At 43.5% G+C, this 142,580-nt stretch overlaps 5 protein-coding genes and 1 long non-coding RNA gene across 10 annotated transcripts; 3 read left to right on the top strand and 3 right to left on the bottom strand.

Annotated features, from left to right (window-relative positions):
* Window positions 1–24,994: 24,994 nt before the first annotated feature.
* On the bottom strand, window positions 24,995–30,450 carry SOST (sclerostin). The gene is made up of 2 exons (XM_082495119.1): window positions 29,820–30,450; window positions 24,995–26,915 (listed from the first exon to the last, which is right to left on the bottom strand). Exons 1-2 carry the CDS (start codon window positions 30,034–30,036, stop codon window positions 26,494–26,496), a joined length of 639 nt encoding a protein of 212 aa, XP_082351245.1. The 5' UTR covers window positions 30,037–30,450; the 3' UTR covers window positions 24,995–26,493.
* Window positions 30,451–36,872: 6,422 nt separating this feature from the next.
* Window positions 36,873–47,119, bottom strand: DUSP3 (dual specificity phosphatase 3). Of its 2 annotated transcripts, none has more exons than XM_082494898.1 (3): window positions 46,972–47,119; window positions 41,357–41,583; window positions 36,873–38,169 (listed from the first exon to the last, which is right to left on the bottom strand). In XM_082494898.1, exons 1-3 carry the CDS (start codon window positions 47,013–47,015, stop codon window positions 37,964–37,966), a joined length of 477 nt encoding a protein of 158 aa, XP_082351024.1. In that variant the 5' UTR covers window positions 47,016–47,119; the 3' UTR covers window positions 36,873–37,963. The 2 variants fall into 2 exon arrangements, with proteins under 2 accessions (XP_082351024.1, XP_082351023.1); XM_082494897.1 differs by having other exon boundaries at window positions 46,943–47,117.
* A 105-nt stretch (window positions 47,120–47,224) lies between these two features.
* On the top strand, window positions 47,225–54,406 carry LOC309681098 (ras-related protein Rab-18-B-like). Of its 2 annotated transcripts, XM_082494912.1 has the most exons (7): window positions 47,225–47,368; window positions 47,446–47,501; window positions 47,643–47,704; window positions 49,677–49,749; window positions 50,914–51,032; window positions 51,909–51,975; window positions 52,825–54,406. In XM_082494912.1, exons 1-7 carry the CDS (start codon window positions 47,304–47,306, stop codon window positions 52,998–53,000), a joined length of 618 nt encoding a protein of 205 aa, XP_082351038.1. In that variant the 5' UTR covers window positions 47,225–47,303; the 3' UTR covers window positions 53,001–54,406. The 2 variants fall into 2 exon arrangements, with proteins under 2 accessions (XP_082351038.1, XP_082351037.1); XM_082494911.1 differs by having other exon boundaries at window positions 47,446–47,704.
* A 2,279-nt stretch (window positions 54,407–56,685) lies between these two features.
* MPP3 (MAGUK p55 scaffold protein 3) lies at window positions 56,686–82,373 on the bottom strand. Of its 2 annotated transcripts, XM_082494909.1 has the most exons (18): window positions 82,286–82,373; window positions 79,139–79,249; window positions 77,339–77,457; window positions 76,764–76,841; window positions 74,757–74,837; window positions 74,438–74,575; window positions 73,407–73,488; window positions 71,781–71,866; window positions 70,687–70,761; window positions 69,490–69,686; window positions 67,656–67,720; window positions 64,780–64,818; window positions 64,175–64,339; window positions 63,390–63,470; window positions 61,892–61,985; window positions 60,967–61,075; window positions 59,970–60,092; window positions 56,686–59,052 (listed from the first exon to the last, which is right to left on the bottom strand). In XM_082494909.1, exons 2-18 carry the CDS (start codon window positions 79,161–79,163, stop codon window positions 58,873–58,875), a joined length of 1,737 nt encoding a protein of 578 aa, XP_082351035.1. In that variant the 5' UTR covers window positions 79,164–79,249; window positions 82,286–82,373; the 3' UTR covers window positions 56,686–58,872. The 2 variants fall into 2 exon arrangements, with proteins under 2 accessions (XP_082351035.1, XP_082351036.1); XM_082494910.1 differs by lacking the exon at window positions 82,286–82,373 and having other exon boundaries at window positions 79,139–79,379.
* A 2,485-nt stretch (window positions 82,374–84,858) lies between these two features.
* On the top strand, window positions 84,859–94,660 carry LOC309681066 (G protein-activated inward rectifier potassium channel 1-like; the record flags this gene model as incomplete). Its single annotated transcript, XM_082494868.1, has 3 exons — window positions 84,859–85,697; window positions 91,163–91,379; window positions 94,059–94,660. Exons 1-3 carry the CDS (start codon window positions 85,047–85,049, stop codon window positions 94,658–94,660), a joined length of 1,470 nt encoding a protein of 489 aa, XP_082350994.1. The 5' UTR covers window positions 84,859–85,046.
* Window positions 94,661–103,034: 8,374 nt separating this feature from the next.
* Window positions 103,035–108,238, top strand: LOC309681265. 2 transcript variants are annotated; one of them, XR_014270023.1, is made up of 3 exons: window positions 103,035–103,127; window positions 106,533–106,628; window positions 108,139–108,238. It is a non-coding gene; the product is annotated as an uncharacterized lncRNA (long non-coding RNA). The 2 variants fall into 2 exon arrangements; XR_014270024.1 differs by lacking the exon at window positions 103,035–103,127 and adding an exon at window positions 104,766–105,003.
* The last annotated feature ends 34,342 nt before the right edge of the window (window positions 108,239–142,580 follow it).

Here is a 142,580-nt window from a genome sequence, read left to right as displayed (position 1 = left end):
GCAGAAATGTTAAAAGGAAAAAACACCAGCTGGAAACTGCTTAATCACATTACACAGTGCATAATCTGTCAGTTTTAACACTCTTTGTTCGAAAGATCGCTTTTTTGGTTTTGGTTTTTAGCTGGTTTTATTACTATGCTTACTACAACAAGGGGTCTGGGTTTTAAAAATGAGGTGTCATAGGAGTTACAGGCAAATGGTGTCAAACTTGCGTTAACTGGATGCAATGGGTTCGCTCACAGGAAAAACTTAGTTGCATCTGCAATAATTGTATTGAATAAATGAGCTCTATCTTTTGTCTTACCATTTCTCAGTTTGTTTTTCCCTGGTACTTTTCTTGTGCCAGGGTAAAAAGAATATTGCAGCTCTTCTCACTGAAGTAGTTGTTACCTTATCCAACTGTGTCAGTAGATAAGAAAGTGATGATCAAAAATTGAAGTCTGCAGAAGATGAGCGAGCAACCAGCAATATTATTTGAGCTCTGGAGAAAGAACCTGCAGAGAGACATTGACAATGTCTTGTTGTTAAAAATGTGACATGAAACCCTCAAAAAAATTGGTGGTGCTGCTGTCATTGAAATGAAATTTGACGCAGTAAATTTTATGCAGTAAATTCTAGGATGGGTAGATGTGTATATGCTTTTCTTGTACCTCGGATCTGTTCTCACCTAATTGGGATTTTCTTGTGCAATTTGTGTAAAACATTGTCTTTCGGTTTCTCTCTACTATTAATTAAGAAATTAATATGAATGAAAATAGGTAAATATATATCCATGTCTTGAGACTTAGCCATTACAGGAGGCAAAGTATGTTCAATTGTTTCGGCAGCTTTGTGCTAAGCTGTGCTAAGGGAGCAAAGATCTCTGCTTGCAAGCCTCAACATCAGCTTCTGTATTCCTTGCTTGTATCTCCTCTTTCAGGTTTTTTGCTGGATTTGAGGCCCAGTGCCATGTAAAGATGAGGAATATCCTTTCCTTGAAAGGTCATAAAAGCAACCAGTGTCTCAGCTACAACATTAATCCTTAAGACAGGAAAGACCATTTGCCAAAAACTTTGATAAATCATCTTTTTTAACATAATGAGTCCTGTCTTTACATTGTGCATGCTGCTGTGGCTATTTCGTGAAGCGCTGAATGTCCCGAACAAGGTCCAAAGCAACAGAAGCTTTCTATTAAAACAAGAATATTTTTTAGCATCAGCAAAGGAACAGTTAAATAGTTTGACAGGAAAAATATTTTGAAAAATACAGAATTAGCTCAGCTTTTGGCAGGTTGCAAAACTCATCTGTTGTTTTCATCAGACCACACAAAAGAAACAGGAACCATGGCATCCCCAAGGAACAGATCGGAACAGAACATTCAACCTTTTAAACCGTTTTTGTGGGTATAGATTAACAAATCAACACTTATACTTTAGTGCATGGTTCATGCATTTTAAGGTGGGACAGAGTGCAATATTTAAATTTTGAGGGGTTTTTGTAATAAGAATCCCACTTTTCTGGAGCTCCTAATAAATACATTCTAGGATTATCTGCCAAGTTATAAGCTTTTAAATTTCTTTAGTGCCAAGACTTCTGTACTACTTTTCTTGAGACCATCCTTTGCTGCTGCTTTTGTCATTGTGCTGTGTGATCTTTCTCACTGGAGCTAGCTGAACTAAATGCAATTAAATAAAAAAGTCTGGAAAAGATTTTCAGAAAGGCCAGAATTCACTCCTATGCTGAATGATTGTTATGGACACCAAAATTATTTATTATTTTAAATTTGCCTAAATTAAAAAAGTATTCTTTAAATTCTTATTATTTGAAACATAGTCACCGGACATTCACAGTTTTGAAGACGTCAGCATAAATTCTGGTACTAAAGATGTCCTATGGGATCCTTTATAGTAATTAAAGTTCAGTCAGTTACCATTTGTCATTTCGTTAGGGAATTCGGCTGAAATTACAGCTATTGTATTGTACTGTATCACACCTACAGCTAGAGCAACGAGGACCTATTTCTGTTCATTTAACTTCTCCTCCCTGTAATTTGTGCTGCGAAGGAATTAATCGTTAGTGGTGGAGTATCTCCCTCTTCTGGTAGCCTTTGTACATGCAATGTAACCGTGTCTTCCATTTAATTGCGCAAACATCCTATGCTATGTAGGCAGTGTAAAGCAAATTTATACTAATCAGCGCTTCAGCGCACGCACTGAAACTAAAGTCCCTGACAGATGCAGATTGTGTCTGCTTGTGAGAGCAGGGGTTATATGTTGGCCTTCCTCTTGGTTACAAAAATCAGGTAACAATTTATAGATCAGCCAAATGAATTTACCAAACAAGAATTTCTATTATAAATTGAGACCTTACCAGCTGGAAACAGTAAGTGTGATGGAGCAGGGGAACAGGACCTGGATATATAAGCTAATTCTAAGATGATGGTGAGCTGTCCAGAGTACGGTTACAAAAAATCATATACATTACAGAATTGCACAGAGTTAATCAGGCTATACCTAGAAGTATTTTTTAAAAGCCTAAATACTTAAGTTACAGTGACTTGAGGAAAAGTTATCATAGAATCATAGAATCATAGAATTAGTGAGGTTGGAAGGGACCTTTAAGATCATCAAGTCCAACCGTTAACCTACCCTGATAAAAACACCACCACTTCTAAACCATGTCCCTAAGCACCTCATCTACCCTTTTCTTAAACACTTCCAGAGATGGTGAATCCACCACCTCTCTGGGCAGCCTATTCCAATGTTTAATAAACCTTTCAGTGAAAAAATGCTTCATAATATCCAATCTAAACCTGCCCTGACATAACTTGAACCCGTTTCCTCTTGTCCTATCACTTGTCACCAGGGAGAAGAGGTCAGCTCCCATCTCTCTAAAACCTCCTTTCAGGTAGTTGTAGAGGGTGATAAGGTCTCCCCTCAGCCTCCTCTTCTCCAGGCTAAACAACCCCAGATCCCTCAGTCATTCCTCATAAGGTTTGTCCTCCAAGTTGAGGGTTTAGGCCTTGTTTTCTGTATTAAATTACACAGAACTGTCCCAAACACTTTTTTTTTTTTTAAACAAAGACAAGAATGCTTTAAACCTGGCATCAGAAAGCTATTCATGCTGTGCAGGGTATGGATTATTGTGTACAGAAAGGATAACTGGGTGCAGCATGCTTATGTTATATGATGCACCATCATACACGAATATACGTGGTCGATTTTCCATAAACCCTTTTTTCTCCCTGCTTGTTTTGCATAAGCACACTGCTGACAGGCACAGTTTGCCTTGGATAATAATTTACAAAGGTGAATTTAACATGTTGCCTTTTCATAAAATAGCGTTTCAGATTTTTTCTAAAGATATTTCAATTTCACACCATGAGGTGGAGACATCTGCCTCCAATTCTTGGTGAAATGACGCTAATTTTTAACTGCAAAGTTGTAGCTAAGGTTTAAATAAAATGCTGCCTCCCCCCTTCCCTCCTTCCACTTAAAAATAAATAAATAAAATAAAATAGAATAAAAGTATTCTGATGTTTTATCAAGAAGCTCCATTATTCTTTTGTTTTGCACTTAAAAAAAAAAAAGATCACTGAACTGTAGCAACTGTCCACTTCTGGGTGGATGTGAGAATTTCCACGTAATTTTGCAGTGTCTGTTCCATAGACCCACCGGCAAGATTTGCTTGCAGAACCTCCAAGCTGCAGTTCAGAGCCAGGGACTGTGCTTTCAAATTGAGTGGCAAGGAGAAAATGGTGAGGAACTCCTTTGCATGAAAGACATCCACACCTGAGCATAGGAAGTAGTTAATAAATTCCCAGCTGGACCAATTCTTTTGGGAAAGGTCAATGCCTTAGTGTTCAGTTGGCAAAAGCAAACAGGTTCAGACTCCTTACCCTGCAGCTAATGGCACTGGGTGAGGGAAATCATGGCTTCAGGTAGAACAATTATTCTGGGTTACTCAAAAGAGAAACGTGAAGGCTTGTTTTTGCAACAGGAAAACAAGAGCAAGCTCAGGAGCTGGTGCCCTCTCAGACTCTTTGAGCCCTGTGTGGCCATCGGGTCCAGGGGTAAGGCTCTCCACAGATTTGCTGAATTCGTGCTACCCTCTCCCTAGCTACAACCTTTGCTTCATGGCTGTATCCTCATTTGGTTATATTTTATGTTTATAACTTATACACTCCAGGCCCCTTCAGCAAATTATAAGTGTGTTTGCCAGATTGTTGTCTGGGAGTAAGGGAAGAAGCTATTTTTTTTCTTGCCATTGGACTGTTGCTATTGTGGGAGGAATGTTTCCAAGCAACAAAATCCTTTGCTAGAAGGTGACCGCAACAGTCACTCCTGTGGTTCATTGCTCGAAGACAGTGAGGCACCATGGTTTCTACTGTGACTCAGGATGTAACAGTTATGGTTTATGGAGAAAAAAATTGATTTTCACATTTTCTTGAATACTGCATGTCTTGCTCTTTTTAGTTCCATGTATGAAAGAAAATATAAAACATTTCCAGTGGATGCTTTATTTTTTAAAGTGTCAAGCAACTGACTCCCGAAAAAAAATGTAAATTTTAAGATCAGGGAAACTGAGGTGAAATTTGTTAGCACACACACTAGCCACTCACATGCTGAGCCTGACACGCCAAAGAAGCAGAAGTGCAAAGGACAATGATGCTATAGGACAGTTTAGAACAAGGAACCTATGTTACACCAGAGTAGGGCTACTAAGCAATTGCGCGAGATGGGCCAGAACAAGAAATGACCAAAGGAGAGTGCATCACAATCAACCACTAAGGTAATGAATCAGTATTAAATTTGACAGAGAGGAGGATCCACCTCAGGCTGAATAAACATTTAGTTCAAGATAAATTATCATTTTCCAGAACTGTAAGCTTTGGCCTTCATTAGGTACCATGAAACCAACCACACTCTGGGGTTTAAAGTTTCACCTCTGCCCTTGGCTGCTACTTCAAATGTTTCCTCTTCTGTCAAGGCAGGAGACAGAGTGCATGTGCGGAACTGTGCTGTGACCAACCAACCCCTTTTGTACCAATCATCCAATAGCCATTGTGGAGTGTCAGCCAGTGCCAGCTCAGGCTTGACACCTATATATTAATCCCATGAGTTAGCCAGGGTTCACATCAAAAAAAGGGCTATGGGCATTTGTGGCAGAATTCTTAATGGCAGAAGTGTCTGTAAACTAGAAATCAAGCCTGAGGTGCTGAGGCGCATGAACACACAGAACCCTTTTCCTCCATCCAAGAGAGAGAGACAGCAATGTTAAGAATCATACACCTAAGGAAGTAAACTTGGGACTTCTACCCTACCGTGTTTACCGTTCTGTAAGTAAAAATATTTAAATAAGCAATGAAAGCAAAAACTTTGAAAAGCTTAGAGTGGAACTGGGTTGATTTTTATTCCTTCAGAACTGACCACAGATAAATTGCATCAGATGTTGCCAAAATGCTCAAAGTTTAGTATCGTATATAAAAGACCATCTAATAGACGTATCTATATCAGAACCTATAAAGCTCTTGGGTGACTTTGATGAGCCCCAATGCTGCAAAACATCAAAATGAGACATTGTGGACACTCTCCTCCTGTTGGCAGTGATTTCTGTAAGCAAACAACAAGAAAATGCTGTTAATATGTCCCAAAAGATGAAATGAGCTTTTTCTGTAGGGGATTGGGCTGCTCAATCAGTTACTTTACAGTAACTATCAGTCCTCTTTGGGCAAAAGGACAGAAGTATTCAAGGCTGCCTGTAAAAATTAAGATAAATTAGGCAACATTATCTATAGAGACTGCTGTGAAGAGTTTACTCAAACAGGAAATTCTCTCTTTTCCTGATGACATCTTCACAAGAAAGTCACCAGACATTAGAGAATGTGTATTTTCTATGATTTAAAGCTATCTTTGATTCCTAGGAGCTTCATAAGAGGAAGACAAGTAAACACGTTTGGGTAATGAAAAGAAGATGCAAGAAATCGAAGTGCAGTTGTTTTCTATAGTATCAGAAAGAGACTGATAAAAGACTAATCTAAATCAGAACTTTGAAGAAACTCCCAGTAATGTATGTGAGCTTTCGAGGATGATAATGTTTGTTTTCCCAGAACTGTTATGCACCTTCATAGGCAGTTGGAGGAGTGTGGTGAAGGGCACAAATGTCTTTCAGGATTCTCCAAAGTACGGGTGGGGAACATCAGCAGTAGGTACAAAAGGAGACTTGTGTGACGAGAAGGGTAGCATTTCCAGAAGGGTTGGGACTGGGTCTCTGTGCAGTCTTTCCCATTAGTTGCAGCCAGAAGGGCTCTCTGCACCCACATTCATCTTTGAGTAAACCACTATGCTTTCCAGGTTGGGTTGGGTTTTTTTTTTTTAACTTACAGAAAATTTACTGGCAGTTATCACGCAAAGTTCCCACTGTACTGACTCCTTCCTCACCCTTGCCCTGATATCCCTCCCCTCCACAGGACCGTAACTCTGGAGCAGGGATTCCCAGTCTGCAGACTCCCTTCTTATTGCCAAGGCAGTTTTCTCTGCTGGAATGGCCTCTGCGGTTGCCATGACAGTGACTAGCAGGAGCATAATACAAAGGTGAGGAGCCTGTAAGTTGAAGGAGGCCTCATGTAGGGTTTGATTGATAGAAAAAGTGATTTTTAGCCTGGTAAGAGAGAGCGTGAGCAGCTCCTCCACTTGCCCCTCGCTGGGTTCCCAGGGCCCTAAGCCCTCTTGCAAATAAGGCAGTATTTGCCCAGAAGCTATTAGAACAGAAGCTTATCTAAAACACCCAAGGCATTCTTCCATTTCTCTCTGAAGGATTCCAAATTACAAAAAAAGAGCTAAAAATGGGGCAAAGAGGTGCTACTTACTGCTCTACCCACTCCAAAGTATGTATTATACTGTGACTAGCTGCAACTGGATGACGTGCTGCTACTGGCAGGTTTAAACACCCTGACACTTGTTTTTTCCTGTATCTACCATATATTCGGATATGCTTAGAAGTCAGAGAACTCCCTTACTTTTGTAAAGAGTAGCATGTTAACATAGTAAAGATTCTAGACTATACTAAGGACAAAGTTTTTGGATAGGATTTAGAAAGGATATTTGTCCTTTGGCCAGTCAGTCTTGGAGTGAACATTACTCTTATTCATTAAAAAGAGCTACAAGACTTCAGGTTGATGTCACAAAGTGCTGTTTATTCTAATTCCCACAGATGCTTCTTACACATATGTTTTTCAGGTGATTCGTAAGATATAAAGCTACTGCTACGATACTTGCTGTAATTAACAAACCTTCTAGTCCCTGTTGGTAGTCAACAGACAGCAATAGAACGGTAAGGTTCATTGGAAATGAAAAACCTTTGACTGAATTTTCATTACTATAAGGTCTAATTCTCAAATCAGCTGAACATGTGTATCAATCATAAGACAGAATGACTTCTAAGATAATATTCCCGTTACTAACTAGTGGAGTTCCTAGAGAGAAAAAAGAAGGGAAAAATGTCAGAAGAAATACTTTTATAATGCTTTCTTTATGCTTGCTAGTGTTGTTTCAGGCCTGCAAAAATATCTCCGGTATTTAGGTCAGTAAGCTGTGAGGAAGAAGCGTGGAAAATATACTTGTGTTATGCTTGTGATTAAATACATATTGGATATATAGCTGGACTCATGTTATCAGTATTATTGTAATGACGGTTCCTCTTTTTACTTGATGTCAATCACAAGTCATGGTTTCTAGCCATGAATCACCCAAATAATGAAATATGAAATTTTTAGCTTGGGAAGGAGTGTGGTTTCATTAGAAAAGGTGAAGAACAGGGATCTGAAAGTCAAAAGTATATTTCCACATAGTGAGCGAGTTACCATGGCAAGTCATTTAGGACCAAATTTTTTATGCGTTGCACCTATAACTGGAACTACATTTTTCAAAAGAGCTCAACACTCAACATGCAGCTATAGGTTGCTTTATCAAGTCCTCCATTTTGTCAGGGGTCTATGCCACTAGAAGCTAACAGCAGTAGAAGACTTGGAAGACTTAGATGTCTACTCTGGTCAGTTCTGTGCCAGATTGTTAGCCTAATGCAAGTAGGAAATGGCCAAAATTAAACACAAACTGGCATTAAATTCACACTTTGAAATAGTTCCTATTTGAAAATAATGTAGGCTACATCCAATTAGCAATTACCATTTATTTATTATGAACAAGTAGAATTCTAATTAGGCTTATATGAGCCTCAGCTCCCCCCTCAGATTGGATTGGCAATTAAGGTACCAGTGGTACTAGTAATTATGGTTTACCATGAAATTATCCTCCCTTCTCCCCTCTCCCCCCCAAAAAACATTGAATTAGCCATGAGTGGAATTATATTTATCACAGGACCCTGTGCAGAGAGAATTGCAAATAAATACAAACAATTAGAAAACCACTCAGAGTCCTGTGCCAGTAATTAGGGTTTGAAGAGATGAATTTTTGCTGAAGCCAAATTGTCTGGTTTGTCATGCAAGAGGAGCTGCAGGTGTCTTCAGCAAGTACCCTTGAGGGTGCAGATCCAGACAGTGGCTCTCCTGGACCCCTTGCGGAGCAGATGCAGCAGAAGGAGCAAAGCAGAGTATAGAGTGTTCTCCCAATATAGTCTTGTAGTAAGGAGCAGACTTTGTGGATTCACCAGTTTAGTGTTTTCTGAGATGTTACAGTGACCACAGTGGACAACAGACAGATGACTAACAGTCAGACCAACACAAGGCTGTTGCAGTGTATTTCAGCAGACAAAAGTGTAAACAAAAGGATAACAAGCATAAACTAAACATGATTTTTTTTTTCCTTGCCCAGAGAATTAAAAACAAATTTCTTGTCCTAATATTTGAATTCTAGTCCCTCTGGTTGCAGTCTGTTATTTCAGTGACAATTTCCAAGTGTCATGCTGTTGTACCTGCTAATGAATAAATCAGCTTCTGACCTTTTCTCTCCCCCCTCCTCTCAGAGTTGCATAAATGCAATTGTCTCTGGTCTAATAGCAAAAGTGTAGAATGCTGTACCACAGAGCTTTTGACTTTAGTAAGTTGGAATAACTATCCCACTTCATTATCACTTTTACATTTACTACCTTGGAGGCTGGCTGGTACAGGTTTTTTGTGTATCATCAGTAGGGGATCATGGACTAAATATTGTTGTGTATACACTTTAACGATCACTTTCCATTTATTTTTTTTACTTTTGAGGAAGTAGCTTTGCCTCACCCAATGTGCAGAAATGCTGAACCTTTCTTTTTTTCAACTCGTTTAGCCATCCAAATACGTGTAAACCTTTTGAATTTCATTTAGAACATTAAGAATTTTTCCTAGCTTAGAGTCAAAGTGTTACGTTGCTTTTAAGCAAAAAAACTTTGATTTCTAAATTCTCACATCTTGGTCACTTTTAGATCAGTGTTTGTAAGACTAAGGATTACCTCCCCTCAAAGACCCATCTTCTCACCAAAGGAGTCAGTCCTAGGCCTTCAGATACCCAGGATGTTTGGAGTTTCCATAAATTATGATAGATAATGGTATATTTTCCAATCTCCTAGGTTTCCGACAGTTAGTGGTGCACAGGGTCTTTCTCTTACAGATTTTACTCAAGCTCTGTGATATTATTTCTGCTTAGGCAGTTAGCACATTTATGAACTTCGGCTCAGTTTGGAAGCCAGGAAATTCTGGATTTGGGCAAAGCAGACCTATACAAGATATTATGGTTTATACAACTGAAGTTAGATATTGAGGAATTTTTGAAAAAGTATCCTTCCAGAAACTGTCTCTCCTACAATACAACCCACCAGCACAAGAAAACCCCTCTTTTCCTCCATGTCATCTGCCATAGACTGGTACCTGGGAACCTCCTCCCATGGACTTATGCCAGCAAGGCATTCTTATCTGGAAGAGAATTGTTCCAATGGTTTTGTAGAGTGAGAATGTAAAGCAAAATACAAAAGATAGAAGAAACAACAAAAATAGAGTCTTACAATAGATCTATTCACGTGTTCTCACCTGTATAAGCAGCTGATAGTCCCATCTTTGCATGCCTTAGATTTCATCCAAAGGGTATAATTTCCCTTTTCTAGAAAGTAGAGACAAACTGAAAATTAGTGTTTGGTATATCTATCGTGTAACCACCATTAGGGAATGACTTGTTAAACATGTTGTTAGCTACTGTTTGCAGAACAAAGAAACAGAGCTGGCAAAATTAATTATATTACCAATATTCTTCTCTGGTTACTGTCATGCCTTTTGTATCATCTGCCAATGATTAGAAATTCATCAGAAAGGACTCTGATATTGCAGTAAAATGGTTAATTCTCACAGTAATATGTGGTCTCTTCATGTCTTGAGCACATATTCATAAATTTATCTAAAATGTCTAAAGACTCTGCACATAAACTTGGTCTTCATGTTCCTAAAAATGGTTGGTTTTGCGAACAAATAATAGGTTTGGGAAAAAAATACACAAAATCTTCTATTTGCTAACTCTAAAATGAACACCAGAAAGACAGAATGCAGGCAACTAAAAGTTTCCCTGCCTTCCTTATGTCTGCAATAGAGCCACTGTGTGTGTCAGGGGAAAAAAGGGAGACTGTTGTCAAGATTTTCTTCTTTCTGCTGCAAAACATTCATATGATAGCAACATGTACTGACATATTTTTGGAAAAAGAAATGTGCTTCTTTAAAATGGAGGGTGGGGTTGTTCCCTATTAATTGATGTGCTATTTTTTTTCCTTTTTTTTTTTTTTTTAATAGCATGCCACCTCCTAAATTCCAATCCTGAGCCTAAGGCAACGCTTTTTTTCCATTTCACTTAGATGTGATTTCTGATCTCGCAAGGACTTAATAATATGGTGAGGAATGCAATTAAAGTATAGACTGTAGAACCTAGTGCATTCTGAATGGCACCATAAATAATTAATTTACAATTATTAATAAAGAGGCTTGCCATTAAAGAAGAAAAGACTAAGGAAAACAATAAATTCACTTCATCAGATTTACAGAATGTATAATTAAAATATATTGACAAAAGCAAGCTGTCAGCATAATAATTTGTCTCCCTGTCTGTAAAATATGACATGATACTTCTTCCCATTTCAGTAAGAACAATCTAGGATGCAGACAGCACAGAATAGAACATTTTTATCATAGTAATTCAAACTACCTGTTTAAGTTAGACAAATGAAAAAAATAGACTCCAGCCCACACATTGTGGCCTGGCACAGAGTAGCATCCAAAGATGAATGCAGCTGATGAGATTAATTTGTTGGGCCCTTACTTATCACCTACAGACTGAGGCTTTGTATATTATGAGATCATTTCCTGATGCATGCACAACTTGCTATTTCAGCTTGGCTTCATCCAAACAGGGCAATTTACTGTGGCCAGAAGGGGCCAGAATTACCACCATATAACTTTATTAAAATGCTCTCATAGTTAGTTCAGCTGTTTGACCCCCAAGTATTAGTTCTACCATGGGCTTCTGCTAAGGATGGCATGTGAAAAGTCTCTTTCTTTCTGGTCTATCTTATGCCTGTAACTTTTTGTCCCTTTGACATTTTAAATATGGGAAATTCATAAGCTCTGGTGCAGGATTTTCTTGTTTACACTTAACTGTATGCCAGGGTCTGTTTGATCATGTTCTTCACTTCATGCAATCGTAGTGTAATGTATAGTTTGTCTGTAAGAAACAGATATTACCCAGTGCTATACAAACTCTCCTGCATGAAAGCCACCCACGTGAAAGCTGTACGAGGAACAGAGGTAGGACACTCTGTGGCCAAACTGCCATCCCACAATTTGCTTAACTCTTTTCCTGATGCAAGTGAATGTGTGACCTGAATCACGTTAGTGGTTTTAACAAATACTTTAGTGAGTAGCAGCTTAATATGATTCTTTAAAAGTAGCAAGCGCCCTCCTTCTGGAAGGAAGGTTCTGGCAGTCCTTCCAGGACTCCAGCACTTCCTACTGGCCTTCAACAGCCAAGAATGCTGCAGCTCCTCCAGAGTCAGTCAAACATACCTGCAAAACCAAAACAGAGATGCTCCGTCTTTTGTCTTCCAGGCACAGGAAGCTCTGTCTGCATCCAGAAATTAACATGGAAATTTCTCGCAATTCAGTTTATTGTACGGAGTAAACAGAGTTTGGTTTATTGTATTTTAACTTAAATAATCAGATCTGGGGTGCTCTTGTTTCTCTGTGTACAGCCCCTGGCATACTGTGCCCCTGAAAATAGAGCAGCACCTCTAATGAACAGTTTACTTTTATTTACCAAAAATGGATTGTGTTTGGAAGTGTGTTACTCACACTACTACTCTGGCTATGTCCACCTTCTCATTTCAGTTGGAATTGATGTTTTCTGTAAAATGCTACCAAGAATCAAAGCATTCACAAAGAGGAAGTTTTTCTGCTTGACTGTTAGAAACAAAGTCCTGTCTAGTATCCAGAACCGTTCTGAGTATTTTTAAGGCAAGTGCAGAATGGTAATCTGATTTCAAAAAAAGATGAACAGTTTACATATACTGAACTACTTAGTATTTAGCTATGTGGCATGAAAATAAGATCTTACTCTAATGACATTTGAAGCCAGTGAAAAAGCTTATATGGACGACATTATCAGACTGTAGCATTCTCCCACTATCTCAAGGACCCATTTCATTGCATGTCTTTGCTCCTGAAACATTCCTCCTTGATGTACATTTCAAATCTAGTAGTAAATGTCTTATCATGGACTCAGTAATTGAACTCTCTACAACAATATTAACTGAGGTTGATTATCAACCAGGCTTGCATGTGCATGTGGTTTTGGTTTACATTATATAAATAGCTGCCCAGCCCTGAGAGCAAGATAAGATGCAAGTCTTCGAACCGCAGGAAGGACAACATGTGTGACTGACAGCAGCAAACCCGTGAGACTGGTTGAGACAACTTTAATTTATTTGTACAGCACGCATATGAAAGGGTCCTCACCTCCCATTTTGGTAATGATAAACGACAAGATGTCGACAGTTATTAATTAAACTGCCTGGCATAGCAATGTACATGATGATAAGACCTAAGAAATGTGTAGCATTCCTTCTACCCCATCATGAGAATGAGGCCCCTCCACTGTTCTCTGGCACAGCAGAGATTAGACTAAAGCATCAATATTCCAGTACAAACTGGCTACCTAGTAACTGCCTGAATACAGGGCCCTAAAAATTGAAATCCCCTCTCATGCAATGTGTAGTAATTAAACTTCAGCATTCTTTCTGCAGGAAATGTTCCTCCTGTGTTGTTCCCACAGATTGTGCTACAACAACAATTTTAGCCCCATGAACTATTAAACAATTATAAAGGGATTTTCTCAGTCTTCTTTAACTGAGGATCAAAGGCAAAAAATGTTTTTTTCTTGCCAGATATTGTAATTTAGGATACAGAACACCAAGCATACACAGGACTCAAGGCTTTGGTCAGTCAAACTGAATGGACTCAGGGGAGTAATTCACACCCCATTTCAGCTTTTCTGATTTGACTCATCAATATTCCAGCTTCTTCCTTAAAAAAATCCATTGCCCCACAATTGCAATGCATTTATCTTGTTCTACTTTCATTTTTATATTTCATATCTATATGCTTTATGTGTGTACTAATTGGAGCTAATTATGTCTATATACTGCTCAATTACTCAGAATTTAATATATACCAAATTTCTCACTAGCTTACTTGTCTAATGAAGCCTTGGTTTTCTTTTTAGAGTCCCTTTTGAATTTTATGTTGTATAAGAATAACCTGCTGAGCTAATTCAGTTAGCTAATAGAGTGTGATGATTTTTGTCTGCATCTGCTGCATAAAGCAGTAAAAAAACTCTCACTGCTTTAAATAATTGCTATTAATCATTATTATTTAAAATGGACCAGGGGATTCTCTTCAAGCTTTATGTTTCAGTGGGTTTAGAACACCACAGAAAGCACTGGCAAAGAACTGAAGTGGTCTTAAGATAACATTGGTGTTAACTGTGTGAGTTGAAGTTCTTTGAATCAGCCTAGCATCGGAAGTCCTGCAGGTCAGAGTTTCACAGTTTTGTTCCAAAGAGGAGAAAACCAGCCATGACACAGACAAACTATCTGCTCATTACACAGCCACAGTATCACTGAATTGTTGGTGTCAGAAGGCATCTCTTGAAACCATCTCATCCAACCGCCTTTCTCAAGGGTCAGCTAGAGAAGGTTGCCCAGTCCTGTGTCCAGTCAGGTTTTGAATATCTCTATGGATGGAGATTCTACAATCTCTCTGAAAAATCTGTTCCAGTGTTTGACCACTCTCACAGTATTACCAACTGTGGACCCAAAATGAAGGACAAGGAAAGCTTATAGTTACGCTATATCTCATAATTGAGCCTGTTGTTCAAGACTGAATTATTTAAAATGTAAAGTAATGCGGCTTAGATATCGAATCAGCATCCATGCTAACTAGAGACAGCCAAGAGACATGCGGGTTTGGACCCCTGCCCAGCACAGTGAAGAGGGCTGGAGTGTCTGCCTATAAAATTGTCTTTATCCTCAAGAGCCAAAACTGAAGCACTGGGATTCTCAGTGTCTGGGCTTACTGGTTCAGGGTAGGGGTGAAAAGGTGCCTAATAGCAGTTGGCTTTAGCCTGTTCCTTTGTCAGGTCTTGGTGGCTAGTGCTGAGGACACAGATGCCCAGCTTCTACCGTGCCAAGGCTGCACACAGGAGTAATAAGCCACAAGGCAACTGCAGCAGAGCAACTTTTTGCAATCCCTGGAAAATATTGTTCCTCAGATTATTTGACCTGACTTGCTCAACTTGGCTTCCATAGTCAAAAAGAAATATTCTGAACTGGAAGTTTATACATTTTAAATTATTACATGATCCACATTAGGTCTTCTTCTAGCTATATGTTGGGTTCAAAATTAACATATATGTGTCCTTTTCTTTTCTTTTGAAGACCAGATATATAGCTTCAGACCTCTCACTAGTTCATTATTTTCATGGAGTCTAAAATTTCCATCTTCTGAGGATATTATTTAAACTAATTTTTTATATCTGAAAGTCTGTTGTCAGCCATTTACTTGTTTGTAAGGCCTGAAGTTCCCATGAATAGTAAGTTATGTGAGGAAAGCTAATTTTAAAATCTTGTGATTAGTCAATTTGATTATGCAAAGATAAAGAGTCAGAGTAACGTATGTCAGAGATGATGAAAAATTAAAAGCACCGAGAAGCCTGTTTTGAAAGTTTGGGAGAGGAGCTTTCTTTCCTGCATTTAGCCTCAAAGGCTCTGAGAGTAGCTGAGGCCATGAACATCACTATCACTCCCTGTCACACTCCTGCAGCTCCTGGCCGGGCAGCTCCACCTCTCAGGAATCCAGGTATGAGACCCACCTTAGTCTCTGCAAATCCTGACCTGCTTTTGAAAGGAAATACCTAAAACAGCTTCTTCTCTACTCTTCATGTGCATTTCCATACAATAGAATTATGATATAGCACACCATTTTCTGGAGGCCTATTTCTAGCATTTGCAAACAATGTAAAAAGGTCATGTGCACATGCCTTTATGTGTACATATGCATACAAATGAAAAAGAGTCTGATTATCATGAAGTCAGTTTTTGCCTTAAGGACAGGAACCGTATTTTGATGACATTTTACCTTGGCAAAATATAAAAGGGAATCTGGTCCATGATGTTTAACAATACATTTTAAGCAATGATGCAGGTGCAGCCCTCACATGCCGGGAGGGCAGGAGTTATGATGCCCTGTACATCCTATTCCTGCAGCAATGCCACTGCAGTACTGGGGTTTGGTAATTCCCCTGGTTTGTCTTCCCTAGTTATGCAGCTTGTGTGTTTTGAAATCAGGGAGTGTTTTTCCAAATTAACTTTAGCAGATGTATGGACTTTACTTTTCCATAAACATAGAGCAGATATGAAATAAACCACATGTATCTGTGTGGTCTGAGGCAGCTGCCAGGAAACACAGGAGGAGCCACTTGTGTGGAAGCATTGTCAGCTGCTGTGAGGTTTGTGTCTGAGCATTTTCAAAAAGCAGCAATGGGATAGCACCTCAAGGCAGGCATGTCCGATAGGAAAAATACAATGGCCAACTAAGGAGGCTTGGAGTCAGTCACTGCATGAAAAATAAGATGAGATCTACAGTAGACAGTGCAAAAAACCAGTATTGTGATATACAGAAAAGAGTGAGAAGAAAGTGGCAGCTAAATAATTACTTCCCCTAGAGCAGCAGCCCTTCCAAAGTCACCGTGGCACTCACACAAAGAAAGAGGGTCTTTTAGAAATACGTACATAGCTTAATCATTTTCACAGTTGTTAAAAACACTTTCCAGTATTCTTAAATGAAAAAAAAAAGGCAAACAGTCTCCTTGCTCGATTCACTCTGCAATTAAATCTTACAGAGCCCTCAAGCTGGTGGCAGCACTCACTAAGTGCCTTTCACAATGTGAGGCTTTGGTTTTTCTTGGAAGTACTAGAATGTTTAACCTGCTTTTCTTTTGCTATTTTATTCTGTTATTATTTTATATTTATATTGTACCGTCCTAACTGCCTTCAATGGGCTGGGATTTTTTAGTCCTATACATGAAGAGCTTGCAGCCTTGAAGTTTTTACAATGTACCTGCTGACTATATTTTGACATGTTTTGCATTTAGTATAATTTATCTACAGAGAAGGGACTGCTTTAAATATCTGCTATTTGTAACAGACGAGTGCTATGACCTCCATGACTAGAACTACTTTAAATATTCCAGCTGGTTTTAGACCTTTCAAATTTGTCTGAGTATAATTAAATTTAAATTTTAACAGTGGCAACATACTGATGTGTGCGACGGTATGAAAAAGAATACATAGCAACACTGTAACTATGGAACTTTTTTTTTAGTCTAAGGGTAAATGCCACTGATGTATTATTTAGTATTTAACATACATTTATTAAATGCACTCCTATAAGGTAATAACAGATTGTTCAGCTTCTCAACCAAAGCATGAACAGTTTTTTTTCTTCTGTTCTTCAGAAACTGTCAAATTAATCAGGCCAGCAAGTTCAAATTTTTAATTTTTTTTTCTTTTTCTTTGTTTCCCCAGTTAGAAAGCATAGATCCATATTATGGTTGTTGATACACCTTTTAATATCCTTACATTCTCTGTGACTCTTAACTGTGAGCAAGAGAACATGCTATAATTTTCTTCCTGCAGTTACAGTTAAAAAAATGTCAGACAATGTCTACACTTTTTTCCTGCTGAAATGAAAATGTAAAACACTGAATATGTTAAGGAAGAGGACTATATTTGTTAATATAATAAAAAAAGAAGACTAAAGAAACATCATATCTGGTACCTGTGTAGAGTTTAATATCACATCTGAGTAAAAATATTTTGAAATAACACTGCTATATGTGCTGATTTCCTACAAAGTATGTCTAAAAGGATGTGTGTGGGTTTTTTAAGGTAAACTGTGTACTTGGCCTTGTCCTCAGCTGCTTGCAAAAAATGTAATTGAAATTAAGTCAAAGGAGACAGCTCATCTTAAACCTACAAGTTAATCCTTGTTTACTTATAATCTGAGAGGTTATTAAACTTAAGCATTAGATCCAAATATTCTTACCTGTTATGTATGTCAAATTTTTTTTTTAGATATTAAGTGTTAGTGAGAATTCTCAATTTTGGCTCTCGAGAGATGTAACTCATACCTATGTATGTAACCAGACTAAAATGGTTGATGCTTGATTCTGCAAACCATCGCTGATTCTGCATTTGCTGGTACTGATAAAGCTATCTCTCTGGGAGGGCAGCTTGCAGACATACAGCTGAGTCTAACAGACAGCTTTTGTCTTCTTAAGAACATAGGTCTTGTTTAATCTGTACATTCTGTGAACTGCACAGAAGTCCATTCTGTAAACTAGAAAGAACAGAGTGTGAGTAGAAGGGGTTCTGAGAGTACAACAGAAGATTTTTAAGAACACTGAATTTAAAATGTGATTCTCCACCCTATTTCTCGTATGAAAGGGATGACAATGTAAGCAAGCATGGAGAAGGTTAGACATAGCTATCATAGGAAAGGCTTTTCTTTGGCAATTATGGAATAAAGGCCCAAAGATTTCCTCACTGATGAAGCATTTTGCAAGACTTTTTAATTTTACTTGGGAATGTGGCATAACTATATTTGAGAATTTTGTTTGGATACCTAAGTATTCAGAAGAAAGGTTTTTCAAGCTTTTTAAATTTGCAGAAACCTGGAAATTTCCAGTGGAGGTATACTCTCCTGTGTAGTGAATATATTCAATATAGGGTCATTTTTCTCAGTCAGTTTCCAGACCATCTCCCCTAAGAAGTAGTCCCCAGAGTCAAGGTGTTCATAGCCCCCATGACTCAAGAAATTCTCTGAATTATTTTTCTGTTAAGTGAATTTCTTGAATGTTAACTCATTTTAAATTGCAGATGTGAAGAATTCTTCCATTCTTACTGCTAAATGTGTTTCTTTTTGCTGATTAGTATGGTTTTTTGGGTCTTTCATAAGTAGAAGGATTTTTTGTTAAACTTCATAAATTTAATCCGGGTGATTGTCCTTTAAATATTGTTTTAGGATCCAGCTGTCAGTACAGCGCCCCTGAAACCCATATTGCTTGGACATGATTTTCTTCTAAGTTATGTTCTGTTTTTAAAAGAAAAAAAAGTTTCTTGGACTAGCTTCTCATCAGACTTGTGAGTGAGGTCTCACCAAACAGCCAGTTCCAAGTATGTTTTTAGTATACCTGCCATTGCCCCAAAGACCACCCATAAACTTTTTATAATAACTTAGGGGTGTTTACATGCATGCCCTTAGGCACGTGTCATTTCCACTGCTCTTGGGCCTTCTATTTGCCTTCTAAATAGCAGAGCATTCTATATATATTAAAAGTTATATTTTCACTGTTTGCAGAGAAATACAAGTAAATTCAAAGTCATTGGGTATAACATCTGTATTTAACAAGTCCTTCAAAATAATAGTGGTGTATTTCAGTAAATATAGGGTGAAGGTACTGCTGACCGAGACAGAATTATGTATTTATGAGCTGTGTAGCTTAAAAGTAAATTGGATGTGGACTGAGTTTATTGCTCATCCAAACTGTCTGTTCAGACTATGCTGCACATCAGTTGCATACATATCCAATGGCCACTTTGAGGTTCCGAGCATCCCAAAATAATGAAAAACTAGTTAAAATCCTTACAGCCAGAATTTTTAACTAGAAGAAAGGGACATGCTTGAGAATACGATGCTTAAATTCTGAAATTACATCAGTTTTCCCAGTAAGGATATTCTGTTCACTAATTCCCGTCACTGAACTATGCTCCATTGAAAGTTTGCATTTATTAACACTTTTCACTCCACAAAGTACTATTGTTCTGTTCTTGTTGCAAGTCCAAAGAATAATCCTTATGGCCGATCGTTAGCTCTTGACGCCGTATTAGAGATGTTAATGACAAAACTAATTTTAGAAAAATGTATCTTTTAAAATGACTGGGCCTATTTTTGGCTCCCAGGAGGACCCTGGACACCTCTAATTTGAAGACTGCTTTATTCAGAGGCCTATATTAATTGATTGATTAGGCTGAAATTTCACATGCATTGTCTCAGTTCATTGGAAGTCTAGCCAATTGTTTGCCTGTCTCTCTCTCTCCCCCCTCAATAATGATTTCCTGATAGCGCTACTTTTGTTTCTAGACATGCAGAAATTCATCATGAGTGAAAAGTTTCTGGTTCTGAGCACCACCCTTAATCTGAAGAACAATTTTAGAAGAAAACTGTCACTTTTAAAACTAACTTCTCCTGCTAATTTGACAAGAAAAAAATAAGTCCCTGAAAATAGCAAACCCCTCCAAATGGGAGAGTAATTACCTTAAATTAAGCCTTATTTCTGGTTATAAAAAACCCCAGAACAACAACCACTTGATTCTAAAAGCATGTGGTGCAGACTGGAAGCATTAGAGTTAAATACTGTCCATTTTATAGTGAAAGGGAAGGAAATAGACAGGAGGAAGGAAGGAAGAAGAGATTAGAGAATCTGACAGATGTAAATAGTCTCAGAGGAGCCACTATGTCCCAAGGCCTCTCCTAAGGGAAGTTTGTACACCAAAGAATCTGGTAGCCTGAATGAAGAATGACATCACTTATTTATTTAGCCAGAGCTGAGTTGTTTTCTTAAGACATTGAAATAACTTCATGCCACAAGCATTAAATTGTTGGCGAAGTGATAAAGATCTCTGTTTAATTTAGGGGCTTGATAACCACAAAATAAATACACTTTTATTCCTTGGTTTACGAGTATATTTAAATTGCCTGGAAAGCCATGATCAAGAAAGCTTGAGCCTGAAGGTTAATACTACAAACAGCCTGATGTGGGAGTGTTCAGTACGGAGATGCATCACTTTGGACTTGTAACTCAGTCAGAGCTGGGGCTGCTTCCCGTTGAGATGAAAATGATGGCATTACTCTTATGGACACCAAGCACAGACCAATGTTTCCACATCCTGGGTGCTGAACAAATTAATAAGAAAGGGATGATTTCAATCTAAAGTGCCAGTGCCGAAGTGTCATGACAGCCCTGCCGAGATCAGTTAGAATCTGCGTAGCCAATATGTGGCAAAAAAGTGATTCACATCACACACTGACTCACTTGGGATGGCTAAAGTGGATGTTCTGGTACCAGTGTGAGCCAGTCAGCCCCTGGTAGCACCAGGGAGAAGCAGGTTTGGGCTGGATTACAAGCTTAAATACCAAAGTGTTCAAAATGACCATACCAAGCTGTGTGGAGTGGTCAACACGCTGGAGGTCCAGAGGGACCTTGACAGGCTGGAGAGGTGGGACCATGTGAACTTCATGAAGTTCAACAAGGCCAAGTGCAAGGTCCTGCAAGTGGGTCAGGGCAATCCCAAACATGGGTACAGGCCAGGCAATGTCTGGATTGCAAACAGCCCTGCAGAGCAGGACTTGGGGGTATTAGTGGATGAAAAACTGAATGTGACCCAGCAATGTGCACTCACAGTTCAGAAAGCCAACCACACCCTGGCCTGCACCAAAGAAAGCGTGGACACCAGGTTGAGGGAGGCGATTCTGCCCCTCTACTCCACTCTCATGAGACCCCACCTAGCGTACTGCATCCCGCTCTGGGGCCCCCAACATAAGAAGGACACGGACCTGTTGGAGCAGGTCCGGAGGAGGCCACAAACATGATCAGAGGGCTGGAGCACCTCTCCTATGGGGAGAGGCTGAAAGAGTTGGGCCTCTTCAGCCTGGAGAAGAGAAGGCTCCGGGGACACCTTATAGCCCCTTCCAGTCCCTAAAGGGGGCCTACAGGAAAGATGGGGATGGACTCTTTATCAGGGTGTGTAGCAATAGCATGAGGGGTAACAGTTTTAAACTGGAAGAGGGGAGATTTAGATTAGATAACCGGAGAAAATTCTTTACTCTGAGGGTGGTGAGACACTGGCCCAAGTTTCCCAGAGAAGTTGTGGATGCCCCATCCCTGGAGGTGTTCAATTTAGCCATACATTGTGATGCGGTAGAGCTGAGATAACGTTTTGAAGATTGTCTTTGTGCTCCTTATATTTTTATTTCAGAATTAGCAGAGCTTGTGCTGATGAGTTTTACCTTTACTCGGGTTTTACTGATTAGTTGTATTATCCTCTTTTCACAGTAATAACTTGTCCTCATAAAAGGGCAGTGAGAGCTTTTAGGATTGAAAGAAATAGCTAGTTCACGATACAGTGTCAGGAACGGTTAATGGAGACAGAAGAATCAGCATTACTTCCTTCCCTTTGGACTTTAGGCACAGTACATTTATTATACTCTAGTGAGAATAAAACTAATTGCGGCATCAAAAAATACAGAAAAGCACCATATTCCTAATTCAATGAAAAGACAACAAGGCATCATGAGCCTTGTCCATGAAACACTGCATCTTGATGTTACAACTCTCCAACATTCAGTGTAAAAACTGTTCTCACAATTCTAGGAACAGGAATGTCCATCACTTTGTATATAACTAGAAAAAAAATGTGCAGAATTGTCCTTTGATGGCTTTAAGACTGAAAGGGGAGGAGTGGCACTGTTTTGTATAACTGAATAACATCAGCTGTGTTTGCTGCAACTTCTGTAACTTGTACTGGCTTTATTTTAAACTGTGAGTTATTTTAAAGGTGGACTTCCATTACTTGACTATCAAGGGGAGTTTCAGTTTATTCAAATTTCAGGTTACAGCTGTACAGTATGTTCAATCCAAACTCAAGCTACATATAAATATATTCTATGTTAATTTAAGACTTTTGAGCCTGTTTACTATAGAAGAGTTGTTCTCTGCACCCGTGTACTGCACTAATTTGAGTGAAACAAGCTAATTATAAGTTGATGTCATATGGCTAAAAAAATACTTGTTTATTCCTTCCATATTTCATGATGCTGACTTCCTCGACCACGTTTGCAGAACATAATGTGTTTTCTGGGCCTAGGGCCTCACTAGATAAAATTATGTTCTTTATTGTGCAGTTTGTAATTAAAAAGTTGAACCTCATGCAAAATCTTAGCAACCTTGTGGATACCAGCAGGCTTTTTGTGCTGCCTGTAAATTTATCTTTCACTGCATAATAGCACAATTGTATTTTTGCCAGAAAAAGAAATAAAGTAGGCACACTGACTATTGTAAGTCAGTGAGTATATTGTAGAGAATGTGCCATGGTTTGTTGTCTACACAAGCTGGAAATAAAAATGGGGGACAAATAAATGTTCAAAGCTGATTAGGAGAAATCATTAATCCTGTCTGAAAAAAGCAACTTGATTTTTCTTCTGTGGACTACCCATTATGACAGTTGTTCAGTTGCTGACAGGCAGCTGTCTCCAACCAAGTGAAGGTAAATTCAGTGACCTGTTACTACTTATAGTTCAGTAGCACCTAAATTACGTACCATTGTGCTATTTTATTGCAAAAATTACAATGAAGAAATTCAGTCTTGCCTCAAGAGTTTATAGTTCTGAAGAAAAACTATTTACTGCTTCTGCAAAAGGAGCACACAGCAGGTCTCTGCCCATTACAAAGCCCCTTTGGAGTACTCCTTACTCTGAAAGAGCCTATCCCATATATGCCTTGTGTCCAGTAATGTTTCACTGATGCAAGGACAATCTATAAAGTAACTCTGTTTTTTGTTATTACCTCTGAAAGTCTATAGCTTTGGTGTGAAAGACAAACTGAAATTTCCTGCAGACATTCATTTTCAAACCCTCAGTTAGAGATGGTGTCTCCTCTGTACAGCATGTCCCTTGAGTCATAAATAATGCTTTCAGGAAACACTGACATAGTTTATCAGACCACTAAATCACTCTCTAAATTTCTGTCTTGTTTTAGAGCCCTACTAACAGCTGTAAGTAATATGTACTAATGTGAGGCAGAAATCATGTACACCTTTATCAGAGATTTAAAAAAAAAAGTGTGTGAGAGAGAAAATAAATAAATAATAAATAAGCAAACCCAAATGCTCTGTTAGAAAAGAACCCACACATGGAGGCAGAACATAGCAGTCTACCTCTGTGAAACATCCCATGTTTTGATTTTTCCAGCTGTTTGTAGAATGGTACTGTTTCCTGTTCCTCTCCTGATAACATAAATTGCAAAAGAGGTGGTTGGAGGGGACTGTTTCAGGAGCAAGATTACAGAAGACTAAGCATATCTGCAGACTGCTCACCTAATCCACTTTTAACCTGTAATAGGAAACCAGTGAAAAGCAACTTCAAACAGGATGGGCATTGAGAGGAAATAACAGTAGTATAAGGGCCTCGGGACTCCCTGTCCTTTAGTATTCTTGTAAAAGCTTTTATAGCATGCAAAGAACCAATCATTACATTGTGAGAAAACTGCAACATTCTGAATGGCAGCTTAACAGCAGGAAATTTTTGCACTTTTGGTAGAAGAGAATTGTGTGGGAGGATTGGGTTGTTTTTTGGAAGAGGACGTCTTTAAGGGGAAACCCTATTACTGGTTCACCTGAACTGCCTGGAATCCAGCATAAAGTTTCAGATAAAGTGGAGTAAGTCTCTTTCACTGGCTTATCACAGTCAACATCTTACAAACAAAATTCTGGTAACTTTAGATGCCAGTGAGACTGTGGAATAGCTTTTCTGAGGAACTGGACTACTTTTCTTACTTAAGAAGCACTTGCAGGTATTCATGCTGATTTCCAAAAATTAAGCCCCAAGTACCAAATTCATAAAGTCAAAGATAAGTCTGGAAAATGTTGTCACAGGTATGACACTGTTTGTATTAGGCTTTTATATGAGGTATCAAATAATAGTAGTGAAAGGACACCTTATCTACCGGCTGTCTTGAAAAAGCTGTTCATCTTTACGGCTGTATTGAAAGACCTGCACACCATGCACAGTCCAAGCTCCATTTTCCCTGACTTCATTGGAAAATGCCTTTGTTTCTTAAAGAACATGGCCTTATAAAAGAAAATGGGCACAGGTCTACAGTATCAAATTGTTAATAAGTTTAACTGTTGCTTGGCAGCACTTGCAAGGGGATTTCACACTTTTTTAAATGAGAGAAGTCTGAAGCAATCAGATTTCAACGAAGAAATCTTGATTGACAGTTCACAGACCTCTTGTTTTCTTTGGTGGCTTTATCATGGCTGTGAACATATGAATCAGGAAATGTCACTGGGAGTAGGAGGGAAACTGAAATTGGCTGTTTTTTTCTTCCCCTGGGGAAACAGAATATTGAAATAGTTCTGAGCTCCACATCTGCCCAGGAAGACTTTTTTTCATGATAAATGTCGTGCATTGGAGCAAGAAGTTCCAGGATGGCATTTCTTTAGAGAAGTGTAGGTCATTGATTGAGAATCAAGGACCCTGACACTCTCCATCACAGAAATTGGAGTCAATACCCTTACTGTTCTGTAATTCACTGGCTTTGCAGCAAATCATCTTTATACTGTAGCTGAAAATCAATGAGTCTTCCTATAATTAATCATTGTTTCTACTTTATTAACAATGTATTTAAAATTAAAAATAACAGACTAGTATTTTTAAAGCAGTATTACTTCTTGTTCTCTACAAGGAAAAACATTGCATAAATAATTTCTGAGAAAAAAATAAATATGTAATTCACTCTCTGAAACAATACCTTTTCTCTCTAGGTTCTGGTCCCACATAAAATAATTGCAAAATCTATCACCATGACAAATTTCCATAGTTTATATGATTTCAGCATAAACTCTACATAGAAAATAAGAACAGTGAGGAACTGTCTTCATCCCAAACTGTGTTCATCTGATACTAGGGTTAGCACTTCTACAGGATATATACAGCATGTGACAATTCATTTTCTAATAATATTCTTTAATGTAAAAACACAAACATTAGTCTGAATGTTGAGAAGCTAAGTAAAAGAAAGTTGCTGTCAAACTAAAGACTTAGCGAAGTTGCACATACCAAAGACTTTTCTAGAGGAATTCATGACACTAAAATTAGCAGAGGCTCACTTTTAATGCAGAAGCAGCACCTTACTCCCAGAACTTGGCTTAGCATTACAAAGTGTGTGGCAGATAACCCAAACTCTACAGAATAGAAAATGTAAATTGAGACATCTAAGCTGAAACTAATGTCAATTGTGTTCTAGGAAATAAGGAATAATCAGTATGTTTTATGTTAAATTATGCACATCATTAGCTGTTTACAGGACAAACATCAGTGAGGTTATCTGGTTTGAGAGGAGCATCCATTTAATGAATCTGCTCCGCTTAGTAGAATTTGTTTAATTATTCCTAAAACAAATCATTGTCCCTAAAACAAATATGGTTTCAGTTGTCAAATCTCAGTTTTGAATCTGTTGATCCTACAGTCTTTTAATTAAAAGTATGAAATAGATTTGTCACACTTTTGAGAACATGAGTGTCATAATTTGATTTTTGTGTTTTAGAGGAAACAAGTGGGGCATGAGGATGTTAATTTCCCAACAATTTGAATTCAGTCACTGTAACTGTTGAAATCCCTGCTATCACTAACTTAATACAACTCCTTCAGAGAGTGGTAACTCTCCCGGTGCTTCCCTAATCACATGCTTTACCTGCATCATGGCACTTATAAAACTGGGAAAGAGATCGCAGTGTTCTTTTCACATAAAGTGAGTAGAATGACTTCTAACAAAGTGTGATTGTCACCATAACAGCTTCACTTTCCTCTGCCTTCCTACTGTACAAGCCACATGACCTCACGTGAATCTCCAAGGTGTACCTCTCCTCTCAGACTGAATTTAGGTGTTGCTACCTCCAGCTTGGTTTATCTCATTCTCTTATCAGATCATAACTGCTATAATCTGACAGATTTTTGACTATGTGAGCCTTTGACCCAGCTTAGCAGAAGGAATTGGAACCTACTGCAGTCAGAACGTCATGCTGTGGCCTGTGAGTGCCATTTGATGTTTTGTAAAATATCCAGAGCTGCTAGGCTGTATCACTCAGAGACACCTTCTAATAAGCGTTTTCTAACTCATGCTGGTTAGATTTGCTGCTCCTGGCTCTGGAGAGACGGGGCTTCTTGTTCTTCTGCGGCCTGACAGTTTCCTTTCCAAAGTCCTTCAGCTCTGACTGGTTGTGGTAGCGAGTGTAGCGCTTGCATTTGCAGGACGTGACAGCTCGGAATTTGTAAGTCCGAGTCTCTTCCTCAGGACAAGCCATCTGGATGCGCTGTGTGCGAGTGTGAGCAGGAATGCAGCGATAATCCGGGGTGTTCTGACGCCACCACTTCCCTCTACCAATAGAGTTGGGAAGGAGGTGTGAGGGGACACACTGACCAGAGCAGACCAGTTCCTTGACAGGCTTGATGCTGCGGCAAGGTCCCTCTGTGACATAGCGGGTGGTTCGCATTTCTCTGCAGCTGAAGTCAGAAGCATCTGCAAACAAGAAACACTTTAATTACTGCCTACTTTCTTCCCTATCCTTGACAAAGCACTTTTCTGTTTCTGTAGCAGGTATCTAGCTCCAAGCTACATACAAGCTGGACAACCTGAATGGCAGATTTTAAGAGTATCTCCAAAGACTCACTTCTGCAGCTTCTGAATATTTGGCTACTCTAGTTATGAGACCCTCGAATAACAATGTACAAATTGATGAAAAAATCCTTCTCTTGCCACTAGGTAAACTCCATGTCAGGGTTGTGCAGGTGGAGTTTCTGAAGTGTAACTACAGCAGCAGCAGTTACTTCATGGGGAATTTTGGTGGGATTCTCCTGGCTTCATTTACTTGTGGGCAAAACCTTCCCCCATTGCTCTAGTTTAACTCTACTGACTTCAGAGGTTGACTCCAGATTTAAATTCTTTTTCAACAAAAAAAGTGTTCCTTAAGTGATTTTTAACTAGCATAATGTGCTCCAGGTTAGGAAAATTAGCAGGTAACAACAGTGCTAAGGAATTCCCACTCTTCAGGCATTAGGTTTTCCAAGTTTACTGCTCCCTGTGATCATAGAGATAATCCCACATGTCCCATATAATTTCCTTCAACCAGCTAAAAGCATCTTCTGGCTGATTAGGAACCTTACAGTGGGGTTTCTTCCCCCTTTTTCTCAATGGACAGTTACAGGCAAATGAAACATGAGGAAATACAAGACTTTTTTAGCATTAAGGATTCAGAAAAATTTTCCAATTGTAGGAACAGACTTTTTCTGAAGGCATCTCTTTTGCCAAGTGACATGCTTAGCTAACTGACTTGTTTGAAAGACACAAAATTTCATTTTTGAAGTTATTTATCAAGGAACTTCATCTAGCTAAACACGTTAATGTTATTCTCTTAGTCAAAAAGATAGTTTTAACTCTGGAAAGCTACTTGGGGTGGAAATCCTCAAAGGTCAGTTTACAAATAGAAGGCTGTGTCTGGTATGCCCGTTCTCCTTACTGTGCACAAGGTGGTTCCCTCCTTAGTACATCAAAAGAGAATTCTGACCTGAGTCATTAGTGATAGAACAATATTTGTACAGACATTTTAATTTTTGTTTTTCCTGTGAAGTACAGAAACATGATTTTTAGTGCTCACATTTATATTTATCAAAGTACAGCTAGCAAGATTTCATTTTTTAAAAGTTTTAAGGACTGCATTACTGAAATCAAACGATCCTTGCCATAAAGCTGTGACAAAAATGCTGACAACTGAACTCCATGTGCACTTAGTCTAATCTTTCCAAGCTTCCTAAGCATTTAAGAAAATTATGTTTGTCTATGTAAAAAACAATGCTCTAAATCAGGTGTATTGTACCACCGTAGCACATAGGCAGATACAGTTAAAGGCATTTGCCTCAGCTATATAGGTTTATTTTCTGTGCATATATGTCCTGTCCTGTATGTGTACAGGTTCCACATACTGCAAAATTATTCATAGTCTTGTGCAATGTCATGTGTCCCAGGAAGGTCTGGCCACTTTGGACCATCATTTTGATTCCGTGTGTTAGAAGATGTTAAAATAACTATGCAAGGCCATTGCATGTCTTGAATAACTCTCCAGTCTCCTTCACTCTCTTACTTAAGTAAATCTCCTTTCCACTTCAAAAAATATGCACACATCACTGGGACAGATTCCCCCCCAGGTGATGTCAGAGTAGTAAGAGGATAAAAAATGAAAGTTATCAGATGTAACAACAAAACCAACCTGCCTTGACCTGGTGGTTGGTGGGGCTGCCTGTGAGAAGCAGAGTGCTGCCTCTTTTAGGAATTTAGGACCCTTACAAAGTCGCACTCTCAAAAACATTACTTTTTATTTTATTATTATAAAATATTGTTAACGCTGTGGTTTTAAACATCTTAACTGACAGCTGCAGCAGAAAAATGCAATTCCCTTCCAGTAGTCCCCAGAAAAAGAAGGCTACTTCTGATCTGCAATGCACAGTAGGAGAAACTGTAAGTTTGACTTGTGTTGCTATTTGCATTTGGTAGCCAAATATGTCAGTTTGGAGGTCCAAGTTCACCCTATTTGCCAGTAGAACACTTCTTTAAAACTACCTTTCTCTGTTTGGTGCTAAGTCCCCATCTTCCATCTTTCCTCAAAAAGCTTCTGTTTTGCATCATTGCTAATATTAGACATTTGGCCAAATGCAGTGACAGTATGAAGTACGTCAGTGCTGTTAAAGTAGCCAAACTGATCCCAAAATTGCACACCTCTGCAAAATAGAGTCCCCTCCAATTAATTTGCGCATAAATTCCCCTTGGGAGTGCTTTAACTGTTCGTAACAGCTTTTTTGGCTGCTGGAATCTGGCTGAAAAATCTGGCTGTTGGCAAAAGACAGTGAGCAGCACGCTACTTTCATCTAGCTGAATGCAACCTTATGTGCCATTTTTGCTGTATGAGCTTAGACATCACTAGTGTGACTCTTTCTAAATATTAAGAATCTATATTATTACCCCCACCGTTAACCCATTGCCCCATCCTAACATCACAGGGAGAAAGATGACTCGTGATGTTTCCTCACAGTGCTTGCAAGCACAAAACACAGAGAAATTTAAGCAGTGTCTTCTACAGGTTTTATGTGTTGGAGTTGTGTCTGCAGATAGCAGCTGGGCAGAATAGGAATGCACACTGTAGTACCTAAGGATTGTTCAATAGATATACCACATTTTTCATCAGTAAACTCCGGTATATCCCATCTAAAGTTTACATTGATACTTCTTCAACAGTAGATGTAACTCCTTGTCACTTACAGCATTATGTCCCCACCTAAAGGTTTTAATAAATAAACATATTTGATAACAAGTATGCTTTTACAAATTGTCTGTTAGGGTCCAAAACAGTAATAATGATGTTATTTTTCTTACCGTTAGGGTCTGGAGCTTGTTGTATGTGTCTTCCTCCATGCTTTGCCTGGTTCATTGTGTTGTTGCTGAAAGTCTGCTCCATCGGAGTTTCTGTATTTTCAGTGATCTCAGGAATGATTTCGGTAGCATCATTTTTAAACATCTGCCACCCTTCCACAGATTGAAATGCAATTTGTATTAAGACACAGACAGAGCACACAGCCCAAGAGATCTGCATGGTGGCAGCTCACAGATTAGCTTTTCAGTACCCTGACAGTCTCAGATCCCAGGCAGAGGCACATTATTCCCCTTTTTTAAATCCTTTTTAGAACCAAGCCAGCCAATGACTAGACAAAGTGGGAAGGGCCAGACAACAACTCATTCATCTCAGCTTTTGTCACTGTGAAATAAAATGGGTGTGTGGGAGTGGGTTAGTGACAATATTCTACAACTTCTATGTAAAAACTTCTCATATGCGTTTCATTTTTGTGCCTGGCAACAATGGTTATTGACAAGACTAGGATGAATTGCAACCTGACAAATCTTTCTGCAGTTTTTTCTAACAATGTTATAATTAAAAGCTGCTTCTACCTCCATATTTGAATTTTTGGCTATTGTCTTTTCCAAAGGTTTTTCAGACTTCTTATTTTTACTGTTGTTCTTCCTCTCCCCCCCCCCCCCCCCCATCCCCAGCATTAAGTAAGCAAATCTAGAAACTGTAGCTCAGTAGTTATGCTTTTCAGTCTCTGCAGCCAAATGACTGGGGGGAAAGGCAGTTTTTTTTCCCTTTACAAAACAAGGAGCTCTACATTTTGTTTCACAAATGTACTGAAAGAAACAGGAAGGAGCTTCTTTTCAAAATGAGAAGTTTTGTTTAGTTTGCTTTAAAAACTAGGCTACTTGGACTATGTTAGTTAGGGTAAACAGCCAGGATGTTGTACATCATGCTTTTGATGTGCTCTTTCTCACATTTTTATCACTTAAAAAAAAACCCAAAACATTTGTATTTGCTTTAAATTCATTGCATACGACTACTACTACTTCTGCTGATATTCTGCACAAGTGTTGAATATAGGACGTTTGCTTATTTTAAACACAAGAACATGACCAGACTGATGTCCACTCATGATGCAACCAACATAAAGAGAGAATTGATAACCTTATGTCTAGGGCACATAAGCCCAAGATGTATTCGTGTGTCACGTTTTAAAATCTCATCTGTGGTATTCTTCTTCCTTGCAAAAATAAGATGATAGCGGTGATAGTTGCATCATTTCTTTGTCTCAAGACCATAAACACTTTCAAGTTATTTGCAAATGATGCCAGGATAAATACATTAATTAGAAAGCATCTCAGCTTTTTGTAAGGTTAAATACTACATTGAGCTCATTGTAGCTACTGAAAGCAAAATGTTTGCTTAAAGCAGTAGAGGGACACCCGTATGTGCTACTGCAATGTTTGTCACATACATCCTCATGAAAATATTTTGTGTAGAAGATTCAAAAGTGATTCACTATCTGACTTTTCCCTACTACTGTAAGACTCATTACCTAAAGTTTGCACTCCATTCTGACAATTCGCCTGACCTGGCACAGAAAACAGGTGTCACCAAATTTAAAATGGAGGTATATTCTCCACTGGTGTGACCTTGATGATAAATAATAGACTTAAACAACAGCAATGACCTGAGGACATTTCACCTCTTCAGCCTTACACATACACAGAGATGCACACAGCAGATGCACTAGCAGTACTGAGTTTGATGAGCTTTAGCCTACCTGTACAATGGTCCTTTCCTGAAATAATAGCATCTGAAATATATTGTGACATTGTCTCCTACCCTTTCTCTCTGCCCAAAATTATAGAGATTAGTATTCTTAGAAGAGCCCTCCTTTCCAAATATTCCAAGTCATCTCTGAAAGCAACCGTGCATTGTGTTCCATATAACTGTGTGCTCTTACTGTCTGGTCCCCTCCCTCCTTTCCTCCAGCCCACATCTTATGCATCCTCCCATCCCAGAAATTATGCTGTTTTCATGGAGGAGTACAACATACTATTTTCTTTTTACAAGATTTTTTTTTTTTTCTCCACAGCCAGTCAGGATATGATTCTTTAATACAGACTGTTGTCACATAATTTGCCTCAGATGTGCTGATTCCTTTGTCCCTGTAATCATCATCATCAGCAGCAGCACTGATTATCTTTCATTAATAACTGCCTCCTTTACTCAAAGCAGTTAATGTCTCACAAATACAGGAAACCCAAGAACTCAGCCATTGCAAACACTTTACCAAGCATAATTTTTCTCACTTATGAATAAGTCTATTTTTGGCTTAGAGCTACAGGTGAAATCTATTAAACAGCAAGGGATACACAGTTTCACAGGGGCATCACATGATTGCCCACCAAATAAAACAGATTCCGAAGAAAAGACAGTTACCAGCTTGGAAAGCTGTGGAACTACCTTCCTTGCAGATTTTTGTTGGTTGGTTTGTGGTTGTTTGTTTGTTTTTTTTTTTCCCTTCAAAGAACAGGCAAGATTAGCATGATTAAATTGTACTTGAAATTGTGTACACTGATCTCTAACTCTGCTTTCAGGTTTACAATACAGCTATTTTTTCTTTTCTTTGGAAATACTAACGTGATCTTTTAACGGCCCCCAAAGGAATAAAATGGTGGGGGGGTTTGGTTTGCTTTTTTAAGGTTTGTTGTTTGCCTTTTTTTTTTTTAATTGAACAAGTCAGGAAGGATGATCAGAAACCAAACAAAGATTTTTAACCTAGTATTATTTCTGTCAGAAATACCACCTTGTAGTGGTATTCACCAATGGTAACCTTGCCCAAAGTGAGATCGCAGCTGTGGCACAAAGGAGTACAGCTGAAAAGCAGAACAGGAGACCAAAATTAAATTGAATGCTGGTAATCACTGAACCATTGCTACCTATTCACTCCCCTGTTTAAATGCCTTCAGGATTGTATGTATCTACCAAAGTTCAGCTCCTGTTAATTTCTTTTCGTGTAATGTCTGCCTAGAGAATATTTCCAAAAGCTATCGGTAAGTGTAGGCCTGCTACAGAGAACCACATTTACAGTAATCATCACATAAAACATAAAAATTTTCTTGATGTAGCTTCTCTAAGTACTGAAACAATCCCCTCTGTTAACTGCCTTAATGTTTATCTGTATTACCCACTGGGAGAAATAATACCAATAAATCTATGAAAGTAAAAATCAGAAGCTATATTTAGCTTCCAGCTTAAAACTTCTTGCCCACGAGCTAGGAGGGCAGCCTAATAGAGGCAAGAAAAGAATCCCATAGACATTCAGACTCCTAACTACAAAAACGTTCTTCCACGTCCTGTAGCTGCTTGCCTGCTCACAGCACTTTCTGCAACAAAGCAGACATGGTATGGGCTGCAGCCCCTCACAAACAATTTTTGCACTGTTAATGAAGCATGGGACCGGGGGGGGAAACATATCAAGGACGCTTTTAGAATGAACCCTCTCCCACCAAGGTGGAACTGAGTTTGGATCTTGTATATTCAGGACTGGGATGCTACTTTCTGAGCCATGCTAAGAAGGGGAGTAGGTACAAGGAGCAGCTTGGCATCATACACTCAGCCTGAACCCATGGCTGCTGCTTTCTGGATTCTGACTTCTGTGCTGATGTGCTTGCACTCCCAACACCGTGCTACAAAGGCTCGCACATATAAACCAGCTTCTGAAGTCAGTGCCATCACTGGCAACGGTGCTCACCATGCAGCCCCTCTGCCCACACCTGGGACGGGGGGAGTCTGTTCGGTATCCAGGCCCTAAGATACACATGTGCAATTTAAGCTTATCGGTGGACAATGGCTCATAAGTTGCACACTGCCCAGGAGTTCAGAGACTGACATCTTCAAGAAGAGCTCAAACAGCCCTTTTTCTAAGATGGTGCTCAGCCACCCTTGCCCAAGCAACTTTTATCTGTCTCACAAGAATTTTGCTGAGTTCCGTATCTACCGTGTGAATATATCAGTCTCGGTGCTACAATGTGATTCTCCCCCCCGAGACCAGAAAATGCACTGATAAATCATTCTGGTGGCTTGCCTTTTTCAGTGATAGGACAAGAAGACACTAGCTTCACACAACAGCATGGCTCAGGGATGGAACGGTGACTATCTAGTGAAGATCAACAAGCCTACAGCTCCATCTGGTGAGTCAGCTAGCCAGCAACCTCGGCATACTGGAATTAAAATGAACACAAAACAACACTTAATTGAATTACTCACACAATCTGCATTTCCTGGGTTTATTTTCAGAATATAAGAAATTAATAGGACACCAATTCTCATGAACAAACCCTTAGAAGACACCTCTCAGGCCTATTCTATTTTCAGTTTTACTCATTGGCAAAGCCCAGAAAGTAATTTTAGAAGAAACCTCTGGGCTATATTAAGTGAGGTTCTATTAGATAATCCCTCTGTGCTGAAAACATTATAGTAAACTAGCAGAACTAATTTTAAAAAAGAAGGGAAAAAATCCTGCTGCTGGTTCTAGCATCAGAGATTTCATTAGTTCTGGACAATAGAAGACAGCTCAATGAAATTATTTAAATGATGAAAACAAACATTGCAAATACCCTTTCTGCTGTTCTCCTTTACTCAGCAGGAGGAAGATATATTTGACACAAGTTTGTTTTTCAACTCAGAGAGCATATAGCGTTCCTATACAGGGCTTTTCATCTTCAAAGCCTTTTATGAAGATTAATTAATTCTCACATCACCGAGAGAGGTAAGGCAGGCACATTCATCTTGTAGGAGAAAAACGTATCCAACACTAACACGGGCTCAACATCCAAAAATGGAATTACAATACAACATATTGTGGCTGCTAGTCCTGCATTTGGATGCTATTAATTCTAAGTTTGAAATAACTTAATGAAATGTTCACTTTTCAGCAGTGACATATTGCAACGTTCTCTCATAAAATATTTTCTGGCAGTACCTACAGTTCAGAATAGCATGCTAGATATACTTGTCAACATCGTAGTCTCATCCTCAGACCAAAGGATGAAGTAAGCAGTCAGAAAATGTTATTTTTCCTTTGAATTTTAATTTTTAGTTAGAAACTTTTCTCCTGTGCTTATGCAATGGCTGAGAAAGATTGAGTTCAGCATGAGTAGAAGGTGAATTTAGTTTTACATATATCATGATTTTATCTATCTGGACTTTCTTCTCTATACTTTGCTATAAAATGCTAATAGCTTCTCACCTCCACACTTCCCCCCTCTCCAACTTCACTAACTCTTAAATACAAAAACCCCAAGCTGTTGCCTTTTCTTTCATTGTGCTGAATTTGACATGGTAGATATATTTGTTCTATGATAGATGTATATTTCACAGAGACCCCATCCTTTCTCCAGAGTGCTATCTACACAAAAAGTACCACACTGGTATTCAGGATAAACATATTAATGTAAACCCAGGTCACATTACTTTAGCTACAACCAAGAGGTTTCAGCTCCAAAAAAGAGAAATTTAGAAGTATACAGCATATCATTATTAGAGGCATACAAGCTCTTATTGGCCAGCTAAAATAGGCAGAGGAATTTGCAACATTACTGTACTTAAAGAGCAAGATAAGCCTAAAAGAGGACGGGTATGATCCATTAATGGAGCAGTGGTCTGACATTCTATTTTTAGCCTACTCCAAAAGCAGAGCTAGAAATGGTTTAATTACTGAGTCACATATCAGTAACTCAAAATAGAATATACAGACTTAGAGCTCAATGTTTAAAATCAATTTATAGCACTGTCTTATTTATTCCTCTCCACCCTCATATCAAAAAATGCTTGTTAAAGCAGTTTTGTTATACTGAGATAAATGGGCCAGAGTACCACTGAAGTTACCACTAGAAGTGAGCAGTGTCCTATGAATTAAAAGAACATCTTGAATACAAGAATATATTCCTGTATGTCTTGATTTGTCAGTATTTCTTGACACTGACAAATCTAAAACCATAAGGTAAACAGACTCAATTTTAATAAACCATTTGGGTTTTAATCTGACAACTATTAGCCTTCTTACAATCTATGGAAGAGTAACAAAAATCTAATGCCTAATCATTTCTTAGCTCTTTAATGGACTGGAATTTTTCAGTTCTAAGTAACAGGTCAAAGACAAAGTGAATGCACATGAATCTTTTTTTTTCTTGGAGTGCAGATAGGTATCATGAATACATGGCGCAAGATGAGATAGAAAAAAAAAATCTACGCCCATAGCAAAAATTTTAAAAGGATGATTTATAAATAAGACTGCAGTATGGAAAACTGAGTATAATAGAAAAGATAAGGCCAGCATTCCTATTCCCCAAACTACACAGCATGAAATTAGTAACTAGGAATTTTGAAGAAGCAATTCATTTAAAACTGATACAATGGGATAAACAGGTATGTAATTAGCCAATGAAAATGACTACTGTTCGTTATTACTGAACCATCCTAATTCAAAGCAAGCACTAAATGCTAACTGTAGGAAGGTGCAAGGAAACACTATGTAGTGTTCCCCAATTGTCACTCTGAAGGACACAAAAGAGAAAAGGCTACTTGATTTGGCCGTTCCTATCCTGTGCCAGGAAACAAAAATAAGCCTGGTCTTCAACCAGAATCATCACCTCTGGAGTTTAATTTCAAGAAAGTTATCCAGTGATACAGAACTCCCCCCCGCCACTTCTACCAACCCAAACAACACAATCCCAACAACTGAAAGTAAAAAAATGTACGTCCCTTGGGATTTTTGAGTAGCAAACTGAATATACAAAACTAGATCTGGGCTTACAGGTGCTACTAATACAACAGTGTTTCTGTTTAAAATAGTGTTGATTTTTGATCTAGAACTATCTTAAAGCACAGATAAAAAGCGAACACAGACATCTCAGGTTCTGTTAGTTTAACCAACAATTTCCAGTCTGCATTTGGAGATCCTTTGTGTTAACACAGTGCTGTAACTCACAGGTACACATTTACACACTAAGCCAGGCATACCATAAACAAAGCTCCCTCTCCCAGCGTTGCAATGACTCATTTCATCTGTATGTCAAACAGAATCAAGACATCATTTATTTTAATAGAAAGGAAGTTTCATACACCGTGTGGTATGTAACAATGCTAATTTCTATTTAATGATACCATGCAAGCAATCCAAGAAGCTAAGTGTACTTCTGCAAACTGCTGTGTAAGCACACCTGTGCTGCCCTACTGGAAGTAATTTGCATATGTGCTCATTCCATTCCATGTTAATAAACAGCGATAATAAAGAAGGGAGAAAGACACTGTAATTCAATACAAGCCTCTGGAGCCTTTATGTTCTGATACTTAGGACTTTATCATACATCCAGTACAAGCACTCCTAAATACAGACATTATTTCCTCCTTGCTCAAGCTTTTTCCTCAACATTTGCTCTTGACGTATTTTTCTAGTATGACTTCAAAACAAAAATAAAAGAACACTTAATATCAGACTATTTCATGTCAACCACAACAGCAAGAGGTACAATATTCTTGGAAATACAGTGTGCATCAAGATTGGGCTCTGAATGGCTTTACTACCAAGCACTGTGTATTGCATAAATCCACACTAAACACAACACTGCATACCCTTCATTTTACAAGTGAGTGCATATGTGCATTTGTATATTTGCTTTTCCATTCCTTGAAGCTCCTACACTCAAACTTTAGGCACCTGTGTGCATGAAAAAGAACCTTTAGAAAATACAGTACTTCAATTAAGAGTGAGTGAAGAGATGTTTTGGGGCTCACAGAAAATGGTGCTCCGGTGGGACACCAGACAAGGCTTAAACGAATCACACTCAATGTCAATGCAAACCACATCTGCTACAGAGTCTGCAGCGGGCTCTGAAATACATGTGAAGAGAGCTGTTATCACTGGAGTTACCCATCTAAAAACACTTCTTTATTGCAACAGCTCCAAACAGTGACACAATTTTGTGCCATCTTGAAAGACAGACCCAGTGTTCAAGAAAGATACTTTTGCTAGACAAGACCACAAATTCTGTCTCCCTCCCATTACGCAATTTAGCTTGGTGGTTGGGGTTTGGGAATCTAAAGCACCTAAGACGTCCTCTGGTGGTTTGAGAAACTTCAAAAAATACTACAGTGCTCTGCTCTAGGGCTTCAGCTTGCCCTCCTTCACTAATTGCTCATTGAGCTGGCAAAGCTGCCTTAGAAAGCCATCATTGGGGCCAATCTCTCGCTTCTGCCGGACAGTGCTCAATGCAGACTTGACATCCATATTCTGGCGAAGCATGAGGTAGGCGATGACCAGTGTAGGAGAACGGCTGTAGCCCTCACGGCAATGCACAAACACTTGCCCTGCAGGGAAGACAGGTCATAATTTGGGTTATACTGGAATACATATTTGAAAAGCAACATGAAATAGCTAGGATATAAAGCGTAATAATATTAGTCCTTCAGCAGCTTCAGAAATGTAAATTCTGAATGCTACAGAAGACCGTAGAACTTGGAAGAAAAGTACTAGCACTCTGTTAGTAGCTACACAGTCTGTCATCAAGGATAATGCAGAAAAAAATGGCTGTATATCAAACATTCACAGTAAAACATATTTGCTACGATATTACAAAGAGTCAAACTGTGTCTGTTTACTACACTTCTCCAATCTTTTGTGGTTTAGAATAAGCCTTGCCCCTAAAGATGACCAGTAGCAAAAAGCACAAATAAATGATGCAAAGTTTGAAGTACAGTGAAGACAGAGAAATAGTGACATATATTGCGTCTCTCTAAAGATATCCAGCCTTTTTGCTGCATTGCTGCCAATTCCTATGCTCACTCCACGTTGGATCATTCCAAAGCTGAGCCCATCAGTGACAGTCATAGTGACTCTGTGGTAACATATTTAAGAAGGGGAAAAAAGCTGCTGGGCAACAGCAGCCGGAAAGAGGAGTGAGAGAAAGAGTTCTGCAGATACCAGAGTCAGTGAAGAAGGAGGGAGAGGAGGTGCTCCAGGTGATGGAGCAGGGATTCCCCCGCAGCCTGTGGTGAAGACCATGGTGAGGCAGGTTGTCCCCCTGCAGCCCATGGTGGAGCAGACATGCACTGCAGCCCATGGAGGACCCCATGCTAGGGCAGGTGGATGTGCCCCGAAGGAGGCTGTGACCCCATAGAGAGCCTGTGCTGGAGCAGGCTCCTGGCAGGACGTGCAGACCTGTGAAGAGAGGGGCCCACGCTGGAGCAGGTTTGCTGGCAGGATTTGTGACCCCACGGGGACCCACACTAGAGCAGTATGTCCCCAAAGAACTGCAGCCTGTGGGAAGGACCCATGCTGGAGAAGTTCTTGGAGAATTGTCTCCTGTGCCACGCTGGAGCAGGGGAAGAGAGTGAGGAGGAAGAAGCAGCAAAGACAACGTGTGATGGACTCACCACAACCCCATTCCTCATCCCCTTTATGCCGCTCGGGGGAAGGAGGTAGACAGAATTGGGAGTGAAGTTGAACCCAGGAAGGAGGGAGGGGTGAGGGGAAGGTTTGGTTTTATTTCTCATTATCTTACTCTGATTTGATCGGTAATAAATTAATTTCTCCAAGCTGAGTCTGTTTTGCCCATGACAGTGATTGCTGAGTCATCTCCTTGTCCTTATCTCGACCCACGAACCTTTTGTCGTATTTTTCTCCCCTTGCCCAGCTGAGGAGGGGGAGTGATAAGAGTGGCTTTGGTGGGCACCAGGCATCCAGCCAAGGTTAACCCACCACACGGGTAAATCCTGTAGGTAGGTATCCAACAACAATAAAATGGGCCACTGCTCCCTTTGAAAAATCCAGTTCGATTTTATCGCTTCTCAGCTGCTTCCCCTTTGACCTACTTTTCCAGACACAAAAATTTTCCCCTTCCCAAATGCAGTGGGAGATACGGACCCAGGCTACTCTCCAGAGTAAATTTTTTTCTGAGACAAGAGAACAGATGAACCATACACACACATTTTCATCATAACCACAACTTGCTTTGAACCACAGCAACAGAAAGCAGCTCAAGGCAAATCTCTTATCAGTAGCAAGGTAAACAGCTAAAACAATTCATTCTCAACATTTAATAGCCCGTAGCCATAAAATAGCAAGATTTAGAGATTCTTGATCTTATCACGGAATAAAATTGACTTCCCCTCTGCAAACGATATGAAGCAAAAGGGTTTCTATCCCTGCTCTGTGAAAGGCAGTGTCTTAAGGGCTGCCTTCCAGACCTTTAGCATACCAAACCTGCCTTCCAGAACTTCATGCAACTACAATGCTAAAATGAAACTGAACGAAAATACTACTGCATCCCTCTTCTCTTCACTGTCCTTACTCTACACTTCAATGTCAGACAAAACTATCCAATTTCAGTAGCGAGTTAATCTTAAAACTGGCTCCAGCATCACCCAGCTGCAAGGTTCCTCTTTGTTTACCACAGTAAGAAAACAGTGGCAGGCATGGTAGACAACTACTAAGACTGAAAGAATCAGCAAATAGAACTGCTACTGTAAATTCAGATTGACTCTGCAACTGTTTAGATCAAACTGAGTAGGGACAGTCATGGCACAGCTAACACTGTTAAACTCTTTCTTCCTACTGCAACCTGTTGCAGTGAGAGACAATACTAACTGGAAGAGTTGCATTTCAATTTTTAGGATTTTTCATGCTCCACCAAACTGGAGGTAAAATTTCTTTCCACCTGTCAAAAGGACATCATGGTTCTAGTACCCCTTTTGCCCATTTCACAGAAAGAACACAGAATTGTGGGAGTTACTGTTCCTCCTTTTTCATGTTCAGTCATGAAGCAAGAAAGAAATTAAACATGTGTAGAAATAAGTGGTATGCTGAAATAGTCAGACAACAACAAACACCATCTGGCCCACTGCACTATGTCCTAGGATCTCTGCTCTGAGGAAACACACTGTAGAGAAATGAAGCAATCAACCACATTGCAAATATCATCTCCTGCAATCCTAGGGAATAATGAGGTAATCATCACATAAAATAATTAAATAACTTAATGTAATAAAAATTGTAAGGCAAAGGCCACAGTCTATCGATACTGTACATTTGGAAAAAAACCCACCATGTAGCAGGTTGTGTGAGTACCCTTCAGCAAGGCATTACTTGTATCACGTCTGCCCTTAATTTATAATTTCTAGTGTCCTAAAACAACTTTTTGATCCTGAACTTGTTCTTTTTATTTTTTCATGTGATTTACTGCTTCTAAGGACAAATAAGAACACATCTTCCCAGAAAGGCATTATTACAGGATGCAGCAGCTGTTTTCACTTTTCAAAGTCACCCCTACGGTGACAGACTTCCATTCCATACTGGAGACCTACATGTATACACAGAGGATTAAGATGTTTTATTGCGTTCTGGTGTCTTTGATGCAGAGCCTTGATCTGAATTCCTGATTTGGTTGTTCAGCTGATAATCTTGAGCAAAGAACCATTTTAAACCGTAAAATAAATTGCTAAAAAACACATGCAGTGCACAGAAAACATGGGAGAAAGATATTTCAGCTTGCCTTACCATCCTTCTGGGAAAGTGCTTTCTCAATAAAATCAGCTGCCTCCTCGAAATAGCGACTGAGGTTAAATTCTTGAGTATCGTTAGCTTTAATGCCATGGTATCTGATGCCTGTGCCTTCATAGAACTCTGCATTAGTGTTCACATGCATGAATGACTTCCCTTCTGCTGCATTCAGAACATGGGTTATCCCCAGGCGCTGCAGCTTCGTAATGTTCTTGGCTATGAACCTGTATGATAAAAAGTGTCAAGAAAACAATTAGAACTTGGTGAATCATCTCAGTGTTTATGATGTCCCCAGAAGGTATTGATAACGAAAACCTTTTTCTGTTAATAGATGCTAAATATACTGTGCCCAGAAGTGAATTAAATTCAGATTATGAATTGACAGAACACAGTCTATAGTAAGAGGAGATAACCATTAAATAATACGAGGAGACCATTGACTGCTTTTTGTCATAAACCCACTATTTTTCATTCTGAGTCTGATTATTTCCATATGTCAGTCCCATATTCCTTCCTGGGAAGAGAAAAAGAACGTAAGTTTTACCACACCATGTGGTCTCCTAGTAAAATCTGAGCCCACTGGTCAACATTAACAGGATGTAAAAGAAGGCTTTAGTTGAAAGATAACAGTTCCTGCACACTTTGTGAAGAGGTAGCCTAAACAGACAGAAATCCCTTTATTGTTTTTAAAGGCAGCTTTCACTATGTGTCTAACTGGATGTGGAAACAGAAACCTTTTAGAAAACCTCCCTATGGCTCAATTCATAAATTGCAAATACAAGGATTCTTAATGTTAAGCTTAGCTCCAGATAAGCATTTGTGCGCTATCTTTTTGGACAAGTTTCTAAGAGATGTCAATGCACCTAAGGGTTTGCTGGATGCTTAGCTATTCTAAAAAAGTTAAAATAAATACCCAATTAGTTGGTTCATATCTATATGAATCTCTGAGCGCATTCACTCACAATTTCCACATAATTTAGGGCTATATGAACATCTAGAGTGTTCCTTTTCTCCTAATGACTGTTCACCCCTTAAAATGTAGTGTATGCAAATGAATCCTTATGCACGAGTGAAGCTTCTACATTTTCTGCTGTGTGTGCCAAACAACTATGGCAATGAGCCAAATATTTGTAAAGTCTTCATTACCCAAACAAATGTTGACAGATTTTCCAGCTGGCAGGACATCATCTGTGCTAGGGGACAAGTATCAGTGCCTGAGGAATTCTACTTGCAACACAAAAGTAAATCCTACAGTGCAAGGCCAAAACAAAAAGTGTTAATTCAGCTGTAAGTTCCTATGCTTAGTGGAGTAAGTATATGGTTTAAGTAATAGTATGTAGATCAATATATATCTGATAGTGATCAAGATCAATAGAAACTCATGTGCTGGAATTGTGGTTGAATCTGGCAGCACAGACTGGCTCCCCTGGAGGCAAACTCATTCCCAGCGAACTATTTTTGCGCATCTGTTTTTTATATTTATATTTTATAGATGATTTTCTTACACAGCTAGAGGTGAAAAAGCGAGTATTCGTATGCCATTTTTTGTCCCTTTCCAAACAGTCTTTGGATCTCTCCCATCCTTAATGTTTCATTCCAGCTGTATCATGTTCGATGTTGAAATGCTATCTCCTCCAAACAGCAGGGACGCTAACATCAGCTTCTTCTGTTTCCCTAAGAAAAATCACAGAATCTTGTCTGTTCTCAATATGGAAGATTGAGAGTCCCTTGTCCTGTGAGTAACACTAGTAAGAAGTGTTTCTTTTGAACAGAGATGAACAATTTTACCAGTCACAAAACACAGGTCATAGAGAACCATGCATCAGCAATTAAGGGTATGTGAGGCTATAAAGTATTGCCATATGGGATTTTAAGCTAATAAAACAAGTCCTTAACAGCAAAAAATGCCAGCACACTAACACATTTGAATTTCCACTGTTATGTTCATGCAAAATTGTTTCCTCACCGCTTCATCCCTTACAGTCACTAAATTTAATATTAATTTTGGGAGAATGTCTTTCATACTCCTTACAACACACCTGCACTTCTAGCACATTAAGAACAAAGAATTGCTTCATGGGTTACCCACACACATTAAAGCAGACAAAAAACTCAGATTGGGCATTCTTAACCAGAACTTTTTTACCAAATACAGTTCTGGAGACATGGCTTTAATTGTTACAGGCTTCCAATAGTCCATGAAAAAAAACCCACAAACAGATCCCCTTAGCCAGTAGTACAGAAAACTTAGCCTGCTTGCTTTCTGGCAAAACACTGGTTCTGACATGACACAGTTGCTCTGAATAAAAGCCCTACCCTCCAGCGTGCTGACTGCTCCCCACATTTTGGTGCCATCTACAACCCTGATAAAGATGCATTCTGTCTAACTGTCCTGGTTACTGATTAGGATGTTACACTGAAACAAATCTTGACTTGTAGAAAATGATTTGTACTTCCAGTGTATCCTGAATTCTTATTTTGTTATCACTTGAAAAATACATAATTGTGCTTGTCTGCCACCTATATACTAACTCTTGTTTTAGTGATACTATGTTTTTACTCTTGTCTTCACAAATCTTGTCTAATCTTCTTGAGAGGTTAGAACTGTCTACTGGAATATGCTAAAACATTCCTCTAAAAATATTTTATTTTATCATTTCACCTCTGTATTTTCATTAATTATGACCTTTATATATTGCAGGGAAGATCTAGTACTTTGGCTCTGCCTGTAACTTGAAGTCATTTGACAGATAAATGTTTATTCACGGAATCACAGAATCACGGAGTTTCAATGTATTCTACACTATGACCCAATTTAATCTTATCTGCCTAAACATCTCTGCATTGTCATTTTTATCTAAAGATGAGTTACTCATAAGGAGAGACAGCAGCACCCCTATGCAAAATATTCTAAAAGGTTTCCAACAGAAGCTTCTGAATGTCACTCAGACGCTTTAGTTTTTTCCTGTGAGTTCCTGTTCAAATTCTATTGCTTTTATTCCATGTACTGGGATTCCACCCCCCCATGTTAAAACTCTTCATATGTGCCTACTCTGTGAATTCTTATTGTTATAAAATCTCTGCCGGTTGTAGTCATAAATGTGGCCCTATATTGCAGAAAGGTTTGATCCATCCAAGTCAAAGCAGAGATTTGAATGCCAGATCAAAAGACCGTGTTACTTTGTTCTCCTAGTATATCGCCTCCGCGGACTTCCCTGTAGCCCAATGAAAAGTGCTTCCAACAACTCCTCAGAGATTCACTAAGGAGATTTGTGCAACAAAGACCAAAACCAAGATACGAGGTGAGTGCCAATCATATGCATGCTGCACCAAGACAGCTTCAAATATGAGATGTATCCCAAGCTCTGTGCAGATGCTAGAGCAGAGCAAGACAGGCTAATGAACTGCAAATACAAGCCCCAAACAAAGCCATGGCTTATTTCTTGCACACAGCAGTAAAAGCTTTATCGATGCTTTGCACACTGTTGGACCCACATATGCATGAAGCCTGAGAGTCCGAGTACAAAGGAGATCCACTTCCCCAGCAGTTTGTAGGAGAAGGAGTCAAGTCAGAAAAACAGATCTCTCTTCAGCCTTATCTTTACACAAGGAGAGTACGAAGGAGGGACAGGTAGCTGGAAATGGTGTGAGAACAGACCTGCACAGTTTCATATTATAGCAAATGCTACTTACAAAGCAGTATACCACAACCCCACTTGATACAAAAAAATCCTCCTTAGAATTAGTGTTATTTCTAGTTTGAGAATATCAAAGTTCACCCTGCAGTGACTGAATTTTAATAGACATTCATCCATCCAACCAGACCTCAGCATTATCTTAACTCTCTGTGGATGCTTCAAAGATATTATTGACAACTAAATCTTTATAAATTAAGTAGGTTGTCTGTTCCTACTGTGAAATAGCTTTTTCAGCCCACAAAATTACTTCTTACCTTTAGCTGTCCTCCACAACTTTTCAGCATCCTTTTAAAAACACTGACAGTAGAATTGCACGTTGTCTGTTAGTCCAACTAACAGCTAACCTGTTCTTATGCTACAAACTGCACTTGTGCTCCAGATATTTTTGGTTGTCAATCGTTACATAAAATGCCCTTCTCTAGGGCTTCTAGCTTTCCACTAGACAGACATTACCCATCCTGCAACTTACACTTTCATCCTCTATTCCTAGATAACCTTGCATCTGAATGTATTAAAGTTCATACTGTATAATTAAAATCAATTATTGCAATGAAAACTACTCTGTAGTAGCCAACTATCTTCAAAATTATGTTGTAATTATTTGCTGCGCAAATCACCTTACAGGCTATGACTTAATTTCTTCCAGGTAACTGCTAAAAATATGAAGAAGGTGGCTGTCAGACATCAAATTGGCCATTGAGACAATAATTTTGGTCCTATTTCTAGATGCGCATGTCCCACATCAACTGGCAGTGACAAACATCATGTGCTTTGGCTTAGGAGAAAGTTAATGAAAACCTATAGGTTTGACTTTTATTTCCTTAGGAGTTACAAGCTTCAAATAAGAAGAGGGATCCAGTATACTACACATGTATCAAGAAGTCCCCAATTTCACAAAGTGACAAAGATGGACAAAAGGGGACAAAAAATGAGCAGGATATCATAGGATTGGAACAGATAACTGAAATCATAATCTTGGTGCAAAGAATAAACATCATAAAACTGAGAAAAGACGTGCTATTGGTGAACCCTGAACACTTTTCTTCATAGCCACAGCTGTAATGCTTTGGCTCCCATCATGGGCATGAATACTCCATTAGGATCGGGTTTTTTAGGGCTTAGAGTGCAGAAACATTCGTTTGACCAATCAGACAGGAGTGGCAACTCCTATTAAAGTCTTGCTTCCTTTAGGTCATTTTGCACGTGGTTAAACCCAGATCTAACATCCATATTGCTACTTTGCTTGTTCTTTGTGTTCCAGCTTATTCCACCCATCTGCCATGTGGTTATTACACCGGTGGTGTGACTGGGCTTCTGCAAATGGGTATCACACGTATACCTCACGGCATCTTGTCCCTCCTCCCTCTTCTGTGTGAATGACCACAGCTTGTTAGCAAGAGTTGGAAATACGAGGGGGAAAAAAGCCCAGTGCCAACACAACTGAGCAGAAGTGTATCATTATTAAGCAACTTCATTAGTTTTAACCGCGTTTCAGCAATTTTTTAGCTTAAATTTGGGACTTCAGCAGGGCACTGAACATTTTAGAAGATGCCGTTTATGAGCCTCATCGTTTGCCGCGTCAGGCACCACCAGGAGCCGCGGGCTACTCAGGCCTCGCAGCCGCAGGCCACCCGGCGCTCGGCTCCCCCCGGCCCCGCGGGGCCGCCCGGGGCTGCCCTGATCCGGATCCCGCAGCCGCATTTCCTCCGCCTCCAGCTGCCGTCCCGCCGGCTCCTCGGCGGACGCCCTGCGCCTCACAACCCTGCCCGGCCCCGCAGCCCGCCTCCCCCGACCCCTGCGCCCAAGTGTCTCTGAGGTCGCCGCCGAGGGGCTGACAGGCGCGGCCCCCGCACCCGCCCGCCTGGGCCCGGCCCGGGGCACTCACGCGTTCCCCACGTGGATGCGCGGCACCACCTCGTTGCTGTGCGCGCTAGGCAGGCTGTAGCAGCCGCTTCCATTAGCCAGAAGGTCGTTCAGCTCCTCCACCGAGATCCGGTAATCGGACATGGCCGGGCCCCAGCCAGCCACAGGCCCCTCGGCGCAGCCGCCTGGGCCCGGCGCTCCTGCCCCGCCCCGCCCGGCACCAGCCACCGCCCGATGGGCGGAGTCGCGACAGCTGTCCCCGTCGGCGGCGCGCGGTCCTGTCAGGGCAGTGCCGGGCCCATCGCTGCTGCCATCCGCCCAACCCGGCGGCCTCTGCTGCGCTCCTCGGCTGCGGGCGGCCCCGGATCCCTGCAGCGCGGGGCATGGACGCTGCAGGCCTCACCCTGAAGCTGCTTCTGGTCGGAGACAGCGCCGTGGGAAAGTCCAGGTGCGGGCCGGGCGTGCGGGCCGGGCGGGGCGGGCGCGCTCCACAGCGGGCTGAGCTCTCCGTCCCTTTCCCCACAGCCTCCTGCTGAGGTTCACCGACGGCGCATTTGAGCCGTGCCTGAAGCCCACCGTCGGTGAGTCGGGGATCCGCTCGCCCCCGCGCGGGGCCGTGTTCGGCGGTGCCGTTGGGGCGCCGCTGGTGAGAGGCGGCGGCGGGGCGGGCGTTCGGCAGTCCGTTTTGACAAGCCTTCCTTTCCCTTCTCGCTGCGCCTTAGGTGTTGACTTTAAAGTGAAGAAAATGGTGGTAGACGGCCGCGCAGTACAGCTTGCGATCTGGGTAGGTTTTGTTCTCCACAGGTGTGAAAACTTCAACAGCTTCTTTTGGTGGGGCTTTTGCCTCTTCCTTCTCCCACCAAGGGCTTCTGCATGTTGAGATTGCGTACTTGTGAGGCATATGCACATAGGATGAGTGCCTGTCGTGATCGTACAACAGTGATTGCAGACAGGGTTCTTTCAAAACACCAATAAATGCTTAATTGCTCTAGGTCTGGGATTTCCTTCGGTTCTAGTAGAGATTTTGACTGCTCTTTCTTGCACTTATACAGCTGGGTTTCTCAAACCCTCTGTGAAGTGTTAGACTTGCGAAGATGGGGCCATGAAAGGAAGGCAGGCGTTTCATGCCTGTATGACCCAGAAGCGCCCCCCGGGCAGCCGGCGCTTAAGTAAACTGCAGAAAAGTAATGGGTTGAGTGATTTCCTGTAGGGGCTATGTAGTGACTCTGTGTGTATACTATACTAGAAGCAGTCCAGATGCTGTATTTCCAGTACCTGCAAACTGGGAAATCAGATTGCAGCTGTGTGATCAGCATTGCTTATAATATTAAAGCATCACACTTATTCTCCTAAATAGAATGAAATGGCCCTAGAAGGAAGAGATTTTATATGTATGGCTATAGGTATTTGACAAAGAACACACCATCACAAGGTAAGTAATTGGGACTATTGGAAAGAGAGTACAAATGTGCCTTGGGCTGGTATTAACAAAAGTAATATAAATGCCAAAACTTGAATTACTTTCTTGTTTTCATTGACACACTGTGTACAGAGTGCAGACCAACAGTGATAAAGTTGCACTTGCTGTAGCCAGCGGGCATATGTATTGGCTGTATTTTGAGCATGCTGCACACAAAGCAGAACCTTTGCTGAGAGTAACCAATATATGTTTGCCTTAATAATCACACAGCGGTGTGTCTTCTTGCTGTGAAATGAAAAGCAAGGCCGGAACTTGTACAAGTTCTGTAGCTGGAAAAGGCACTTTTGCAGCAGTCTGTAACAGCATCAGGAGAAACTGCTAATTAGCAGAGGAAAAACAGTGCAGTTGTACAATGTTAAATAAAAACTTTAATGCATGTACAAGTGCGTCAAGGTCCAAGAGGCTTCTGCTTTAGCATCCGTGTGTGCATGGGTGCCTAAGAGTACAATATCCTTAGTAACGATGACCAGAATTAAGTAAATACATTGCCTATTTTAGTTTCTTTTTTTAACAAAACAAAAATAAATTAAAGCATAACTATTAGTCTGTTTATTGTAATCTGTACATAAACTTAAATAAATCTTTCTAGTAAAAATCATATTTGTGTAAATCTTTTGCCTCATTGTTCTGAGGGTTTTCGAAATAGCTCCTAAGTGCAACATGAAATTCAAAGATTCATGAGAAAAAGTGTGATGTCCTGAAGTAATAATTGAATGAAACTACTGATTTTAAATTTCTTGTCTGTTTAGAGTCTTAGCAAACTTAAAGTAATTCTTTCTAACTGGGTTCTCCTTTCCTGCTGTGGAAGAGCAAAAGGAGATTTTTGGAACCCCTGTGTCTACTTTCCTGCAGTGTCTCTCACTGGAAAACCAGTTATCCTCATCTCATTCAGTTCAGCTGATCGTTAACTGATTAAGCCTAGCTGCTTGCTTGCAGCAATAGCCTTCTATGTATTTCTTGAGTCCCATTGACTGGCTGCTTGTCTCACTTATGTTACAGGTGTCTGTCCTTATGACTTGAACCTTCAATTAAGCCCTCTCTATGCTTTTCTACCCCTCCTTAGCCACTTTCTGTTGCTGCTGCTAATGGTTTCAGACTGCTTCCCTCATTCTGTTGTCTTATGGTTTCACATATCCTTCCTGGTCAGGAAAAAATTAATTTTGTTTATCTTGTGTGGTTTAAAATACCAGTTTTGTTCTAAATAGATTTGATTTTGTCTGTGTTTGTTTTGGTGGGTTTTTTTGTTGTGTTTTTTTTTTTTTTCCCTCCTCTGTAGGACACAGCAGGACAGGAGCGCTTTAGAACACTGACTCCCAGTTATTACCGAGGAGCTCAAGGGGTTGTTTTAGGTAGGACATATATGGAAGAAAAACATGATTACAAAAAGTGTGGTCTTTATTACTACCTAAACGTGTATGTCTTTACAAAAGGAGGTTGTCTGAGAGAATCAGAGGAACAATTACAGTTTTTTACAACATTACTGCATCATAGAATCATAGAATGGTTTGGATTGGAAAGGACCTTGAAGACCATTGAGTTCCAACCCCACCTCCCACTAGACCAGGTTGCTTGAGGCCACGTCCAGCCTGGCCTTGAACATGTCCAGGGATGGGGCCTCAACAACCTCTCTGGGCAACCTGTTCCAAATCATTAGCTCAAACTGAGTATGCAAATCCACTGGTAGGAAATAATGCTTCTTCAAAATATTTTGAATTAGAAATACAGAGATGTCACACTGCAGGCTGTTGAGTGGATGAATTATTAGCTTTGTAGTAATTACTTTGGTGAGTTTCTGGTAGTAAGGCAGACTGGGTTTTGTGGTTTGGTTTTTTTTTTTTTTTCCCCCACGATGTTTTTACGTTCCCCCTCTCCCCCTTCCCTCGAAACTATTGATGGGATTACTGTAAGACATGAGGTTTGTAGCACAAGTAATGGGTGGTTAGTCCCTTTCTCCACAACAATACCAATTAGAAAAAGAAGGAATTCTTATTCTCGGGGATTGTGAAGGCTGAATACCTTGCTGGATAAAGTATTCTTTCTGACTGTGGTGCAGCTTTTTAAACCTTAGTGGTTAAGTGAATGCATTTGTGAAATTATCAGTGACCAAAAGTCACTTTTTACTCAGAATCCGTATTTTTAGCGGCAGTGCATGCATGTGGTTATACATTAAATAAAGTGACAAAATACCTATTTTAAAGTATTCTGTGTGGCCCAATACAGAACTAGTAACAGGTATAAGATTTCAACTGCTAAATCTGATTTCCAGTCACAGATCTATTGCAGAGATGCTTGTGTTCTGTAACCACTAGTGACTTTGGGTGAGCACAGCCAATGTGTTCCAGCTCTGGGAAGAGGATATAGTTGATAACATTCCCTAATACTGCTTTTTTTTTGGGGGGGGGGGGGAGGGGCTAGGCGACAGTAGTTAGCTAGTAGGGACTAAGTTCTGCCATAATGAAGTAAACATTGTTCAAGACTCTACAGCTGTTAAGATCCTTTTCCTCTGTTACCAGTGTATGATGTTACAAGAAAAGACACTTTCGCAGGACTAGAGAGCTGGCTGAATGAGCTGGAAATGTATACCACCAAAAGCAATGCTGTGAAGATGTTAGTTGGCAATAAAACCGATAAGGTCAGTTTAGAAATGCATCCTCTTACATTCTTCCACAGACTACTCAGTCACGATAGAGTATAAATGTGAGATAAGTGCCGAAACTAATACATCTGTTGTGCAAGGAGGCGACATGCTCTGTAACTGAGCAACCTGAGTTGGGCAGACTCCACCTAGTACCTTATTTTTGAAGCAGATCTTGTTAAAGATTTTAATGGAAACTCTCCTGGAGAGATGCAACTGATGAGAGAGATTCTCTTAAGATAGTGAGAGGTTCTGCCTAAAAACCATTAAAGTTAACTGCAGTGCAACAGCACAACTGCTGCTTTCTTTTTGACCAGAAGGTGTTTTGGACAGGTGGTGGGGAAGGAGAATTCAGCTCTTCAGATGGCTGTAGAGTATGCATCTGTGTGGGTGTGAGGTGCACTGGTTGCTGTACATTTCTGGGGTGTTTTAATAAATCTTAGAAGCCTGTAGCATAGTGCAATGTTTCACTTTTGCTTTACTGCAAGAGGTTTCCAGTGTGGCTATCCTGAACGAGGTTCTCTTCTGCCCTTTCCCAAATCTGTCAGTTTTCAGACCCTTTGATATGCCTTTTCAGCTGTTTGACTACTGAAACCTCCTTTCTGGCATATAACTTACTCCTGGTTGATTCAGAAGATGACAACGTATTCACTTCCTATTGATTTGATGTTGCCACTGTTCAATTTGACCCCCCTAACAGCCTGCCTAGCAGTAAGCTGTCTGTAGAGTGGAAAAATCCAGTTGCTGCTACATGGTTTTATAGACTTTTTTCTTTTCAGCAAAACTTCACTTCTGCAGTGGTGCTTTTTCAGGGACTTCCTAAAAGTGGCAAGTGTATCTTATTTCAGTCATGTTCTTCATTCGTCTCTGCAGCCTGATCGTGAAGTAGAAAGAAGAGAAGGACTCCAGTTTGCTAGGAAACGCTCGCTGCTTTTTATAGGTATGCAACTCTGTGCCAAAAAAATCAAATACTCTTATGTTTGGTATCGCTAAGCGTGAATTAAGTGTACAATTGTATTTCAGGCTGATAAGTTGATTTACTTTTTTTAGGACCTAATTAATATGCATTCTTTTTGCTGCATTAGTTCATATGCATGGATGTAGGTTTTAACTTTTTCCAGAGATGCTCTGCATTGACTGCAACTGGAAGTAATTTTCACTGAAAGAGATTTACTTCATATGCTGTGTAGGCATGAATTTTATATTCGCTTGAAACTAGCAGGATTTTTTTTAAATGAGAGCCCAGGAGACTGGAATTTTTCTCCTGAGTGATGTCAGCAAGGACCTTGGGTAATCTCTTTTGTTTCCAAGTTTCTGTTGCAGCAACATCAAAGACAATATTCTTAGACCAACAATAAAATGTACAATGTGAAGATATAAAGATGGAGAACAAATTGTGTTTGTTTTTTTTTTTTAAAAAAAGTACCTTTTAGAACAAATGCATAGGGGAAAATGTGTAATTCAATGTGCATTCTTTGTTTCCCTGCTTAGTTATTGAACAATTATACTCTAGATTTACTATCACAATCTGAGAACAATTTCTGTTTCTCCATTATGGAGAAAATAGGGAGCAGTGAAAATTTTTTAGGTGGAAAAATTACATGCTTCAGACTGGGATGCATTTCTGTTTATCATATTCAACTTAAGTGTGCCTCTATGGGAGAATGGAAAAGAAGTTCACTCATTTAGAAAATCATATCTTCTCTCTGGTCCCAAAAGAACTTCTTACAAAGTGGAATACTGCAAATAAGATAACATATTCCCCCCTCCGTTTCTTTGCCCTCACCAGAGACCAGTGCCAAGACACAGGATGGAGTGCAGCATGCCTTTGAGGAACTAGTCATAAAGATCCTGCAGACACCAGGTCTTTGGGATAAAAGCACAGAGAAGCGGGGAGTCCAGCTAATGGAATCTTCAGCACAGCAGGATAAAAGCTTATGTGGTATATACTGTCCAGTTTCTTAAATCTACAGGTGGCTGTTCTGTCTGAATGGAGTGGACTATTTTTTATTTTTTTTTTTTAAAAGGGGGGAGGGGAGCAGATTCCAAGCACTAGTCTGTGCCTTGTTTGACCTGCCACTGATTGTGTAGATCAAACCCCAAACCGATTGGCAAAATACATTTTTGTTCATTGACAAAATACAATTTATCCTTCGCTTATGCACAACTGGTATCTCCAGATATTTTTCTGGTAACTGTCAGGTTTTTTACTATTAAAATCATAGTGCTGCTTAGAGTATTGTGCTTTTGCTGTATGGCATTCAACATGGACTTGTTCTGAAATTCCTGCCTTGGCATAAAATAAAGTAGTACTCCATTTTGGGATATTATTGAAAAGCTTCTCTTCCCCAGAATGGCATGGGAGTCTTTTAGGCACCCAAGTTCCCTTAAATATAGTAAACAGTCAGGAGTCACCCTGAGCATTGACAGCATTTCGCTATTTCAGATGGTTTTAAGGAGTCAAAATTGCTACTTGTCCCCAGATAGTAAGCTAAGTTACTCCTTAATTTTAGGGTTGTAGTGAAGAGGTATATCTGTTAACATTTCGCAGGAAAAAACGCACTTCCTGTGGAGTAGACTGTAGGTTACCCCTTGCTGCTCTTAAATACTTTGTGCTGAGGATGAGTGGTGGAATGGAGTCATTGTTTTGGGCAGGTTATTACTGTGGGTCCTTTTTGCAGTTAATGGGGCCCTCTGCAAACCCATGTTCCTGCCCTCATTCAGCATTCACAGGGCTAAAACTAAGTTTAATATAAAATATGCTGGTTATGAAAGACTTTCGACTAGGATGAGTCTGTCTATTGCATATCCCATTATGTTCTGTCAGATAACTGCCTTTTTTACTTATCCCCCTCCCCCTCCCCGTTACATTGCCTTTTCTTGAAAACAAACTGCGTCATGGAATACATTAGCCTAGACTCTGATCTTGGTAGCAATGCCTATAGAAGACTTTTGGTTGGCTGCCAGCAACACTGTGAGAGTATCAAATTTGAGGATGATATTAAAAGCATTTAAAATGTAAACTGAAGTGCTTGTAAACAAATGACAAATCCAAAGTCAGTTGTTCATTACAGGACATTGTCAAGACAGAACAAAGAAATTGTGCTTTTTTAAAGATGCATGTTTTGATGATTCATTGCTATCAAGTTAATTTTTTAGTGGGAGTGCCTTCCTCAGTACCACCAGTGATTTGTGATGAGTGCTACCACAACACAGCTGAACACGAGGCGTGTGAACTTCAACCTCACCGTGGAACCATTCTAGCTTGTTCTCTGCAAAGTTGCTCTTTGTGGATCTGTTTTCTTCTGTGAAAAGTGGGCTTGTATAATTATTGCTCAAGTGAATAGAAATACCTGTATTGGGTTTTTGCATCAGCTTCTGTCTGCCTTGCAGTGGATGTAAGTGGCTGCATAGTTGGACTATCACCCCTATCTATTTCCCTCTGCTGAAATGAGTCTGAGGGAGATTACAGATCTTACAGTAGTTTTTAATGTCTTTAGCAGCAGAAACACATCTGCTCACAGCCAGCTGAAGGACTGCTTCTTACACTTCCATCTTGGTTACGGCCTATAAGGTGTCCCTTTCAAATACTTACTCATGTCAGCTTATGAGAGAATAGGAGAGAAAGGAGTTTGTGTTGGTGTGACTGATGGGATAGATACACTGTAAGCAGATCATAGAGGGTGTGGATTGTTAAACTACTGAGTGTCTATCAGCAAAATGGGAGCATGTCACAATCTGAGATTGTATGGAATCTCCAGGTATAACAGCAAACAGAGCACAGACACAAGAAGGTAAGCCCAGGGAGTCCAGTTCAGAAGATGGAAGGCTGTGGCAGCTGTAACAAAGCCATAAAACCAGGTGGGAAGGTGAGCAAGGAGACAGTCATGAGAAGATAGAGATGAATGGTGTCTCATCAGCAGGCCATACAATGGTCCTGGTGCATTCTCTGCTGTTTGTGTAGGGTTTTTTTCTGGTAACGGGCATGACTTGTGCAATGAGCCTGTTACCAAGGTATTCAGTCCTTTCCTGCGTTCCCTAGGATTAAGAAGAAACTGGAGGGAAGACCTTTCTGTTGCTGTCCTGTTGAATGTGGGCAGAACTGCTTAGCTGGTCTGTGCTGCAGTTGCTATCTGCCTTCATTAGGCAGCCTCATTTTTAAGAATGGCATATTTTTTTACAAATAATTAAACAGCTGGCAGCCCTTTTAAAAGTAACATCATCTTCCTTTGCATCATGCTTTAGTTCACTGCAAATGTAATCCTACTGAATGAATGCTTTCTCTGTTGTATTTGGGGGAAGAAACCCAAAACCAAAATCCACCTTGATTAATTTATGAATTTTTGTTGTTTATAGTAATAGCATTTTTTGAGGGAAGTCTATCACTTAGTCTGTCATTCAGCTTTGAATATAGTCAGGTCTGAAAATAGTAATGTAAATATATACACTCATTCTTACTAGAAACTACAAGATATGTGTCTACAATTCCAGATTTGCAAAATGAAATGTAAAATTTAGTGTTTAGGTCTGAGTGAACTATTCCTGTCATGGAATGTTTATACGCAGTGAGAAGGGTATCATCTGATTGTCTAACTTTGCCTTTCTAACCTCAAATATCAAGGGAAAAAAATGTATTACAAATTTGACTGGTGGTATCACTAGAAGTTATCATAGATCCTCTTGCTATATCAGAAGCTAGTCCCTGACATGGTGAAAACTGTGAATGTGAACAAGTAGCTCTGGCAAAGATTAGCACTGTGCAGTATTTAGCAGAACTATGTTCTGTCATAGTTGCAAACTGTGAGCAAAGAGCTACGATAAAGAAAAATCTAGGTTCTGTTGATTATTTGATTTGAAAGAACAAGCTAGAATTTGGTACATTTCTAAAATTATTGCAGCTCCACACTTCAGTCAAGAATTTTTGTTTGTTTTAACAGCAAGATGGTATTTTTTTTTTTACTGAAAAACTTCTAATAAGCATCTTAAACTATTTAAACTGTAAATTGAACTAAAGAGAAAAGGGAACTGCTATCAGTATGAAGCGTTTGTAGAGGTCCTGTTGGGAAATTCCAGTCCTCCTTATATTGGTTATGTTAACCAAGGCTCATTCTTCAATACTACAAACCATTAAAAAACAACAAAAAACTAAAGACCACATAAATTGTTGGTGGGAGCAAGGTGGAGAGAGGGATAAAGGGGAGAAGTTTTGGTTTGCTTAAGTACTTTGACTTAGAGCTTTTGGTGCTATTTACAAAGCAGGACTTTGAATTAAATTAAATTTGCACTTTGGTTTTCTTTAGAATCTCTTCTCACCTTTTTTATCTCTAATGGCAGGAGCATATACCAAGCAGGGAGTCAGTACCTTATCAGAACTGGAGTGTTGTCCTGGTAACAACCATCTTCTGCATGTACCCTCTTCCTAGGATTTTAGAATGAATAGCAGCATTGAATGTGTTCTTTTTTTTCCCCCTACAACTGAAGGTCATCTTAGCTACCTGCAAACTTTAGCATATAATACATAGCCTCTCACCATCCTTTATTTCAAACCTAAAGAAAAGACAAATGTTTCTGACAGTATCCCAAGTTGGTATCTGTACTTCAATAAAAGTGTATTTGCATACACTTGAAAAAAAGATTATTTAACTCATACTAAATATTTCAGTTCACTTTTAATAGCAATATTATATCTTAACATCTTAAGTTTTCAGTTATTGTAACTTCAGGTGTACCTCTATATGCCATTTGCCTTTCTTCTCTTGATGCATATTTCTACTATTAAGACTATGTTAGATCATAAAGCATACAAATGAATGTATTAACTGCTAGACATTTGGAATCATAGAATCATAATATTCTAAGATGTTAGACAGCAACCTTGCTTTAAGTGAATTCTGACCCTTAGATAGTATCTTACCTAGTTTTCTTTAAATTAAATCTGTATCCTTTAAACATGTTTATGTCTTGCAGACTGTAAAAACCTGCTTGTAATCTGCAGTATAGCACTGTATTTCATATTTTCATAAAATGACTTAGTTTAAAATGCTGTTACTTAAACAGTTTTTAAAGTACTGTTTTTCATAGGGTGAAGGTACATCAGTCACAAAATTCACTTGGCAATGTATCTATCTCTTTTATGTATCTCTGCTATGAGAACACTCCAGAGAGTTAACGGCAGAGCTGATGGGCCACCTGCATGTGAAGGAGTCCTTTCCTCTAACAAGCCAGAGCAGGTATCTGACTGGGAAAAGTGCTTATTCTTGTAGGAATGGGAACCTCAATGCTCATAGGCAGGACAATATACGAAAGTTGCCACGGTACACATTTGGAGAAGAGCGATAGGGATGACTGTCCTACACAACTTTTTAGGGCTAGAGTTAATGTAGATTCAGTGACACTGGTATGTAAGAAATGTGCTTTTAATATGCAATGTTGTTAGTTTTGCTAAATGCAGTGGAACAAGAATAACATAATACTGTTAAGATGCCAGGAATGAGACTGGTGCACCAAAAGGTCTTGTTAAAGGTCATAGTGCACAGGAAAAATTAGACCTCAGCAGGCAATGGAAAACAGCAACTAGTTTCAGCTAACAGGCACCCATACAATACTCTCTCTTTTTTTTTTTTTTCAAATAATTATAAAGCAAGGTGCTTCCAGAATCATCTCTCTGCATTTTCTTGTTAACACCTATCTAAAAATCATGTATATTCAAGTCTCCTCAAATATATACAAAGTCTACTAACAGTTAAGATTTCTTCTTCAGGATGTATGTAGCCAAGTAGGTGCTCTGGAAGCCTTTACTTGATTTGGAACAAAGGTAATCTAAATGCTGAAAGGATGATGATTTGGACCTGTAGCTCAGCTACGTGGCACTTCAGCCTCCTCCTTTTAGCGCTCTTTTTGGAGCTGCTATGTTGTTGTCAAGGTGGTATTCCATCAGGTGGGATTTGCAAAGATGTCTCATAGAAAATAAGCTTTTTAAAAAAAGTCCTATTTTAAAGATGCAGTTATTTCCATGTAGACTAAAAAATGTCACTGGTTTATATGCTGGCTAGTCATGCAGGTATGTTCACAGGGTAACATTTGTCCTGCGTAAGTAGGAAGAGATTGGGACAGTGGGCGCATAAGCTGTGGATGAGCGCTCATACCTGTGCAAAACAACCTGGAAGCATTGGGAAACGTGGGATGAACATTAAGAAAAACCCCACACATCCTCAGCCACTAAAATACATACAACTTATATAACTGGCCTACGTTTAGTGCCTAATTGGAAAGGATTTGCAACTAATGATCCTGAATGAAGGGAAACATATTTTGCTGGCCTGTCAGGCAGTTGAACTTTTGATTAACTGACATCGTATAAACATTCGCCAAAGGACATCCCTCCCACCTACCTGACACAGCTTGTTCTGTAGGCAGACTTGTTCCTGAAAAGTACCTTGTTCATATGCCTTAACTCTAGTCACAAAATTTGTGGCCAAAGGATGAAAATTCCAGCTGGTAGGTGTCCTAGCACTACTGAAATGCGTTGGAAGTGTGGGACCCTCTGTGAAACTTTACTGTACAAAATGCACTATTTACAGTCTAAAAGTCACTCTAATCTTTCACTCATCTTTTTAGTCTGAGTACTCACTTTTAAATGACAGCTGCTAGTCAAGATTTTGATTCAGGAAGGCAGTGGCAGCTTCTGACTTTGTTTAGTTTTTCTCACGCAGTCTTTATGTATTATCTTCCAGATAGACCAGCAGTTTTGAAGTGAATTTGACATACTTCCCTCTTCTAATCCATATATTTACAAGACATTTATATACAATTTTTCTCTTAAACAGATGATAACAAGCTATGACCTAACCCAGTTGACTGGCACCCAAAATGAATCCTTGTTTAGTTTCTCTAACATAGTTTTCAGCTGATTACACGCACTCTGGAGATCTTCTTTCACCAGTACAGTGTCAATTAAATGGCCATACTGCTCTTCAATGAATGCTGCTGAATTAATAATTTCTTGCTGTTCTTCATCCTGCTGATCAACATGAAAAGATGGTATGGAATTTACAACATGTCTTTTTAATTGCTAGCATTTTAAAGTGTATTAGCACAGTAAGTCATTTCTCTGAAAGGCAATGACACAAGAGCTGCTACCATTAGCAAAGGGCTTGTAAGATATTACAACTTAGATCAAGGACTGGTATGCTACTGCTGGAATTTGGTATGCTGTTTCAAAAATGCAAGTGGTGACAGGGAGGATGAAAAAGCATGTTACAGGAGGGACATAAGAAGGTGACACTGCATTTTATGTAGTTAGAGTTGCTGCTTAACCTAGCAACTGGAAATCATACCCCTCAAAAGCTGAAAAGGAATGCTGGACCTACTGTCCTCAAGTTCAGTAATTTTAAGGGCTTACATGAAAACTCACCAGGTGAACTAAGTTCTGTTATGTATAAATTCAAGTTCAGGTTACCCAAAGTGATGACACTATGCGCTCTCTGTATTTCTGTTCACATTTACACATCACCATTTTGCAGTAGGTCTAGGTTTGGTCCTTGTAAGACATCCACATGCTGCATTTTATGTGTACCTGATTAACAGCCCAGGTGGGTGGCACTCTGGAGGTATCAGGAATAGGTGGCTACCATTACCATTTGGTGGGGCTACTCATCAGCAATGTAAAATGATTAGTTTATCAGAGTTCAGTATCGGTCCCTTGCTGCAGCCTTGAGTAATGTGCACAGATCCACGTGGAAGATGTGCACTTTGCTTCATGTTACTTATATAGTCAAGTTTTAAGGGAGTCAAAAATCTCATTCTGAAGTCCCAGCTGAAAGGTTGTATGTGCACAGGGCCCCACTGTGACTCTCACTCTTCTGTATCACAGAAATGCTAGCCCAAATACTTCTTTCATGTCTTAAAAGAAGAAATTAAGGTTAGAATACTTACAAGGGAGGCTGAGATTTCTTCTGACATGGGAGATTTTAGGATATGTTTTTTCTTTTCTGGAATGAGAGGCTTTACAAAGATAACATAAGGCTTAAACTCAGGAGTCCTCAAGTGCTTTACTGCCTGTGAAAAGATGGTTTTTGTTAACACTTCTGTTTGGTTTTTTTTAATACGTCAATGTTGGGTTCAACAGTTTCACTAGTACACACTGTGGTGTGAAGTCCTGTGTACTACACATCTGATCACAGTAACCTGTTGCTTTTCAAAAGAAAGATTAATGTCAGTGTCCTGGGTAGCATGCAAGAATACATGAGCTTCCTGTAGCATGGTCTAACTGCATATCTGCCTTGCTATGCACTGCAATACCAGGAACAAGGACATGGTAAAAGGTACTGAGAAAAGTATAAAAAAAATTGACTTGATGGGCAAGTTATGGTTTGCTTCACTTAAGAGGCCAAACACTGGAAGTGTTACACCTGGAATTCGTCTAAGGTAGTATTATCAGTCTTTTTGTAGCCCAGTTACATAATCTGAATCAAAATTTCAAGGATTAACTCTCAGCATGGAGGGATTATGGAGCAGGTATACTGCCACTGGTTACAACACTAGTAATGCTTACAATGGTTACAACACTAGTAATAGCAAAGAACAAGAATGAAAAGCCCATCTACGCTCTAAGTGTCCTCTCTGGGACTTGAGCAGGCTGGGACAATGCTGCACATTTTTCCTACAGCAAGGGAAAAATCCCCCAGTGAGAACTGAAAAGGTCTCTAGGCTGTATCAACTCGGCAGCTAAGAACTGTAAATACTATGGTGGTTTCTACAGAGCGCTGATCCACTCAGCTACCAGTCAGGCCACCTATTAGAAACACACATTCTGAGAGCGTTGTTGGGCTTTGCAGAGCAAGTAGTCACAAATGATGAACAACATCAGTTACTTAGGCTGGCAGCCTAGTAAGAAATGTGTGCTTTCTTTAAAATAAGCTGCAGAACTTACTTCAGGTACCACATCCACCAAACAAACCTTCTTTTTGGCCATCACGGACCGGATTGCCTCAAGACTTGTACCATACAGATTTTCTCTGTATTCTCCATGTTCCACAAATCTAAAAAGTCAATACATTTTTAAATACCATCCAAAAAGAATATTTAACTTACAACATTTGACATTTCCTGAAGTCCCAGTAGTCAAATGGAGGTGGGGGTGAGGGGGAAGAGCGAAACATCAGGGAGGAGGGGAAAAAAAAAAAGGGTTTTCTTTTTTCTTATTATTGTTTTCCTTCTGGTTGCTTAGTAGCAATAGTTGTCTTCACATGTCACTAATAGCTAATCAGCACTACTGACAAATAGGGGAATAAGCTGCATTAATTCAGTTGACTGATGTTCAAGTCTAATAGAAGAAAGAGGATGTTTTTCACAAAAAGTAGTACAAAGCTGGGAAGGAAATGGACTCCAGTTCTTCCATCCTCTGGGAGACTAGCCAAAAATATGTACTTTCTGGAAATAAACTCAATCTTAGAAAGTCCTTTATATTCATGGATTCAGTCTACAACACACTGTAAAATGGACTTATAAATAAAACTTATTACCCATCATATTAAATGGAGAATAAGTAGGCCAAACTAAATATATATTACTTTCACTAGATTCAATTCTGACCAATCATACTACTTAACAATATGCAGGCTTAAATTCTAACTTATGATCCTCATACTAGTCCTATGTTGTTTCAAAATTGCTTCTTGCTACATTTCTGAGTTCATGCTAACAGTCCAGACTGAAGTTTTTACTTGGAAAGCTGAACCGTTCTCACACAGCTAGTCCAACTTTACACCCAATTTTGGTATTCATATGATGTAAGATTTAACTACCAATATTTTTTAAATACAGTCAATTGTGCCAGTATTTTAAAATTAACTCACTTGTTTAGCTGCACATCTGTCTCAAATGATTGCTTAGACACAAAATTGTATTCTACTCCCTCTTTCTCATGACTTTTCTTTGACCTGGTTGTATCTAGAAGAGAATGGAAGCAAGACACAGGAGACAGGTCAGCCTTTGCAAACAACCATATTTTTGCTGTTTATTTCCAGTCACATTTTCATGACCTCAAATAAGGTAGTTATACACTGGCAAATTCAAATTAACATCAAATTAACATCATTTTAAACTCAATCTCAAAAATTGTAAGACCAAAACCAAAGTTGTTTTGCTCCCAAGCGTGCTATAACTAACACAAAAATTACTGGGCTTACTTCTTACACCTGGTAGAAGCAGCAGAGTATATCGTATGGAAAACAGTATCTCTTAACTGTTTGGAATATTGGACTGTCATTTTCTTTGAAAATTAGAAAATAAAAATAGGATATATATAAGTCCTATTGTGTTGCCTCTGAATTTAGAGTAAAACTATCCCTGGCTGTTTTCCCACGGTACTGTGAAACTTACATAATTATGTGCGTCCCTTACTTTTGATATTGTAATTTCTTTTATTAATTGTTATTACTGTAGGAGAAGCTTTGGTGATCATTATACAAACCTATGCCTGACCATAAAAGTGATGTTGGCTATTTTTTGTGTACGTGTTTAAATTCAAGTAAAAATTACCCATATGAGTTCTACTGCTAATTAATTGAATGTCTGCCTGACATGTTTATTGAAAGTCTTAAACAACATATGAACAGTGCCCTCAATGTTAATTTTTTGGTTTGCAAAAGTAGCTTGTCAGAGAATACAAATATTAAAGGATTCTTCTGTGTGTCTAATATTTTTTTTAGAGGACAATCCAGCAAAAAAAATTTCAGTGTAACCCTAGCCACAAACTCATGCAGCAGAATCACTAATTTCTCTATCACTGTGACTGGTGTGTTTGAACAGCCTAGATATACTAAGCAACAGTTTAAAATCTTGTAAAAATTTTGACTTAGTTTATTGCTGTCTACGTTTTGGGGTTGGTTTCTTTAAACTGTAGCTAGTATGATATTCTGAAGAAAAAAACCTCTTTAAAACACACAATGTTTTGGCTAAATCTTAAGATACTGGTTTTTCACACTAATTCTTTTTGCAATTTACAGTCTTATTATTTCAGTTTCTTATTATTTCAGTTTCAGTTTCTCATTTTTTTAATGGACACTGAGAAAATGCAACCTGTTCATCTGGGAAAACACCATTCAAAAAAATCAACCGAGTTTACAGAATTTCAACATGCACATGTGCCAACTTATGTAGTAATCTATTCAGCTATTAAGGGCAAACACAGTATATTAGAATGAGAAAAATAATTTTAAGTACTTCTGAAATATGCATATCATCGATAGTCAAAACACAAATTACCACTCATCAACGCAGCTAGCACTACACTGTTAGACAGCATTTATGGAATAAAGTGGTAGCACACAAAAGTCAACAAATTTTACTCACGTGGAACTGCAACACCATACTCCTGTGGGTTCTCCGACACAACCTTCTGCTTGAGCTCACTCAATCTGGCCCCCAAACAACCTAATAAAATAGAACTGACTAAAAGATTTCTGTGTGGAATGAAATACCACAAAGAGAATAAATTATACCAATTTCACACAAATAATACGATACAAGAGTGTGCTTGAAGAAACCTGTATACGAGAGACCTCATGACCCACCACATTCTGCTTTGAAGAACATAATCAGGAACAAACAGAATCCTTGAACAGCTGTTGGACAAACATTTGTCAGGCATTAAGTCAGAAAATCTGTAATCTTAGCAGGCAGATTCATGAGATACCCTTGATTTATATGACATCCCGGGAAACTGGAAAGCTGTTAAACACACTGAATTAAAATTGTATGCAAAATTTTGTTAGATATTTCTATCTACTATTTCATCAATTGTTCTGATGGCACAAGAATGCATGTCTGACTGAGAACCAATGCAAAGTGAATTAGAGAAGTAAGAAATGGTCCTGCATCATTATTTTTCATAGAATCATAGAATAGTTTGGGTTGGAGAAGGATTGGGTGAGTTTGGCTGGGGTTTTTTTTGTTTGTTTGTTTTTTAAAATGTCATTTAAAAGAAGAGAACAACTTCTGATCAAAACTAGAAAAACCTTTAAAAAAACCACCAGAACCACAAAACCCCAAACCAAACACCTAAAGAAAGTCTCTTGGAGTACAGATAACAGAAGAGGGAGATGTATGAAAAATTTTGAACCTATTGTGTATCTTACCAATCAAAACTACCAGCCTCTGCTGTTCACCAGGCTGCTGCTGATATTTTGTTACTTCTTCATATGTTAGGAACTCTGCTGCATCTGCCTGCTCTGCTTGCTTTCCTTCATTCAGATTGTTCTCCTTCTCTTTACGACTTAATCTAAAGCTCCTGCGTAAGCCAGCTGTAGAGGAAAACAAAAGATATATTAAACTGTGTTATCACTAAACTTCTCTAAATTTTCAAGCTTGTTCAGCTAGAAGTTATTCTGTCTTTGAATAAGAGTTACTCTCACAATTTTTTTTATAATCGCATCAGTGCACATATGCTAATCTTACAGATGAAAAATATGCGTATCAGGTAGAAAACTAAGCCCCCGATCTATAATAAAAACCCCCTCATATCACCTTGATTTACCAAGCGTTGGCTATGCCGGAGTCCAATTATGCCTCTGCACAGAGATAATCTAGTTTATGAATGTATGGGAAATTAACTCTAATGTAAATAAGCTAGTTTTTCTTTCTTAATGCGGGCATGATTTGGGGTTTTTTCTTTGGTTGGTTGGGTTTTGGGGGGGGCACGGGGGGGGTGTCAGGGAAGATGAAAGAGATTTTGGTTTCTCACCTATGTACTGTCCGTTGAAATAGCCTTCACAGTCACAGTCTTCTGTAAATTAAGAAGGGGGGAGGGAGGTGGGGGTAAGGGCACAGGGGAGAGGAGAGTGAGAGGGGAGGAGGCAAATATCTTAAACAGTGCCTGCAATACAGGTATGGCTCATTGGTGAGGGAAGAAGTTTTATATCCTGCATTATATGCGCATGCTTTTCTAACACACGTATTAACAATACAAAAAAATATTTGCCTTGGCTAGTGGTTTATATTTTAAAAAATCCTTGACGTCAATATTGCACAAGAGAATTTTACATCTCAGTATTTATGGTTCCCAGAATTTATGCTCTTCACCATTCATTACATTTGATCAGTGCTGCTGTTAAAAGTACACTACTCAGATCTAAGTAAAAAAGATGACTCCGCAAACACAAAGCTCTTTTTTTAATGTTTGACTTCATAAATGCGTGATTGTGTAAGAATATTGCCTCTTCTGACATTTCAATATAATTTGGGCTTGAAAAAAGGGAATCAGATGACTGAAATATGAGCTCTAAACAGCTTCATTTTGACTAAGTTAAACTATCATTCCTTATTAATTCTTTATTAAAAACTAAAGATTTGATGCTTTCATCATACACATGTATGTAAAAGAATATGCAAATATATGTTAAAAAAAGCCAACCCACCCTTCCTCAAACTATGACCACCCCCAGGGTCCCTAAAAGTATGCAAAATAAAACCATGACACTTAGCTGCAAAACACTATACTGCAATCCTAAGGTAAATACTGAGTTCTCATACTTCCTGAAAGAGCACTACCTGGCTTGGTAAAATTTAGGCAGCTGTGCCCTGCAGTATCCACAGAACTCCACGGTTCCGAAACAAGCCCAACCATAGGCAAAAATATATGTAGCTTAAACCTTTAACAAAATGCGCTAATCCAGAGAAGGAGCTTCGTTTTTTAATGAATTGATGCATGCAGGTATGCAATCAAGCAATGCCAATGTATACTCACAAACGTTATGCCTACATTAACAGAAGATACTAGTAGCAATATATGCCTATCCACAGCTGAGATCAGAGCTATTTTCTATTGCTGAAGGTAGGCTCTAATTTCACACTCATGTTTTGATAGGGTATACCAGTCATGGCCAACTAATTATAGAATACAATTAGTACTTTCACCAAAGTTGATGAAATACCGATACTTTGAATATTATTCTCAAGAAGCATTTGCTGTGTGAAAAAAAAATAAATCACAGCAAGCAGAATTCAACAGAAAATACCTGATGCTCGGAAAGGCACGCGGTACAGCAACATATAAACTGCATGAGCCCAACACAGTTGCTCATAATGAAAATAACACAGGAAACATTCCAAATGAACAGTGAAGAAAATTCAATTTGGATTGATACAGGTGCTCTAAAATGTTAAACCCCAGTATTTCTTTATTTTTTAAAAAATACCAGATACAAAGACTACATTTAACTTGCAACTTGTCAACCTCACTTGGAAACCTACAGAACATGTAAATGCATACCAGAAGACACAAATCTTTTCTCTTGAATCAGGAGTAAATTTGGAAGTTATCATTACCTAAGTCATCAACACAAATTAAATTAGTTTAAATAATAACACAGGAAGAAACTGCTGTAGGAACATGTTATATCTACTATGCTCTTTTCTTGGGGTCTCAGCAAGTATTTTAGAAATTGCATTGGGTGTACCTACCTTTATCAGAAGACTGATCATCTGTAGTTAGCATGAAAGGCAGAGTTGGTATGATATTAAAAGACTTGCAAATGATTGAGCAAAATTAGAGAGAATTGAAAGGAAGGTTATTCTGGTCTGATTTGCTTAACAGGCTTTTCTATCTTAAAAAAAAAAAAATGTAGTAATGTACCCTTATCAACTGATTAAGGATTTTTTTGCTAAAATTTAGTATTATAACCAGTTATCAGCTTAATTGTCTTGAAAATGTCTGACAAAAGGCCTAAGTAGCAATCCTCATTACATGCCTCCTAACATTGAATGTAATGGAAACTAATTTGGAAAAGCTTCATTTAAATCAGTAATGCGATTTTCTAATTTGCTTGAGCATCTTCCCTCCTCTTTGTGGCATAATACCTGTATCTCCGTAAGAATACCTGTATCTCTTCATGAGATGTACCATGCACCACCGGTCAGAAGTTCACTTATATCACTGAAGATGGACAATTTCCAGATTCCTAGTCTACATGAGGGTGGCACTGCTAGCACAATGTCTGGCTTCACACAGTCACAGGGCTGCCCCACACATCAATAATAGCTGTGCTGAAGTACCCAAAAGCAAGAGGAACATTATATTCTGCAATAATACAGAATGTCTTCTGCCTTTAATCACTGACTAGCGATTTTACCACAAGTAGCAGGTTTTGTGTGAATAATTCACTGACAGAGGCTTCAGAGCTGCAGACAATCACTTTAAAGTCTACCTAAGACCAGCTCTGTAACGCTAAGCCTGAAATGCAGATGGTATTGCCAGCTCCGGTGACTTTTATCCTTTTCTTTATACAAGCTTAGAGTCATTTCATGCACTTATGTAAGAATTTCAAGAAGCGTGCATTGCATTACTTTTGCAGCTTTCAAGTTCCAAAAACTTGAAAAAATGTGAACGCTAGCAAATTTTAAAGCATCTAAACAATATGTAAGGCCTCGTGCTCTTGAAAGCAGGAAGAGAGGGACAGCCATGTTTTTTGAAAACAACAGGCACTGGCAACACTGGATAAAGCTCAAACCCAAATCCTCTCATGTATCAGCTTGTATCCAAGCAAATCATTATTGAAATAACAAAAATACAGAGAAGTTGGTATCAACTAAGGCATCACTGAAGGAACAGAACAGACTTACATAATGGTTTCTTCACAGTTCTGGGATTCTGCAGAGTGCCTATTGTTCTTCTGTAAGTCAATCGTCTAAATAGAAAATAACTATTTTAGCCATGTAAGCTCAGAATTATGAAGAATTTACAGCATGTTATACATACAGCATTGAAAATAAAGAATGAAACAGTGCTTTTCCTTGAAAAATATAAAATGTCTCTGATACAACATTTTAAGAGTCTTTTTCTTTAAAAATATGACAGTCCCAGATTGCTACTGATAAGTGACTGAGAGAGATTCTAAAACGTTTTAGGCTTTCATCCATCAGAGCACAGAAATCTATAGCATGTTACTTTTATCAATGTAATTTTTTCCCCTATTTCCTCTCCCCCGCCCAATCTTTTTTGCAAGATTAAGAAAACAACTATTCTATTCTAATCTGCTGAGAATCCAACTTCTACTTGCCATTTTTACAGATGATGGGCAAAATTCGTGTTTGCCACAATCCTAAAACTACTAACCTCAAAGAGGACTCAAAAGTAGATAACCTTTGTCCAAAATGATCAGTGCAGCTATGCATATCCAGAAATTATCCATTGCCTTCCAGATCAGTTTGGAGTTTTCTGTTACTTATTAGTAAACAAACCAAGTTACCCAGCTTGTGTGAAAATGTCAGAACAGAGTATCAAGTAAAATTTTCTGAAGTGTTAAAATCATGAACCAGAGCTCAACTTCTAATCTCCCAGTCTTCAATTTGCTCAAAAAACACCCAACTCCCCTGCCCCAACACCAAGAAAAAATAAACCAAACAATGCAGCACAAAAATCCAATCCCCAAGAAACCCCTAACTATTGGCAAAGGAAAATACACTTTCTTCCTAAGGATTTTTTTGCAACAGACCAACACTCATAACAGACTAAGGATGATGCTCAGGCGCTTACACTTTCAGTCAGGGGAAACAGACATTAAAGCAATTCCTATATTCTTGCATACATTGAAATGTAGTTTACAACATAAAAAAAAAGAAAAAAAAAGACTGCAGTGCAGCAGCATCTGTTGACATATACGCATACACAAGAAGAGGGATACAGCTGTTCAGGCAGAATTTGCTGTGTATTTCAAAGCAGCATTCATATAGTGGAGAGTAGTCATTAGAAACCTTATGCAAATCACGGAGGTCAGCAATAGAATCAGGGCTATTTAATTCTTAGTTACCCCACCTTCATAACACCTACAGTCCAAAGACACACCCAGTAATTTGGAGTAAAAAATCACACAATGAGAACAGTAGCCTAAATCAGATTCCTTCTTAAATATAAGACTTCTGTACTGTAAACACAAGACTTAGGGGATATTTTTGCTTTAGAAGATACGCGTATCTTGCTGTAAAACCAGAGACACTTCAAGCTCTAGAAGGTATCCAGGTCCAAGCTAAATACTCTCTTAGGAGCCAGAAGAAAGATCAGATACACTTTTTTTACTACTACACGCATAAATTCAAAATTGTTACAATAAATCGCCATTTCTTCTTATACTATGGAAGTACAAGCCTGTGAAATACAGCGTCTCCATAAGCCAAGAGGGTCAAGAGACCAATATTCCACATTTCATTTCATACATGTTTGTTTAGCAAGTGCTTCTGTCCTCATGCTACAAAGCATGTCAATGGCAAACCAGCCAAGGAAAGCTAGTTAGTTTATTATAAAATTGGAGAAGATGAAGCTTTTTATCACTTTCCTCTAAGCATCTGGTATTCACCCTGGCATGATCCTGCCCTTCAGTTCCCAGGAAAAAAAATAACAGCATAAAACCAGTGTTACACTATATGTGTGAAAAAAAATCTGTAATCTTCATTGACAAACCTTTCTTGGAACTGTTTTGAGGGGATCAAGCCTGCTCTGAGGTTGGTATCTCCAACACGCTTTGCTTGCCACCATGTGGGATCATCTTGGCTGACAACTTCTAGGATGTGTCGTCTCTTAAATGGCAGCCCAGCTTCCTGGCAGGGAATGGCTCTGTCTTCTTTGGGATTATAGCAGAAAAGCGCCCTCATAAACACCTTTAAAAGAAAGTAACACATCCTTTCTTCTTGTCCTACCTGGAGTTTCAAACCACCTTTAAAAGGCTTCCCCAATGCTAACTCATGCCTAATGATACTCAAAAATACCGAAACCTAGCAATTTGCTGCATTTTGACTTACTTATGCAGAAAAATAAACTACCTTTCACACACATGCCCAGTCATTATGTATTGGCGTTGTGGAACATGAGACTCAAAGATCAAAGTCCCAAGAAACACAATTCACAGTCTATGTAAGTACAAAATGCAACAAACAAAGGGGAAAAAAATAAGGGGAGGCAGAAAACAAAAAATGGGATTTATGGCAAAGTTGCCCCGTTATAAAGACTGTCCTTAAAATGTTCCTTTAATGCATCAAAATCTACAATTCAACCCTGGATTTGTATCTTACCACTATTTAACACACCACATTAGAACTACTTTTAAAAGTGATTTGTGGGGTTTCAAGGAAAAAATCCGGCAACCAAGAGCAGGAAAGCAGAAACAGAGGTTGACAGAGGAATCCTCTAAGGGACCAGTCGAACATGAAGTCATTGCTGATCAAGGAGGACAAATGAAGCACTCAGAGAGACATACTGATGTTTGCTGTGGGCTAATGGGGTCAGCTCTGTTTGCAAATAGGTCTGCTTTGACTCAAGCGAGTGGCAATATGCCCAGAGATAAGGGACAGATAGCAGCTGTCATGGTAAGAGGTGACTGGCAGGAACACCAATTTTAATTACATGAGCAAAGAGAGACTAGATTTCAGAAATGCTGTGAAAGAACGTGTGCCAAGTTGATGAAGAGAGAAGTCATCTAAGTAATTCTATTCAATAAAGGAGCACTGTATTTTACAAAAAGAAACTGCTCTACTATCTTTTTAGTTCAAATATGGGTCTAGGGCACTCCTCACTGAAACAGCAGTAATCTTGCACGTACAGAGATGACAGCATTGTGTAAATATGAAAATGCGTGCTTCAGTATTTCACTAAGTTGCATACCTTGCTGTCTTTTAGACGATCTTCTTCTTTGATGGCTGGAATTATTTTTAATGTTATTGATCCCTGAGACTGAGCCTGAGAAAGACAGAAATGTTTTTCACTTGGAAATCAGGACAAGGGCCCAATGCAGACTATTCAAGTTCCAGTTTAGGAGCTAGTGTCTCTCTCTTCTCAGAATTTTAATAGGCCAAACTAATCCACTATTTAACTTCATTACAGAGACTATCATGATGTTCCAAGAATCCTCCACAACAGTGTCCTCCCCATGGAGACATCCAAAATAACTACTTGGTTAGAACATATTAAGACCTGCATTAAAATTCCTTCATTTGCTTTTAGCAACTACATTCACTTCTGGATTACAGTTCACCTCCCCCAAGTTAAAAGCAGTCATTCTCCTTATTCAGGATTATTTTGATCTAAATTTAAATTAGGTGATGGAACCCATGACAGATTCTTCAGTCTCCTAGTGCTGCCGTTCTTACTTTCTCCCCAAATCCACTCCACACCAGGACAAGGGGGAACCAAGTCACGTGATGGGAGTCAGAGACAAATAAGCTTAAGAGATATGACACTTTCTGCAACACAGCAGGCTGATCACAGATGTGGAGGTTTAGAAAGAGTTACCAAGATTTCTGGGCATTAGTGTTAGAGAACCTTGAAGGAATAATTTGCTAATGTCACAAGGAACCTGCTGGTAAAGAACAGACTGACAGCTCCATTGGACACACAGCCTAGACTTTCTTCAGCTTCCCAACATATGTATTATCAATAAACTGCTTATTGTTCGAGGAATGCAACTTTAATTTGCAATTTGCTTATCATAAACAAAGCACGAAAGGGACGTTCTTGATGCATCAACATGTGACTTTCTATTTCTATCATACTCGGTACCGATTCAGTTCGCAGAAGTTTCTGAAGTCAAAAGGAGAAGACTAATCCCCTGGCAGAAGAAAAACTCTTAATGTAAAGACAAGCAGAGATTGCATCCTTTAGCTCTATACATATTTTAAACTCATAGTTAAATTTCATCATCTATTGTAATTACTAGATCACTCAACAGAAAAGATTTTGATATGAAAATCAGTGCAGACCAAAATCTGACTTATTTCTTCCGGTCGTTTGTGAAGCACAGTAATACCATTGACTTCTCTTAGTTCATCTCCAACATGGACAAGACCTGAAAAGATGGTAAGTAAAATAAAGTAAGTCTACAGACTGGCAAGCACCACTCCCCTGATGTCCAACCTAAGTCAATAGCATGTACCTCCTCTCCTCCCTCCCCCAACTCAATGGATTTCCTACTACAGCCAAGTGCCTCTGTTGGCAACGTGCTCTGAAGGCTCCCACCCTTATTCCATATGGCATTTTCATGCAGCACAGTCTCATAAGGATACCAGTGTAGAGACAGAGAACATGTGGCAAGATACTCTGGAAAACCACTGCCTCTACATTTGGATAATCACTAAGAATGCAAAACTGGAATAGTTTCATGAGGATGATCAAATCCTGTAGAGTTGGAAGACATGCTGCTGACTGCAAAGGCAGGAATGACATGGCCATCAACTGACAGATCAACACTACACAGTCCCAGAAGGAATGCTGGACTGTTTTGGTTTGGGTTGGTTTTTTTTTGTTTTGGTTTGGTTTGGGTTTTTTTGTGTTTTTTTTTAAACAAGCCATGAAGAGGCCCTTACAAGTTTTAGGTTTGTTTATCCAGTTCAGTAAGAAATGTTGTAGTGGTGTTATATAACTATGGCTAACAGACATAAAAGAATTTCTCAGTAAAGCAAACAGAAAACAACACCTGACACTGAATAAACAAAGATACTAGATTAAAGGTAAGAAACATTATTTTCTTTCTTCTAAAGCTTAAGTCTACTTCTCCCATCTCTGTTGGCATTTTTTCCTAGTGGCTATTTCAGAGAAAAACATCTAATTAAATTAATAGATTACTGATGAAATACAGAAATGCTAAGCACATGCTCTAGTCATTTCATGTTACGTTTATCAGATCACACTTTGAAGAATGATAACAATCAAGAAGAAAGTTGTAACTAGCTAATATTTTTTCATCACAGTAATTCGTTAGTTTGGGGATTGCGTCACTTGTATATTTAAAAAAGTGCATGAGGCTTGGAGTCAATAAATCTCACAGGAGGACAATTCAACTTATTTAATAAAATCTGGATGATCACCTTCTAGAAAATGGAAGGTCAAATACTGCATGAATTAACCCTGTGGATCCTGAAAGCATGCTGAATGACAGCTTACGCACGGAAGTCTCTCCTGCCACTAGACACCTGAAATTCAGTCGTCAAGTCAGCTCACCACGTAGGCTCCTTTTATAGTCAACAGGGAAGAAAGGCAATTCCAGCAGTGACCTATCCCACTCTAAAGCTCATTGGGATAATTTGCTCTGCAGCAACGTCCATCTCCTGCCACTGACTACACAGAGAGCATACATTCTAGTTCAGACTTTACATCTAACAGTTGCCTATTAAGATTTCAATAAGCTGTTACCTTTTTTTCTTTTTTACAAAATTGTCTATACATCTATTAAACACCCATGTCCAGAGGACTGGTTTTGGAATGAATAACCATCAGATTTAGTGAAAGATTATCACTATAGGTATATGTATACAGTACATGCATAATTTTTAAAATTTTAAAACGGTTTACAAATGCAATTTTAAATCCCTTTTTCTTCAGAAACTTACCACTGCGATCAGCTGCACCACCTCTCATGATCCTTGCTACAATCACAGCTCCTGTATGCTCATCTCTTCTGATGGTAGCTCCCTGAAATAAAACATACACCCCCCAAGAAACCATCATAAGAAATTAGCTTAGAATACAGCAAGAGGTGAAATAACATGTAAGCTAATGTGTCTTTTGAACTAGAATTAATTTGTTCTATAAATTGTGTCTTCCTCCTTGACAATTTTCATCATTATTCAACTTCTGCCTGTGCCTGTGTACGTGACTGTGGGAAGGTGCACACCTTCCTTTCTACTGACTTTGCCAAGTGCTTACACTACCTACATTATTGTGGTGATCAAAGTCACTCAAGTGTGCAAAACAGAATTTCCTACAACAAGCCTTCTCTATGTGTCTTTTGAATCTTCATACAATACAGCCAACACTTTTACATTTAAAAGCAAGGACAGTCAAGTAATTAGATTTTTTTTTTTAATTCTCCTACCTCTGCTGGCAATATAAAGCTTTGATCAGGAATTAAGTCACTGTTCTCTTCTACTACCTATTATCATATACAAAAAGCACTTTAGCAGATTTCTTCCCTGAAGCAATTGTTTTTTCTTAGGAAATCAATTCTTCCATTTCCATTTGTATAAAATTAGTACCTTGCCAATATGTCAACAGCTATCAAACATACTGTTACCACATCCCACTGACTTGCATGAAAATGAAGGTATTAATTACTTGAATGTTAGCTACAATATGAAAATAATTAGTATGTATAATAAGCATAATCATTACAACCTATACAGCTTCCTCAGAGATCACATTCCCTGTGTTAACTGGCGTTATAAACCCATGCCTATAAAACGTGTCACACAATTGTGAAGGTGCATTTATCAAAGTTTTCCTTTTATGTTAGTTTACTAGCTTCAGAACACTCCTAGTTTTTGCAGACTATTTGATGACATCTTCAAGTATCTCCTCCATACTCACAGTAACACTTTTGCACTAGAGTTTTACGACTAGAGATGCGTTATCTTATATGTACCAAAGGTTCCTTATTTTTCACTAGCCGAACAATTTTCACCGATTCCTCATCAAAATCATCACCAAAGTTTTCGGGTAGAGGTGGAAGTACTGGGTCAAAGTTCTTCTGTGCTACTGTGTCATGTACTACAAGCATTGCCTGCATAAAGGAAGTAAGAAACAGTAATGTAATGGGGTAATATTACAGTTTCCGGTTTTCATGTTTCCAACATTACAGCAAACAAACTTCCCCTTCCACCCTCACCATAAATCCCTCCAAAAAAAGACTTAGCAATTATCTTACTTATCATGTAAACTATATGTGTGTGTGGTTTTTTTACCCTGAGATGTGGTGTTGACAACAGCTGAAGTAGCTCTTTTTCTTCATTATTCACTGGTGCGGTCTGCAATTCTTCTATTACCTTTAAAATAAAAGTTAACAACCTCAAAATAAAAGGACTCCACCAAACAAGATCATATATTTGCAAGTGAATGCTTCTGGTGAGTGTTTGCTAATTTCTATCATACTTCAAAGCAGTGTGCACAGATCAAAACCAATCCCAATCAACAGTGCATAAATGCTAAAAGAAATTAAAGCTTCTTCATTTATTATATTTTTATTAGATACTGCAGGAAGACATCATCAGCAATCAGGATCCTAGCCCCTAAACATACATTTTAAGAGTGATTCCACCAACATAAATTCAGGAATGAGTTTTGAAATTTTAAATTCTGTATGGAATCTGTAAGTGACATGTGAAACAACACTCTTGATGCTTGTACTACAACAAAGCAGTTAATCCCCTCTGTAACCAAGTAGCATTACTCTTGTGGAACATGCAATAGAAATTCCCTTGTTCCCCTGCAAAGCCTGGATACCAGAATATGCCCTGGAGTCTCAGGCCTTCCAAACAAAAGATCAGAAAAATAATGGAAGCACTTTTGCACTAGGCTGGTTGGGTGGGAGGAGAGAGAAGGCGGGAGGGAGGAAGAAGGGACAAAGGTTGAGGCAAGACAGATTTCCTTTCCCTGTAAAGGGTTCTATATAGGGAAGTCACATAGTCCGGTATAAAACTTCTCCTCTGCTGTTTAGAATGTGGTAATTTTGTATGACTTGACAGGCAGCAGTGTCAAAACTTTTACAGAGGCAGTAGGGTATTTGTGGGAAAGGGGAGAGAGGGTATGCTGTGGATTAAGACGGGGCAGTGGGATCTCCTGGCTTTGCAAAGGGAGGAATTCTACCTCCCAACCCTTCCACAGCCCTTTGCTACGCTTTGGAAGGAAACAGGTGCAAGCCACTTGTAAAGAGCTATCAAAAGCAGTATAAATTTCACCTTTTCAGGCACATGGCACGTTACAAACAAATGTAAGATAACACTTTGCTCTGTGAACAGACTGGGGGATGAATTGATTGAGAGCAGCCCTGCAGAGGACTTGAGGATACTGGTGGATGAAAAATCAGATACGTGACAGCAATGTGCGCTTGCAGTCCAGAAAACCAAGACAGACATGGACCTGTTAGAGCATGTCCAGAGGAGGATCACAAAAACGATCCGAGGGCCGGAACACCTCTCCTATGAAGTCAGGCTGAGAGAGTTTGGGTTGTTCAGCCTGGAGAAAAGAAGGCTCCGGGGAAGCCTTATTGCTGCCTTTTAATATATAAAGGGGGCTTAAAAGAAAGATGGAGAAAAGCTCTTTACAAAGCCTCGTAGTGACAGGACAAGGGGCAGCAGTTTTAAACAAAGAGGGCAGATTTAGATCAGATATAAGGAAGAACTTTTTTACCCTGAAGGTGGTGAAATGCTGGAACAGGCTGCCCAGAGGGGTTGTGGATACCCCACCACAGGAAATGTTCAAAGCCAGGTTGGACAGGGCTTTAAGCAACCTTATTTAGCAAAAGGTGGCCCTGCCCGTGGCAGGGCCGTTAGACTAAACGATCTTTCAAGGTCCCTTCCAAACCAAACCATTCTCCAACCCAAACCATCTATGCAAACAGCAATGCCGCTTGGGTTGTAATGGTTTCAGGTCCTTAAGACTGAATGCTTAGCTGGGATAGCCTATTGCCAAGAAAGGACTGAATGCTTTTTGCAGCCTCTCCCTTACAAAGGCCATTAATAGCATCCTTCTGTTGTACCTGCCTGTGTCTGTCTTCACTGGACATTTAATGACATGATATTTTTGAGCTCTCATTTCCTTGATCAATCATGAGTGAAACAAGCCACCAGATTCCAAAGACAGTTGGGCAAGATGAAAAATATGTACACACATACCACAACTGCAAAGCTTTGATTTGTTAGAAAAGCAGGCTTAAATAACTGGAAAATAAAGAGACAAGAATTTTTACTCACATCTTCAACTAATCCCGCTGCACTATGTAAAACAGGAGTTGGACTCTGTCTTTCATAATGACGGAGTTTTTCATGAATCTGAAAAAGATTATTCAGGTATATTACTACAGAGAAATACAAAACTTCCTAATTATACTTACACTGGAATATTTTTATATTTAAGGAATGTAATTTTTCTGAGGTGTCAGAAAAAAAAAAACTCTCTTGGGGTTATTTTTGCTTTGTTTAGGAGTCTTTTTTTTTTTGCTTACTCTAGTTTCACAGACAGCTAGAATATCTGTTAAGACTTAGCAGCATAAGTGAAAAAATTAAGCCATCTCATCCTGCTTTTTAGGTACAGGGCACTGTATCTGCATTTTGGCAATCAAGGCAGAAATGTTTTTTCTGAACAAAATATGTTAATTATCAATGAATGTTCTTTATGTTTGTGCTTAAATAACTATATGCTTTAGTCAGTACAGAATTCTACAAAAAAAAAAAAAAAAAAGCTTTGGCAAAGTAACCAGCTGATAAATCAATGGAACACAGAATAAGTAACCTGTAAGGAAAATGTACATTCATAAATGAACTTTTACCTTCATCAGGTAGCTGAGACTCTTTTCACTGAAGACACCCCTAAGGAATCCCATTTCCTCTTTATGATTTGAATCAGGTCTTAGCTGAGATGTCAAAAGTGCCAAAGTTTCATGCAATCCTACGTTTAAATTCAAGACAGAACAAAAGCTTTTTAGATAGCGTGTCTCACAGGACCTTCCATTGCAGCCTTAACATCAACTACATTTACTTGGGTACTTTCCAATATCATTAAGTTTGCAGAGATATTTGTGCTTATCTTCCACTCATTTTGCAAAGCTCCCTTCTTAAGCAGCAAACACAGCATAAGATATAACATATATTAAAGAAGGAACTGAGGTTGTTTAGCCTGGAGAAAAGGAGGCTCAGGGCAGACCTTATCGCTCTCTACAACTACCTGAAAGGAGGCTGTAGCGAGGTGGGGGTCAGTCTCTTCTCCCAAGTAAGAAGTGATAGGACAAGACAAAATGGCCTCAAGTTGCACCAGGGCAGGTTTAGACTTGATATTAGGAAAAAATTCTTCACTGAAAGGGTCATCAAACATTGGAACAGGCTGCCCAGGGAGGTGGTTGAGTCACCATCCCTGAAGGTAGATGTGGTGTTTAGGGACATGGTTCAATGGTGGACTTGATGATCTTAAAGGTCTTTTCCAACTTAAACAATTCCAATTCTATGATTCTAAGGCAAAAGCTACCAAAGTAATATATATTTTTAAATACATTACTTTTGAAGTTTCCCCCTTCATGTTAATTACCCATTGTTTCTAGAACAGCTAGCCCTCTAACAAACTTTCAGTTACTGGAGCACCACAGCAGACTCGCAAAATGAATGAACAACCTATCTCCTTTGTTGCACAGGTACCAGCTCTACTTCCTGAGCAACTTTGCTTACAAGTGTTATCCTGCCCTTTCTACCTCTGGGTTACCTGTTAGAAGTCAGGTCTGACCAGGGGAAGAAAGGACTGGTGTAGATTTCCACTGCAGTGGAAGCAAAGCTTGTGGCTTGTGTTTTCTAAAAAGTGCTTAAATCATCAATATCCCAGTTTTGCAGTGCACAGGGCCAGACAAACGTTAGTGTTTTTCCTGGTGGACCATGACCGGGAAAACAAAACAAACAAACAAACCACCAGAAAAAAGGAAAAGGAAAAAAAAGCTGGGGTGTGGGGGTGTGTGTGAAATCTGCTCCTTTGGCTATTATCTCCATGAACTTCAGAGTATATTTGGATCCAGGAGACTCAAACTCCCTTCTGCTTTAAAACTCAGTATCATTAGTAGATGTGAATTCACCCTGGGTAGCACACTGGAGAAGCTGGTTAGCAAGTCTTGAATGGAATCACTGGTTTATTAAGTCAAAAGGAAGAATATTAACACAGCTCACCAACACCTATTCAGAAAATATTAAGAAGTGGCACAGCAAGCAGCAGAGATATAAGAGCTGATCTTTAATAAGCATGTGTTATTATATTATTATGTTATATATCTATGTTATTATAAGAAGCCACTGTTATACTGAGAGCTCCAAGTTTGTCCATAGGAGCCTGCTCACCAGCATATATTCAGGGGCTCTAAGACTCTTATAAAACTGGGTGTTTCCTGAAATCTGACTAAATTTATTAATTTTCTTTATTAATTTTCACCTTCTATACTCCACCTTCCTTGTTTTCTTTTAGGTAATTGCTAAGAAATCTAGTTGAACTATCTTAATTCTATTTTATTTAACTCCAATTTGAATTCATTTCCTGTGTGAAACACATACACTAAGGTTTCAGTCACTGGTCTGTTGAAAGCATGCAGATTAGTTACCTGAGTCTTCCGAAACCACTGGCATGGCTTTGTTCTTAATCTTAGAGACAAATGTTCAACTTAAATCAACACGATTGTTTCTTCTTTCTGGACTGCGATTCAGAGGCAGTCCTGAAATGAGCAAAGATAATACCTAAGCTCAAGCATGCGAGAAAAATGGCAATCATGTAAAAATAGTAAATACCTAGTACATATTTCTCTCAAGTTCAGTTTAACCTGAATCAGGCGGAGTCCTGCAGTTATTCCGCTACGCAAGTAACAACATGAAAAATATTACGTTATATAATAACCATATGGTATCTCGGATAAAGCTGATGCTGAAGACAGCAGATGCTTCCCTATTCTATTCTCAAGACAGACAGTTTCAGAAGGCCTAAGTAACCTGTCTGAAGAAACAAAAAAAGAAAAAAAGCATGCTGCAGAGTGGATGTCTAAAAGCACCGATAAACACCATTTGCACAGAAATAGAGAGAATGTAGAGAGAATGTTGGAATATGCCGTTGCAACAAGATGTTCTGGGGCTTCCTAAAAGCACACCTCAAAGCAATCTACATCCCCCTGGCATTCTGATGCAGGCCTCGCTACAACTACATGCAACTCATTAAAGCTATTAGGAGTGTCACTCCATCAACCTTGGTCATGGTTGCTACAGCGAACAAGGCTACTTCCATTGCTCAAAAATTCCATTAGATGCTTTTATTGCTGATTTTTCTTGTCACCGAGAGCAAATGACTCTGGAGCAATTTAATTTCAAACTGCAAAACTGCATCTATGCTTATAATCCAGTACAAGATGAAACACCTTCAGGGCATTTAAAATCTCATTCATGCTCATAAAATTCAGGCTAATGCTTGTAGAAAAATAAACAGCCATAACAGCACACAAAAAGGATTAGAAAGAAATGTGGGATACTCCAACTCTTTGCTAAATGCAATAAAAGATGTTCCTTGTGTTTCTATTTGTAGATAAATTTCTGGTATTTTGATCGCATGACACAAGTTTGATGGCTTTCTAATTCAACTTTATGTTGATCAGCTGCCTGAAAATACCTTATTACTGCATGACAAATTAGCATATACCAGTTTAGCATTTGATAGGTTCCCAAGTTTCTCTACAATGTACTGAAATATTAAGCTCAATAGTCACTTGTGTTTCACACCCATTATTTTCTACTGCTATGCTTAATTAGTCCACCTGGGTATCAAAACATAACTGAGTTCTCTAAGAAAGTGAACTGAAGTCTTGAAATTTGACTCTAATCCATGGGTTGTACTCAAGTGTATTACATATACTACACATTTATTTAATTAACTCTCAAAAGCTTTTTTATTACCTACTGCCTTGAAGAAATAAACACACACACACACACTTCACGCCAAAATAAATGTATAGGCAAGGCATTCAACTTTCTGGTTCCATGACTATTGCTTTTCATTTGACATGTATTTAAAAATCTTCTCAATTATCAAGCAAGGGAACTTCAATAGCATGTACTGTCTTTGTAAGAATGTGTGCTTCCCACAGTCAAAGTTACTTCATACCAAAACCAAAGAAAACCCAAGTTATCTTCCAGACTCTTAGCAAAAAAGCATCCTACACACAAATCTGGAAAATACACATTTTAACATCTCAAAAACCTGACAGCAAACTCAGGAAGCACCAGAATTAGGCAAGTTAGGCACAGCTATAAAAATGGAGACTTCCCCTAGAGGCATTTCCCATGTTCTGTAAAAATCCTGTTAGCCAGGACTGATTGGAATGAACAGTCAAAAGAACAAAAAGCATTCCATATCCTTCACCAGCACGGTCCACATCAATACTCAGGGCTAGCTTCAAGGTATTAAATTCAGCCCCAGCATGTGATACTTTGCAAGAGGGGCTCAAAACCATGAATCTGTCCTCTCATCACTGTAGTAAGAATAGGCTCAAGTACACTTTTCCTCTTTAAAAATATCTACCCTACCTAAACCATAATTCATTTTCCACACATGGCCCTGCGCAGCTGTTCCCGAGACAGATGTTTGAGCCTCCTTCCTTGCCTAGGAAAAGGACTGTTGATATTTGGAAAGAGCTAAATATACTAAACTGATGCTGTAGCTGGGATCAAAGGGGATCAAACATAAGCACAATATGCTTTGGCATATCCCCATTGCCTTGCAAAATAAACCCAGTGTGGTTCACAGCCTAATACAACATAAAGCTTCTGTAATCCAGATATATTGGTCAAAGAAATAGAAGATCTCATTTCAGAAAGCAGTTGCATTTCAACATCTTTCCAGGAGAAGATGACCCCAGCGATTAGCTCAGAAAATGCATCTGCACACTCGTAAGACCATAGCCGCCAGCTATGACACAGGATTTCTCCTCACTTTGCTTTTGTACACAAAAACCGTCCAAATCTGACCAAACTCATCTTTCGCTGGGTCCTATGCCCACTCAGCACGGAAGAGCGGCTGCTCTGACGGCCTAAGCACGGAGAAGACCGCACACGATTCCCTGTCCGCCACCACGGGGACAAGCTCTTCCTCCGAGCCCCTCAGAGCGCGCCCAACGCCACGGCCCCGCGCTCGGGGTTGGCGGTGCGGCCTCAGCCGGGCGCCCCTCAGTCATCCCGGGGGCTCCGTGGAACCCGAGGGGCGGAGCACGGCCAGGCGGACCCCATCCCCCGGCACCGCCGGGCAGGACCGTCCCGCTCCGGAGACAACTTTCCGTGCGCTCCGCCGAGCTCGGGCACCGATGACTGCCGGCGGCAGGGCAAGGGCGGCCGGCTCTCCTCACGGCCCAGCCGCGGGCCCTACGGGAGTGGGGTCCCCGCACCACCGGCGGCGAGATGTCCTCGTCCAGACCCGCCTCCCCAGCCGCGAGGCCGGGCTCTGCAAGCGCCTCTGCGGCCCCATCTCCGCCGCCCGGACGGCTCCACAGGGCTCCGACCAGGCCCGGCACCGGGTCCTCTGCCCCGGCAAACCCCGGCGGGGCCGCAGACTCCCGCCATGCCGCGGCCCGCGCCTCAGAGAGAGCGTCAGAACTCGGCCCGGCCCGGCCCGGCCCGGCCCGGCCCCGCCCGGCTGCAAAATGGCGTCGCCGCGGCCGCCTGTGGAGGTACAGAGCCGCGCTTCGGGAGCAATGCTGCCGCTCGGCGACCGTTACCTGCGGGTGCGGGCCCACGCGCGGGCCCCTGCGGCGCTGCCCGCCCGCCCCGGCAGCCGCGGAGCCGCTCCCCAGCCCTCGCGTCGCGGTAGCCGGCCGCGCGCCTCGCTCATGCGCCCTGAGCACCGTCCTACGCGCCGCCTCCCGCCCTCCCCCGGCCTGACCGGGGCCCAGCGGGCGACCGCGGCGGCGGGGCGGGCTAGGGCCCGCCTGGCGCGTCGGGCACCGCTGGCGATTCGCCGTCAAACCGCAGCGTGGGGTCGCGGCGGCAGCGCGCTCCGGCCCGGTGTGTCGCCCGCGAGGGGCGGCGCCGGACGCGGCTTTCCCGCGAAGGGATTGTGTTGGATAGCAGACCTCGCTCCAACAGACAAGGTATATGCATTTAAAAATTAATGTAAAGTTAGAGGGTAGACTTTTCTGTTACTGTCTCCCCCTGCTGAGTAGTAAGAAACTGCCCGACTGGCGGGCACATGCCTGGAGATTCGTGATTATTCTTGGACCGTTAAAAATAAATGAAAGGGCTTTATTCTCCTCTTGGGTGACGCCTTCTCACTGACTCTACTGCTGTATGCCTTTTGCAAGAAATATCAGAAGTATAGTGGTCTTCTAGTAAGGGATACTTAGGGACAAGGAAATATTTTTATAGAGTTTGATTGACCAGTGAAATGAATTTCAAATTGTTTGACCCATCTGGTATTTGCTATGAAGCCTCTCCTCCTATGAAGACAAGCAGAGACAATTGGGATTGTTCAGCCCGGAGAAGAGAAGATTCCGGGCAGACCTTATAGCCCCTTCCAGTACTTTAACTACAGAGAAGGTGAAGAGGGACTCTTGATCAGGGAGTGTAGTGATAGGATGAGGGGTAACGGTTTTAAACTGAAAGAGGGGAGATTTAGATGAGATATTAGGAAGAAATTCTGTACTGTGAGGATGGTGAGACACTGGTCCAGGTTGCCCAGAGAAGCTGTGGCTGCCCCATCCCTGGAGGTGTTCAAGCCCAGGGGCTTGGAGCAACCTGGGCTGGTGGGAGGTGTCCCTGCCCAGGGCAGGGGGGTGGAACTAGGTGATCTTTAAGGTCCCTTCCAACCCAAACCATTCTGTGAGTCTATGATTCCATATTTGCAGTAAAAAATATGTGCTTAATTTGGGGAGGAAATTGGAGGGAAGAGAACTGATCCTCTTGAGTTCTGGAAAATATGGCTCCTGAAATACCACAAAGCACCTACTGCAGCTATGCACAGAGCCTTCTTGGAAAGTATTAATGAAGTAATGTCAAGACTGATAGTGTGAACATCTTAAAAATACTTGCTTATGCTTTAGCATTTGGTGAAAATACTGAAATTAAACTTCAGACAAATAGTTTATTCAATCTAGAACTGAAGCAAAATGTAATTGCCAGTTTTTACAGATGTATTTCCTAAAACCTCAGTAACTGCGGGCTACAGTTTTGTAATGACAATGCTTTTCTGTGGGGACTGAGGCAAAAGAAGGGTTAAGCATGGTAGAACTAATAGGGAGGAATAAGCAGCTGCAGCACTGTTCTGGCAGACAATGAAGTTGTGTGAAGCTACTCCCTAGATAAGGAGGTCCTGCTCACAGGGAAGAGAGATTCCCTTTTCAGTGGGAACATGATCTTTTAGGGCACGCGATGGTGTAAACAAGTAAAGTAGAAAATTACTGGCCTTGGTAGAAAAGTATATAAAGAGCACGCTTGCTTAATAAAGCTGATTTTGATCCTGCATATCGGAGTCTGTGCCCCTTCATCTCTGACACTTTTCTTAAAATCAGATGTTGAAATGAGTGACCTGAATCATAATACTGTTCTTATATACCTGAGAATTAAATTTCAATACCAATTATTTTTGAGAAACAACATTAAAAATAATAAGGGGCAGGGGGAAGTCAGTAGCATAGCCCCACTTTGAACTTCTAATGCCATTAGTAATTAACACTGCTGATTTTGATCTTTTCCGCCCATCAAAAACACGACAGCTGCACTGAAATCACTTCAGCTTCTGGGGAACTGTCTTCGGAACAGCTGGCTTCTCTGCTGGCTCGGCGGCAGGCAGGCACTCCTGTGGACTAGGCCTGGTCTACCTGGAATATTTATTTTCCTTCAAAGGCGGCCTGAGGATTAGCATCTTCTCATCCCTTTGTTCAAGAGCCGACCTATCTCACCATTTCAAGATCCCTTGCGCTACCGGCGACGCGGCCGCTCGGCGGGTGACTCCCTGCCGCTCACGCGACGATTCTCAGCTCCGGCAGCGCGAACTCCGCGACCAGGCTGCGACGGCGACACGACATCCGTAACGCGATCATCAGCCGTCCTCGCCCGGCGGCCCCCGAGCGCGGAACGCGGCGCTGACTGCCAACGGCTTGCGGCACAAAGAGCCGGAGACCTGCCGCCCGCCCCGGCGGAGACCGGCTCCCCCGCCCGGGCCGCCCCGCGGCGCTCAGCGAGGCGGCCCCGGCTCTGCCCCCGCCCCGGTCCCCACCGAGCTCCGCCCCGCCCGCCCCCCGGCCCAGCTCAGCCCCTGGCTGCGCAGTCCCGCCAGCGCTGGGCCGGTCTCGTCGCGGCTGCTCTGTCCGACCTTCCCTCCTGCTGCCGGCGGCTGGTTCCCCCTCCGCGGGCACCTGGGCTTACCCCGCTCCCCGCGGGCCGGCGCCGTGCTCGGCGGCTGCTGCGCGGAGGCAGCGCGGTGCCACCGCCCGCCCCTCGCCCCGCCGCAACCTCACGGCGGCCGCCGCCGGCTCCGGCGGCATGTCTGCCCTGCGCAGGAAGTTTGGGGACGAGTACCAGGCGGTGGGCCCTGCTCGCAGCGGCACCCGCAGAGAGCGGCAGCGCTTCGTGGATAAGAACGGGCGTTGCAACGTGCAGCACGGAAACCTGGGAGGCGAGAGCAGCCGCTACCTCTCCGACCTCTTCACCACGCTGGTGGACCTCAAGTGGCGCTGGAACCTGCTTATCTTCCTGCTGACCTACACCGTTGCCTGGCTGGTCATGGCCTCAATGTGGTGGGGCATCGCCTACCTGCGAGGTGACCTGCACCGGCCACATGACAACGCCTACAGTCCGTGCGTGGCCAACGTGTACAACTTCCCCTCCGCCTTCCTCTTCTTCATAGAGACTGAGGCCACCATTGGCTATGGACACCGCTACATTACTGAGCGCTGCCCCGAGGGCATCGTGCTTTTCCTCTTCCAGTCACTGCTGGGCTCCATCGTCGATGCATTCCTCATCGGCTGCATGTTCATCAAGATGTCCCAGCCCAAGAAACGAGCCGAGACACTAATGTTCAGCCATGCTGCAGTCGTCTCGCAGCGGGATGGCAAGCTCTGCCTCATGTTCCGTGTCGGCAACCTCCGCAACAGCCACATGGTGTCTGCCCAGATCCGTTGCAAGCTGATCAAGGTGAGGCCTGGTGTGACAGTGGGTGGTATAGGACACCTGCGTTACAGTGGGTGACAGAGACAGGGCACAGGCCAAGTGGAACCATGTGTCCATAGTGCGGGGAGCACGGGGCTTCCCCTGTGCAGTCCCTGCTGCTGCCTGCTGGTGGGCTCTGCCCTGCCCCAGGGACAGCTTCCCCATCCCTTGGTGTGTGGGTGAGTGGACGTGGCTGGGGCGGTATGAAGGGCTTCAGAAAAATTTGCCATGGCCGCCCATAGTGGGAGCCATGAAAGAGCCAGGCAGGTGTAGGGGGAAAAGACAGTCTCATCAGAGAGCTCCCAGAGGCATTCCAGTGGATTGTGAGGCTGCCGGGAAACCGATTTGGTGAGGAGGGATGGATGTGTCAGGATATAGGATAGCTGCAGGGAGGGATACTAAGGCATGCCCTTTAGCAGGTGATGGCTGGGAATATGAAATCGATTATAACCATTTTGTGTGCCATTAAATTAGGACAAAGATTAACCTTGACCTCTTCTTCCCCTTGGGGAAACTTGGGGAGCTTTAATTTGTAGTTCCTTGCCCCATGGTTCCAGCTAGTAGCCTCCCAGCATTGCAGAGGGATTGTGCGCAGGTGCTTCAGTGGAAAGGCCCTTTGATTGTCATGGGTATCTATTTATTAATCACTGACAATGGTCCGCATAATTCAGAGTGCAAGGAAACGGGAATTCAAAGGAGATCATAACGTGAAAAATAAGTCATTAGGAGACAGTAGGGTCTGGCACGCACCGAAGTCTGCAGGAGACATTGGGCAGGAGTAGAATGGAAGGAAAACACTGTGCGACACGCCAAGACAAAGCAACATAGCCGCTCATCGCAGCTACCTCTTGTCACGGGAGCGTGCTCGATGGGGATCATCAGAAGCTGGATGCGAGCGATGACATTAATTTCAAAATATCATATTTGGATGTCATAAATGTTGTGTATTCTCTATGGTAATCTTCTCTTTGGAGCACCTCTTTGGCCATTTTAATAACCTGCAGAAACAAGCAGTATACAGTAGGTGATGGGACAATGGTAAATGCAAAAGGTTGTTTTCCTCCTGTTCTGTGCAGGAAGCTTGACTGAACTGTTAATTTTTCTTGCTGCAGAATACCATTTAAAATGGAGAATCTGCTAAGATTCAAAAAGAGGTTGCGTGTATATATATGGGAACAAGCTGTCAGGAGTTAAAATGGAGCAATTTTTGTAGGAACCAGAAAGCCAGCTAAACCATGATTTTGTTGACCTCTAACTAATCAAAATTAGCAGAAAGCTTCCTCTAAAGTATTTAATTCTGTCCATCATCCAAGATAGAATGCAAGTCAAAGTAGAATAAAAGCAGTGTCACAGCTGTGGTTTTACAGTCATAGTAGTTCACTATAAACTTACTTTGAAATAAGACACTCAACACACAATGTGGTGTGCTTTCTGCTGGTGATTCTGTTGCTACACAATGCTGATATGCAGATGATTGGGACAGAAAACACAAGGACATTTGACGGACCTGCTTGATAGCTGTTTCATAGACTAGATAATGAATCTGTGAGTAATACTTGATTTCTTTCAAATGATCATCATGCCTGTGACTTTTCTTCAAGCTGCTTTGCAACCTTTGGCAAATACAAGCTATGGACACAGGAAAGTTTAAAAGTGAATGTCTGTGTACTAGTTGCCCCCTCAGTCCTCATTACAAGATGTGGTATTAGTTCCCATGTTTTTCTGTAAATCCTCCTCAGCTGAGGTGCCCCTTGAACTGGACACATCATTCCAGCAGTCATAGCAGCCGTTCCAGCAATGTGTGAATTTACATCACCTGCTTTAAAGTAGCTTTGTGTGTCCTGTAAACCTATGGTGAATATGCTGGAACTTGCTTCCCATTTATCTTTAGCGAGTTCTGCCTTTTTGTGATTTGTGCTCTTTCCGCTGTGCTTGGTACAGTGCTGTTGACAGCTGATCTTGCTACACTTCTCCTGCACCCGATTAGATAGCTAGATTATTTTTTTTAACTTGTGTCACAGTGAAAGAATGTGAAGAAATATGTCTTATCACACTTTTGTATTTGAGATAGGAGCCATATTTAGTAGTGAACAGTGTTTCAGTGGGACCAATGGAGCCCTGAGGATTTACATTTGTAAAGAAAGTGCACCAATCCATGTCTGTCTGAATGGCATTTACTGAAAGAGTGATATATGCCTTAGGATATTAGGTAGATTATAGTGGTGCCACGACACTGTGCTGGCTTTTTTTGTGTTCCAGGGGACTGTGCAGCAGCATGATGTAGTGATGTCGCAGAAAAACTCTGAGTCCCTTTATGAACTGAGTTGTGGAGAGTTTGGAAAGCAAAGTTACAAGGCTAAGTGTGCGTGCTTCAGCAAAATCTTTTCCAAAAACCTGAGTCTTTCTAATTTACATTGAGTGCTCTAGAAGCAGGAAAAAGCAAACCCCTGGTGGAAAAAACAGAAAGAAGGTGGTTGGAACTAGCTGCTGAAAATGTGCCATTCCAGATCCTGGCCTTTTCGATGTCACAGTGAACTGTAATTTTCTGCCTCTTAATTCCTGGAGCTCACTGGTGTGCCTGAGTGATCTGGCGATAGCAGCAGCAACCAGCATCCACCGTATGCTGATCGGTATTGATTGTTTAAAATTCAGTTACGGTACCTATTTTTATCTTCTCTTGATGGGGCTATATATGCCACTGATAAGCATGGTAGTGTTGGTGTTGGTGTGTAAAGTGGCCTGTAAAATGTTTCAGCTAGTAGCGTAGGACATTTTGATTCAGAAAGCCGAGGAATGTAAAATCATTGTAACCTGTTTTCAACATGTAGTAACCAATAATTTTAAAAATAGAACTGTGAAGTGTGGTAGCCATAGAGCCAGTGTGCTTTGGGTTATGACCAGCAGGCACCTATTCTTTGAGCTGAAATTAACATCTTTGAAAAAACTGAAAGCAAACAAAATTGTAACAGAAAGTTCACAGATGGCAGTCATTGCAAATAAGTAAGAAGACCCATTATATTGTGATCTCGATAAGCAGGGCATGTGCAGAAAGTGCAAACAATATGTTTTTTAATATCACAGAATCATTCAGATTGGAGGGGACGGTGGGAAGTCTCTAGTCCAACCTCCTGTGTGGTGAACTAGGAGGTCAGACCGGGTTGCTTTGGGCTTTTTCCAGTCTGGTTTTGGAAACCTCTAAGGACAAAGACTGCACAGCCTTGCTGGGCAAGCTCTTCCACTGCTTTAGTGTCCTTATGATGGAAAAGTTTTTCTTCATTCCAGTCTGAACTTCTCTTGTCTTTTTTTATCAGGTGCAAGGCAATTAACCTTTGGAGCAACTCATCTAGACCTTTGGATTCTCCATCTCTGGCCACATTTAAAATTAAAGCTGGGGCATTTCTAAGTAATTGTGCCCTTGTTCAAGCATGTATTAATCTGCAGAATTTATTTGGCTTTGCGTTTTGCGGATGATCAAAAAAAAAGAATCACAAGTGTTCCTTCCAAACTTATTGTTGACAGTTTATAGTCTTCCACCCTGTTTTGTGATCCTTTGAGTAAAGCTATATATATGCAACAAAGGTCACTGGCTAGGAGTCTTAACATATTAGGGCTTAATTCAGGTTAATTTATTTTTATTTAACAAATAAGTTTAAAAATTGTCCGTGCCCTGCATAGGTCAGTCCTGTATGTAAGATACTGAATACCTCAAACGCAACCTTTTGCTTTCTCCCAGATCTGTTACCTTTAGTCATCCTTGACAGATTTGGTTACCATTGAGTGGATTTGATGAAAGACTCTCCTACAGTGAAAAATGGTTTGTAGATGAAACGTCTCTTAAGTCATTCAGGCAGCAATTTGTGCAGATATGCACGTCTTTGTCTAGGTAATTGTATTTGATAAAATTTCAGGTTTACATGTTGGTTCATACAGCTCACGTTGAGCCATGTTACCTTGGAGCAAAGATTGTACGTTGCCAACCAACTTGTGCGCCTGCTGGAAGAGCAGTAAGCAGGCAACAAACGCGGTGGCGCAGTCTGCACCTTAGTTCTGCGGGTTCTCTCAGGAAAAGAGAAAGGATATTTTTGCAGTAGTTTGATTACACCTTTGCATATAACAGAGACTGTCATGATTGCTACATAGTAGTGGTTTTGATTGCTTTTGTTTTATAGCACTGTCTTTTACCTCTCAAAGCACTAATAATCCATGAGAACGCTTTCACAAGCCATCAGCTAGTATTTTCCTTTCCCTGTCCTCATCAGTACTGGAGAAACTGACTCTTGTTTAAGGGAGAACTTGGTTATTTAGAGAGGAAGATTTTTATTTTTCCTCAGCAGAAAAACAGACACATAGCACATGAGTGAAATCATGTGTTGTGTTTAATAAGGAGCTGTACTCTACCAGCTACCTAACTGGTTATGTAATTACCAGTTAAAAATTCAGCATTTTTAAGATACAGGTGAAGCACAGAGATAATCTGAAGGTACACTACTTGCTTGGGGATTTTCTTTAAAGACAGAAACTTTCTTAAAAGAACACCAATCAGATCTAAGTCAACAGGAAATCTGCTAGCTTCAGCTTGCTCTCAGGGCTAATGGATGGAGTTTCCAAGCAATGGAACCAAGACATTTGTCAATACCAATGCATCACAGTTAAAACTACATGGTAACTCTGATGGAGTAATCTATCATATATAATCAGTAGTTGGCTTCTTAAAGAGTTAAGTGCTTTCTAATCAAGCAATAAGCAGAAAGGATTTTAAATAGGCCTTGCAAAGCTTTTCATTTTAATGGACAATTTCCAACAAAGACCTTTAAAGCAATCAACTGAGGAGCTTCCTGGCCAACTGATGTAATTTTTAGTTGTACTTTGAATACCAGGAAAATTTTGAGGGAACTCTACGGGGCCCATGAAAGCTATCATATCAGTATTTTTATTGGACCCGCGAAATGACATGAATAAAGACGGGCCACTTAGCTTAATAATAATCATAAGTTCATTATCAAGATCAACATGCAGTAGGTGCTACATGCAAATTGGCAAAGGAATTAGTAACATAAAAATAACGAAACATGAATTCAGGCAGTGGATTAAAATGTGCATGGCTTCTGGATTTTGTTCTCATTAACGGGAAGTTTTGTCACGGGATGTTCATGGCAAACATCCATTATAAAACATGTAGTGTGGTACCAAACATTTTTGTCAAAATTTATACATATATATATATATCTCATAGTAAAGTAAAGTTTGTAAATGATGATGATATCTAGTGGCATAATAAGAAAAGTCAAAATTGGTCATATACAGTATCCTTATAGTATTTAGCTTTACTTATATCTACAGACCTAATATATAGATGATAATATTACGAAAGAGGCAGGTTTAAACTTCATTGCATTGCTTTTCGTGTTTTGCCTCATATGGTGATTACTAAATCATCTTTTCATCTTTAGTCCCGACAGACACCGGAGGGAGAATTTCTGCCGCTAGACCAGTGTGAACTGGATGTTGGATTTGGAACTGGAGCTGACCAGCTGTTTTTAGTTTCCCCATTAACTATCTGTCATGAAATTAACTCAAAGAGCCCCTTTTTTTGTCTCTCACAACGATCACTAAGAAGCGAGCAATTTGAAATAGTTGTCATCCTTGAAGGAATCGTTGAGACTACGGGTAAGATTTAGAATAATACGCATGCTCTGATTTTTAGTCTTTGTTTTCAGTCCTGATATTTTCAGCAAGGCAGCTGTTAATCCTTTCAGGATGCTAATCCTGGATGCTCCAGAATATCCTGCCATATGCTACAGAGCTTCAGTGGCCTTTACCGGCAAACAGGAGACCTCCCTTCCCCACAGGGCTCTGCGTTACCGATGTGCAAAGTGGCCAATACATCTGAGAAGAGATGTACCCTGCCACTCTTTGAGTGTGGCATGTAGAGGAGTAGAACACCCCTGAGGCTTCTGTTTTAAGGACCACTGCTCCGAAAGAACGTTGAACGTTAAAAGTTGCCGATGCTGCAAAATCACTTTCAGCCTAGCTTGCATTAAATTGAATGCAAAATAACAAAACCAGTTTTATAGTAGAAATACATACCACATAGTTGTAAAGATTGTAGGAACATGTGGTTATCAGCAAATATGAGCAAGGCTTTGGGTTTTTTAAACTTTTTTTTTTTAAATTCTGATACAGTGTTGTCCAGATGACAGCTGACTTTGTGGCCTTGTCTTTTGAGGACTTAATTCTTTTATGAATCCTGTGACAATGTGCTCCAGTTACTTAAGAACCTCTGCATTGACAATCCATGCATACTGTTAAAGTCCAAATCATTCCATAGGTTCATCGATATTCTGATCTTCTTCTCCCTTCTTTTGAGGATTTTTTATACTTTGATTAATCAAGGAGCATTTTCATCCTTCTTTCAACAAGATTACTGGTTGCCCAGTTCCCACCTTAGAAACAGTGATGTCCTTTTGGCACAGCCAAGCTCATCCATCCCATGCTGGACAGGAAACAGAACCGACAGATTACTGTGAACGTGCCGGACTGACCTCTAAACGAATACACAATCCACCACGGCAGAACACTCTTTCTCGTTGAGTGCAGCAGTCTTTAGATCCTCACAGAAGCCTCTTCTGATCCCACAACTGAACCATGTATCTTAGATAAGCATGCATTCATAACCACACTTAATGCAATTACCTGACCAGGTATCACAAGGAAAACTTTTTGTACTTGTCTGAGCATTAATGTGGCAGTAACTGGAGAGCAAATCAGAGTTTGGGCTTACCAACTGCAAATTCTGCCTCTGAAGAGTACCATGACAGGAAGTCTTAAAGCTCTACTCATCTGGGATGCTTGTATTAATTATCATCATCACGGTTATGCTGAGATTGTAGCAGATTTGTTGACTTGGTTAGAACACATTTTAGCTGTCACTTCAGACATGTAAATACTTGCTAATGAAGTATGTTTGCACTAAGTGCAACAAATTCTTCTACAATCTTTACAGCAGTACCTGTGTCTTACACAGCTGGAAGACAGCTGCAGTGTCTCTGCACAGCTTTTTTCTTGACATACTGTTTGGAGAAAAAGTAGCCTAGCCTATAGAAGGAATTGAATATTAAATTTTTCATTTAGCTCTGGCTCCCCTTACGCCTGATCTTTGCCAGAGAATTCTGTAAGTCTCTGCCAAGCAACGGTTCTTTCACCCAAGGTGTCGTGGTTTAGGCTGGGCTGGCTACTAAACGAATGACAGATGCTCTCTTTTAACCTCTCTCCCTTCCCAGAAGAGAAGAGAGAGAGAATAAGGGAGAGAGACTTATGGGTTGAATAGAAACTAAAGTACTTTAATGAAATATGAAACTAAAACTATTAACAATAAAAAGACAATAATATTAATAAGAAAATAATGAAATACATATAATATATACAACCCCCCTATCAAGCTCCCAGGATGATGGTCGCATCACCGGCAGGCATGGGGAAAGTCCAGAAAAGTCCAGACTGGACTCAGCAACGGACAGGAACCGGATTCTGGATCTGGATTCAGGAATGCACGGATTGAGATCAAAGGCAGACAAACAGACAGAGTCCTCCTTGGACGTTGGCTGTTGAAGAAAGAGGCTGACCCTTTGATCCCTCAGCTTTTGTACTGAGCATGAGGCAGATGGGATGGAATACCCTGTTGGTCGGTTTTGGGCCACCTGTCCTGTCCGCTCCTCCCTGCAGGTGGGACCCTTCTATGCTTTTCTGCTTCCGACCCTCCAACGGGGCACACAACAAAGTGAGCTGCCCTTGGGTCTTATAGCAGTAAGTATAAGCAGGAGCCTCTCCGAACACCATTCCTTAGTGTTAACTATAAACAGCGGACCTTATCACTCTGGAAGCAGGCACTCTCTGAAAAACATACTGCTAATTTCAGAGAGTGCAGTCAGTTAGAAAAGACTTAAAAGTAAAATTACTGAAAAGAAAATTGGGTTTGTTCTACTTCAAACCAGGACAGAAGGTGACTTCCAGGAAACAGTATTACATGCAAACTATATGATTGTTTTTGCTAGCAAGCTTATGCTATCTTAATTTTATGTTTTGCTTTTATCAAAAGCTGTTTGCTCCGTGTGAGTCTGCAATATTTACTCCGGCATTTGCATAAAAATCTAGTAAATCAATTAGAGGCATGCCGTTGACTGTCGGGAGATTGACTAGGAACAATCGCTCTATTTGATAATCTAGAAATTTGTTAACTTACAGGCTGCAATTGAATTTTATCCATCAGCCTTACCTTGTATTTTTTGTTCAGTATGCCGGTCTGCTTGCTTGCATTAGAATGTCATGCTCTTGTCTTTGTCTCTGTAGGAATGACGTGTCAAGCTAGGACCTCGTATACAGAAGATGAAGTTCTTTGGGGTCACAGATTCCTCCCGGTAATGTCCCTAGAAGATGGCTTTTTCCGTGTTGATTATTCTCAGTTTCATGCTACGTTTGAAGTCCCCACTCCTCCTTACAGTGTTAAAGAGCAAGAAGAAAACCTATCCCTGTCAGCACTTTTGAATAGTCCTGTTGATGATAACAAAACCAGAAGAGAACAGATTTGTCCACTTGACTGTATTGATATGTCAGGAGAGAAAAACAAGCACCCTTTTAAACTTCAGAAGATTAGCTTGAGAAAGGAAGACTTTCCAGGAAGAGCCCTGAGAATGAGTTCCAGTAACACAGAGAAGACTTGCAGTACCAGAGATTTCTTGAAAATTCAAGAAATAAGTTCCATCTGTCATGGTGAAGACAGTGATGACCGGATACAGCTGAAAGCTTTAAAAATAAATGTCGGGGCTTTGACTCAGTCTACTGGCGATCTCAAGTTACAGAAGAACCCTCCAAGTATGTGTGCTCTAGAGATGAAAATGGAAGATAATTTTCCTACCAAACTTCAAAAAATGAACTCTGATCGCCTCTCTTAAGAGCAGAGGCAACAGGAGTTGTTGCTGATAAACTGCATTCGAGGCTGCAGCCCTGAAAGAGTTGTCTTACAGTAAAGTCAAAATTTGGTTTTGCCACTTTCAGGGAGAACGATCCTTTTTTTATAATTGCTCTGTACAGATCCAACCTAGGTAGCGGAATAGGACTTGTAGGGGCAGTAAGGTTAGTCTGTCGTGCCAAAGAGATTGCTGCCCTAATGATGTTTATCAGCATGCTCGTTGCAAATCTACATTGTCTTCCATATATGCAGATGCTTTTTCACAAAGCAAGGACCGGATCTTTAGTTGCAGAGTGCAATGTTCAGAGATCAAGCCAAAAAGGGTGTAAAACCAGGTGAAAGACAATTTTGTGCAGCTCAGATCTTGGACTGTTCCTAACGTGTAGAACAGCAGAACACAGGAAGAATCTGTGATGCTGCTTGGTCGTAGTCCAGTTTTCTCAGTGACCCCGTTGGAAGGTGGCCTTCCTGTGCACCCTGGTGACATGCATCCTTCTTTCTCTGTGATTGTGGCATGCCAGCTCCGTGCCCCCAGAATCTCGTTCATTGTCATTCAGGTAATGGAAGTGGTTTGCGGTAGCCATTTGTGTCATTTGACTCACACAAGCTCTCATAAACATGAGGATCATTTTACCCTGTCCAAAATTAGACCCCAGCATTCAGTCAGGTGGATCGCATACTGAATTTTAACAACCGTTATCACCACTTACTGTGGAGGGAACTTGAGATTGGTAGCTCAACTTAATGGTATGTCTCATACCTCAACCTCATGAAATTTTAGTTAGGAGGCTTCCTGTAAATAAATAAAAGCAAAGTTCTAGATAATACTCAGTCATTACAGGAATGGACAATAGTGTGTACACATCTCAGAGTTTTACTAACGAACAGTGAGGGTCTTTGATCTTGCTCTTTTTTTTGTTACGTTTGCCTTCTCCATTTATGTATGATTCTCAATAATTTTGTAGGTTTGACATTTATAATATGCAATTTATTGCAGGGTACAACTCTGTTTTAGTATAAATATACTAAAATACTGAAAGAAAAGGCAACGCAGGTCTGTAACATGTTAAGTGTGCAGCTGAGAGAGGGTTTTCACGTTTTTCAGCATAACAGAGCATTGTCTCAAAGTGTTTCTGGTGATTTACTTTAATAATGGTGATTTACTTTCAATTGTTGGATGAATATTTTAGAAGATCATCCCTGGAATATGGCAACCTTATCTGTTGCCAAAAAGACGTCGGTGAAGATTTACCCAGAGGCGTTGGTATTTTGGTATTCAGCGTCTCTTGAAACTGTCATACAGCTTTTTCCAAGTGACTGGCCTTTAACAAGAGGGAAGAATCCTCTTGTAGTTTTAAAACAAATCTCGCATAACGAAACTACTGTTTGCCTTAGTGGTCATCAGGAAATGGCGAGAACTAGACTTTGACTTTATTAGTTTTCCTGGGGTTCTACATTTCAGAATTAACTGCATTCAGCTATTCTGCTGTCCGTCTCAATCTGTGAAAGAGGTTGGTTTTTTTGTTGTTGTTTTTTTTTTCCCCGGTTGTTAGTGAGCAAGCATAATCAGAACTTGCTATTTTGTGAATTGTGATGTTTGGTAGCTCAGCATATAGGGTGCTTATCACTAGCAGAGCACTCCCCAACAGAAGGATCAAATTCTGCTCTTGTTATGTGGACAGAGTTCAGTCAAATGTAAATGGGGTTGCTGTGGCCATATCAATTGGCAATGCGTGCCTCGATGACTAGAACGGAGGGGTAAAGTGATATGTCCAAGCCAGGGATGGCTTGGCTTCCATAAATCACTATTTCTTGCTTTTAATCTCCTGCCCATGCTGTGAAACTGGAAAATGGTATTTTGCACGGCGGTAGGATTTACTTGTTGATGTTCTTACTTGTTTTCAACATGAATTTCAACGAAATCTGTATTTTCATTTATTAAATGTATTAGTATGAGATATTTAGATGACAGTGTGACGTGTTGATGGATGATGGCTCTCCCCACTCTGCAGAACAGCCAGTATGAGCATAAAATAAAATTACATCCACCTTGGGTCTCAAGCATTGTTGTGAGTCAGTCAGCTCAGAGCGCATTTCTAACAGACACAGAAACAATGAGCGAAAGCACCCTGTGTCTGCTTTTCCAAATAGTTACGTGAAAGGCTGTTCCGCACATGTTATGCAACTGTCAGACGTGCAAGGCGGTAGTATTCTGTGCTGTGCGTTCTGGAGGATGGTCCTAAGCTATTTTCAGTTTTCCCAGTTCTGGGCTGCTCCTGTAGATGTAGTCGTGGCCTCCCGAGACTTTCCTGTAGACCAGTCTCAGCACTAAGCAGAATCTTCACGCTCTAAATGTATTATATGAGAGCTTGCAAGCCATATGGTGGTTTTCTGTGATGCCTGCTGTGACAAAAATAATTGTTGAAATACTTCTGGGAAGCCTATGGCGACTCTGTTCCTATTGCATGAAGCAGAAGGATGTCTTCCTGAGACTGTAGGCTCTGGCACAGTATTACTATCACTCCTCGAGGAGTGTATTTGCTCTAGAAGAGAGTAAGGAGTAGGAAAGCAAACTCTTACAAGCAAAATGACACACCAGGGTGCCCAGAGATACAGGAGGGCAAGGAGGAAGAACGTAGCCAGCTTTGCGTGGCCCGAGGAAGGACACCAAGGGGCCCCCAGTGAATGCAGAGCCGTGTGTGACCAGCAGGTCACCAATGCCACCACTGGGAGCCCGGGTTAGGGTGCTGATCAGGCCCCGAACTGGAAACCGGGTGGGAGCAAACTTTCCCCGAGTTCTGGGATCACGCAGGATGGACCGAGCAGGAGCAGGGAGTGGTATGCACCCTCGCTTTCTCGGCAGGTGGCCCAGCTCTGAGCCTGCTCTGCGGCTACAAATACAACACCACAGCCAGGGGCTCAGGTGGAACACGTGATGCCAGCACAGCAAGCGTCAGGGGATGCCTGCCGGTGGGAACCGCCGTCTGAGACACACGTGCATTTTGGTCGTCCGCTGCGCCTGATGTTAGATGCTGGACAACAAAGGTGATCAAGATCACAACAAAAACTTCCCCTGTGCCACCCGGCATTCAGGTCTGTGCTCTGATCTGAGATCTCGGTTTGGCACTGCGCGTACATGACGCACCATAGCCAGACTGGAGAGGTCTCAGGGAGGCAAGAGGTGTGAAATGTGCTTTCAGGCTGCTAGTCTAAGGGTGAGGCAGGAGCACAGACAGAGGCGACCGGGGATTTTCCTCCCAAATGCCAGAAATAGAATTCTTTCGCTGAAGGAAAAAGCTCGAGGGAGGCTGACAGCCACTTTGTGACTTAGTGTTTTGGTTTGCCTCCAAGTCCTTCTGCGTGGGGCTCCCAGGAAAGCCTGTATTTGTGCAGCCAGAAAGAAAAGCAATTTATGCACAAAACCAAAAGCAAAAATTGCGAATTTTTATGTTGTGGAAAAGTGCTGAAAAAGCCCAGAATTGAATATTATGGAAAAGCAAAACAAAACCCCTAATTTGGGAAAAATACGGGGTGAAATGCTGGCAGTTTGAGGGATGTTGCAGGGCATTATCCGGTGTGGGTCAGTTATCCAGAGTGGATTATCTGTTCCTGGTTATCCCGGGTGAGTTATCCGCTGTGGATTATCCCAGGTGGAGCCCCTGGTGTAGGTCATCCCCACGCGTGTCCCCTCATTCACGTTTGTCCCGGCAGGTATATCCGGCCTCGGCCTCGGCCTCGGCCCCGGCCCCCCTGCCCTCCCCGGCCCCGCCCCCCTGCCCTCCCCGGCCCCGCCTCCTCACCTCTGTCCCCGCCCCCTGTCTTCCCCTGCCCCGCCTCCTCACCTCCGGCCCCGCCCCTCTGCCCTCCCTGCCCCGCCTCCTCATCCCTGGCCACGCCCCTCTGCCCTCCCCTGACCCACCTCCTCACCTCCAGCCACGCCCCTCTGCCCTCCCCTGCCCCGCCTCCTCATCCCTGGCCACGCCCCTCTGGCCTCCCCTGACCCACCTCCTCACCTCCAGCCACGCCCCTCTGCCCTCCCTGCCCCGCCTCCTCACCCCGGCCACGCCCCTCTGCCCTCCCTGCCCCGCCTCTGCACCCCCGTCCCCGCCCCCCTGCCCTCCCCTGCACCACCTCCTCACCTCCGGTCCCGCCCCTCTGCCCTCCCCTGCCCCGCCTCCCAACCCTCAGCCGAGCTTGCTGCCATCATCGACCCCGCCTCCCGCCCGGCCCCGCCTCCCCCTCTCCAATTAGGGTTCAAGTTACAAAAGCCTTTTGACATCAAAGCAAGAAGATAGCTAGATTTCTACCGGCACTGTATTTCAGCTGTGTTGCTAGCTGAAAATGGCTTGCAGGCCAGGAGAGGGGTCTGATTAAAGAAACCGAGTGTTGAAGTGATTGTTTTAAGGAGGCAAATTAGGGAGCTAAAGGAACTGACATTTTTTTTTTAAATCTCTCGCCAGCATGTGTTGACTCGCTACTGTCACTCCCACAACCCTGATGCCATATGCAGACCAATCCAGCAGTCCCTGTGGCTCACTCCGGAACAAAAAGAAGCCTGTTCCACAGGTTCCCAATGCTGCATCTCCTCCATAGGTACTGGGGTGGGGGGCACGGGCAGACACAATCGCCAGACTTTTGAAGCTGCCGAATGCAAAGGGCTGAAATGCTCGAGCCACTTGGATGCTTTTTGGTACAGAGGCAATGAATATTACTGCCTGGGCTGCAGGCAACAGGGTAGAGAGATTTAAGCCCTGTACCCCCAGTAAATAGTTATCGTCTTTGGATGGTATAAACTGTACTGCTACCGGTCATTGCTCATCCTACTGAGTGCTCAGAAAGGCATAATTAAGATGATGCTGTCGCCCGACGACCAGAAGCCGGTATTGCAGCTCAGATGCTGCACATGCGCGGTGGCATCCCCATGCTCCAACGCTGCCGTCCGCCGGTATTGGCAACGCGATGTTGCGGTGTCTGCGGGGTGGTGCCGCCGCACTCGTTGCTGCCTCCCGGTAAGGAAACGCCGCTGCCGCCGCAGGTGCGTGGTGCCGGCGGGCGCAGAGACGTGGCCACCCGGCTCACGCGCCACACCGCCCCGCCTCGCCTTCGCTGCTGTTGCCCCCGCGTGGCCGAAGCGCGGTACTGCAGCGGCGGCGGGGGAGGGCCAGGACCACCGGGGAGGCGAGCGAGCCCTCTCGCCGCGGACGGGAGTGTCTCCTGCCCGCTGACTGCCCCGGGGTGGCTGCACGGAAGCTTCAAACCGCCCGCTGTGGCAGGCTGCCGGTCCTCTGGACGCGAGCCGGGTCCGGGAAGTCCCCGACAGTTACCCGAGAGCGGATGGAAAGGGAGAAGAGCAGAAGGAGGAGCCCGTCCCCAGGCGGACTCGCTGGGCCCTTTTCCAGCTCCCCCGTTTCCCCCCTACCCCTCTCGCCCGCTGCAGATGCCCCCAGGTCCAGCACCTCCCCGGAGGCCTGTCTCTTAGCCCCAGGCATCTTCAAGCCCTGTCGTGAAGGCCGCAAGCTAGCCCTCGAATGAGCTTGATTGTCCCTTAATGCGGGTGCTGCCTGCACCCCCCTCGGCCCCGCCTCTGCGCCTTCCCTGGCCCTCCCTTGGCCCCGCCTCCCGGCCCTCCCGGCCTCACCGGCCCCTCCTTCCGACCCTCCCCGACTCCGCCTCCCCGCCCTCCTTCGGCCCCGCCTCTCCGCCCTCCTTCGGCCCCGCCTTCCGCCCCCCTCGGCCCCGCCTCCACGCCCCACCTCCTATTTTCCCTGGCCTCGCCTCCTACCTATCTCGGCCCCGCCTTCCGCCACACCTCGCCTCCGCCTCTCGCCCCTCCCCATCACGTCTCCCGTTTAACCTCGGCCCCGCCTCCCAGCCTGCTTCGGCCCCGCCTTCCGCCTACTTCGGCCCCGCCTCCCACGTGTCTAGGCTCCGCCTCTCGCCCGCCTCGGCCCCGCCTTCCACCTCCCCCTCGTTCTCGGCGCCGCTGCTGCTGCCCCCGCGTGGTCGAAGCGCGGTACTGCAGCACCGCCCCCGCACGGGCGGTTACCGGGCGCAATCCTCGGCGGCGCCGGGGGGCCACGAGCAGCGGGGAGGCGAGCGAGGCCCTTCGCCGGGGGCGGGGGTGGCTCCCGCCCGCTGGCGGCCCGGGGGTGGCGGGGAGGCAAGCTTCAAACTGCCCGCTGCGGCAGCCTGCCGGTGCGCTGGAGGCGAGCCGGCTTCGGGCAGCCCCCGGGAGTTACCCGAGCGCGGACGGAAGGCGAGAGGGGAAGAAGGCGGACACCCCCGGCAGGCGCAGAGGCTGGGCGCCTCCCCAGCTCGCCAGAGCTCCCCCGGAGCCTTCCCCGTTACCCCTAGGGCCGTGTGCGCCCCCGCAGTTGCTGGCCCACGCGCCGGCGCAGCGGCCGGTGCCCCCCGAGCTGCGGGGGCCCCCGACCCCCCTCGAAGTGCCTGGCCCCAGGGATCGCTGCGCGGGGGGGGCGGGGCTGCGCAACCGGTTTATTTACTGCTGTGGCCCACACATCTCTAAAGTTTTTAAGAAGAAAAAGCCGGGTTTTGGTCAATTCCCGCCCCCCCCCCCCCTTCGTCAGGCCCGGCAGCACCTCCCCGTCGCCGCGGCAACGGCCCCGCGCTGCCTCGTGTGCCTCTTCACCATGGCAACCGCTCCGGGGCGGATGGGCGGGAGGGCGGGATAATCACGGCGCGGGCGCCGCACTTCGATTGGTCAGATGACGTCGTCGGGGTGGGGGCGCGGTGCAGATTGACGCGAAGCGTGACGAATGGAGCGAGGATCCAAGGAGGGGTTACGGGCGACGGCCAATGGACGCGCGACGTGGGCGGGCCGTCGATGGCGCTCCGGAAGCGGAGGGGCCGGAGTAAAATGGCGCCCAGCTCGCAGTTGGAGCGGCGTGGCCCGGGAGGAAAGTGGGGTCCGGTGGGCGGGCTCTGGGCCGCGTCCGGGTTGCCGTGCTCGCGGTACTGCCGCGAGCACGTCGTAAGGCAGCTGGAGCGCGTCGAGTTGAGTGGGGGAGCTGAGGGGGTCTGGGCGAACAGGGGGCCTCGGGGGCGGCACTGCAGGGTTGGAGCGGGGGTGGCTGGGCCCGGCCCGGCTCCCCGTGGGGTCCCTTCGGCCTGTGGGGTTTGGGGTTCGGGGCTGGTGGTACCGGAGAAATAAAGCCCGAAAGGGCGATAGTGAAGCGGCGCCCGCGCCGTGTTGGCGCTACCCCGCAGCGAGGTGGGCCCGGGCCCTCCGCAGTTGCCCAGCGCTCCCAAAAAGTGTCTGTGGGCCCTGGGGGTGGCGGTATGTTGGGCGGCTGCGCTCGGCCGGGCCTTCAGCATCTCCCGCGGGGACTGCCGAGGGGGTGAGGAAGCAGCGAGGGTGAGTTGCTTTAGGGCCCGAAGTGCAGAGCAGGTCTTCTACCCCTGGGGCTGGAAAGCAGGCTCCCGGGGCTGGTTTTGGGGCTGAGAAACAGTCGGAGTTGCGTGGCCTTGGGGTGAGGAGCAGGGGTTGAGTCCTGTGTCTTTGGGGCTTGAGAGCAGGCCCAGGAACTGGGGTTTTGGTCTCAGAAACGGGCGGTAAGTGAGTTGGTTTGGGGGGGGCAAGAGCAGACTCCCATTTGGCTGGTTTTGCTCGGGGGCGGCACTGCAGGGTTGGAGTGGGGGTGGCTGGGCCCGGCCTGGCTCCCCGTGGGGTCCCTTCGGCCTGTGGGGTTTGGGGTTCGGGGCTGGTGGTACTGGAGACATAAAGCCCGAAAGGGCGATAGTGAAGCGCGAAGGTGTTGGGGGCAGAGAGAGGCACGAAGGCGTTGGGGGCTGCGGGGGAAAGCAGGGGGTGGGCAGGGTGCGTGGACCCTCCGTGGAGGTGGGGGTCTGGTCCCTTCAGACCCCAAAATTTAGAAGGCCGGCATGCAATGGGCTGAAGTCTGTGTCTGATGGGGTCTCTGGGGGGAAATGTGCTTTTCAGACCCCGCACACTGTCTCTTCTTCGAGTCCTGCGCTCCTTTGTACACTGTTTATAACAGTTATTGAGTAATTAGTCATACAAAGTAATCAATATTTATACCTTCTAAAGCTATGGTGTTTAATCATAATACTCAAGTTATGACGGTGATCAATTGACACCCTTGTCAAAAGCTCAGACTGTTCCAAATAGCTGGAGCTCGTAAGGAGAAGGAGTGGCCAGGCGCAGGCCAGGCTGTCCCAAGCAAGGAGCTCCAAGCAGGGGGGAGGCGAGTCGTCCTTGTGCCAATGGGGAGCCCGGCCTCTTGCCTCGGGGGTTACATCCACCTGTCTGGGCCCTGCTCCCGAGGGCAGAGGTGGGCTGGGGGTCCCACGGCTTGTCCCCGTTGGCTGGCTGTGACAAACAGGGTCCTTTCTTGTCTCCTCTTTGCCCAGTGTCACCTGCTGCGTCACGGGAAGAAAATCCTGCGGGGTTGATTCCACCGGCTGCTCAGGTAACGGCACGCGTGGGGCTGGGGGAGTGGGGACAACCATTTGCAACTTCAGGGACACTACAGGTACTCCACGTCAAACCCGCAGAAAAGGCAAATTTGCTGCCAGCGTAGAAAAGCTGATGCAGAATTGCAGTTAACAGAGCATGCCTCCTTCCCGAATTGGTGCCTGGGTAGTTAGGAATGTCTTCCTTTTGGGTAAAAGAAAAAACTTTCATCTCGGATAAATTAAGAGCTGCCTGTTACCGTCTTTAGGGTGAAGCGTTTCTCTTCTGTTTGGTCGTACTAGTTTTATGGGCAAGTTGGAAATAGCCTTTTTTTTTCTCTGCGTAACTACATTTCTGTGAGTAGGTGGTGGCAGTATAGTTAACTAGTGAGCACCTAGATGCCAGTAGAAATGTAGTGAATGAAACACGATGGAAACTGATGCTTCGCTTGATTATTTTATTTTTTTTTATTTATTTGACTCTTTTTGTTCTTTGAGTGTTGATGGCGTGTTTTTCTGTGGCTCAACACACGTTCTGTTCCGTGGAGCCTGGAATCTAGGACTTTGAGGTAAAAAAAAAGTTTGTCCTTCTAGAAAAGGAGCAGTCGTTCAGCGGATTGAGGTGTATACTCAGAGGGTCTATTAAGTACATGGTCAGCATTAAAGCCAAATTTCACTTAATGTTGCACCTGCTGGTGTTCCCTTTCATTAATTTCCCCTCAGCACCGTTGTGGGTGGGATTTTTTTTGGTTTGTTTTGTGTGGGGGTGTGGGTGCGTGGGTGTTTTTGGGGCATGTGCGTGGTTTCCAAAGCAGAGCGCAGTGTTTCTTGGTGGCAGTGTGCAGAGCTCTTTTGCTGCCTGACCTCCCCTTTTTGACTCCTCTCTCATGGCTGTAACTTTCCTTTGGCTAATTTGAGCAGAGCAATGAAGTTACTTGCCTGCGTAAATGTGCTGGTAATACCAGGAAGGGAAGTGCTTGAACTGGTAGTGACAAACTTGGCTACAGGTAGGATTTCTGAAGGAATAACATCAGCAGCGGCAGCTGTAAGCAAATAGCGAGTTCCCCAAAAATTGCATGTGTCAAACACATCGAAGTTTTATTGCCAAATGTTCTTTGGCAGTACATTCCTGTTGCATTAAAGGACAAAGTAATTTGGCAGAAAATAAACCCTCTTGCGTTCCAGCCTGTCAGAAGGGCTGGGGGTGGCTAGGCTTAAATTCTGAGAGATGCCTGATTTGGCATTAAAAGTCCAGTCACGTTCCATATGTATATTGAAGTATCACGATTACAGATGCACTAATAACATCATACACAATTAATTCTAGTGGCATTCCATGAACTAGCATGGCCACACTTAAGGAATTGGGTCGTGTGCACTATGAACTCTCATGGCTAGATTGGTGAAAAGTGTAGTTTATTGAAGCAATAGATACACAAGTTCTTTTAGATCGCCAGTGAGTTACTGTCTGCAAACCACGTGCAAATACTAAAGAAGTTAGTAATATAGCCTGGCTACAAATGCGCTAAGTTATAAAACAACTCTATAGAGATTTCTAAGTATTTGGTATAGCCAAGTGTTCAAATCTTAGTCACAGGCGTCCTTGGGGGGGGGGGGGGGGGGGAAGAGAGGCTCAGCCCGTTGACTGATCCCAGAAGTCAGGGGTGGTCAGCGATGGTATTTCCCCGACCGTGTCGGTATCTTCCCTGACATCCCTCCTATCTTAAGCTAATTTAATACTATTTTCTACCTTTCAGGTGGAGTTTGATGGACTCCGATCATACATACTTTTTTACAATTGCTGTAAAATCCTCTCGCTTCGCTTTTAAAGGTATAGACTATGAAAAATTGAGAGCACAGACTCCGTGAGGAGCGGTCGCACCTTGGAGGCAGGTAGCTTTTGGGATGGAGGTGTGTTTTGGTATTACAATGACATTATAACGAGCAAAGTTTACCCAGAGGATAGCATTTTGTCAAAAAATGAGAGATCGTTGGCTCAGGGTAACAATGAGGCAGCTTATCAGTTCCACAAGACCTTCAAGGGTTCCATTTGATCCTCAGGTTCCCATTTTATCACAGAGTTTGGCCACGGTGTCTCCACTCTGCTCCATCCTCTGCACCATTTTTCTCTTAGAGTCAATGCGCCAGACTCCTCCAATGTCGTTAACGTTTAAGGTCGCCTTGGGAAACTGTGTGAAACGTATGCTTTGCGCACCAGCTGCACTCTGCCCCTGGAGGTTTCATGGATGCTGTACTTCAAAATGTGACTATAACTCAATTTCTAAGTCACCTCCAGTAATTATCCCACAGTTCCAAGTGGCTATTTTTGGTAAAAGTAAACCTTCGGGTAATTTAGGGTTGTGTGTGGCACAACCTTTCCCTCTGCCTGTGTGTCCTGTTCCGTAAATGTCCAGCAGGAGGGCTGTTGTTCCCTACCCTCAGTATTGCCACAGTGGTGCTGTGATATTTAGACCTAAGAGACAGGTTTTGGAAGGGAAGGAGAATGCCTGTTTTCTGTAAGGGCTGCGAAGGCTGACCCTTTTCTGTCTGCTGCTTTCGTGCACGTGAGATGAGGCTGTTTTATTTTTCTCCCTTGTTCCTGGTCTAAGTATCTCTGAAGCCGCTGCTGCTGCAGGTTTGCAATTTGCGTTACTACTTTTTTGTGGAGTTGTCGTTGTGGATGACTTCTGCGGTGGCTGAGTATCAAGAGGTGGTTTTCAGTTCAAAGCTTCAGAAATGGCATCCCCTGAAACCAGAGTAGGTGAAGCTGATCCTGCGCGTGCGGCTGTGCTCACAGGGATGCTCGGGGGCTCCTCGTGCGAAGAGCGAGGTGCCCATGGGCACCGGCAGGGTCATGCTGGGGTCTGGGCTCGTGCCGTACTTCTGCTTTTGGGAGATGGCAGAGTGTGTGCCCGGTAAGGCCGAGGGCAGTCGAAAGCCGGCAGGGACCCTGAGCAGGTTTGGTGGTGCAACGGTGGTTGTAAAAGCTCCTGACCATCTGGAGAAATGGCCTAGAAAAACTGGTCACTTTTTTGGAAGGAGGCATTTCAGCGGCACAGGTGGGTTATTGTACCCTTTACCAAAAATCTTCACCTTGGGACATCTAGGGTGAGGAAACCTTGGCTGTACGTAGGCTTGAGGCAACATACGTACGCGCGTGTGTGTGTGCGCGTGTCTGTCTGTCATCTGCATGCATCAAGGAAGGTGGCTGTAGTGCAACTAAAGCTGCTGGTGAGTCAATGAAAGGCAGGGTTGTCTAAAACATGCAAGAGCTCTCATGGCCTGCACCAAGAACCATCCCAAAGGTGATGTCAAATACTTTTTCCTCTGCTCAGCTGTCGTTTTGGCGAACCTTCGGGGAAGAAGGCAGCTTGAGATTCCTGCCCAGCTTTATGCTAAAGGGTTTTTTCCTCTCTTGGCAGATTGTCAGCTGCCAGCGTTTCTCCGTGGTCACCCTTTCTTCTGCCGTGACAGTACGGGACAGACAGAAAGGATCCAGAGTGGTCTGTGAGGACAAGGTACATCTCCAATGCACGTCTGTGTGTTTCCCTAAGGTCCTTGTTGTGCGGACTCTGAAGTTAACGTGAAGGATGTGCCGACTCTCCTCCTGTAGTTTTTCAATGAAATATTTGAACACAAATACTAAAACCAAGGTGTGTTCTGGAGCATGTTGCACCCATGCAAAGCTTCCTTCCCTCTGCTTATTTTCTCTTCCCAAAAGCGTAATCTTCTCTTTCTGTGTGCTTACCGTTAACTGGCACTGTGAAAATAATGTTGTACTAAAAGAGGGAAGAAAGCATTTGTCAGGGTTCAGGTGTTCTGAAGAAACAGACTTTGTTTTCATGATAAAAGCTTTATGCTTTTTCGGTCAACAAGTTTTTAAAATACCTTCCAGTGGTATTGGAAAACTATACGGAGATACTAGCCTGTGTACGAAAAGCAGTCGAGGTCAGGGAAGAGACATGGACCAAGCAGGACAAATCGGCGTGGCCTCTGTGTGTTTTCTGGGTTTTTCCAGGAAGCATTACAGCCTTGTAACTGGTGACAGCGAGTCCCGATGTGGTTTTCGTGAGTTATTGCTTCTGTAACGTCCTTGTTTGGCAACAAGATTTTGCACTCTCTTTTGAAAAAAAAAAAAAACAAAAAAAAAAAAACAAAAAAAAAACAAAACCAAACAAAAAAACAACAGGAAAAAGTCAATTTCCTTCCCAAGGCCGAAGCACAGCCCATCTTCCGAATTTGATGGCATCGCAGGTCTTTGGGTTCTCAGTTGTAACAGGTGAGATGTCATAACAACATATTCCTCTGAACATTCAGCACAGCCAAAAGCATCAGCCCATCTGCTGGTCCTTTTTGGTAGCCTTATGGATTGCAGGACCGAGGATTTGATCCCCCCTCCTCCCTCCCCAGTAAAACCACGTGGGGGATTTTTTATCTTGCTGATTTTTCTATCCTTAACTGAAGTTTAAAAAAGGTTAAAATTGTATAATTTACAAACTGATTTGCATTGCTTTAACTGCAGCTGCCAAATGGCTGTAGCATACAATGTATTAGATGTACTTAGGCAGTTAGGTATTTGTTCTAAAGCTTTAAAAATGGGGATTTAAAAAAATGTAAAAAAAGAAAATATTTAAAAAGAGGCAACCGAATGTTAGCAGGGTTTTATTGCCAATATTTAGATGGAGTGCTCTGAAGGTCTTGATTTCTGTCTGGCTGTCAGCAGCATGTTTTCCCGGCGGTTCAGTAGCATCTCTCCTGGACAGGGCAGCTGGCCAGATGTCCCTCTGAACTGTGCAGCACCCAAAAGCCCCTGAGTCAAATTATAGCTGTGTATTTTGGAGATGGACAGTTTAATGGTATCAACTGACAGCTGGGCAAGTTCAATTAGTGCCAAAGGCATGTCAAATACCTTCACAGTGTCAGTTTTTTTATTAGAGATAGATATATCTATCTATAAGCGTATGTGCACCTTTTCAGCATGAAGCGAATGACGGAGCTTTGTTCTTTCTTGTTCATTGCTCTCTTCAGAGTTTTACCCTGCCCTTTTGGATCTATCATCCCAGCAAGGTGTGCAGCAGCAGCAGTGGTGCGAGAGCTGTAGCTGTTTGAGGGGGTCCGTTGCGTCGACTCTGGTCACAGCACAGTCCTGTGTAACAGCCTGGCAGGGAGAGGTCCTCGCAGCAGCACCATGAGGAAGGGAGGAGGCGTTTCTCAGGGCCAGCCCGAGGGTTTACTGTCGTGCTTGGAACGTGTTCAGAGTGGCACCGATTAGTGTTAATACTGACTGGAAGAGTTCCTGTCACTCTGGCTTTGAAAGGCCATGCTGTATTTGCTGCTGAGCTGTTTCTGTGAAGTCCTTTAGGTCAGCTGCTGTCCCATCCCTTGGTCTGAGGGAATTCCTCTGATTTCATATGTGCTCTTTGTTAATCATCTGCTGAAATATAATTGGGGCTTTTTGTTTTTCAGGTGTCTTGCCATATGGGTCTGGTGACGCTCAACAGACATCCCCCCTGCCCAGGTTTGCCTGCTGGTGGTTGAGCGCCCTGAGGGGACAGGGCCAGCCCTGGGTCTGGTGGCTTTGTGCCTTTTGTGTGTGTGTGGGAATAAAAAGGGGTGTGTGTGAGTCAGTGTTGGTGATGATGTCATTTGGGGCAGCCCAGGGTGACAATTATGCGGTGGAGGAGCAGGTGAGTGGGGGATGGAGGGGGGGGTGGTGTCATGTGGGCGTTGCCCCAAAAGAGGTGGGTCATAGCCCCAAAATGTCTGACAATTCATTTGGGGATTAAAAAACATGAAACCCTGTAACTATATGCATGAGGCATTGAAATAGAGAAAAATCTCTAATTTTATATATATTGATGGATAATATTTATGTATATTAAAGGAGTTCAAAATAAAAACCTGTATCTCTAACCATTCTGTGATTCTGTCTTACATAAAGGATTTTAGAATATAAAAAAGATTTTGTAAAGTTACTTATAAAAAGATATTAGTGTCAAAATATTTTTAAACAGGTAGTTAATTAGATGTTCTATATAATAAGTGTTAATATATCATTTGGAATAGATATGTCTAAATAGGTGTTCTATATGAGGAAACAGATAATATATATTCCCTAAATATATATGTGTAAATGGATACATAATTGTAAATGCCTACACATATATAATGTTTTTAAAATGCAAAGAATGCCTCTTTGTAGAAAGGATTTAAAATCTTGCCCTCCCTCTAGTCTCTGTTGAAGTGGCCATGCACACAGAGCGGGAGCTGCTGCCACCGCCCAAAAATATGCCACCACCACTCCCGATTCTGGGTCTGCGTGGAACAAACCGGGCTGAGACCGGCCAGTACTCATCACCCTGATGAGCGCTCAGAACCAGAGAATGAATAGGGCGCTGCCGCTCGCCTGGGAGCCGCGCATGCGCAGTGGCGCGCGCGGCGCTGCCGCCCGGCCACCGAAAGTCGGCTGTGCAGCTCGGGCGCATGCGCGGCCTCCTAGAGGCCGGACCGGCACCGAGCGCTCGGCGACCGAGGGCCAAGCGGCGGCGGGGCTCCCGCGGTCTCCTCGCCACCTGGAGCGGCCTCTGCGCCACCCTCCCGCAGCGACGGCCTTCTCGCCCGGCCCCGAGAGCGGCCAGCAGCGCTCCGGTACCGCCTGTACACACGCTCCTGAGCCGTGCGGAAGTGCCCGTCAGTCCTCCGGAAATTGATGTCTATTGTCCCGCGGTCCTCCAGTATACCGGAAGTGCCCGTCAGTCCTCCGGAAATAGATCTCTATGGTCCCGCGGTCCTCCAGCACACCGGAAGTTCCCTTCAGTCCTCCGGAAATGGATCTCTATGATCCCGCGGTCCTCCAGCACACCGGAAGTGCCAGTCAGTCCTCCGGAAATTGATCTCTATTGTCCCGCGGTCCTCCAGCATACCGGAAGTGCCCGTCAGTCCTCCGGAAATAGATCTCTATGGTCCCGCGGTCCTCCAGCACACCGGAAGTTCCCTTCAGTCCTCCGGAAATGGATCTCTATGATCCCGCGGTCCTCCAGCACACCGGAAGTTCCCTTCAGTCCTCCGGAAATGGATCTCTATGATCCCGCGGTCCTCCAGCACACCGGAAGTGCCAGTCAGTCCTCCGGAAATTGATCTCTATTGTCCCGCGGTCCTCCAGCATACCGGAAGTGCCCGTCAGTCCTCCGGAAATAGATCTCTATGATCCCGCGGTCCTCCAGCATACCGGAAGTGCCAGTCAGTCCTCCGGAAATTGATCTCTATTGTCCCGCGGTCCTCCAGCATACCGGAAGTGCCCGTCAGTCCTCCGGAAATAGATCTCTATGGTCCCGCGGTCCTCCAGCATACCGGAAGTGCCCGTCAGTCATGGCTGTCCCACTCCCCGTGCCTGTCCTGTTTTCAGCGTCTTGTTTTCTGGCTCCCTGTCCCACACCTCTTATCTATGTCCCTCTGTCCTTCCTCCTGCTTTCCTCTTGCCTTTACTCCCTCTGTCCTGCTGCGTTTCGGCACTGAGCCTTGTAGCCAGCTCACTGCCGGGATTTCTTACGTACTTTGACGGGCAAACTTTCCCTGCCTTTTCTGTGCCCATGGATGCATTTGTAGCCCTTGGGCGCAGAGCTCATGGCTGGGGACAGGTACAGGGGAGGGGGTGATATGCTGTTGGGCTTTAGCAATGCCCCAGTTCTCCCTTTCTCCTTTCTTCTCTGCTGTCTCTCCTTTCCTCCCTTTCCCCCTTACTCCTACAATGACCCCTGTCCCCCCTTTCCCCCCCTTCCCATGTCCCCCCTTTCTCTCTTTTGACCTCTCCTGTCCCTGTTTTTCTGTCTTTACACCTCACACAGTCCCCCTTTTCTCCTTTCTTCCCTGCTGTCCCTCCTTTCTTGGCTCCCCCTTTTCCCCCCTTATTCCTACCTTGTACCCTGTCCCCCCCTTTCCTTGTTCCCACCCCATCTCCTATTCTCTCTTCCCCCTTTCCATCCCCCTTCCTGTCGCCCTCTTTCCCCTACCATCTCTGCCATGGCGCACCTTTCCCCCTTACCATCCCCCTGCATTGCCCTTTTCCCCTTTGCCTTCTCCCCTTTTTTCCCCTTTCCCTTGTCCTTGTCTTCCCCCCCATCACCCCTTTCCCCTTTTCCTTCCTCTGGATCCGCCCTTTTCCCTTTCCTTGTTTCTCAATTCACCACCACCACGTCTTCCATGTCCTCCCTTTCTTCCCCCTGTCCCATTTCTCTCTTTCCTTCCCCTTGCTCAATCTGCTGTCCCCTCCTTTCCACCTGTCTTTGTCTCCTCAGTCGGCTGTCCCCCCTTTTCCCTTTTCTTTCCCCCTTCCCTGTTCCCCCCATCCCTGTACTCCCTCCCTTCTCCTCACCCCCATCCTCCATTCCCCTTTCTTACTTTTTTTTTCCCCTCCCATACCATGTTCTCCCTTTACCCTTTCTTTACTCCTCCCCTCTCGCATGTCCTCTCTTTCCCTGCTGTTCCCTCTCCTCCTTTTGTTTCCCCCACCCTGTACCCCCACCCCTTCTTTCCCTTTACTTTCTGCCCTCTTTCCCCCTCCCCTTTTCTGTCCATTCCCTGTTCTCCTCCCGCTTCTTTCTCCCTTCTGCCTCCCATCTTTCCCCGCCATTGTTTTCGCTCCTGACACCTTTCCCCTTCCCCTCCACCCCCCTTCCCCTTTCTTTCCCTCCTGGTCCCCTGTACCCCCATTTCTGCCTTTTCTCCTCCCCATGTCCCCCTTTTCCCCATTTAACTATTCTTCCTTTCCCATTCTTCCCCTGCTGTTCCCGATTTTTGCCTTTCTTCACATCCACTTTCCACCTTTTCTCTCCCCCTTACCTTGCTTTCCCTTACTCCCGTCCCTCCTTGCTGCTTTTTGCTATTCTTTCCCCTGTCCTGTGTTGCCACTTCCCTCCCCCCCTTTCCCCTCCCTCCTCCCCCCTTTGCCCTCCCCCCTCCCTGCCCTTTCCCCTCCCCCCTCCCGCCCTTTCCCCTCCCTCCTCCCCTTTCCCCTCCCCCCTCCCGCCCTTTCCCCTCCCTCCCCTTCCCTGCCCTTCCCCTCCCTCCCCCCTCCCCTCCCCCCTTTCCCTCCCTCCTCCCCCCCTTCCCCCCCGCCCCCCTGCCCCCTCCCTCCTCCTCCTTCCTCCTCCCCCTTTCCCCTCCCCCCTCCCCCCCCTCTTCCCCCCTCCTCCCTCCCTCCTCCCCCTCCCTCCCCTTCCTCCTCCCCTCCCCCCTCTCCTCCCCCTCCCCCCTCCCCCTCCTCTCTCCTTCCCCCTCCTCTCTCCTTCCCCCTCCTCTCTCCTTCCCCCTCCTCCCCCTTCCCCCTCCCTCCTCCTCCCCCTCCCCCTTCCCCCTCCTCCTCCTCCCCCTTCCCCTTCCCCCTCCCTCCCCCTCCCCCCTCCTCCCCCCTCCTCCTCCCCCTTCCCCCTCCCTCCTCCTCCCCCCTCCCCCCTCCCTCTTCCCCCTCCTCCTCCCCCTTCCCCCTCCTGTATTTTGCTCAATTCCCTTTTGAGCTCATCACATCTCCCCATCTCCTTTGGTCTCTCTGCCCCCTTTGGGACCTTTCTAATTCCTCTGACCATGTCTCCAGTTCTGATAGAACTTTTTCCGAAACTATCTGTATGCTCCAGAGCCACCTGTTTGGTGTCTGTCTTATAGTATGTTTCTATATCGTATCCGGTACCCTAAAGGTGCCTATTGTCGGCTCAGATCTCCTCTTAGAAAGCCCTCATCTATTTTTGTAGACATACTTCCCGTGGTGGTTTTTGTTGTCTTTTGCAATTTATTTCTGTTCTACATACTCAGGTGTTCCTTAGACTGCTTCATACCATTTCTGATACTTTTATTGAATTTCTATGTGTTTTGGTGCTTTCTGTCCTGTTGGACTCATCTAGTTCTGTTAACGGTATCAGTCAGGGAGAGATCATGTAGGGCTCTAAACTGTTAGTACTTGACAGTAAATAATGTACTTTACAAATGAAGATATTTTTGAGAAGATTTTTCTCACGGGATCCAGTTCCGCTTTGTCATTCAGTCCTATCCAGAACATAATTCAGGCAGAAGGTAGGTATTATGCGCGGTCCCGCTAAAAGTAAAGTATGACCCCATAGCTCTATATTTTGTTTGAAAGGAAACTAAAGCACATAAACTTTGATGATAATATCATTATTACATTTAACAAACTAGTGTCTTTTAGGGCTTAGTATGATTTCTAATTCTTTCTATCTACGCAATGGAACATTAAGTTAAATTACTTACCCGGTCAAGTCGTTGATGCCATCGCTGCAGTCACAGTAGAAAAGCAGATATCGGCCTTTCTCATAAGTGCTACTTTCCCCGTTCAGTCCCTCACGTGTTGTGAACTTAAGGCTGATGAGAAAAGGAGCTGCTACCCCTGCGGCAGCCTTTATGCCTTCTGCTGGTCCATCCCACCCCTTCCCAGGGGGTTGTGGGAAGGTCGGCAGGCGGGGCCTGGGGTATATGAGCCACAGCCTCTGCTGAGTGAGCTCATTCTGCAGTTGGGTGTCTCAGGTGTAGATTTTAGGTACAGTGTTTTCACTGGCTTTGTGGGTCTGTAACGCAGCTCGGAGTCCGTGGGAAGAAAGGAGCTGCCTGCAGGGCATGGCTCGGAAGAGCAGCTCCTGAGGGGCAGCTGACAAGAGGGGGTTCAGAGGCGCTCATTCAGGGCAGGAGCTGTCTGGAAGAAGCGGTGTTCCTTCCCTGTCAGTTCAGGAGAAGAGAAGGGGGTTCTGAAGCTTTGAGAGAGAGGAAAGGGAGGCAGGTTCCTCAGACTTTCTCAGATGTTTGTGCAGTTGGATTTGTGTGTCGATGAGGTCTGTTCCATTGCGGTCTCCTGCATTTGAGGTGGGCTGGGTAGTATTGAGGAGGAGCATGTGACCGGTGACTTTATGCAAGCGCAATGGTAATCTTGTTTCTTTGGTGTCTTAGGTGCCATAATTAATTGTCGCTTCTGACTCTGGATTTGGCGGAGGTTTTTATTTCTTTATTTTGCAGATGATGGACCCGGTGACTGCAGGAACATACCAGCTAGCCGTGTTTTGCATGTTAAGTCAAGGATGGATTTGGACCCCTGGCCCTTTGAAAGATGAGTTGAAGAACAGGCACAGGAGAGGGGACAAGGGAGACAATTGTGGGAAAGGATTTGTAAAGTTAGTGTAGGGCGGAGGGCTGTTGTGGAGCAGTCCCCTTTGGGCAGGTAAAGGGAGCGGGTTACTCTTCAGCCTGACGGTAGCATGTGCTGGGTAGGGCGGTTCCAGCCTGTATCTGCGGTGTCATCAGTGTGGTCTGTCTTTGGTGTATTAGACCTTTGTCAGATCTCGATGTTGGGTTTACGCTCAAGCGGCAAGGCACGGTACCTCAGGCAACATCCCTGGAGTCTCAAATGCCTGTACTCATTGGCATAGCGCCAGTCGGGCGCTGCTTTTCTTGCATTAAAAGCCTAAAGTGTGGATAGGTGCGGTGTTCCGGAAGCGTCTGGACGGTCCTCATTTGCAGCGCGGTTCCCAGCTGCGTGAGCAGCTCTGCTCTCTGGCCATCCGTTTTCAGGGTGTGGGCCTTCTGCCCCACATCGTTACGCTCTTAGGTCTTGAAGCCCGGTTTCCCGCATGTACATCTTCTCAGTTTGGCGAGTCGCTTCTTGTCACGGGTCGTGACGTTCTGCCTGTTCTCCAGGGCTTCTGTCGAGGCCCCTCACTTCACCATTATGGTCTCGCTCATCATTTTGCTCGATGACGTCTTTGGTCGAGGTGTCATCATTCTTGCTGAGAGTTTCCTCTCATCTTTGAGGTACATTGTAGGATTTTGTGTAGTGTCAGTCTGTCCATCTCTCTGTGTGTGGCTTGGAGCCACCCTGCCCGGGGGTGTCGAGTCAGTGGTGGGATGGCAGTAAGAGTGTGTGGGTAACCCAGTGTTCTGGCTAGGCTGTTGGGGCCAAGGTGGTACAGTCACCTGGGATCGAGTAGCCATCGGCGGGTTGCGTGGGCAGCTTTTTTTGGTCATGTTCTAAGGGGCGCAGCAGAGCTATGAGGGAGAGGCCGTTCAGCAGTAGTGACAGAGATTGCCTCTCCAAGGTATTGAGGCTGCTTTGTGTGGAGTTTACGATTAGCGGGCTTCGGTTGTGGCAGGCTGTAGTTGGGCTGTACATCGCATTTGTCAATGGGAACATTTGTCATTATGAAGCTATCTCTCTGTCTCCAGGTGACTTCTTTGATATTGTTTTTTCAGGTGCAGGGGGGCGAGCTGTGCGGGGCGACGTAGGAGAGCCGAGCAGACCTCCGTCAGAAGGTGGGTAGGTGTGTGGTCTTAGAGGGAAGCTGTCAGCGGCAGCTCTGTGATGACTACATCAGGGTATTTTTCTGTTTCAGTTGGAAGCTTGAAGCAAGGAGCACCGCGGGATACAGGCACCGGGGCTGATTCGGTCCCGGTAAGCCATGATCGGTGAGTGAGTGGGTAGCAGTTAGTTGTCTGGGTATTGTATTGCCAGTGAAGTGATAAGCGACTGGTGGTGTTTGTATTTTACTGGTGGTGCGCAAGGGTGAAGGCGGTGACCCAAAGTGGTGGAGGATGGGCCAGCGAGTTGTCACGGGGAAGGGACGGGAGATGAGAACTGGTAGCCAGAGGCTACGGTTGCGGGCAGTGTCTCAGCACGTGTTGTATCGCTTGGGGTTTTGCAGGTGCTGCATGCAGGCTCAGTGGGGTGCTGCCATGTGCTGATGAGCCGTAGGAGCAGGCGAGGGGGTTGTGGGCAGGGTAGGTGTCTCGTAGCAAAGTATTTTGTGGTAGCTCTGTGAAGCATTTCCCTTTGGATTTGCAGGTGCTGTTCAGGCTGCATTTGGAATTGGAGGAGAATTTTAGGTGAGCTGTGTTGTAGAGAGGAGTGCTGGTGAGGTGTTTAAGCGCAATTGTAGGCCTCCACTTTCCGGCCTCCGGCCTCCACTTTCGGGCCTCCACTTTCCCACCTCCGGCCTCCACTTTCCGGCCTCCGGCCTCCACTTTCCGGCCTACACTTTCTGGTCTCCACTTTAGGGCCTCCACTTTCGGGCCTCCGGCCTCCCCTTTCGGGCCTCCACTTTCGGGCCTCCACTTTCGGGCCTCCACTTTCCAGCCTCCACTTTCGGGCCTCCACTTTCCGGTTTCCGGCCTCCGCTTTCCGGTCTCCAATTTCCAGCCTCCGGCCTCCACTTTCCAGCCTCCACTTTCGGGCCTCCACTTTCCGGCCTCCGGCCTCCACTTTAGGGTCTCCACTTTCGGGCCTCCGGCCTCAACTTTCCAGCCTCCACTTTCCAGCCTCCGGCCTCCACTTTCGGACCTCCACTTTCCGGCCTCCGACCTCCAATTTCGGGCCTCCAGTTTCCGGCCTCCACTTTCTGGCCTCCGACCTCCAGTTTCCGGCCTCCAGTTTCCGGCCTCCAGTTTCCGGCCTCCACTTTCGGGCCTCCACTTTCCGTCCTCCGGCCTCCACTTTAGGGCCTCCACTTTCGGGCCTCGGGCCTCCACTTTCCGGCCTCCGGCCTCCACTTTCGGGCCTCCACTTTCGGGCCTCGGGCCTCCACTTTCCGGCCTCCAGTTTCCGGCCTCCACTTTCGGGCCTCCACTTTCCAGCCTCCACTTTCCGGCCTCCAGTTTCCGGCCTCCACTTTCGGGCCTCCGGCCTCCACTTTCGGGCCTCCACTTTCCGGCCTCCGGCCTCCACTTTCGGGCCTCCACTTTCGGGCCTCCACTTTCCGGCCTCCGGCCTCCACTTTAGGGCCTCCACTTTCGGGCCTCGGGCCTCCACTTTCGGGCCTCCAATTTCCGACCTCCACTTTCGGGCCTCCAGTTTCCGGCCTCCACTTTCCGGCCTCCACTTTCAGCCTCCGACCTCCACTTTCGGGCCTCCACTTCCGGGCCTCCACTTTCCGGCCTCCGACCTCCACTTTCGGGCCTCCACTTTCTGGCCTCCACTTTCCAGCCTCCGGCCTTCACTTTTGGGCCTCCACTTTCTGGCCTCCACTTTCTGGCCTCCGGCCTCCACTTTCGGGCCTCCACTTTCGGGCCTCCGCTTTCGGGCCTCCACTTTCCGGCCTCCGGCCTCCACTTTCGGGCCTCCACTTTCGGGCCTCCGCTTTCGGGCCTCCACTTTCGGGCCTCGGGCCTCCACTTTCGGGCCTCCAATTTCCGACCTCCACTTTCGGGCCTCCAGTTTCCGGCCTCCACTTTCCGGCCTCCACTTTCAGCCTCCGGCCTCCACTTTCGGGCCTCCACTTCCGGGCCTCCACTTTCCGGCCTCCGACCTCCACTTTCGGGCCTCCACTTTCTGGCCTCCACTTTCCAGCCTCCGGCCTTCACTTTTGGGCCTCCACTTTCTGGCCTCCACTTTCTGGCCTCCGGCCTCCACTTTCGGGCCTCCACTTTCGGGCCTCCGCTTTCGGGCCTCCACTTTCCGGCCTCCGGCCTCCACTTTCGGGCCTCCACTTTCGGGCCTCCGCTTTCGGGCCTCCACTTTCCGGCCTCCGGCCTCCACTTTCCGGCCTACACTTTCCAGCCTCCGGTCTCCGCTTTCCTGTCTCCAATTTCCAGCCTCCGGCCTCCACTTTCCAGCCGCCGACCTCCACTTTCGGGCCTCCACTTTCCGGCCTCCGGCCTCCACTTCCGGGCCTCCACTCTCCGGCCTCCACTTTCCAGCCTCCACTTTCTGGCCTCCACTTTCTGGCTTCCGGCCTCCACTTTCCGGCCTCCACTTTCCGGCCTCCGGCCTCCACTTTCCGGCCTCCACTTTCTGGCCTCCGGCCTCCACTTTCGGGCCTCCACTATCCGGCCTCCACTTTCGGGCCTCCGGCCTCCACTTTCGGGCCTCCACTTTCCGGCCTCCACTTTCCAGCCTCCGGCCTCCACTTCCGGGCCTCCACTCTCCGGCCTCCACTTTCCAGCCTCCGGCCTCCACTTTCGGGCCTCCACTTCCGGGCCTCCACTTTCCGGCCTCTGGCCTCCACTTTCGGACCTCCACTTTCGGACCTCCACTTTCCGGCCTCCGGCCTCCACTTTCCGGCCTCCACCTCCTAACTGTTGCTCCTGTTTTTCCATCTTTACACCTTGCCCATCCCCTATTTCTCCCCCACTGTTTCTACTTTCCCTTCCCCCCTTTCCTTTTTTCCCTCACCCCCCCCTTTTTGTTTTTCCTCCGTCCCACTTTTCCTCCTTTTTGTTCTGCACTGTTCCGTCCCCCGTTTCCTCCTTTCTTTCTGTACTGTTCCATCCTACCTTTCCCCTCTCCTCCTTATTCTCAAGCCATCCTTCTCCCTGCTTTCCCCTTTTCCTTGCCCCCACCCAAAGCTGTCTCTGCACTTCCCCCTTTCCATTTTCTTCCCTCCAGTTACACTCACCCTTTTCCTGACCCTCATACTCTGTACCCACTTTCTGTCTTTCCCCGTTGGCTTCCCTGCTGTTACCACTTTACTTCTTTCTCGCCCCCCCCCCCCCTCCCCCCCCCCGCCCATCCAGTATCCCTTTGTCCCTCTCCTTCCCCCCCGGTCCCCTTTTTCTCGTTTTCCTTCCATCCCTGTCCTCCCTTCCCTCATTTCCTTGCCTCCGCATCACCCCTTTTTTTTCTTTCTCCATTTTTCCACTGTCCCATATCCCATCTTTCCTCCTTTCTTTCCTCCCTATCCCATTCTCTCTTTCTTTTCCCCTACTCCATCCGCTGTCCCCCCCCTTTCCCCCGTGTTATCTCTCCTGTTCCATATCTCTCCTCTCTGTCTTTCTACTCCCCTTGCCCCTGTTTTTCCAGCTTTACACCTCACCCGCCCCCACCTTTATTGTTTCTTCCCTGCTGCCCTCCCTTTCTCCCCCCCCGCAGTCTCCTCTTTCCTCCACATCTCCTATTCTCTCTTCCCCCTTTCTCCCTTGCCTTCCACCTATATTGCCTGTTTTCCCCTTGCTGTCCCCCTTCCTGTCACCCTGTTCCCCTACCATCCCCTCCCACGTCGCACCTTTCCTCCTTACTGTTCCCCTTTGTCATCCATTTTCCCCTTTGCCTTCCCTCTTTGTTGCACCTTTCCCTCTTCCCTTGCGTCCTTTTGCCTTCCCTCCTTCCACCATTGCCTCTTTCCCTGTGTTATAAGTTGATCTCACAAAATTGACGTGAGACAGAGTCAATTAAAATTTGAAGTATTTATTAGCAAGCGGCAGCAAGCAAAACAGCGCTGGGCGGCCCGGGAGTCTCACTCCACCGACGGCGCACGCCCAATGCAGCGGCCTTCTCAAATATATATGGTACTTTTTACATAATTGTAAGATCTCTTAATACGCCTATACATATGCATAACCTATCCCCGCTTCGTATTAAAATTAGCTTTAAGAAGTCATTTTCATAAATTCCTCCTAACTGCGCTTGCGCAATGCTTTGTGGTGGTGGTCACTGAGGGTCTTGAGGATGAAGGCTGCAAATTCTTCTTCATCACTTCAAGTAACCTTTTGTCTCTGCGCAGACTCAGTTTTTTTTTTTTTTTGTCTCTGTCCAGACTGCAGGGTTGGTTTCAGCCGCTTTTCAAGGCCTTCTTTTATTCGTTATCAGGAGCTGTCCTTGGCAATGCCTCAAGACTTCTTGCTTCGTCCATTTTTTATCAATATCAGGCCTGTCTTTTAGGTTATGAATTACTACTAGTTAATTAGTACTATATCTTTGACTCAGTCACCCCCTTTTTCTAAAGAGCTAGTAAATTCTATAAGGATTCTTCATCTAACACTTTCTCAAAATATTTATCCAAGTGCTATAGGTATCTCTAAAACTCTGGCAGTACTAAACAAACACCCTTAAAATTCCACAAATGAATATCTTAGCACTAGTATTGCCAGTGGTCTTGGGGTGAAGGTTTCTTTCCTTCAAGTCTTTTCACAATTTATTATACTTTGTCTACATAACTTGACCTTGTGGCTGTCTTGCCTGCACAATCATGCATATCTTGTTTACACAGTAAAATGTTGGCCATCTTGCCACCTCTTGTTAAGCAGTTGCCTTCTTGTGGAAATGTAAGTTTTTAGGTTTGGTGAACACACGATACTGAGTTTATCACAATTCCCCCCTTTACTTTTTACTATTTTGTTCATCAAACGGCTTAAGCTCTTGTTGACTTAAAATAAAGGTCTCCAGGGGTTCATACTTGCTTCTCATAAGCATTAAATGAGCTGCTTCTAATTTACAATTGCACCTATTTTGTTGACTATACAGGGCCCAAAGGTCAAAACCAGTATTATCAAAATTAGCGGACCAGCAAGTGTTGATAACAGAGTAGTCAGCCAGGGAGAGTGATTAAACCACGATTCATACCAGTTTTGTTGTGCTTCCCATTCTCTTTTTCTTTTTTCTAATCCTTCTCGCAGTTTGGCCATTGTACCTCTTACTATCCCAGTATGATCTGCATATACACAACATTCTTCTTTAAGTGCTGCACACACTCCTCCTTGCTGTAAAAACATTAAATCTAATCCTCTCCGGTTTTGTAATACCACTTCTGATAGTGATCTAACGGATTTCTCTAAAGCGGTTATTGATCGCTCAATTCGTACTAGGTCCTCGTCTACTGCTATTCTTAATGCCTTAAATTCTTTGCTTTGTTGTACCAATGAGGCTACTCCCGTGCCTACTCCCGCGCCTCCCAAGATCATTAGAGTAGCTACTGTCAATGCTGTGAAGGGTTCTCGTTTAGACAAGTGGTGTTCTTGGGTGATACGTGAGTCATATACAAATGTTTCAGGATGATAAATAATTTTAGGAATTATTGCTATTTGGACACAATAGTTGGAGGATTCATTGAAATGTTTTAGAGATATGCAGGGTGTAACAACTCCTATAGTGGAACAAACCCACTTAGTGTTATTAGCTGGTAACAACCATTCTGCTGGTCTTTTGGGTTTCTGTGGTTCCTTTTTATCATGGTTAACACATAGTTGCCTTTTATCTTCTGGAATCTTACCCACACACACACCTTTTCCCGTTACTTGGATCAGCGTAATTCCATGTTTTTCTGTGTCCCATATACATTGTGCTGGATTAGTGCCATTTATACGTCGGGGTTTTTTTGTTACTCCTATAGCCTCATAAAAGGGTGGTTTTATCCCATAACATAACCAACAATGCTTGGTAAGTTTTGGGTTAGTTTTGTTCAACACCAAATAACTAGCTTGCATCATTTTCCAAAGGGGGTTATCTTCAGAGTTTTCGTTAGGGGGTTGAGTGGTTTGGGTACTATTAATTACAAGAACTTTCGTTACATCACCTTTTGGTTTTTTTTTTTTGGTCAATTTATCAGTCAATGTCTGGTTGGGACGGCTTGTTTTCTTAGCTAGGTTATCAGTCAGAAGTTGGTTGGGGCCTACTGGCAGTGGAACATTCGAGGCTGGTTCCTTTTTAATGTGTATTAGTCCACCTCTATTTTGCCCTAGTTTCTTGTAATACCGAACTCCCCATGTTTTTCCTTACTAGCCAGCTAGGGTCTTGAGGTCGGGTCACATTCGAGTGCCAGTAATTACAGCTCCACTTTGTGGCGTTAATGTACCCATTTCTATCTAATGTACGTACTACTTGTGGCTTACATCCGTAAGGGGCCCAGGATACTTTCAAGAAAGGATCTTTTCCGGGCTCTCGAATCCACTGGGTAGCAATTGTTTTACAACCCCAGTATGCACAAAAATATTGTCCTGGTTGGTTACAATACGATTTTCCAGGGTTAGAGCTTGGGCATAGATAAAACGGTGTACCTTCATTTTCACATGTTCTATCTGCTGGTGCTAACTGGCACAGAGTAGTATGAAAGCTAGGGGCCCCTGGAGTTATCATGGTTTGTATGACTTTATCATCATCATCACCCACTTGATACAGTGTCCATTTGAATGGCCGATGAGCTTGGTGGCTCCATTTACTCCATGTTTGTGGTAGCATTAGAAACAGAATAATCAGGACATACCGAAAAGGGTGAAGCCTCCAGTTTCGTTTTAAGCCAATTCGACTAGCGCTTTCTTCCCATCTGGAACTTCGGGGCCTTTTTACTTGGAAGGCTTTTAGACTATCTGCAGTGACTGGGGTCAGTTCTCCACAGTACTTTGTCCTTCCACCTCGCTCGTCAACTCGGTTGCTTCGAGCTACGAGGAATGTCATCTTCTCGGTGGCAAGGAGAATCTTCAGGAGAAAGGTGATAGTAAATCGGCCTTCATTTATTTATTTATTTTCTGTTCAGCTCCCGGTTCTCCTGTAAATAGTGCTTTGGTATTTTATTTAAATCGTTTAAATGGGGGCTACTCCTGTTCTCGGCACCTCCAAAGATATGTAAGTTCCCCCCCGCTACTACCAAACTTATTACTACAATTATTACACCTCAGTATCTCAATCTTCCCTTTTAAGTCCAATTTAAACTTTCTTGAAAGTCATTTTCAGGCTTCCAGGGAGGCTTGCAACTTCCCAAGACTGGTCCGGATCATTGATGGGTCCTTTTATGCGGCTCGCGTGGGTCCAGCCTTTTTCTGCTGTCCGGACAGCAGTTTCTGTGGTAAGCAAAACAAGATAGGGTCCTTCCCATCGAGGGGTTAATAAGGATTCTTTCCAGGATTTAACTAAAATTTTATCCCCTGGTTTAATCTTATGTATTGGTATATCTAAAGGAGGTCTTTGGACTACTAAACTTTTATTTCGTAATTGTTCCCTTCGGGCCATTAGCTGAATTAGATAAGGTTTAACTTGTTGGCTTTCAAGTTGGGGGTGATCTTGTGGGATTTCCAAGTCATACGGCATTCCGTATAACATTTTGAAAGGGGAAATCCCAACATCTGTTCGGGGCTGGGTTTGAATATTTAGCAATGCTAGGGGTAGGCACTTTACCCAAGACATTTTTGTCTCCACCATCAACTTTGTCAACTGCTTTTTTATTTCTCCGTTCATTCTCTCAACTTTACCCGAGCTCTGCGGGTGCCACGGAGTGTGATATTGCCACTGTGTGCCCAGGGAGGACAGAGTTTCTTTTGCGATTTTTGATACAAAATGTGGTCCTCTATCGGAATCAATTACCTCGATAGAGCCATATCTCGGGATGATTTTTTCTAATAACCACTTCACCACTGTCTGAGCTGTGGCTCGGGCCGTTGGAAAGGCTTTCACAAAGTGTGTTAAATGGTCTACAATTACTAATAAATACTTATATCTCCCTACTCTTGGTAGTTCGGTAAAGTCTATCTGAATTTTTGCAAAAGGCCTATGTGCTAGTTCTCTTCCTCCCAGTGGTCTCTCTCTCACTTGGTGTTTATTGACTTTCTGACAAATTATGCATTCGCTTATGATCCTTTTTGCTATATTGTATATTCCAATGCACATATATTTGATGGCAAATTGGTCTAATAAGGCTTGGGTTCCCCAGTGAGTTTTTCCATGAAATTCTCGCATTATTCTTAGAGCTAGGGACTTAGGGAGGACATCCCGGCCATCGGGAAGCTTCCAATGCCCCTTCTCTCTTTCCCTGATTCCCATCTGGGCCAATTTCTCTTTTTCTTGGACCGTAAAGCTTAGAATATGGCAGTCTGTATCTATTTCTGGCAAAAGACTATGATTTTTCACTGCATCTACTCCATAGTCCTTCCAACATCCATAGCACGGGAAGTCTTTTAGGTTATCTCCACAATTGACGCACTTTTTGCGAGCTTCTATGGCCGCTTTCTCACTATTTATCCTTAATGCAGCTTGTTTAGCTTCTTGATCTGCCAAATTATTCCCTCTTATTAAGGGATTTAATCCTTTCTGATGTCCTTTCAAGTGCACTACTGCTATTCCTTTTGGGCCTCTCAAGGCTTGTAAGACCTGAGTTATTAACTCCTGATGTACCAGCCCTTTGCCTTCGGAATTTATCAGTCCCCTTTCTTCCCATATTTTTCCAAAGGTGTGTACTACTCCAAATGCGTATTTTGAGTCGGTGTATATTGTTCCAATTTTTCCTTTTAACAGTTTTAGAGCTTTTAACACTGCAAATAATTCACATGCCTGGGCAGACCAGCTGGGGCTTAAGGGTCCCGATTCTATTACACTAAATGTATTGCTGTCGATCACGGCATATCCTGATTTTCTCTTCCCCTCTACCACTTGCGATGAGCCATCTACAAACAACTTCTCTCCTTCTCCAAGTACTTCTTCTAAATCTGGCCTAATTTTAGTTTGTTCTTCAATATTATGGAGACAGTCGTGGGTCAGATTTTCATTAGGTTCCCCATATAAAAATTGTGCGGGATTTTGCAGGGACATTACTTTGAGGGTTAGTCTAGGTGAGGATATCAAAATTCCCTCATACTTTATGAGCCTGGCATCAGTTATCCATTTATCTGCTTTTTGTTGTAATATTCCCCTGATGTTATGTGGTGACAATATTTTAACTTCTCCTCCGAATGTGATTTTATTTACCTCTTCTACTAGGAGGGCTGCCACTACTACCGCCTGCAAGCAAATAGGCCATCCTCTACTTACAGGGTCTATGAGTTTGGAAAGGTATCCCACTGTTTTTTTTCTTCCTGCCCACTCCTGGGCTAGCACCCCGTATGCTGTTTCTTCTTCTATATTTACAAATAAAAAGAATGGTTTCTTCAAGTCGAGTAGACTTAAAACGGGGGCATTAACTAGATCAGCCTTTAAGGCTTCTAATTGGTTCTCATCATTGTTTGTCCATTTCAGTAATCCGTCTTTTTTTAATTTGGTATACAGGAATTTGACCTTTTTACTATAACCTTCAATCCATTGCCTGCAGTAGCCCAGTAGTCCCAACAGTTGCCTAATCTGTCTCTTAGTTTTTGGACCCGGTAATGATAATATGCCTTGTACCCTCTCTGGGTCTAATTTCTTAGTTCCTTTACTCAGTCTGTGTCCTAGATATTTTACTTCCTTTTCAACAAACTGCAATTTGGGTTTGGACACTTTTAAACCTTGTAAACTTAAAAAATTTAGTAGTCTAATACTCTCTTCCCTGACTGCCTCCTCGTTACTACCAGCTAGTAGTAAGACATCCACATACTGGATGAGGGTCACTCCTTTTCCTAACTCGTATCTCCGCAATATTTGTTCTAATGCTTGTCCGAATAGGTATCCTTGGGGTAAAACTGTCCACCGTAATTGTTGCTTTCTGTGAGTGTCCGGGTCTTCCCACTCAAAGGCAAAATAATCTCTGCACTCCTCCTTTAAGGGGCATGCCCAGAAGGCATCTTTCAGATCTATTACACTATACCACTGATCGTCGGGGCCCAACTGACTTAAGAGTGTATGAGGATTCGCCACTACAGGAAATCTGGCCACTGTTTGTTTGTTAATTTCTCGCAAATCATGTACTAATCTGTACGTCCCATCTGGTTTCTTTACAGGCAAGATGGGGGTATTAAAAGGGGACATACAGGGTTCTAATATTCCCTTTTTAGTTAGCCTTTGAATTTCGGGCTTCAATCCTTGCCTCCCCTCCATTGGTAGAGGGTATTGTTTTATCCTTACTGTTATTTCTGGGTTTTTTATTGTTACGGAGAAAGGCTCAATATCTAATTTACCGATAGTCTCTGGAGTGTACCATACCTCAGGGTTTATTTTCTCTTCATCGACTGCCCGTAAAGGGCACAATTAGATTCTTAATTCACCCCTCATTACTTCTAAACTAATTCCTAGTTTGATCATCAAGTCTCTACCTAATAGATTATAGTCTGCTTCAGGCACTAGCAGCAGGGACCCCACCCCTAATTTGGAATTCGATTCCAATAGTACATCTTTTATTACGGGGACCCCGAAAGGTTCTCCTTTTGCCCCAATAACTTCTATTTTCTCCGAAGATATTTTACATCCTCGGGGTAATCTTTGAACAGTAGATCTTTCTGCTCCCGAGTCCACTAGGAACTCGATTTCTTGTCGCTGGGGACCCACTTTTAATTTTATCAAGGGCTCAGTTTTCTCACGGGTCCCCAGCAGATAGAGCCCCTGACCCCTCTAATCTTCTTTAAACATCTTTTCATCTATCATTCTTTTTCTACAATCCCTTCTAATGTGCCCTTTCTTTCCACAATAAAAACACGTCACTACTTCCTTTTCTCTCTCTTGGCCTCTACTCCCCTTCCCAGAGGATTTTGGTATCTTAGAGTCCACATTCCATCTAGGGAAAGGACCTCTCTGTCCTTCCTTTACTGCCGCTACCAAAATCCTAGCTTGCCTTTTCTGTGCTTCGTCCTCTCTTCGAACATAAACTTTCTGAGCCTCTCGGAGTAATTCATCTAACCCTCTTTGTTGCCAGTCCTCCATTTTTTCTAATTTCTTCCGGATATCGACCCAGGACTTGGCTACAAACTGGGTTTTCAATAATGCCTGTCCTAAATCTGTGGTCGGGTCTAACCTGGAGTACATTTGTAGACTTTTCCGTAATCTTTCTAACCATTCCGTAGGGTTTTCATCTTTCTTTTGCTGCTCATTGAATGCTTTATTAATGTTCTGTCCTCGAGGGACAGCTTCTTTAATTCCTTGTATAATTATTATCCGCAAATCGGACATATGGCCTCTATCAACTTCATTCTGGTTATTCCAATTAGGTCTCTGGGTTGGCCATTTTACATCTGCTGCCGGACCCCCTTGATGCTGATGATCCCATATCCTCATTCCAGCTCGCCTAATCACATCTCTTTCTTCAGAAGTAAATAAAATATTCAAAATTGCTTGCAACTCGTCCCAGGTATAAATATTGGGACCTAGGAACTGGTCTAACCTTTCCGAAACCCCTAGGGGGTCATCCAAAAGGTTCCCCATTTCTTTTTTAAATTCTCTCACGTCCCCTGAGTTAAGTGGGACGGATACAGATCCCATGCCAGGTTGCGGTCCCCCCATCGCAATTTCTCTGAGGGGATATAAACTTGCTTGTTCTTTCCTCCGTCTAGTTTGACTACGGGTTATTATCCTACTTTCTTCAGGGGAACTCGGAGCGGAATCGTTCTCATAACCTGGCGCTACTGGTGGAGGGGGTGCCAGGGGTTGTGGAGGTGAGGGTGGTGGAATATAAGGAGGAGGTGAAAGAGGGGTTCCCTCTTCATCCTTCAGTCTCCTTCTCTTACCCTTTTCCTTCTTTTCTTTTAGTGGATACAAATTTACCCTTGTTTCTGAACTAATCCACAAATGAGCATATTCACTCTCCTCTGAATTAAAAGGTTCCTTCGAATTTACATAAATATTCAAGGCTTGGCAAACCCAGTCCTCAAAAGAACCAAATACCGGCCAATATAGGAGGTCTCCCCTTATTTGTTTCCCCCCCCAAACTTCCATACAATAATGAATCAATTTTACTTTGTCCTTACCCCACCTAGAGGGGTAATCATCCCAATATCTAATCATTAAACCTAACGGACTGTCTGGTCGTATTTGGGGAAGTCTCACATGAGGTCCCAATCCACCCTTGGGATCAGAGGGCTTGCTCTTCCTCTGTCCCATCTTCCAGAGTGCCTTCTTTCACACACACACACACGCTCCCCCTATTCGTGGCCCAGCCCCTCGCGGGAGATGGGAACCGCACGACTAAGGGGTCCACACTCGCTTTGTCCGGTGGGCTACTAAGTCTGGTGGATGTCTCACACTATCACACTCCGGGATACCCAACCCCAACCGAACGGATAACCGGCCTATACTCACGTGTTCCTGCGTCTTCGTTCGGGGCTTTGTGCACAAAGATTACAGGGTTTGCCGGCTTTCTTTTGCTTGTTGCCGAATTTAGGGTTCGTCGGTAGAGGATGTGATGGGATAGCACCCAGCCAGGGCCGCTGATTTTCAGCGGGGCGCCTCCCCGTATAGGGCTTCTCACCACATTGCCTCTATCCGAGTCACGGCACCAAAATTATTATAAGTTGATCTCACAAAATTGACGTGAGACAGAGTCAATTAAAATTTGAAGTATTTATTAGCAAGCGGCAGCAAGCAAAACAGCGCTGGGCAGCCTGGGAGTCTCACTCCACCGGCGGCGCGCGCCCAATGCAGCGGCCTTCTCAAATATATATGGTACTTTTTACATAATTGTAAGATCTCTTAATACGCCTATACATATGCATAACCTATCCCCGCTTCGTATTAAAATTAGCTTTAAGAAGTCATTTTCATAAACTCCTCCTAACTGCGCTTGCGCAATGCTTTGTGGTGGTGGTCGCTGAGGGTCTTGAGGATGAAGGCTGCAAATTCTTCATCACTTCAAGTAAACTTTTGTCTCCGCGCAGACTCAGTTTTTCTTTTTTTGTCTCTGTCCAGACTGCAGGGTTGGTTTCAGCCGCTTTTCAAGGCCTTCTTTTATTCGTTATCAGGAGCTGTCCTTGGCAATGCCTCAAGACTTCTTGCTTCGTCCATTTTTTATCAGGCCTGTCTTTTAGGTTATGAATTACTACTAGTTAATTAGTACTATATCTTTGACTCAGTCACCCCCTTTTTCTAAAGAGCTAGTAAATTCTATAAGGATTCTTCATCTAACACTTTCTCAAAATATTTATCCAAGTGCTATAGGTATCTCTAAAACTCTGGCAGTACTAAACAAACACCCTTAAAATTCCACAAATGAATATCTTAGCACTAGTATTGCCAGTGGTCTTGGGGTGAAGGTTTCTTTCCTTCAAGTCTTTTCACAATTTATTATACTTTGTCTACATAACTTGACCTTGTGGCTTAGTCTTGCCTGCACAATCATGCATATCTTGTTTACACAGTAAAATGTTGGCCATCTTGCCACCTCTTGTTAAGCAGTTGCCTTCTTGTGGAAATGTAAGTTTTTAGGTGAACCAATGATACTGAGTTTATCACACCTGTTACCATCCCCTGGATCCCCCCTTTTCCCTTTCCTTCATTCTCAGTTCCCCCTGCACCCCACGTGTCCCATGTGCCCCTCTTTCTCCCCCCATCCCATTTCTCTCTTTACTTCCCCCCACTCCATCTTCTGTCTCCCCCTTTCTGCTTTTCTTTTCTCCCCAGTCTGCTGTCGCCCCTTTCCCCCTTTCTTTCCACCTCCCCTTTTCTCCCTTTCCCCCTCCTCTTCCCCTGTCCTCCCTTTGCCCTTTTCCCCCTTTGTCCTCTTTTCTCCATTTGCTCTTTTTTGCTGTCTCCTCTTTCCTGCTTGAAATTTTCTTCCTCCATCCCATTCCGTTTTCCCCTTTCTTTGCTTCCATTCTCTGTCCCCCTTTTCATTCTTTCTCCTATTCTCCCACCGCTTTCTACCCATCCTCTATTTCTCCTTTCTTACTTTTCCTTTTTTCCCCTCCCATTCTGTGTTCTCCCTTTCCTTTACTCCTCCCCCTCACATGTTCCCTCTTTCCTGTTTTCCTACTGTTCCCTCTCCCCCTTTCCTCCTTCCATTTCTCCCACCCTGTTTTTCCTTCCCTTCTTTCCCCTTTCTTTCTGCCCTCTTTCCCCCTCCCCTTTTCTGTCCATTCCCTGTTCCCCTCCCACCTCTTTCTCCTGTCTACCCCCCATCTTCCCCTGCTGTTGTTTTCACTCCTGACCCCTTTCCCCCTTCCCATTTTTTCCTTCCTGTTCCCCTGTTCCCCCATTTCTGCCTTTCCTTCCCCTGTTTCCCCAGTTAACTTTACTTCCTCCCATTCCACCTTTCCCATTCTTCCCCTGCTGTTCCCGATTTTTACCTTTCTTCACACCCACTTTCCACCTTTTGTCTCCCCTTGCCTCACTCTCCCTTACTCCCCTGTCCCTCCTTGCTGCTTTTAGCCATTCTTTCCCGTCCTGTGTTGCCACTTCCCCCCTCCTCCCCTCCCCTTCCCCCCTCCTTCACTCCCCCCCTCCCCCACCCTCCTTCTCCCCCCCTCCCCCCCTCCTCCACCCTCCTTCTCCCCCCCTCCCCCCCTTCCCGCCCTTTACCCCCCTCCCCCCCCCCGTTTTCCCCCCTCCCCCCCTTTCCCCTCCCTCCCTTTCCCCTCCCTGCACACACCCCTTCCCCTGCCCCTTCCCTCCATTTTTTTTAATTATTTTTTTTATTTTTTAGTATAGAATCACACGCATACATTTCCACCTGAAGGGAAAGGGGGAGGGACAAGCCCTTTCCCGAGAACAGACAGCAGCTTTACTGCCACACTAACAATGGCTGCAAAATTTCATCAAATGGATCAACACTCATTTGAAGTCTTCAAATACTTCTCATCTTTAAAGGAGGTGCCGCATGTCCACCTGAATCCTTCCTCTTTCTTCTAGCCTATTTGGTAATACGCTGAAATAGGATGATGCCATTTACAGCAGCCCAAGGTCCATGGTGGGGGGTGTATGCATCAGAGGAGGGAGATTCATAGGGGACATTAGAAAACATTACAATCTGGAAACATGGGTGGGAGCCATTGAAATAGAGAAAACCCTCTCATTTTACTATCTATTGACGTATGACTATTTGTTTGTGTATAGCGAAGGTGTTCAAAATAAAAATCTACTCTACAAAAAACCTCCTCTATTACATAAAGGATTTTAGAATATAAAATGTGTCCCACAGTCCATTTTTACCTTTATTGTTCTCTCTCTGCCTGGCTCCCCATCCCCATTCTTTAATTGCTCTGTCTCTCCCATTCAGCTCATCAAGGTTTTTTGGTATGTTTCAGTTTATCTCTGTCTACCTCACTGTCCCCTTTTTAAATTCCTCCTTCTCTGCCTTGTGGCCCATTGCTCTTTTTTGGTTGTCTTTTTTTTTTCATCTCTGTCAGCGTGGTTTCCTGTTGCTTCCTTCTTCCTGGCCTGTAGCCCATCGCTGTTGCATTGGGTTTACCATGCGAGGTGTCGTTAACTGGGGCGGGTGCTGCAGGGGTGGGTTCTGTGAGAAGACACCGGGTGTTCTTCCCATGTTGGGCACAGCCAGTTCCCACTCTGAGACGGATGTGCTGCTGGTTAAAGCTGAGCCCATCGGCAGCGCTGGTAGGAAGCAGAGCAGAGATTCTCCTGCAGCCTGTGGTGAAGACCATGGTGAGGCAGGCTGTCCCCCTACAGTCCAGAGAGGTCCAGGGTGGAGCCAACGTGCCCCTGCGGCACGTGGAGGACCCGAGGCTGGAGCAGGTGGCTGTGCCTGAAGGAAGCCGAGAGCCTGTGCGAGACCTGCGGCCTCGTGGGAGGGACCCCACACTGGAGCAGAAAAAGAGCCTGAGGAGGAAGGAGCCGCAATCCCCATGCCATGTCCCCCTACGTTGGTCAGGGGTGGGATGTAGAGGAGTCAGGAGAGAAGAGGTGCCCAGGAAAAGAGGGACGGGTGGCAGGAAGGTGTTTTTTGGATTTGTTCTTATTTGCATTATTTGAGGAACAATCACTTAATTTCCCCAAGTTGAGCCTGGTTTGTCTGTGACAGTAATTGGTGAGTAATCTCTTTGTCTTTATCTTGACCTATAAGCTTGTCTGCTGTATTTTCTCTCCCTCTCCTGTTTATTAATCCATTTGCTTTTTAAATTTTATCACTAGGTGAACTTTTATTCAGTTAGCTATCCCCATTTTGTAATGTTTTCCTGTCTGCGTCTTACGCTGTTGCCATATCTCTTTCTATGTTTACTTTTATGAAGTTGCCAATACTAATTTACTAAGTGTTCTGTGTTGGTCATGTACCCTGTTGCTTTTAAAGATTTTTATTTAGTTTGCTGTCCCCATATTTTCATTTTTATTTATTTCTTTGTCTAATTGCTCTTGCTTTTAACTTGTTCTTTCTATCTGCTTTTATCTCGTTGTTTGTGTTTATTTTAAACTTTTTTCTTCTTTCATTAATGCTGACATTTTTTAAAATCTTCATTCTATGTGTCTGATTCAGTTAGCTGTTCATAGTTTCTGTTTTTTTGCCTGTTTCCCTAATACTCTTTATTGCTTATCTTTTTTAATTTTCTCATCTTTCCTTAGCGCCATCGCTTTTAAAATTCTCTTTTACATCTGTTTTAGTTTGCCGTTAATCTTTGTCTTTACTTCCCCTGTTGCCTATCGCTTTTTTAATGTTCTTGCTATGCCTACTTTTAGTCTCTTTTCCATCTTATAAAAATTGTCTTCCTTTGTGCTATTGCTTTTTAACTTTTCTTCCTACTCCTGCATTTTAGTTTGCCATTGCTATTTTCTAATTTTTTCCTTGATTCTTTAATCATGGATATTCTGATGACTTTCTGTCAACATTTATCTCCTTTGCTGTCTGTATTTTTAATTATTTCTTGCCTTTCCTTAGTGCCCTCTCTTTTTAGATTTTCTTTCTACGTCTTTCGAGATTGCCATCGCTATTTTTTGATTTTCTTTCTTATTTACTCGATCCCCGATCAAATTTTCTATCTGAGCTCTTTCCCTCAGACACCTGTCCTCTCTTTGTTTGTGCCTCAGAGTTCTCTTATCGTCCTCTCTGCCATCTAGTATGCTTCCATTTGGTCCCCAGCCTCTCCGGACTCCCTCCTCACGTCCCTGAGTCTTCTTTGGTCTCTCTCACCATGTCGCAACACCTACAGATGCTTTCAAGGTTGCCCTTAGCATACGTTTAGCTTTATCGCAGGCATCACACCCCTCTTGTTCCCTCGGAAGAGTTCCTGAGTCCGTATCTGCTACCCAGAGTGGGAAACCAAAGTTTTCCCTAGTGTTTCTAGCTAGATCAGCAAAGCCTTAGACCGCAAGATGTAACAGCAACGTAGCAAACTTTGGCGGAACTCCTTCTTAGTGCAAGAACAGCTAGTAGTTTTGCATGACTTTGATACATTGTAACCTAACTAACTTAATGAAATTGTATAAGTAATAATAATGAAGATTGTATACTTAACATTATGAATTAGAGCACTGTTTCGGTCAAGGGGAAACTATAATTCTTCGAAATGAAAAAAGGGACCGTTCTGCCCAGAATCATCAGAAGACAGATGACATACATCAACGGATGAGACAAAGAGATCCTGAAACTGCATAAGACGGTAAAATCACCTGCACTAAAACTCCAGTCATCAAAGAGGACACGTAACCGTTGAACAATTTGATCAGTCAAGAGCCATGCTTGTCACTTGAACATGTGCATGAATAGCTTACGGAATAGAATGTGAGGCTTTAAAAAGCACAGGAAAAGAACCCACGGGGTCCCTCTTTGGAGGCCCCGAGCTGTTAATAAATCAACTTTGTGACAGAACCTGGGGCACAAACTCTTTATTTACGGTCAGAGGCTAAGACCGGTTCCACCTAGACTCCTTTCTGAGGAGTTTAGAAAGGAAGGGGGTCCGGTCTGAACCTCGCGACTCCGGCGGGCAGGTGTTCCCAGACGGTTCTTCAAGACCCAGCCTAGTCCTTTCATCCTCTCTTCCCTCAAGCCGTGCCTCTTAGTTTCCTGGGCCTCCAATGACACTGTTACTCTGTTGAAATTCAATCATCGTGTTCCCAGTCATTTTTCTGTCCCTCTGACTTCCGACACTTTCCCTGTGCTCCACATCCATCTTGTAGCTCTTTAGGTGGGGCCATCTTTGAGCCGTAGAGCACTCATTTGTTCTTCTACACTACCTAGGATTGCGCATTCTGTCCCCCATGACCCGAGACCATCTGTATTCCACTCAGAGGATCACCCGAGTTCCTCCTTGTCATCCCCAAGCCTTCTTTGGTCCCTCAGCCCTCATAGACACCCCTCTCCTAACCATCAAGACGCTTCCCGAGACCCTCCTCGATCTCCCCAGCACCTCATAGCACTTAATCTCCCTTTCTTTCGGTCCGTCACAGCCTCTGGTTTTTCTTTGCCATACAACGCTCCTTTATTTTTTTCTCTGCTATTGAGGGTATCACCATTAGGTGCTTCTCTCACTCATTCATCTGTGATTTGCCCAGATGCTCTCCTGGAACTCTGAGGCATCCGCCGTGGCTCTGAGCCTTCTTTTCTTACTCTGCCCCCTCCTAATGCCTCTACTCTCTATAGCCATACGTTCCGAGTCCTTTCTTGTACTCCACAGCGCTCTTAGAGCACTTCAGCTTCCTTTTAGTAGTATTTTTTTGTGCGCCTCAGAGTGCCCTTAGCTTACTATTTGCAATTTAAGATGCTTTCATTCTGCCCCCAACGCCCTGACAATATCTGTACTTTGTCGAAATCCCCTTTGGAGTTCCTCATCCTTATTTTTGAGGCTTCTTTGAGCTCTCAGGCCCCTTGGGACTCCTCCGCTGCTCCCACCGAGCTCTCATGACACAACCGCTACGTCCCGGAGTCCCATTTTAGCTCCGGAGGGCACTCCACACCCCCCTTTCCCCCTCACAACGCTTCCCGAGTCCCCATCTCTTACTCTGGTTTGTCTTTTTGACCTGTCACCCCTGGTCACCCTCCAGTCAGTCCCCAGGTCCCTGAGGACATCTGTATTTTGCTCAATTCCCTTTTGAGCTCATCACATCTCCCCATCTCCTTTGGTCTCTCTGGCCCCTTTGGGACCTTTCTAATTCCTCTGACCACGTCTCCAGTTCTGATAGAACTTTTTCCGAAACTATCTGTATGCTCCAGAGCCACCTGTTTGGTGTCTGTCTTATAGTATGTTTCTATATCGTATCCGGTACCCTAAAGATGCCTATTGTCGGCTCAGATCTCCTCTTAGAAAGCCCTCATCTATTTTTGTAGACATACTTCCCGTGGTGGTTTTTGTTGTCTTTTGCAATTTATTTCTGTTCTACATACTCAGGTGTTCCTTAGACTGCTTCATACCATTTCTGATATTTTTATTGAATTTCTATGTGTTTTGGTGCTTTCTGTCCTGTTGGACTCATCTAGTTCTGTTAACAGTATCGGTCGAGGAGAGATCACGTAGGGTTCTAAAGTGTTAGTACTTTACAGTAAATAACGTACGGTACAAGCGGAGATATTTTTGAGAAAGTTTTCTCACGGGATCTAGTTCCGCTTTGTCACTCAGTCCTATCCAGAACATAATTCGGGCAGAAGGTAGGCAGTATGCATGGTCCCGCTAAAAGTAAAGCATGACCCCGTAGCTCCGTATTTGGTTTGAAAGGAAACTAAAGCACATAAATTTTGATGGTAATATAATTATTACATTTAGTAAACTAGTGTCTTTTAGGCCTTAGTATGATTTCTAATTCTTTCTATCTACGCAATGGAACATTAAGTTAAATTACTTACCCGGTCAAGTCGTTGATGCCATCGCTTCAGTCACAGTAGAAAAGCAGATATCGGCCTTTGTCGTAAGCGCCACTTTCCCCGTTCAGTCCCTCACATGCCGTAAACTTAAGGCTGATGAGAAAAGGAGCTGCTACCCCTGCGGCAGCCTTTATGCCTTCTGCTGGTCCATCCCACCCCTTCCCGGGGGGTTGTGGGAAGGTCGGCAGGCGGGGCCTGGGGTATATGAGCCACAGCCTCTGCTAAGTGAGCTCATTCTGCAGTTGGGTGTCTCAGGTGTAGGTCTTTTGCTGGTCTTGTGGTCAAATGTAGTTTTGGAGCCGGCTCAGCTTTTTGGGCTGGTGTGCGTTCACATTTAGAGAAGGAGAACTCATAAGTTCTAGGAAAGACCTTCCAGACCAGTTAAGGTTCAGCAGCGTATTTAATAGAAAATAAATGTGTTCTTTCTTTTTTTTTTTTTTTTTTTTTTTTAGGTCAGTAGTTTTGTATTGAGCAATCAGGGATGGTAAGATGGTTTAATACTATGTATTTCTTTTTTTTCCAGGTGCACTGCATTTTCCTGGAATTCTGACTTAATTGGAGATGGAACTTTGTGGGTTTTTCTCACCAGTTTTGTTACAGACAGCGTAAGTTGCTAATATACATTTTCTTAATAGGAGCAACAATAAGATTATTTAGCGGGTGCTAGGGTGAGCATCTTCTATACATCTGTGTATGAAGTGTTAGCATTTCTCAAGAAAGTAGCAGAGATTTAAGGTATAGTAGTTTTCACTGGCTTTGTGGGTCTGTAACGCAGCTCGGAGTCCGTGGGAAGAAAGGAGCTGCCTGCAGGGCACGGCTCGGAAGAGCAGCTCCTGAGGGGCAGCTGACAAGAGGGGGTTCAGAGGCGCTCATACAGGGCAGGAGCTGTCTGGAAGAAGCGGTGTTCCTTCCCTGTCAGTTCAGGAGAAGAGAAGGGGGTTCTGAAGCTTTGGGAGAGGGGAAAGGGAGGCAGGTTCCTCAGACTTTCTCAGATGTTTTGCAGTTAGATTTGTGTGTCGATGAGGTCTGTTCCATTGCGGTCTCCTGCATTTGAGGTGGGCCGGGTAGTATCGAGGAGGAGCATGTGACCTGTGACTTTATGCAAGCGCAATGGTAATTTTGTTTCTTTGGTGTCTTAGGTGCCGTAATTAATTGTGGCTTATAACTCTGGATTTGGTGGGGTTTTTTATTTCTTTATTTTGCAGATGATGGACCCGGTGACTGCAGGAACATACCAGCCAGCCATGTTTTGCATGTTAAGTCAAGGATGGATTTGGACCCCCGGCCCTTTGAAAGATGAGTTGAAGAACAGGCACAGGAGAGGGGACAAGGGAGACAATTGTGGGAAAGGATTTGTAAAGTTAGTGTAGCGCAGAGGGCTGTCGTGGAGCAGTCCCCTTTGGGCAGGTAAAGGGAGCGGGTTACTCTTCAGCCCGACGGTAGCATGTACCGGGCAGGGCGGTTCCAGCCTGTGTCTGCGGTGTCATCAGTGTGGTCTGTCTTTGGTGTATTAGACCTTTGTCGGATCTCGATGTTGGGTTTACGCTCAAGCGGCAAGGCACGGTGCCTCAGGCGGCACCCCTGGAGTCTCGAACGCCTGTACTCATCGGCATAGCGCCAGTCGGGCGCCGCTTTTCTTGCATTAAAAGCCTAAAGTGTGGATAGGTGCGGTGTTCCGGAAGCGTCTGGACGGTCCTCACTTGCGGCGCGGTTCCCAGCTGCGTGAGCAGCTCTGCTCTCTGGCCATCCGTTTTCAGGGCGCGGGCCTTCTGCCCCACATCGTTACGCTCTTAGGTCTTGAAGCCCAGTTTTCTGCATGTACATCTTCTCAGTTTGGCGAGTCACTTCTTGTCACGGGTCGTGACGTTCTGCCTGTTCTCCGGGGTTTCCGTCGAGGCCCCTCACTTCACCATTACGGTCTAGCTCATCATTTTGCTCGATGATGTCTTTGGTCGAGGTGTCGTCATTCTCGCTGAGAGTTTTCTCTCATCTTTGAGGTCCATTGTAGGATTTTGTGTAGCGTCAATCTGTCCATCTGTGTGTTTGTGTGGCTCGGAGGCGCCCTGCCCGGGGGTGTGGAGTCAGGGGTAGGTGGGATGGCAGTAAGAGTGTGTGCTTAACCCAGTGTTCTGGCTAGGCTGTTGGGGCCAAGGTGGTACAGTCACCTGGGATCGAGTAGCCATCGGTGGGTTGCGTGGGCAGCTTTTTTTGGTAATGTTCTTAGGGGCGCAGCAGAGCTATGAGGGAGAGGCTGTTAAGCAGTATCGACGGAGATTGCCTCTCCAAGGTATTGAGGCTGTGTTGTGTGGAGTTTAAGATTAGTGGGCTTTGGTTCTGGCAGGTTGTAGTTGGGCTGTAGATGACGCTTGTCAATGGGAACACTTGTCATTATGAAGCTATCTCTCCGTCTCCAGGTGACTTCTTTGATATTGTTTTTTCAGGTGCAGGGGGGTGAGCTGTGCGGGGCGACGTAGGAGAGCCGAGCGGAGCTCCGTCAGAAGGTGGGTAGGTGTGTGGTCTCTTAGAGGGAAGCTATGAGCGGTGGCTCTGTGATGACTACATCAGGGTATTTTTCTGTTTCAGTTGGAAGCTTGAAGCAAGGAGCACCGCGGGATACAGGCACCAGGGCTGATTCAGTGCAGGTAAGATGAGTGATTGGGTAGCAGTTAGTTGTCAGGGTGTTGTATTGCCAGTGAAGTGATAAGCGACTGTTGTTTGTGTCTTACAGGTGGCGCGCAAGGGTGAAGGCGGTGACCCAAAGCGGTAGAGGATGGGCCGGCGAGTTGTCACATGGAAGGGGCGGGAGATGCGAATCGGTGGCCAGGGGCTACGGTTGAGTGCAGTGTCTCAGCACGTGTTGTATCGCTTGGATTTTTGCAGGTGCCGCATGCAGGCTCGGTGGGGTGCTGCCGCGTGCTGTCGAGCCATAGGAGCAGGTGAGGGGGTTGTGGGCATGGTAGGCGTCTCGTAGCAAAGTATTCTGTGGTAGCTCAGTGAAGCATTTCCCTTTGGATTTGCAGGTACTGTGCAGGCTGCATTTGGAATCGGAGGAGAATTTTAGGTGAGCTGTGTTGTAGAGAGGAGGCGCCTGGGGCTGGTGAGTTATTTAAATGCAATTGTAATTTTGTGGCTCTTAAGCGCTACAAACAATGAGTGTCACAGCGTGTGACTGTGGCATCAGTGGAGAGCAGGTGAGCAGAATGCCACGGTGCGCTGAGCTGGGGATGGCACAGGAAAATTGCGTGTTGACCGATGCGATGTTGACTGATGACGCTGTTGTCTGTAGATTCATGTGTGGTTTTGTTGTGTGAATAATTTTTTTTTTTTTTTTTCAGATGATGAAGAGAAACCTGGTGAATGCAGGATCAATCCACTTGGCTGCCTGTGGTGTTTTTCTTGTTGCGGATGGCTTTGGACCCGTCGCTCTTTGAAAGATAAGCTGAGGCAATGTTGGCAGAAACTGTTCCGGGGGGGGAGGGGATGGGACAAGTTTGGGAGTCGCAGGGATGGCTTTTAAAGTTAGTGTAGGGCAGAGGGCTGTCGTGGAGCAATCCCCTTTAGTCAGGTAAAGGGAGCGGGTAAGTCTTCAGCCTGATGGTAGCGTGTGCCGGGCAGGGCGGTTCCAGCCTGTGTCTGTGGTGTCATCGGTGTGGTCTGTCTTTGGTGTATTAGACCTTTGTCGGATCTCGATTTTGGGTTTATGCTCCAGGAGCAAGGCACGGTGCCTCAGGCGGCACCCCTGGAGTCTCGAACGCCTGTACTCATCGGCATAGCGCCAGTCGGGCGCCGCTTTTCTTGCATTAAAAGCCTAAAGTGTGGATAGGTGCGGTTCCCAGCTGCGTGAGCAGCTCTGCTCTCTGGCCATCCGTTTTCAGGGCGTGGGCCTTCTGCCCCACATCTTTACGCTCTTAGGTCTTGTACATGCAGAAAACCGGGCTTCAACTTCGCAGTTTGGCGAGTCACTTCTAGTCACGTGTCGTGACGTTCTGCCTGTTCTCCGGGGTTTCCGTCAAGGCCCCTCACTTCACCATTACGGACTCGCTCATCCTTTTGCTTGATGATGTCTTTGGTCGAGGTGTCGTCATTCTCGCTGAGAGTTTTCTCTCATCTTTGAGGTACATTGTAGGATTTTGCGTAGCGTCAGTCTGTCCATCTGTGTTTGTGTGGCTCGGAGCCGCCCTGCCCGGGGGTGTCGAGTCAGGGGTAGGTGGGATAGGAGTAAGAGTCTATGGTTAACATGTTGCTGTGTCCAGGCTGTTGGGGCCAAGGTGGTACAGTCATCTGGGATCGCGTAGCCATCAGCAGGCTGTATGGACAGTGCTTCCATTAGTGGTTTTTGAGATGAGCCGTGCCACGTTGGACGTGCTGGTCAGCAGTAGTGCAGGAGTCTGCACCTTAAAAACCAAAAAGGCTGCTTCGTATGGCACTTTGAGTTTGTTATTTTTTTTGTTATGACAGGCTCTAGTTGGAATCTAGTTAGTATTTGTAATTGGGAATGTGACCATCGGAATGAGGAAGCCATCGCTTCCCAGGTGACTCATTTGATGTTGTTTTTCAGATGCAGAGGGACAAGCTGTGCAGGGCGATGTAGCAGAGCCAATCGGAGCACTATAAGAAGGCGGGTCGCCATGTGCGGCATTAGAGGGAAGATGTGAATGGTGGCTCTATGACAGCATTTATGGTATCGTTTTTTTCAATTTCAATCCCTGAAGCAATGAGCTGACTCAGTGGCTGACTCTGTCCAGGTGACCGGCGATCGGCAGGCTGAAGTATCAGTTGTTTTTCAGGCCAGTCAAGTTTTAAGGAACCTGTGCCGCTTGTATTTTACAGGTGGGGTGCAAGACCGAAAGCGGCAATCCAAAGTGACGGAGGCTGGGCCGGCAAGCTGTCAAGGTAAAGCAGCGGGAGATGGGAATTGTTATCCACAGCCTAAAGTTTCAGACTGTATCTCAGCATGTGCTGCTCTGCTTGTGTTTTTGCAGGTGCCGCACATAGGCTCAGATGAACAATGCCACAAGCCCGTGAACGGTTCGAGCCGGCGAGGCCGTCGCGGGCCCCTTTAGTGTCTAACAGCAAAGTATCACGTGTCAGCTCAGTCAAGCTTTTCTCCCTTTTACTTTGCAGACACTGTGCGGGCCGCCTTTGGGAGCGGGTGAGGGTTTGAGGCGAGCCAGGTAGTCGAGAGGAGGCACACAGGGTCGGTGACTTCTTGCGAGCGCAACGGTAATTTTGAGTCTCTCGGTCTTTTAGGTGCCACAAATGATGACCGTCTGCACAGGAGAAGGAACGGAAGGATGTCAAGGAGGATTCTAAACCTACTTAAGTGACTCAAAGCTGGGGTGTAGAAGAACAGGTATACCATACTAATCATTGTTTAGTCTCGTGTGCTTGACAGGCAGACCATCTGCGTTTTGATAACATAGGCCTGCGAGAGACTCGGAAGCACCCCGTTGGACAAGCTTGAGATTCCTGCCCCTCCTGTGGGAAAGGGCAAAGCGCGGCAGCAAACTCTGGCTGCGCAATCCCCAATATACAGGTGCAAACAGCACATTTGGTGATCCTCGAGCACAGACAGATCGGTGCCTGGATCTGTGCTCATGTGCCTCTGCCCAGGCCCCACTTTGGGAGTTTCCCGGCTGGTGATGTAATGACAAAAAACTTACTCGTCGCACTTCACCTGTGTTTTTGTGGCTCTTCCTGTGCCCTGCCCGTGTTGGCTCACACGCAGCCGCAGCATTTGACTTTGTAGTCGACACGGAGCAGGTAATCAGAAATGCAGCGGCGCTTCTGAGGAGGGGCGTGTTGCGGTAAAGGTCCGTGTTGACTGACGTGATGCCGACTGACGGCAGTGTTGTGTGCTGTTTGGGTCTTTCTTTAAAGGTGATGAAGAGGAGACTGGTAACAGCCGCATGAATCCTGTCGGCGGACGGTGGTTTTCCTCGTTGCGAATGGATTAAGCCTCCCGGCCCTCTGAAAGATAAGTCGAGGGAGCGGCACCGCGGTGGGGTCGGGGGAAGGTGGGGACGAGGTCGGCAATTGCAGGGACAGGTTTTAAAGGTAGCGTAGGGCAGAGGGCTGTCCAGGAGCTGTCCCCTTTGGGCAGGTAAAGGGGGAGCAGGTTACTCCTCAGCGCAACGCTAGCATGTGCCGGGCAGGGCGGTTTCAGCCTGTGTCTGTTGTCGTATAGTCTGTGTGATACGTCTTATGTGTCATAGAGCTTCCTCAGTTCTTAATGTCCTCGTTGCTCTTTGCACGAGGAGCATGACACGTGTCTCAGGCGCAGCCCGTGGGGTTCAATCGCCAGTACTCATCAGCACGGTGCCAACCGGGTGTTACTCTTGTCGCTTTATGAGCTTAAAGCGTGGATCGGTCTTGATCGGAAGACTTTTCGGTCGCTCCGCTTTTGTAGCATCGTTCCCGGCTGCACGAGCAGCTCTGCTCTCTACCCATCCGTTTTCAGGGACCGTGTCTCGTTCCCTTCATCCTTATGTTTGTAGGGCTTGAAGCCGGGCTTCGTGCACATACATCATCTCGGTTTTGAGAGTCATTTCTCGTCACAGGCCTTGGAGTCCTACTCTTTTTTTTTTTTTTTTTTTTTTTTTTTTTTTTTAATTGGGGGTGTTTCCCAGAGCCTCCTCCCATCACCGTTGCGGTCTTGCAGGTCTTCTTGCCCGACAACGACTTCCATCCCGGTGTCATTCTTCTCACTGAGAGTTTTCTCTCACCTTTGAGGCACATTGTTTGTGGTGTTCTGTGTAGTATCTGTGCATGTCTGCGTGGCTCGGAGTCGCCCTGCCCAGGGGTGTAGAGTCAGGCGTAGGTGGGATAGCCGTAATATTCTACAGTTAATATGTTGGTGTGTCGAGGCAATGTCGGTAAGGTTATTTCCGACCGAGCGGCCGTCAGCGGGTTTTGCAAACAGGTTTTTCATTAACGCTTTATGGGGAAGGGCAGAGCTCTGCAGGAGGGGCCGTTCAGCGGTAGCGCCGGAGACCGCATCTCAAAGAAACAAAGGCTGCTATGCGTGGGGCTTGAAGTTTGTGGGTGTTTTTTCTGGCGAGCTGCCAGATGACGTTTCTAAATAGGAACCGGACTTAAGCATTATGAAGCTATCTCTCTGCGTCCAGCTGATCGTCGATGTTGTTTTTTCAGACATAGCGGGACCAGCTGCGCAGGGTGACGCAGCAGAGCCGAGCGGAGTACCGTGAGAAGGTGGGTCATCGTTTCCGGTATTAGAGGGAAGATGTGACCGCTGCCTCTGCGAGTGCAGTTACACTTGGTTGTTTTGTTGTTGTTTATCCCCAGTTTGAATTCTTGATTCTGTCAGGTGCTAGAACAATGACGGTCACAGCATCCAACTCGGGAATC

This window comes from Vanellus vanellus (assembly GCF_965231255.1).
Source record: "Vanellus vanellus genome assembly, chromosome: 24".
Lineage (NCBI taxonomy): Eukaryota > Metazoa > Chordata > Aves > Charadriiformes > Charadriidae > Vanellus > Vanellus vanellus.
Note: the sequence above shows the minus strand (reverse complement) of the source record. Positions and strands in the feature narration are given on the sequence as shown.

Bases quoted from the DNA above. Each gene is read 5' to 3' on its own strand.
- SOST (XM_082495119.1), bottom strand. From the start codon at position 30,036: ATGCAGATCTCTTGGGCTGTGTGCTCTGTCTGTGTCTTAATACAAATT. The intron at 26,916-29,819 runs GTAAGAAAAATA...TCTTGTTTGCAG, and splicing joins ACAAGCTCCAGACCCTAACG to ATGCTTCTGACTTCAGCTGC.
- MPP3 (XM_082494909.1), bottom strand. From the start codon at position 79,163: ATGCCAGTGGTTTCGGAAGACTCAG. The intron at 71,867-73,406 runs GTAAGTTTCTGA...CCATCTTTTCAG, and splicing joins TGGTGCAGCTGATCGCAGTG to GTCTTGTCCATGTTGGAGAT. The intron at 61,986-63,389 runs GTGAGTAAAATT...ATTCTCTTCTAG, and splicing joins GTATGGTGTTGCAGTTCCAC to ATACAACCAGGTCAAAGAAA.
- LOC309681098 (XM_082494911.1), top strand. From the start codon at position 47,304: ATGGACGCTGCAGGCCTCACCCTGAAGCTGCTTCTGGTCGGAGACAGC. The intron at 47,705-49,676 runs GTAGGTTTTGTT...CCTCCTCTGTAG, and splicing joins CAGTACAGCTTGCGATCTGG to GACACAGCAGGACAGGAGCG. The intron at 49,750-50,913 runs GTAGGACATATA...CTCTGTTACCAG, and splicing joins AGCTCAAGGGGTTGTTTTAG to TGTATGATGTTACAAGAAAA.
- DUSP3 (XM_082494897.1), bottom strand. From the start codon at position 47,064: ATGTCCGATTACCGGATCTCGGTGGAGGAGCTGAACGACCTTCTGGCT. The intron at 41,584-46,942 runs GTGAGTGCCCCG...TTTATCATACAG, and splicing joins CGCATCCACGTGGGGAACGC to GTTCATAGCCAAGAACATTA. The intron at 38,170-41,356 runs GTAAGGCAAGCT...TCTTCCCTGCAG, and splicing joins AGCACTTTCCCAGAAGGATG to GGCAAGTGTTTGTGCATTGC.